The sequence below is a fragment of the Loxodonta africana genome, chromosome 6 (assembly GCF_030014295.1).
Source record: "Loxodonta africana isolate mLoxAfr1 chromosome 6, mLoxAfr1.hap2, whole genome shotgun sequence".
NCBI classification, from domain to species: domain Eukaryota; kingdom Metazoa; phylum Chordata; class Mammalia; order Proboscidea; family Elephantidae; genus Loxodonta; species Loxodonta africana.
The window spans coordinates 70,251,843-70,396,021 of NC_087347.1; positions in this window are offsets into that span (position 1 = coordinate 70,251,843).

Here is a 144,179-nt window from a genome sequence, read left to right on the forward strand (position 1 = left end):
TCAAGGGACTAACAGTCAAGTAAGAGAGACAAGGTATAAAGTCTTGAAATGTTAATAACAATACAGGACAATGATATTTATGATGGCACATGGTAAATTGCCAAGTCAATGGTTTAGAAAGAAGCACCATAGGCTCTCAGGGTGGAGAAAGCAGGGAAGGCTTCCTCGACAGGCAGAGATTGCACTGGACCTTGAAGGAGGGTAGAATCTGGATAAGTGGAGAGGAGAAGGAGGATCAAACAAAAAGTGGGCTATGGTCTGGGTAAATGCTGAGGAAGGCATTACAAGTGTTTAGAGGGCAGCCAGCACAGCTGAGCAGAGGCTCCGGGAGGCAACACAAGAAAGGCCACATTTGGGAGGAGACAATGACCACATTGTCGAGACAATTGATAAATGGGCAGGACCTTGATTAAGGAAGAATCCCCGGCACGAGGAAAAAAATCTTACAAGTGAAAAAGGCCCAAGATAAGTAACAAAATATTTCAGGAGTACATACACGAGACCTACACCAATAGTAGCAAAAGTGGGGTACTTCCAAATACACATGGAATGTTTGTTCTCAGATGAGATCTCTATGGCATATGACAGTTGGGACCTGATGTCCATTGTGATTTCTATATCTTCCCTTCTTTATACCCTAGGCTCAAAACTGTTTTGCCATCTGAAATATTCTAAATTCCCAACCCCTTGCATTATTGACCCCATGCCAATAATATGTCAACCCCTTCTCTTTCCTCTTTCAGCATATCTTCTCCAGACAGTATTTTGTACTTGTACATAAACCACAACCTTTCCAAAAGTTGGGGGAATCCTGCAAAAAAGGAAGATGGCATCTGATTCTTGGAATCACCCTTCCTCTACATTCTTCCAGCTGTGGACCATACATGTACTGCTTGATTTTATTTAATAAGAAAGCTCAAAATGTTTCCCAATTCAGAACGTAACCCTGCATGCTACTCCCCCTAGTCTAGCCAGAAACCCCCTTCTCCTCCTCCTCTAACTTCATAAACCATATCTAATTGGAGAATAATTGTAAAATACACTGATGTGCAATTTGTTTCACTAACCCAATAATTAATTAATATGCTACTTCTGGTTCAGGAGAGCTTTTAAGACAGCACAAATTCCACTGGATGAAAGAACACCGAAGGCATGAACCAGGGGCAGCATCTGTACATAAGACAGGCCAGGAGAAAAAGATGAGAGGGAGAACAAGACAAGACCTGTTCTTCCTTTCCGAATCTGTGGTGAGATTTGTTTCACCCCATTGGAAGATTCTCCTTTTGCCCTTTTCCACAAGTGAGGTAGAGTCTGCTTTGCAGACAAATTGGCAGCAACACTCACACAGCTGAATCCAGCTGGTGGATGGGCTTTTTTTGTGTTAACTTTCCAACCACCACATGGTTCCAGGTGAGAGAACAGTCCTAATCAATGGAACCCAACTCCTGTGGACTCTTGGTCGATTTGAGTACACGTACTCTATCCTCCTTCAGGTAATACACAACTCCTAGCTCCTTCTGCTTTCACAAAATTGGATCTTGTGGCAAGAAATGCCTTGGACTTTCCCTTTCATTGTTTAAAATGTGCAGTGTGTATAAATTGCTCTGGAAATTTCTGTTAAAATGAGTATAAAACTATTTCCTATTTGCCTTTGGAGCTGTGATACCAAAAACCAAACCAGTTGCCATGAAGTCAGTGCCAACGCGTGACAACCTCATGATATCAGAGTAGAACTGTGCATTTTCAGTAGCTGATTTTTCAGAAGTAGATTGCCAGGGCTTTTTTCCAAGGCATTTCCAAGTGGACTCAAACCTCCAACTTTTTAGTAAGCAGCCAAATGCATTAACCGTTTGTACCACCCAGGAACTCCCTTGGAAACGGGACAGTTTAAGCTAAATCAATCTCTTTTTAACTATTATGATGAACAATTATTAAATGACCACGAAATCAACCAAAAAAAATTTTTTTAAAGCATTCCTTCTTTTTGGACAATTAAACTTATTCCTAATAGCTGGATACTAAATTCTGAGTGAGATCAGTCAACGGTCCATTGTAACAAACTGGATGAGCCTGTTTTATCTGTTCAGCTCAGTCTTGTATAATGGGTTTTTAACTTGAGAAGTATAGTGAACTCTGCTTCATGATATCCACCTTCTGAGAAGCTGCCAGTCAGTGTTTCACATCGAATAGTGATAGAATCTCAGATGATCCAGAATGTCAACATCTCCGTGCCTTCCTCCTCTGACAGGCTTTCCCTGGCAAAGCACACTTGAAGAGTTTCCCCAGTTTCAGCTGGGTGTGCCCACGTCAGAGCCCTGCTTTCCTGGAGGCGCCATGTTTGGTGCAGCAGCACAGTTCTCATTGGCAGGCCAGCACCATACCTGACGACTGGGGACTTGCAATATACAAGTTCAGCTGATTTCCAATCTAAGGTCTATACAAGGAAATAGTAAATCCATTGCAAAATGGTTCTTTGCCAGTGTCTGCATATAAATGCGGCTTTATATTTTTATTGCTGTTAACTTGGGGTTGAAAATTCAGCTGAGGGGCACACTCATTTTATAAAAAAACAACTGATAATTTCCCACCCATTGTCTGCAAAAAAAAGATGTACCGCGCTAAGTCATTGTGTTTTTTCTTAATTCACATTTCTTTTACACTGGGATGTTTTGTAGAGACATCAGAGGCTTTCTGCTCACATACAGCATAGTTAACTATTCAAATCTCTCTCTTCAGCGTGTCACTTGATCCTTTATTTCAGCATTAGAAATTCCCTGAGCTTGGCAAAAAGAACATTTTTATGTAAGCTTACTTTTTAGGAAAGTGGATTTATTTAGAAAGATCTTTTTTCCCCCCCTTAAGAAAGAAAAACTGTTTTTGTTTTTTGTCTGCTTTCTTTTTTTTACACCCTTGGAAGTTTCCTTAACAAAGAGAATTAGTCAAGCCAGATACTATGGACTCATCCCAAGTCAACTCACAAAAGCAATGCTGATTAGGAAATTCCGTTTTACTATGTGAAACCTTATTGGACAAAGATAAGACAAATGTGCTTAAATAAGTTACTATTTCAGGACTGGAGGAATTCTCAAACTACAGAAAGCTGAAAAAGAACAACTTCCTTCCTCTATAACTCTTCACCTAAATTCTGCACTGTCGGTCTCCAGTGGTACTATCATATTTCAGATCTTTAATATCTAGAGTCTAGGAAAAGTATGCCTATTTTTTCTCATTCTGTACAAATCTTATCATGACACAATATGTGTATGGATGTTTTTAATAAAGATGATTGTGGTGATAGGGCAAACAGATGCATCCAAGACTAGAAAGCATCAAACAACCTGATAAAATATATTACAGACATTCCCCCAGATCATTTTCATATAGTGAAGACCAAACTCTGCAATGAACACAGTTGTTGCTTAATGAAAGTCTGTTGATTGTGATGATAAGGTTCACATAAGACAGTACTCTTCAAACTCTTTTGTACAGCAGAATTACCTGGGATTTGGCTAAAAGTGCAGATTCCTGAGCCCATTCGCAGAAATTCTGATTCAATAGGTCTGGGATCAGCCCAGGAGTCTGCAGTTTTGACCAACATTTCACTTGGCAGTGGGTTCACTTGGAAAAACATTGCCACAGGGCATGAATTGTTATGAAAATCAAGAAACACTTCACAAAGCAATGTGGTGACATGCTCTCTGAAGAGCAAAGGTGGCCAACCTGGAAGGAGAGAACGTTCTGTTTCTTCATCCATTCATTTATTCATTCATACAAATCCCACTGCACACCTATTACAACTGCACCTGTTTGCTTACCAGGCCCCGCGGTGGCTCTATGAGCCCCCAGGCCCAGTCAGGGGTAGCAGGAGGGAAGGTCCATTTTCAGACACAGAATCATCAGGTACAGAAGACCTTTCTTTTCCCTTCTCAAATTTTCCTTTCTTTGAGGCTTCTAGCCATCGTTCTACAAACACATAACCCTTGCTTCCAGTAAGGCCCCACAAAAGCACCCATATTCTGCTCCATTGTTTCAGTGTGCTGCTTTCTTTGACTCTTTTAGTTTACACGTGGTTGGCTTTGAGATTGAACCCTCATCATTCTGCATCAGGCTGGACTCTTTGTTTTGATGACAGAGGTGGAGGGTGGAAGCCAGTTTAACATCAACTCAGGCAAAGTGGGGAAATTCTGTATTGGAGTCAATGCTATTTTCCCCAACATATATTTCTACTGAGGATAAATTAATGATGTCATATAACTCACTCTCAAAACAAACTACTGTTTTTTTCCTCAAGCTAAAGAATAATTTGATTAAATTTAGCCTTGAAAATAGACGACATCCTAATTTCCTTAGAATTCTATATAAATAAACTGTATTTTCTACCATCATAGGTACTACCTGGCATAGGGTTCAGGTATACAACATTTTTATAAAATCTCTGAAACAAGGATTTTAGTGAAAATTGGTGGACCATACACTGTCAACCATTAGAGGAGAAGCAGAAACTGGACTCCTTGTTCCAACCCTTAAAACCTTGGCTTAATGCAGTACTTTGCAGTACAATTCCACTGACAATCAGATGCTTGGAAACTGCTCAACTTAGTTTTATATCTAGAGAATTTCTATTTCTAGAAATGGTGAGATAGGTTTTTCAGACCAAATATCCTGCAGAAAACAACTGAAAGTATCAGGTAAAATATTAACAAGAAAGTCTCCATGGAAGTACCAGCAAACTGACAAGGTTGTAAGAAACTACCAGGTCAAAACCTAAGGAAAAGAGGGAGCCTAGAGAGGAAAGTAGAAAAAAAAGTAGAAGGTCAGAGAAAAAGAGGAAAACACTTCCCCAGAGATGGACTGACACAGTGGCTACAACAATGGGCTCAAACATAGCAACGATTGTGAGGGTGGTGCAGGATTGGGCAGTGTTTTGTTCTGTTGTACATGGGGTTGCTATGAGTTGGAAGCGACTTAAGGGCACCTAACAACAGAGAGGTAAGTAAGACATGAGCACCACAGATGCTTTTACTAAAGAAGCCACAGAAGACATTTACTAAATTTTGTTGGTCTCATACAGAGGGGTGATGGAAGTCAAGGCTTGGGGCTGAAGTAAGAGGGGAGACTAAGAGAAAACCTTCCCCACATTGAACTGGATCCAAAGGCTACACCCTCACCAAAAAAAAAACTAAACCTATTGCTGTCAATTCCAACTCATGGCAACCCTACAGAACAGAGCAGAACCTTCATAGTGCTCATCAGTGAAGTCAACTAGCTTCCACTCCACCAAAGGGCAGAGAAGAGAAGGAAAGTGGGGAAAAGAGAAAGGAAAAAAATCCATCCTCGAGATGTTATGGCATAGGCTAGACCTTATGTGGATTTGCCTAGGGGCTCAGAGGACATCAAATGCTAAACTTGGTTTAAGGTGATCAAGGACTGATAATGGCCGAGGGTGCCAGACAGAAAGCCAGGCCTTTATCCTAGGCCTCAAAGAATCCCTACAAATAAATTTTTAAGGACAATGACAAGTACACAGACAAAAGTAACCAAACACACAGAAATAAGGCACCTTGAGAAATGTTGGTATCTTCTGGACCCTAAATTGTGCTGTATGGAAGAAGGATCACTAGAAGCAGGGGAGGCAGATGTAAGGAGAGCCAGACACTTGCCCAGCTCTATAAGAGCCCAAACCGCTTCTGTTGAGTTGATTCCGACTCATATCGACCTCATAGGGTTTCCAAGGCTGTAAATCTCTATGGAAGCAGACAGCAACATCTTTTTCCCATGGAGCCACTGGTGGTTTCTAACTGCTGACTGTTCAGTTAGCAGGCAATTGCTTTAACCACTGCACCACCAGGCAGGTGCCATTTAATTTACGTAATATTCACTTTTTTTTTTTTTTAATTTTTACTTTAGGTGAGAGTTTACAGAGCAAATTAGGTTCCTATTCAATAGTTTGTATGTAAAGTGTTCCATGACGTTGGTTGCATTTCCCACAATTTGTCGGCACTCTCCATTTCTGCCCTGGGTTCCTCATCTCCATTAGTCTGGATTTTCTACTCCTTCTTGCCTTCTCATCTTTACTTTTGGCAAATATTGCCCTTTTGATCTCGTATAATTGATTGTTCTAAAGAGCATGTTCCTAGGTGTTACTCACCAAAGTAGGATGCAGAATATTGTCTTTATGAACTATGATGTGTCAATTGATGTAGCTGTCCCCCGAGTCTATGGTCCTTTGCCTTTGAGGCTAGGAATTTCATCTTACGAAGTGATTGGTTATGTCTGTTTCCATGACTCTGCCCCTTGTGTGCTCTATTGTCTGTATCAATATACATGCAGCACCTACAATTATGTGTGTAGAAATATCCACAACCAAACCTATACTGCAGGTGGGTATGTTCCCTTAAACACTTCCACACCTCTTCTTTATTCTTGTGTTCCTCTGTCTTCCTTTGCTTTGGTCATGTTGTGCTGACTTCCCCTATATTGTATATTACCTTTCCCTTCACCAATATTAACACACGTCTTCTATCTAGTTAGTAATTTTTCCCTCCTTCCCCTCCCATCCGTGATACCCATCAAATATATTTTTTTTCTGTGTGTAAACTTTCCTTGTTTTTTTATAATAGTGGTCTCACTCAATATTTATCCTTTCGTGATCGACTCATTTCACTCAGTATAATGTCCTCCAAATTCATCCATATTGTGAGATGTTTCACGGATTCATTGTAAGTCTTAATTTTTATGTAGTATTCCACTGTGTGTGTGTACCACAGTTTATCCACTCATCCATTGATGGGCATTTAGCTTGTTTCCATCTTTTTGCTATTATAAATAATGCTGCAAAGAACATAGGTGTGCATATGCCTATTTACATCATGGCTCTTATTTCTTTAGGGTATATACCTAGGAGTGGGATTGCTGGATCATACGGTATTTTTACTTCTAGCTTTTTAAGGAAGCACCCACCATACCATTTTCCATAGTGGTTTTACCAATTTACATATTCACCATTAGTGTATAAGACATCTAAGCTCCCCACAACCTTACCAACATTTGTTAGAGATTTTCTGATTTTTTGATTAGTGCCTTATTGTCGAGGTGAGGTGGTATTTCACTGTAGTTTTTATTTGCATCTCCGGTTTACTGAGTTATGGCTAATAGGAGCCCTGGTGGCTCAGTGGTTAACAGCTCGGCTGCTAACCAAAAAGCTGGCAGTTCGAAGCCACCAGCCACTCTTTGGAAACCCTATGGGGCAGTTCTACTCTGTCCTATAGGTTCATTATGAGTTGTAATCAACTGGATGGCAACGGATTTGGTTTTTTGGTTTTAATGGCTAATGGTCATGAGCATTTCTTCATGTATTTGTTAGCCACCTGAATATCTTCTTTGGTGAAGTGTCTGTTAATATCCTTTGCCCATTTTTTAATTAGATTGTCTTTTTGTTGTTGAGGTGTTGAAGTTTTCTATAAATTTTAGAGATTAGATCCATGTCAGATATGTCATAGACAATTTTTTTTTCTTTTTACTGTTTTGGAGAAGTCTTTTGATGAGCACAAGTGTTTAATTTTTAGGAGGTCTCATTTATCTAGTTCTTCTTCTGCTGCTTGAGCATTTTTTAGTTATGTTTGGTATCCTATTTATATCATATATTAGGGCCCCTCTCATTGTTCCTATTTTTCTTCCATGATCTCTATAGTTTTAGGTTTTATATTTAGGCCTTCGATCCTTTTTGAGTTAGTTTTTGTGTATGTGTGAAGTATGCGCCTTGTTTCATTTTTCTACAGATAGACATCCAGTTTTCCCAGGACCACTGTCTCTTCTCCATTTAATGGACCTTGTTGAAGATCAGCTATCTAAAGGTGGTTAGATTTACTTCTGGGTTCTCAATTCTGTTCCACTGGTATATGTGTCTGTCATTGTACCAGTACTAGGCTGTTTTGACTATTGTGCCTGTCTTGGTCATCTAGTGCTGCTATAACAGAAATGCTACAAGTGGATGGCTTTAACAATGAGAAATTTCTTCTCTCACAGCCTAGTAGGCTACAAGTCCAAAATCAGAGCATCAGCTATAGGAGAAGCCTTTCTTTCTCCACTGGCTCTGGAGAAAGGTTCTTGTCACCAGTCTTCCCTTGGTCTGGGAGCATCTCAGTGCAGGAACCACAGGACCGAAGGAAGCGCTCTGCTCCCTACACTGCTTTCTTGGTGGTATGAGATTCCCAACTCTCTGCTTACTTCCCTTTCCTCTTATCTCTTGAGAGATAAAAGGTGGTACAGGCCACACCCTTTATGCTGGATCAAGGATGTGACTTGGTAAGGGCATTACAATCCCACCCTAATCCTTTTTAACATAAAATTACAATCACTAAATGGAGGACAACCACACAATGCTGGAAATCATGGCCCAGCCAAACTGATAAACACATTTTTGGGAAGACATAATTCGATCCATGACAGTGGCTGTATGGTAGGTTCTGAGATCAGGTAGTGTGAGATCTCCTACTTTATTCTTCTTCAGTAATGCTTTACTTATCTGGGGCCTCTTTCCTTTTCATATAAAGTTGGTGACTAGTTTTTCCATCTTGTCAAGATACGTTGTTGGAATTTGGACCAGGATTGCATTACATCTATGGATTGCTTTGGTTAGTATTGACATTTTCACAATGTTGTCTTCCTATCCATGAGCATGGTATGTTTTTTCATTTATGTAGTTTTCTTTTGGTTTCTTGCCATAGTGTTTTATAGTTTTCTTTGTATAGGTCTTTTACTTCCCTGGTCAGATTCATTCCTAAATATTTTATCTTTTGGGGAGGCAATTGTAAATGGTATCGTTTTCCTGATTTCCTTTTTGAAGTTTCCTTTGTCAATCAAAAGGAATCCAACTGACTTTTGTATGTTGATCTTGTATCCTGCTATTTTGCTGAATTCTTCTATTAGTTTCAGTAGCTTTCTTGTGGAATCTTTGGGATTTTCTATGTATAGGATCATATCATCTGTGAATAGGGTTAGTTTTACTTCTTTCTTACCAATTTAAATACCATTTGTTTCCTTTTCTTGCCTTATTGCTCTAGCTAGGAGTTGCAGTACAATATTGAATAAGGGTGGTGATAAAGAGCATCCTTTTCTGGTTCCCATTCTCAAGGGGAATACTTTAAGTCTCTCCCTGTTAATAATAATGTTGGCCATTGGTTTTGTATAGATGACCTTTATTATGCTGAGGGATTTCCCTTCTATTTCTGTTTTGCTGAGAGTGTTTATCAGGAATGTGTATTGGACTTTATCAAATGTCTTTTCTGCATCGATTGAGATGATCATGTGATTCTTTTTGTTTTATTTATGTGGTGGAAAACATTGATTGATTTTCCAATGATGAACCATCCTCACATGCCTGGTATGAATTCCACTTGGTCATGATGTATTACTTTTTCGATATGGTGTTGAATTCTATTGGCTGGAATTTTGCTGAGAATTTCTGCTTCTATATTGATGAGGAATATTGGTCTATAATTTTTATTTATTTATTTATTTTTTGGGGGTCTTTGCCTTACTTTGGTATCAGGGTTATACTAACTTCATAGAATGAATTTGGGAGCATTCCTCCTTTTGTGCTCTGAAATAGTTTGAGTAGTATTGGTATGAGCTCTTCGCTAATGTTTGGTAGAATTCTCCAGTGAAGTTTTTTGAGGTGGGATGGTAAAGGAGTTTTTTATTACTTCTTTGATCTCTTCTTTTGTTATGGGTCAGTTCAGATCTTCTACCTAAGTTTGTGTCAATTTAGCTAGGTAGTGTGTTTTTAGAAATTTGTCCATTTCCTCTAGGTTTTCAAATTTGTTGGAGTACAATTTTTCATAATATTCTGTTATGATTCTTTTTATTTCAGTTGGTTCTGTTGTAACGTCATCCATCTCATTTCTTATTTGGGTTATTTGCTTCTTCTCCTGCTTTTCTTATATCAATTTGGCCAGTGGTCTGTTCATTTAATTGATCCTTCTGAAGAACCAGCTTCTGGTCTTGTTGATTCTGTTGTTTTTCTGTTCTCCATTTCATTTTTTTTTTCTATTTCACTTATTTCTGGTCTAATCTTTATTATTTCTTTTCTTTTGGTGGCTGTGGGCTTCTTTTGCTGCTCTCTTTCTATTTGTTCAAGTTGTAGGGTAAATGTTTTTATTTAGACCATTTCTTCTTTTTTGATGTGTGCACTTACTGCTATTAATTGGCCTCTGAGCACTGTTTTTGCTGTGTCCCAAAGGTTTGGGTATGTAGTGTTTTCATTCTCATTTTATTTTCGGAATTTTTTTTTTTATTATTATTTCTTTTACTACCCAGCCATTTTCTAAGCAAGGTGTTATTCAGTTTCCATGTATTTGATTCTTTTTCCTTGCACTTTCTGTTATCAATTTCTACTTTTATAGCATTGTGATCACAGAAAATGCTTTGCGTTATTTCAATGTTTAGCATTTTATTGAGCCTTGCTTTGTCACCTAAAATCTCATCTATTCTGGAGAATGATCCATGTGCATTGGAGAAGAATGTATACTTTGCCACTTTTGGATGCAGTGTTCTGTATATGTCTGTAAAGTCGTGTTGGTTGACTGTAGCATTTAGGTCTTCTGTATCTTTGTTGAATTTCTTTCTAGTTGTTCTGTCCTTCACTAAAAGGGGTGTGTTAAAGTGTTCTACTATTATTGTGGAATATTTCTTTTTTCAATACTGTTAGCATTTGTTTTATGTATTTTGGAGCTCTGTCATTGGGTGTGTACATATTTATTATGGTTATGTTCTCTTGGTAGGTTGACCTTTTAATCAGTATATAATGTTCTTCCCTATCTTTTATGGTGGATTTTGTCTTAAAGCCTATTATTGGAGATTAATATTGCCATTCCTTCTCTTTTTTGGTTATGGCTTCCTTGATATATTTTTTTCCATTCTTTGAGTTTTAGTTTATGTCTTTGTGTCTAAGGTGTGTCTCTTACAGACAGCATACTGATAGTGTTTTTTTTTAATCCATTATTCCACTTTCTGACTCTTTACTGGTGCATTTAAGCCATTTACGTTCAGTTTGATTATTGATAGGTATGAGTTTACTGCTTTCATTTTGTTGTATTTCGTGTGTGTGCATGTGTTGTTGTTGTTGACAGTTTGTCTCACTTTATTTTCTGTGCTGAGTTCTTTTTGTTTGTGAATTTTCTTTTCATTTATTTCATTGTTGATATTGTCTTTACTGAGACTTTATGTTTTTCTTCTTTTTATTTTGATGAGTAAGTTTGTTGACTTTCTTTGTGATTATCTTGAAATTTACTTTTACCTTCCTGAGTTTAGTCTTTTATTTCTTGATATCACCTTGACTTCCTCTTCATATGAAAGCTCGACAAATACTCCACTTATTCCCTCTTTTTGTTTTGATGTTGTCATCATTTACAGATTGACAACTCTGGTTCCCTGTTTTCATTCTTTTATTTTATTTTTGTGAATTCCTTGTCTAGGTTGATATCTGGCTGTCCTGCATCCTAATTTCAGATTGTTGTCTAATGTTGTTAGTTCTCTGTCCAAAGGACTCCCTTTGATATTTCTTTTAAGGTTGATCTGCTTTTGCAAATTCCCTTAATTTTTGTTTATCTGGAAATGTCTTAATTTCACTATCGCATTTGAGAGACAGTTTTGCTGGCTATATAATTCTTGGTTGGCAGTTTTTTCTTTCAAGGTTTTATATATGTCATCCCATTGCCTTCTTGCTTGCATGGTTTCTGCCTAGTAATCAGAGCTTAGTCTTATTGGTTCCTTTTTGAAGGTTACCTTTTGTTTTTCCCAAACTGCTCTGAGAATTCTTTGCCTCTGGTATTGGTGTGTTTGATTATGATACGTTTTTGTGATTTTCTTTTGGTGACTATCCTGTATGGAGTTCACTGAGCGTCTTGGATGGATATCTTCTCATCTTTCATGATATTAAGGAAGTTTTCTGCCAGCAAATCTTTGACAATTCTCTCTGTGCCTTTTTTTTTTTTTTTTTTTTTTTTGCTTCCTCCTTTTCTGGAGTTCTGGTCACATGTAAATTTTTTCTCTTGATAGTGTCCCAAATAATTCTTAGGCTTTCTTCATTTTTCTTCAGTTTATTTTTCTGATTTTCCTCAAACAAATTGGTGTCAAGGGATTTGTCCTCTGTTTTGCAGATTCTGTCTTCCATTGATTCAATTCTGCTCCTATGGCCTCCTATTGAGTTGTCTGTTTCTGAAATTTTTTGTTAATCTTTTGGATTTCTAGTTGCCATTTTTTGTATTGTTTCTAATCATCTGTTTATGTTTTTTGTTTTGTTCTTGTGTTGTTTTCCTGAACTCTTTATTGCTTTGTCTGTGTTTTCCTTGGATTTGTCTTTGTTTTCCTTGGTTGCTTTCTTGACCTCTTGGAGAACTCTATGTACTAGTCTTTTGAATTCCTTATCAAGTAGTTCCATTACCATTTCTTCCACCAGAAGGTTTTCTGGTACTTTACGTAGGTCATTTGCTGGAGCCATCTTGTCCTACTTCTTTATGTGATCGGATATTGTCTGTTGTCTCCAAGGCATTAGGGTAGTTGTTATATTTTTTAGTTATTGTATGTTTATTTGCTGCATCCTGATTTTTTGTTTTGTTTTGATATATCCAAAGTCACTAGTCTGACTCCACTGGAGCTCTCGCCACCTGTCTCTGGGTGGGTGGGGCATTAACTGGGTATGTAAGCATGGGTCTCTGTTTGCTGGTCTTGCAGGGTGGCTGAGGATATAGTTAGGAAGTGATGTGTGTGTCCAGCCAGTTTCCTGGGCATGGGCATAGGGAGCATTCTTACTGGTTGCTGGGCTGGGTGTTGTGGGCACACTGCCTGTTGCCAGATGGTCAGGGCAAGGATGCCCAGGTCATTGGCCAGCAGGTGAGTTGTACCAAAACTCTCACCAACAGTCCCAGGTGGAGTGAGCTAAATTGGGGTTGTTGAAACAGGCACAAGCCTCCAATTGCAGGGGAGGCACGGGGGGCTAAGTAGGGGGGATACTGTCAGTCCACGGGTGCCTGCTTGGAGGGTCTGTCCCTGTCTGCTAGAGTGCAACACATGGGATGGAGTGCTGCCAGTCCTCAGGCCTCCAGTATAGGTGGCTGAAGGAAATAGGAGGCACTGCTGCTCCATTGGCCCCCAGCATGGGTGACTGGGCGTGGGAGTGTGTCCCTCTGGTTTGCAGGATCCCAGCACCAGTGGCTGGGTAGACCAGCAGTCTGTGGGCTCCTGATGTGAGTACTTGGCACTAGGGTGAGCACCACCAGTCCTCAGACTCCTAGTGCAGTTGGCTGGGTGGAAGAGGGAGTGCTGCTGATCCCCAGGCCTTCAGCACCAATGGCTAGGCAGAGAAGTGAACATCACCCGTCTGCAGGCCCTGGCTCAGGTGTCTGGGCTCGGGAGTGGGTGCCATCATTCAGGTCCCTGGCCTGAGCTGATGGGTGAAAAAGGGGGCAGCACCCATCCACAGGATCCTGGCATGGGTGGCTAGGTGAAGAAGTGGGCACTGCCTGATTGCAGACCTCCAACACAGTTGGGTGGGTGGAATTGGGGATGCTGCTGCTTCACAGGCCCTAAGCATAGGTGGCTAAGTGCAGAAGTGGGTGCCACCATTCTGCGGATTCCTGGCATGAATGGGTGAGCGAAGGGGCATTCACTGCCAGTTCATGGGTACCTGGCTCAGAGGACGGGGCAGTGGTGGGTGCCACCAGACCACGATCACATGTGTGGGGCTGGGGGGAGATGAGAGGGTAGATAAGAGAGGTGGATGAGAGGGTAGGGGGGCCACAGATCTGCAGGCATCTGGCACAGGGGGCTGGAGGAGGCTCAGTGAGTGAAGTGAATGCACTTAACTTTTATAGGGTGGGGAGCACTCCTGTCTGACTCTGGACATGATGCAGAGTCACTTCTGCTTGGCTGCACCAGGTGATGGGGGCTTGGGCTGGCAACACAGCTTGCTTAGTCTCAACATGACCGTGCTGTTCAGGCTTGGCTGGTAGGGAGCCAGTGATCTCCAATTCTCTGTGTCCACTATTTTTGTATTGTCTCTTCTTCCACTTGACAGTCTTATTCTTCAGCCTTACCTTTGATGCTCAGGTTTCTGAAGTTATCATCTATGTCTAATTCACTTGTTTTCTCAGGTCTTTTTCTTGTTGTTGTAAGAGAGATGTTATGAGGCACCTGACTACTCGGTCATCTTTGGCCACCTCCCTCCAATCTATGAATATATGAAGGCAATTTTCTGCAGCTAGAAAAGATTAAACACCTAAGTTTCAGGGGAATGTCAACAGTGCATTTCCTTTTAAAATGACTCATATTGGCACCCAAATTCCTGACAATGAAGAAGCCAAACAGAATAAATGTCATCAAATTTCTTTAGGTACAAACTCATTCTCCTTGGAACAAATATTGTATGTCTGAGGGGTTCCAGGAAACCCTGGTGGCATAGCGGTTAACTCCTGTGGCTGCTAACCAAAGGGTTGGCAGTTCGAATCCACCAGGCTCTCCTTGGAAACTCTGTGGGGCAGTTCCACTCTGTCCCATAGGGTCGCTATAAGTCGGAATCGACTCGATGGCACTGGGTCCTGGGAGGGGTTCCAAGAGCACAACATTTTCTTAGAGTCTCAGAAAAACTTGACAAGATGAGGGATTTAACGTATTTATCCATTTCCAGAGGTAAAAACTGAGGTGGGAAACTGAATCCCAGCCAACAAGTACATCAGAGGGAGCACAAGAAAGTGACTCACAGTCTCCTCAGGATTCTATACAGCACATGACATTAGACCAACTCTTACAATTTCAATTCATCAGGCCTCTTGATTTCGTTCATATGTTTTAGATTTAAAAAATGTTCTTTGTCAGAATTCTTCCTCCTTAATTTTTAAAGCCATGTGCATGTTTAGGGTCAATTTAATCTGTATGTTTCCTATTTTCTTATAATTAGAACATCAAAATATTGTCCTTTAAAAACTATTTGATCTCCACAAAACTCTCTGAGCCCTTTCAATAAGCTTCTTAAAAGCTTTTTTATCCCACTTTAAAACAGAAGTTGCACTGTATTTTGGGTGACTAGATGCAAAAACCAAGAATCCCCTTTAAATTCCCCAAACCTTGAAGTCAGAATAATTTCCAAACTTCGAAAAAATGAGTTTGCCCACTGCTAAAGTCTCCATGTTGCTAAAGAAGACATTTGGAGCAAAGATGGGCTCCATAAGAGGGGAAATCAGAACTGCCAGAGAAATTTAAGGTATGTGAGTATAGCTAAGGTCCCTGAGGAATAGCTAGAAGCCTAACTTGTCACATTGTCATCCACAGAGCCAGGAAAAACTGGAATGCACATCAAATATTTGACAAGACTAAAGAGAAATGTGATGTCCATATGAAATAATATTTGCTCATAGCTCTCAGAAAACAATGGAATATAAATGTGTGGATTTCAGCACATCCAATTTGCTCTCTAGTCTTATCCTTTGCTGCTGGCAGCCGATGGAGAACCCTTAATATATTTCCCAGCATCAAATAATTAATTCCTCATAAGGGATAAGTAGAATCTGTTATTCTAGCACTAGCTCCTTTTATGGAGACTGCAGAACTGCAGTAGCAGGACCAGCAGAGAGAGAGGGTCTTTACAGAAGTGCATAGGGATAATGGGCAGGAATGTGAACTGGGCTTTCAGGTAGAAAAACCTCTCTCCTGCTCTGCAGGTTGTTGACAAGAGCCAGACAGCAGCAAGCATATCTGAGATGCGGAAGCTCTCCAGCCAGGCACCACAATGCATTCAGTAGGCATTTCCAGAGAACTCATAAACACTTGAGAGGTGTTCGCAGCTCTTAGGGAGTGCAGGCCCGTTACCACCAAGCATCAAATATTAAGAAGACAGGAAGCGATGGCTTCCCCACTAGGGGAGTTGGCACACGAGCTGTAAGGAAAAGGGATCTGAGTGTATTTCCTGCAATTGTCAGAGAAGGATGGCAGCTGGGCCCTTGGGCATGTTAAAGTCCTGTGTTCATCACTGTTCTCATGTGCTTGCTAGGGTCTCAGTTTATCCAGGCCTTAACCCCTGCTTAAGCACCTGGGAGAAGAAAAGATATGATTTTCCTATTAGAGTTAATGAAAGTACTTATACTCATAGAGTGCTTCACAGTTTGCAAAGCTCCAACACATGCATTATGTAGCTCATTTGGTAAGGTTGATTTTAATCACAACAAAAATTATAGTAACAATAGCAAGCATTACTAGATAAGAAAAGTTTTGAAAAGTGAGTTTAGCAAAGTTGCAGGATACAAGGTTGATATAGAAAAAAACAATTTTACTTCTAGGTACTCACAAAAAAAAATTGGAATTCCAAACTCCTTTATTGAGGTACAATTGACATGTAATAAATTGGGCATATTTAAAGTATCTAATTTGGTAAGTTTTCACAGGTACATAAATATGTCAAAACTTACCTCTTTGGAGGTGGGGCCAAATGGCGAAATAGCCAGACACTTCCTGCAATCCCTCTTACAACAAAGATCCGAAAAAACAAGTGAAACAATTATATTTATGACAAGCTAGAAGGGAAAGTTAGAAAACAGAATGAGCAGCAGGGGAAGGGAAAGATGGTCCAGAATTGGAGAGGAGTTACCGGACCTGAATCACTGGGAGCCCTCAGGCACCATTCCTGGGAGTGGCTGCAGCGGGCTCGTGGTAGTGTTCGGCCGCAGTTTCCTCAAGGAGAAGCAGCCAGCCGCACTGCCTACTCACACCTCCAGAACCAGAAAAGAAGAGCGCTCTTGGCAAAAGCAAAGCACTTGTGTATATTTTGCCCTGCCCCTAGCCCTGAAGCCAGCTTCAGTGGTTGTTGATTGTCCTGGGCCTGAGATAGACCATGTTGAGCATCCTGAGCCATCCTCCCAGCCTTGGAGTAGGAATAAATTCACAACTGGGGGAAAAGATAATTTGTCAGCTTCACTAACCAGGGGAGGTCAGAATAGAAGCAGCTCCTGTCTGGGCATAAACAGTCCATGGACATTGAACACCTTTCTCCCCTGCATGGACCTCTGTGAGCCCATTTCAGGAGAATAGGCTCTTGTTGGCAGACTGCAACCATTTCAGCTGTTCAGTGAAGAGGTGGGTGTTTGATATTTGACACCACTTTGCCAATTAAGTAGGGTCCTCACCTACCCACATCAGGGGCATAAGGGCTGGTAGCTCCACTCAGCTCACCCAGCCACCTGAGACAGGGGTCCAAGAATAACTGGTACCTGCCAGTCCTTACACACAACAGCACTGAGTGCCCATGGTGCGTCTGCAGAACCCACCCACTAGTACTCTCTAGGGAACAGAATGTGCTTTCCTCACAGACATTCAGGGGATGGTCCTCAGCTCCCTGCCTTGTTCAGAGCATGACCCCCTGCTGCAACCATATACCGGTACCTACACCAATCACTCCTGCCCCTCTAAGACTGTAGGACAGAGCCTGTATCACACACTTGATGATCAGCTACCTAGACACCTGAGCTGAATTCATACAAGAAAAGTGAATGGACTCCTAGACTGATATGCCTGATAACAGCTCTAGCCATCTGGTGACAGGATGTCAGAGATTCAAAGGTGAAAATAATCAAGCTAGCTCACTCAGGCAACCCATTTGGGCATATTAAAACAAAACACAGCAAAAAGCTAGGATACACTAAGCAAACATAAAATAAACTAATACATTAACTTATAGATGGCTCAGAGACAACAGTCAATATCAAGTCACATAAAGAAACAGACCATGGTCACCTCAACAAGCTCTCAAAACAAAGAATCAATGGATCTTCTGGATGAAAGTGCCTTCCTGGAGTTACTGAATGCAGAATTCAAAAGATTAATATATACAACTCTTCAAGACATCAGGAACAAAATTAGGAAGGAGATCAGGCAATATGGAGAACAAGCCAAGGAACACACAGGTAAAGTAGTTGAGGAAATTAAAAACGTTATTCAAGGACATAATGTAAAATTTAATAAGCTGCAAGAATCCATAGAGAGACAGCAATCAGAAATTCAGAAGATTAACAATAAAATCACAGAATTAGACAACTCAGTAGAAAGTCAGAGGAGCAGAATTGAGCAAGTGGAAGGCAGACTTGGTGAGCGTGAAGATAAAGCACTTCACACCAATATATCTGAAGAAAAATCAGATAAAAGAATTTTAAAAAATGAAGAAAACTTAATCATGTGGAACTCTATCAAGAGAAATAACCTACAAGTGATTGGAGTACAGAACAGGAAGGGATGACAGAAAATATAGAGAGAATTGTTGAAGATTTGTTGGCAGAAAACTTCCCTGATATCATGAAAGATGAGAAGATATCTATCCAAGATGCTTATCAAACTCCACATAAGGTAAATTCTAAAAGAAAGTCACAAAGACATACTATAATCAACCTTGCCAAAACCAAAAATAAAGAGAGAACTTTAAGAGCAGCTAGGGATAAATGAAAAGTCACCTACAAAGGAGAGCCAATAAGAATAAGCTCGGACTACTCGACAGGAACCATGCAGTCAAGAAGACAATGGGATGACTTATGTAAAGCATTGAAGGAAAGGAAAAAAAAAAAAAAACACTCACAACAGGGAAACAGTGATGTTATTATGTAAAAGAAGACAACATTAAAACAACAAAGAGGGACTAAAATGTAGTCATAGATTTTTCATGTTGAGAGGAAGACAAGGTGATAAAAAGAAATAAAAGTTAGGTTTAAACTTAGAAAAATAGAGGTAAATATTAAGGTAACCACAAAGGAGATTAACTATCCTACTTATCAAAATAAGATATGAGAAAAAAATAGAGACTCAGCAAAAGCAAAATCAACAACAAGGAATAAGAAGAAAAGACAATATATAAACTACTCAGCACAAAAAATTAAGCGGGAAAAGGAACTGTCAACAACACACAAAAAGAGGCGTCAAAATGACAGCACTAAACTCACACCTATCTATAATTACACTGAATGTAAAACGACTAAGTACACCAATAAAGAGACAGAGAGTGGCAGGATGGATAAAACAATACGATCTGTCTATATGCTGGCTACAAGAGATACACACCTTAGACTTAGAGACACAAACAAACTAAAACTCAAAGGATGGAAAAAATATATCAAGCAAACAACAATCAAAAAAGAGCAGGAGGGACAGTATTAATTTCCGACAAAATAGACTTTAAAGTTAAATCCACCACAAAGGACAAGGAAGGACACTATATAATGATTAAAGGGACAATATACAAGGAGGAGATAACCATAGTAAATATTTATGCACCCAATGATAGGGCTGCAAGATACATAAAACAAACTCAGCACTGAAAAGTGAGATAGACAGCTCTACAATTATAGTAGGAGACTTCAACACACCACTTTTGGTAAAGGACAGGACATCCAGAAAGAAGCTCAATAAAGACACAGAAGATCTAAATGCCACAATCAACCAACTTGACCTCATAGACATATACAGAACACGCCACCCAACAGCAGCCAAGTATACTTTTCTAGTGCACATGGAACATTCTCTAGAATAGACCACATATTAGGTCATAAAGCAAGCCTTAGCAGAATCCAAAACATCGAATATTACAAAGCATCTTCTCTGACCATAAGGCCATAAAAGTAGAAATCAATAACAAAAAGCAGGGAAAAGAAATCAAACTTTTGGAAACTGAACAATACCTTTCTCAAAAACAACTGGGTCAGAGAAGACATTAAGGATAGAATAAAGAAATTCATAGAATCCAATAAGAATGAAAACACTTTCTATCAGAACCTTTGGGACACAGCAAAAGCAGTGCTCAGAGGTAAATTTATATCAATAAGTGCACACATACAAAAAGAAGAAAGGGCCAAAATCAAAGAATTATCCCTACAACTTGAACAAATAGAAAGAGAACAACAAAAGAAACCCTCAGGCACCAGAAGAAAGCAAATAATCAAAATTAGAGTGGAATTAAATGAAATAGAAAACAGAAAAACAATTGAAAGAATTACCAAGACCAAAAGCTGGTCAAACCAGTGGCCAAAATGACAAAAGAAAAACAGGTGAGGAAGAACCCAAAAAAGAAATGAGATGGGTGAAATTACAACAGACCCAACTGAAATTAAAAGAATCATATCAGATTACTATGAAAAATTGTACTCTAACAAATTTGAAAACCTAGAAGAAATGGTTGAATTCCTAGAAACACACTACCTACCTAAACTAACACAAACAGAGGTAGAACAACTAAATAGACCCATAACAAAAGAAAAGATTGAAAAGGTAATCAAAAAACTCCCAACACCACCAACAACAACATCAAAAGCCCTGGTCTGGACAGCTTTACTGCAGAATTCTACCAAACTTTCAGAGAAGAGTTAACACCACTACTACTGAAGGTATTTCAGAGCATAGAAAAGGAATGAATACTCCCAAACTTGTTCTATGAAGCCAGCATATCCCTGATACCAAAACCAGGTAAAGACACCACAAGAAAAGAAAATTACAGATCTATACCCCTCATGAACTTAGATGCAAAAATCCTCAACAAAATTCTAGCCAATAGAATTCAACAACATATCAAAAGAAATAATTCACCATGACCAAGTGGGATTCATACCAGGTATGCAGGGATGGTTCAACATTAGGAAAGCAATTAATGTAATCCATCATATAAATAAAACAAAAGACAAGAACCACATGATCTTATCAATTGATGCAGAATATGTATTTGACAAAGTTTAACACCCATTCATGATAAAAACTCTCAGGAAAATAGGAATAAAAGGAAAATTCCTCAACATAATAAAGAGCGCTTATACAAAGCTTTTTTTTTTTTTTTTTTTTTTTTTATACAAAGCCAACAGCCAACATCATCCTAAATGGAGATGGCCTGAAATCATTCCCCTTGAGATCAGGAACCAGAAAAGGATACCCTTTATCACCACTCTTATTCAACACTGTGCTGGAGGTCCTAGCCAGAGCAACTAGGCTAGGTAAAGAAATAAAGGGCATCCAGATTGGTAAGGAAGAAGTAAAAGTATCTCTATTTGCAGATGACATGATCTTATACACAGAAAACCCTAAAGAATCCTCAAGAAAACTACTGAAACTAATAGTTCAGCAGAGCATCAGGATACAAGATAGACATACAAAAATCATTTGGATTCCTCTACACCAACAAAAAGAACATTGAGGAGGAAATCACCAAATCAATACCATTTACAGTAGCCCCCAAGAAGATAAAATACTTGGGAATAAATCTTACCAGAGATGTAAAAGACTTATACAAAGAAAACTACAGTACACTTCTGCAAGAAACCAAAAGAGACTTACGTAAGTGGAAGAACATACCTTGCTCGTGGATAGGAAGATTTAATATTATAAAAATGTCTATTCTACCAAAAACGATCTATAGATACAATGCAATTCCGATCCAAATTCCAACAAAGTTTTTTAATGAGATGAAGAAACAAATCACCAACTTTATATGGAACGGAAAGAGGCCCCGGGTATGTAAAGCCTTACTGAAAAAGAAGAACAAAGTGGGAGGCCTTACTTTACTTGATTTTAGAACCTATTATACCGCCACAGTAATCAAAACAGCCTGGTACTGGTACAACAACAGATAACACAGACCAAAGGAACAGAATTGAGAATCCAGACATAAATCCATCCAAGTACGAGCAGCTGATATTTGACAAAGGCCCAAAGTCAGTTAAATGGAGAAAAGACAGTCCATTTAACAAATGGTGCTGGTATAACTGGATATCCATCAGCAAAAAAATGAAAGAAGACCCATACCTCACACCATGCACAAAAACTAACTCAAAATGGATCAAGACCTAAATATAAAATCTAAAATGATAAAGATCATGGAAGAAAAAATAAGGACAATGCTAGGAGCCCTAATACATGGCATAAACAATACACAGCATTACTAATAATGCAGAAGAGAAACTAGATAAAACTGGGAGCTCCTAAAAATCAAACACCTATGCTCATCCAAAGGCTTTACCAAAAGACTAAAAAAAATACCTACGGAATGGGGAAAAGTTTTTAGCTATGACATTTCCAATCAGCACCTGATCTCTAAAATCTACATGACACTGCAAAAACTCAACTACAAAAAGACAAATAACCCAATTAAAAAATGGGCAAAGGATATGAACAGGCACTTCACTAAAGAAGACATTCAGGTAGCTAACAGATACATGAGGAAATGCTCACAGTCATTAGCCATCAGCCATCAGAGAAATGTAAATAGAAACTACACTGAGATTCCATCTCACTCCAACAAGGCTGGCATTAATCCAAAAAACACAAAATAATAAATGTTGGAGAGGTTGTGGAGAGACTGGAACACGTATACACTGCTGGCGGGAATGTGAAATGGTACAACCACTTTGGAAATCAATTTGGTGGTTCCTTAAAAAACTAGAAATAGAATTACCATAAGACTCAGCAATCCCACTCCCTGGAATATATCCTAGAGAATTAAGAGCCTTTAAACAAACAGATATATGTACACCCATGTTTATTGCAGCACTGTTTACAATAGCAAAAAGACGGAAGCAGCCAAGGTGCCCATCAATGGATGAATGGATTAATAAATTATGCTATATTCGCACAATGGAATACTACGCATCAATAAAGAACAATGATGAATCCGTGAAACATTATGCCGAATGAAATTAGTCGGTTGCAAAAGGACAAATATTGTATAAGACCACTATTATAAGAACTGGAGAAATAGTTTAAACAGAGAAGAAAATATTCTTTGATGGATACAACAGGGGAGTGGAAGGGAGGGAGGGAGAGGGGTTTTCACTAATTAGATAGTAGATAAGAATTATTTTAGGCAAAGGGAAAGACAACACAATACAGGTGAGGTCAGCACAACTGGCCTAAACTAAAAGCAAAGAAGTTTCCTGAATAAACTGAATGCTTCCAAGGCCAAAGTAGCAGGGGCGGGGGTTTAGGGACCATGGTTTCAGGGAACATCTAGGTCAATTGGCATAATAAAACCTATTAAAAAAACATTTTGCATCCCACTTTGGAGAGTGGCTTCTGGAGTCTTAACTCTAGCAAGCAGCCATCTAAGATACATCAATGGGTCTCAGTCCACCTGGAGCAAAGGAGAATGAAGAACACCAAAGACACAAGGTAATTACGAGTCCAAGAGACAGAAAGGACCATATACATCAGCCTGAGACTAAAAGAACTAGATGGTGCCTGGCTACAACCGATGACTGCCCTGACAGGGAACACAACAGAGACCACCTGAGGGAGTAGGAGAGAGTGGGATGCAGAGCCCAAATTCTCGTAAAAAGAGCAAACTTAATGATCTGACTGAGACTAGAAGGACCCCGGAGATCATGGTTCTCAGACCTTCTGTTAGCCCAAGACAGGAACCATTCCCAAAGCCAACTCTTCAGACAGGGATTGGACTGGACTATGGGATAGAAAATGATACTGGCGAAGAGTGGTCTTCTTGGATCAAGTGGGCACATGAGACTATATTGGCATCTCCTGTCTGGAGGGGAGATGAGAAGAGGGCAGAGGGGGTCAGAAGCTGGCTGAATGAATACGAAAATAGGGAGTGGAGGGAAGGAGTGTGCTGTCTCATTAGGGGGAGAGCAATTAGGAGTATATAGAAGGTGTATATAAATTTTTGTATGAGAGACTGACTCGATTTGTAAACTTTCACTTAAAGCACAATAAAAATTTTGAAAAAAACTTATCTCTTTGTATGTACGTATGTATCTATTTATCTATCCTCATGAAACCATTTCTACAATCAAGAAAAAGAGCACACCCATCACCCTTAGTAGTTATCTTGTGCCTCTTGGTAATCCATCTCTCTAACCCCTCCATGCCCTTCCCTCATCTCTTTTCTGTCAGTATAGATTTATTTGCATTTTCTAGATTTTCATGTACATGGAATCATAGAGTCTGTACTCTTTTTGTCATGGTTTCTTTCACTCAGCATAGGTATTTCGATATTCACCGACGTTGTTCCTTAGGATGCTCTGTGGTTGGAGCGCATTGAGTGAGCTTCTTGGATCTGTAGGTTTATAGTATTCATCAGCTTTTTAAGTGTCAAACAGAACCATTCAGAGAGAAAAGAACAGGATTTCACAGAGAAAAAATGACTTTCCCCAAATCACACAGCTACTTCTGTAACCAAGAACTCGAGTATTCTAAGATCAGAGTGCTTCCCTGAATACTACATTGCGTCCCTGGTACACCACTGGTAAGTTTTAATATTGTGTTGGTAATTTAATTATTCAATATATAAAATCTTTCTGCCTGATTGCTTTACCAAAAGCAAACAAAAAAAAAATTCTAAATTTCCTCAATTTAATTAATTCAATATTAAAACACTGGGAAAACAAATAATATTCAGTTTTCTCCTCTGTCTCTAGCATGTCTGCCAGGCCACCCACTTAGAGGTTGGGCTTGAAACACTATGAATAAAAACCAAAAAAAACCAAACCTATTGCCATCACCTTGATTCTGACAAATAGCTACCCTATAGGATAGAGTAGAGCTGTCCCATAGGATTTCCAGGGAGTGGCTGGTGGATTCAAACTGCCAACTTTTTGCTTAGCAGCTGTACCTCTTAACCATTGCACCAGCAGGGCACTATGAACAGAAGCTTTTATGTACAGAATTCATTAATTCGACTAATGTTTATTCTATGTCCCATGTATCAGGGCTTGTGCTAGACTCCAGAAGAACAACAGAAACAAGTTAGAGTCTTTGCCCTCCAGTTGTGCGACCTCAGCAAATAAGTAAGCAGGCAAATACAAGAGGGTGTGACAAGCGCTCTGATAGGGGACCAGAGTGATACAAAAGTCAAGAGACACCTGAGCTAAAGTTAATGACATACAAATAAGTCTTAAGGGGTAAACATAGATCAGATAACGCTTTGTATACATATACTTGTATGGGTGTGTGTTTATATATGTGTGTGTCTATATATGTGTGTGTGTTTATATGTATATTTATATATGTGTGTTTACATATGTGTGTGTATTTATATACATGTGTGTTTATATATATGTCTGTGTGTATATATGTGTGTGTTTATATGTGCATGTGTTTATATGTGTGCATGTTTATATATGTGTGTGTATTTATATATGTATGTGTGTGCGTGTTTACATGTGTGTGTATTTATATATGTGTGTGTGTGTATTTATATGTGTGTGTATTTGGTTCACATCAGAGATCATGGGTGACTAAAGTGGCATCAAGATTCTGCTGGTTTACATGGTTAGGTGGGCAGGAAAAGACTCTCCCAACAGGCTGTAGGAAGAGTCACCACACCCTACCTGGGGCTATAAATGCACAGCTAAATTGGTTAGAGTCTGTCATATGCAGAATAATGCCCCCCTAAAGAACTTCTTTGGAAACCCTGGTGGTGTAGTGGTTAAGAACTATGTCTGCTAACCAAAAGGTCAGCAGTTCAAATTCACCAGGCGCTCCTTGGAAACTCTATGGGGCAGTTCTACTCTGTCCTATAGGGTTGCGTGCTATGAGTAGGAATCAACTGGATGGCAATGGATTTGATTTTTTTTTTTTTTTTAAAGAAGTCCTAATCCTCAGTACCTGTGAATATGTTACCTTACATGCCAAAAAGGACTTTTCAGATTCCACTGAGGTTAAGGACCTTGAGATTAAGAGATTATCCAGGTGGGGCCAATCTAACAAGGGTCTCTAAAAGTAGAAGAGACAGTCAGAGATCAGGAGACATGATTATGGAAGAAGGGTCTGAGAAACACAGCATTTCTTGCTTTGAAGATGGTGAAAGGAGGTCCAAAGCAAAGAATGTGGGCAGCTTCTAGAAGCTGGAAGAGGCAAAAAAGTGATTCCCCCTAGCCCTGCTGCACTACAATTTTAGCCCAGTGAGAACCATGTTGGACTTCTGACCTCCATAACTGTAAGATAGTAAATTTGTGTTGTTTAAGGACTAAGTTTGTGGTAATTTGTTAGAGCAGCAATAAAAAACTAATACAGAGCCTGTCACTCTACACTAGACTGAACTGCAAGTGCAGTTGAGAGATGGCATCCAGAAAAGTTAATGACCTACAAATAAGTTAATGTCAAAGATAGCCATCCACACAGTTCTCATGCACGTGCATATGGGTGCATGTGTTTAAAGCTGGACATTTTTAACAGAGCAGAGTATTTTAGTTATTAAAGGAATGTGTTTTAAAGCAAGAGGGAGAGGGTTCCTCGAGGTAGATGTGTAATTTTCTGCAGACAAGAGTGGTTGGCCTCCAGAATCTAACAAGAAGTAACTGTGAATACCACGTCCGTCTTCTCTTAGTGGGAAAACAAAGCTGGTGAAGCCATAGGGAGGAACGGCCTGGACACAGCCTGAGCGCAAGGACCTACGCATTTATTCTCTTTCCAGTATTCCATGCTACTGAGAACATACTTGAGGAAACAAATAGGTTATTGGGCCAATAAAAACCAGAGATATGTGGTGTGAGACTTGTTACTTGCTTTTACTGTCCAAACAATCAGAAACAGTAATTTGTAAGCTTTCTTTCACAATCATGTTGGAAAAGAATCCTTCTTCCCCCTTCTTACCCGTAAAAAGGCACCCATGAGGATAAGTGGAATTGCATCATGAATTTTTCCTTTGTCCTCAGCAGGATCCTGATTTTGCTTTTGCTAAAAGTAGAATTTTTGTGAAATAGACTCTTTTTCTCTCTAAAAGTTCACCTACAGGTGCAGATCAAACAATAATGGTTATGTGATAAAGTGCCTCTGCCCTTACCATGTAATGAGATTGCCTCAAATGTAAATACTTCAAAGCTCTTTTCCATCTTTGCTTTCCCTGAAGTACAGTCATTGGCTGTTTAATTTTCTTTTCCCACGGAATTGCTCTTTCCACCCCTTTTTTATTCATGTTCCTGATGATTAGGTGTTGAGTTGGAGCAGAGTTACATGATATCACAAATTTCTAGAATTGGCAGGCTCTTCAAAAGTTCATCTAATCCTCCTCTTTGCTCATTTCATCTGGGACTTTGCTGAAGTCATCTGAGGTACAAGGCATTTCCCACACTCTAAAGAATCTCTGACTTGGAGACCAAACCCATTATTCTATTTATTGTTAGGCAAATCCTCCTCATGCCTAATAAAAATCCCACTTGTTCTAAATAGTGATATTTTACTTTGACTTTCATGGAAACATTAGCAAGTTTGTTAGAAAGAACTCCTGATTTGTATCAAGGTATCCCAGAGTGTTAGATGTAGAAGAGATCTGCTATTTCAACTGCTTCTTTTGACAGATGAAGAAACTGAAAGTCAGAGGTTAAGTGACTCTTTCAAGGTCATACTGCAAGTTGGTAGTCAAGCCAAGACGGATGGACACAGGTCCTAGGCCCCTGGCTTACTGCTTTCTAATTCTTGCCAGACAACCAGTATAGTTTTTGGGCAAAGAAACCACTGTTGAGAGGTGTAGCATGAATCAAGTGCATGGAGAGTGGAGGACTGGAGTAGATTACCTAGATATGGAGGTTGTGTGCTCATAGTGATGATTCCCTAAATTAAAACAGCATGGATAGCATCAAATAGCATTCAATAGCATTTTCCGTTTTTTATAAATAAAAGAGTAGTGAAATAACTATTTGTCTGGCCCAAGTCTCTTGATATTCTAGAATGTTCATCTTATTGCTTTTTAAAAACAAACACAACAACAAAATTAAGCTGGTGTCCTGAAGGCTGTCACCCCTGATTTTGGCAAGCCACTAAAAAAGTAAATCTGGAGTGGGCCTTGAAATCTGAGTTTTTAACAAGCCCTTGAAGATTCAGCCTAATTTTGTCATTATGTTTCTTTGTAAAAAGTAATGAGGTGGATATTCTAGAATATCAAAAGACTTGGGCCAGACAAATAGTTATTTTACTACCCATTTATTTAAAAAAAAAAAAAGCTATTAAATGTTATTTTGATAGTATCCATGCTGTTTTAGTTTCAGGATTCCCCCTTGCTTTCGATGAGTGCCAAAAACATTTATGAAATCAGAATCTCAGGGCTAGAGCCTTGGAGTCTGTTCATTAAGCTCCCAAGTGATTTGAAAATTTGAAAACCACTTCCTGTAGTTTCCATTCCCAAATATTTTGGCTGATAGGTTGGAAAAAGAAAGAAAGAAAAACTCCTTCCTAAGTTTGTTCTGGTAAGTTGAATTTGGCCTATACTTAACCTATCAGGTGGGCACGCTACACTTTTTTGCTCTATCCAGCATCCAATCTCTCCTGCTTGGGGTGAACCCTTCAGTGTGTGCATTATTGGTGGGATGCAGTTTCCTGCCTCCTGTGGGTAGCCCAGGCACAGAAGCTTTTCTGGTCCCACCCCCCGGTAGCCAGGGCTTGAGCATGTTACTAAGCTCAGCCAATTGGATGTTTCCACCAAGATGTTGACTCAGGGGTGAGTGATGCAAGGTTTGTAGCTATAGCATCAGCATCCTGCAGGAGCAGTAAAAATATCTTTTATCAAATTGCCTGATTTATCTACCATTTGATAGACTACTTAGTGTGGCAGAAAGCCATACCAGTCATTGCAAAACACCACTGGTGAGTCACCTGAGTCCAAGTAAGTTTCTTCATCCTTCCAGGCCTTGCTTTTATCATTTATACAAAGGAAAATCATTGCCCCTAAGCTATTTAGTGTATTTTAGTGAAATTCTAATTTTAAATATATATGTGCTTTGTAAACTGCAAAATACCATAGCAATGTTCTCACGGAAGCAAAGAATTTCTACTCAGCAAGAAGTATTTTTAGAAAGAGATTCTTGGCTTTCTTGTATGACTGAAATTTAACATCCAACTTGCTGATTTTTAACATCATGAGCTTTTATATTTTACTAACTCCTTGTTGTTTCATCTGTTATCAGACAAGCAAATTCCCCAAAGGAATAAAAGCACGAAAATAAAGTGCTATACACACTACAGTAAAAGCCAATGACTTTTCTCCCCCCTGAAAAGAAAAAAAAAAAAAAAAACTTCCATCCATTTCCCAACAGCTGTTGCTATTTAGAGAAACCAAATATTTTTAGAAAGGGCCACAAGCGTTCTGGATACAAACCATTTATAAGCTTTGGAAACGTAACATGCAGTCAGCTTGCCAGTCTTAATCTTGTGCTTCCATTAAACACACCACAACTGCATCATAAAACAGAAAAGGGAAGAATTTATAAACAAATAAAGCAGTTAATTAGGGCAATAAAATACCAGTTCCCTCCCGAGCATGGAATTGGTGTGTCTCAACCTGCAGAATCCTGAAATCAGTTGTAGTAACTCCAAGAGGCAAACGCAGATCAAAGATTTCAGGATTGCTTTTAGGTCTACAAAGCTTGTCTTTACACCCAGGCCTTCAATCCCATCTGCTCTCTCACCTTGCATTGGCTACACATCTTTCCAGCGAGTTGACCAGTTGCAAGTCCAATATTCTCCTGCTTTCTGTTCCATAGCCAGGGTGCTGGGGCCAGAGAAGGGAATGCTGGTAGATTCACAGCTATGGCTGCATCTGCAAAAGGACTCTTATGTTGAGGGATGGAGATATTTTGTCAGCTGTCCTTCTTCCTGACAGTGGTGTCACTAGGGTTGGTGTCACCCAGTTAGATAACTCATGGTATCACTTCCCCATGTCAATTACCACAATATTGTAGCTAAAACACCAGAAAATTTGACAAAATCTGCAACAATTGAAAACACTGGCAGCAACAAAAACAACAGTTTGTGCTTACTGCGCGTGCAGACAAAACCACGTGATTCAAAGCATCATTGTAATTGGGTAATATTGACAGCTCTGACTGGAACGTGTTAACCCGCTGCCATCAAGTTGATTCTGACTCATAGTAACCCTATAGGACAGAGTAGAACTGTCCCATAGGGTTTCCAAGGAGCAGCTGGTGGATTTGAACTGTTGACCTTTTGGTTAGCAGTCGAGCTCTTAACCACTGTGCCACCACCTTGTAAGTATATTGATACATGTAATCTGAACTTATGAAAAAAAATTTTATTGTTAAAACTAGCTACTGGGATATTTTTATTAAAAATATTTGAACTTCTGCTGTAACACCGCACAAAAATTTTATAGACAGTCATTTTGTTGTCACTTCCTCTGACCGTGTCACCTGGTGTGTGATCCACACCCCCCACACCACTTCCTGAGCCCTATCCATCTGATAACTGGGCAGCGCAGTGACTTAATTGTGGTGGTCATCACAGGCACTGGCAAGAAAAGGCCAGGCTTTAGAGCCACAGAAACTGGGCTGGAATCCTGCCATTGCCTCTTGTTTGTTTCATGACCGTGAGTAAAAGCAGGATCTTTAATCTAAATTTCATTCTTTTATTTATTCAACATATGTTTATGGTACTGGTAAATTCCTACCTCACAGGATTGTTGAATCAAATGAGGATATATATATATATTACAGTCACCTGTTGAGTTTATTCTGACTAATGGTAACTCTAAGTGTGTCAGAATAGAACTGTGCTCCATAGGGTTTTCAATGTTTGATTTTCTTCAGAGGTAGGTCACCAGGCCTTTCTTCCAAGGTGCCTCTGGGTGGACTTCAACCTCCAACCTTTCAACCTTTTGGTTAGCAGCCAAGTGCATTAACTGTACCACCCAAAGACTGCAACATAGATATATATACACACATATGGAGCCCTGATGGCACAGTGGTTAAGAGCTATGGTGCACTACAGCTGCTACCCAAAAGGTCAGCAGATCAAATCCACCAGCTGCTCCTTGGAAACGCTATGGAGTGGTTCTACTCTGTCCTGTAGGGTCACTATGAGTTGAAACTGACTCGACAGCAACAGGTTTGGTTTGGTTTAGTTTTATACATACATATATATACATAGCATATATATCAAGTATATACGTGTATATATATCGTAGTGCATGGTGTGTGCTCACAAATATTAACTCCATTTATTCATGCAGCAGATACATATGTTGTAAGTAGAATTAAATTAGTAATATCTTGCATAGCATTGTTTTTATTCAAGAGACAGAGAAGGCTTATAGTACTCCACACCCCCTCCACCCCCACCCCCACCCCCACCCCACCCCCAGAGTCCTGGCTTCACTCATGTGAACTGAGGACCATTCAGGGTGAGTTAGCTGGGCTCAGAGGGGCAGTCTTGACAGTGGATGGAGCAGAGCCAACTGGTCCCTGTGGACAGTGCACTCGTGACCTTTGCCTTGTTAACACCCAGGACTTGCACTCTCTCCCACCCCTAGAAATGTTTACAGTCCGTTTATGTAATTGGATTCACACGCATACACACTATCTAAGCAGGAAATTGTGTCTCTTCACAGAGGTCTGGCTTTTTGGTATGTTTTGTTTAAACTCTCTAAACTGCCATTTTACCTTTGTTTACTACCTTCATAACACATGGAATAGAACTGTGCCCAAAGGATGCTCAATTTAATGATATATTATTTACAAAAACTATTTTCTGGATTACAAAAAGAATGAGATTAGTATCTGGTACTCTTATGAACTATGTCATAGGTCCTAGACCCTGGTGGCTCGGTGGTTAAGCGCTGCGGCTGCTAACCAAAGGGTCGGCGGTTTGAATCCGCCAGGTGCTCCTTGGAAACTCTGTGGGTCAGTTCTACTCTGTCCTATAGGGTCGCTATGAGTCAGAATTAACTTGACGGCACTGGGTTTGGTTTGGTTTGGTTTTTTAGTCAACCTCAGGGGAAAAAAATACTTGCTAGTCAAAATTTGTGTAAGCATATGTAAATGTTTGATAGTGCTTGAACACTTTCTAAAACATAGCAATTGTATGGGCTGCCGCTTCAGAAAATATCAGCTAGGACACTAATGACTTAGGAACCAACATTAGACCCTAAAAGGAGGGCCAGAAACAGGAAAGAAAGGAAAAAGACCTTTTCATCTCTTCTCCAGGTTAGTAACTTAAATACTCGTAATTCAAAGCTTTCCAGGCTATACAAGCGATATGTTGCATTAACAGGTTTCCAAATGTACTGGGTTTGCTCAAACCTAAATGAACTTTTTTATTTTTGGAATCATACGCAGCTAGAGAAACTGAACCCATATGTCTAATTCATTTGCACGCTGGCTATAAAAACACATTTAAGAGTTATACTCTGGAAAAGATCTGTAAACCTTAAACAAGCACACCATCTCTTTCACCTAAAGACCTATGGAGAAACTTTATGGTTGATAGTGATTTCATCTTGTTTCTATGTCTTGCTGGCTCTTGTTTCCTCTTACGTGTAAACAAAGCTCAAGTGAACCAGAAGTCATTTGGAAGGCAGTTGGAGTGCTGTCCTTTCATCAGCTCACCTGGTGCCCTAATAAAATATCCAAGAGGCCCACATCTGGTAGGTAATAAAACACAGAGCGAAATGAAGATGCCTGGCTGCTGAAGTGCTCCAGCCACTAAACAAAGCCATCTTGACATTATTTCAACCACAGCCAATGCCAGGATTTTAATGGGGCAAAGCTGAGCGCCCTCTTTCTGTGTATTTTCCCGGCACTAGGTTCACTGACTGCTACTTCCCTGCTGCCCTAGTGTACCATCCACAGCACCATCAAACCAACTCACAACCCAAACAAGGAAAATGCTCCTTAATGCAACGCAATCAAACACAATAACGCTTGTCTCATCCTCCCATTTCCCCAGGCTGGTGGCATTGAAGGGCGGATCTCCTCTTTTCTCCACCTCTCCTTAGTCTCCCAAATAAGAATAAATGTTACATCTCTTTGCAAGAGGAGACAGCTATGCCAACCACGAGGACGTGTTCTGACTGTCAACAGTGATGGATGAGATTCTGTACATTTAATAAATATAAATGTCATAATCCAACCATCAAATTTAATAAACAAAAATACCACAAACCGTTCCTCTCTGCCCCATGTGCTCCTTTAAAGCTGATAACATTAGAACACATTTTGCCCAAGCTATAACCTCACCATCTGCCTGGCTCAACTTCTGAGGACTTGGTATGAGCTAGAAAGAACAGCAAATGACTTCACACTAAAAAAACGAGAGGGGGAGGGGTGCTAGATGGTTTTTGTCACTCCTTTTCCTTCTGACCTGTTTGTTAACTCTAGAACCAGATGTAACCATCCGAGTGTAAGTTCAACCCTCAAGAATTATTAAGGAGGCGGGCCATGGGGAAAATTTTTCATAAACTACACAAACTAAACTAAAAAGCATGCTTCACCAGCAGACCTAGTTGTATATTTCACTACTTTGATTTGGAAATGTGTGAGATGAGATGTGGACGCTAACTGATTAAGGAGACACTTTCTTTTGATAGCAAATTAGTAATAATCATAACCACAATAATAAACACAAACAAACAAACAAAAAAGAAGCCTTCATTCCCAAGGGAGAAAGAAGGCCAGATTCAAGTGGAAGTAAGTGGATGAGGTTCTTTATATTGGGAGTTTAGGAAACCTCAGTGGTCAGGGAAATACTGAAAAGCGTAACCGAGTCCAGGGAGCCTTGGGGAACATCAAATGTGAAGGGGGAGCAAAACTTATGTTCAATATAAAGAAAAAGTATTCTCTTTTATTGAGAGCCTGTTATGTCCCAGATACTTCACATTTATTTCTACAGCTTAATCCAACTGAGTCCTCTCAAGAACATACAAAAATACATATTATTTACCCTGCCCCTCTGAGCCCAGCAATCTATCCTATTTAATAACCCTAACTGATTGTTAAAGTGTAGAGAACTACATAGTGTGTTTCAGTTGACAGGACTAACATGCTGTCGAGCTAGGATTTGAACCTAGGTCTAATTCATTCCAGAACTGCTACCCTAACCCCTCTGGGATACCTGAATTTTTCGTTGGGGAACTACTCCTCCCTCATTCTTAAACCACATAGTTTGACACTATCTCCTAATTCTAGGATGCAAATCCATAGTGTCCAGTTCCAGAGCCCATGCTCACAACTGCTATGCCATGGTGCTCAGGAAATAGGTTCAAATGCTCCAGCAACATTGGTGGTTGGGGTCATTGTAGGTTATAAAAAGGACATTTGTTCGCACCTAAAAATCAAGTTAAACCAAAAAGGCCTGTGGATTTGAGGATCTGTCTGCTAGTTGCTGCTATTCTCATTTCCCATCAGAGGTCTCCAGGCAGCACCAAACATCTGCATGAGAGAAATCATTAGACCACTTCCAGGTGTGGTATAACTCCCTTCCCTTTGGTAACCAACCCATGCCCTTCAGTTTTTCCAGAGCACAATTCAAAACTCAGAGCTTACAAAGCGTGCTTACTTACTAACAAAACTGGGAGAGCTGAGTGCTCCCACCTACTCTATCTCCAAAAGCCTGGCCACTTTGTTCACTTTCTTGTTCTGTAGCCAGAAGCAAGCTTGGGTTGTCTGAGTCTTGGAGCCCTTCTCGGTGACTAGCAGACTAACACGTGCCCCATGACAGAATTAAACCAGTCAGGGGAGGAGGGGCGGGAGGTGGTGTTTGAAGATTTGCTGGTCTAGGCCACCTCACTGGAAACTTAGTCTTACATATGCTTATGTTGTTGCTAGCTGCCATCGAGTCACTCCCGTGCACAACAGAACGAAATGGTACCTGGTCCTGTGCCATCCCCATGATCGGTTACAAATTGGACCATTTTGACCCATAGGTTTTTCACTGGCTGATTTTCAGAAGTAGATTACCAGACTTTTTTTCCTAGTCTGTCTTAGCCTGGAAGTTCCAATGAAACATGTTCATCATCATAGAAACATACAAGCATCCATTGACAGACAGGTGATAGCTTCATATGAGGTGCACTGGCTGGGAATCGAGCCCCAGTCTCACGGAAGGTGAGAATTCTACCACTGAATCACCAATGCCCCCTACATAGGTATATTCTTTCATAAGTATAACACAGTTCCCTACAGCACTGGGCAGTGAAGGAAGGTGAGACAATGTAGACTGAGCTGAGGTGTCCTTTTATTTGAGCTGAAGTCTCCCTATATGTCCTTGGTACACAGTGGGAAAAAAAGGGTAATAGAAAAATCTTGCTGAAATTTCACTACAAAATTACTACCAAGACGTCATATTTCAATTGAAAATTTTTATTTGGAAGCTGAGTGGGATCTCTGATTATAGAGGGTTTCTGTCCCTTCTTAGTTTTGATTAAACTGCAAGTCATTTTGCTTAGTGTCATAAAAATGTAACAACTTTAGTGTAGCAATTATCATTTTTCGTCTTGACAGAACTCTTAGGTGATGGGAAGAAGCAGCATTCAAAACAAATATTGCTGCTTATGAGAGAGGACAGCAAGGGTGGGCAAAATGCTGCAAGAGAGAGTTCCTATCCTGGAACCTGGGAATCCAATTTCTACAAATGCCATGTCCAATGCTAGAGTTTGGAGACTTCTACAGTTTTCATAGCATGGTCTCATGCCTTGAAGGCCAATGTTTATTACTGCAAATTTCTTTTCTGCAGAGTTCTCGATGATAAAAAGGGGGGGGGGTTAAGGGGGAGGAAAGAAGGGGCACGGGATCCAAATTTTCCACCTCTGGTGCCCAAAAAAGGAGCCCTGGTGGCACAGTGGTTAAACCGCTTGGCTGCTAACTGAAAGGTCAGAGGTTTGAGCCTACCAGCCACTCTGCAGGAGAAAAACATGGCAGTCTGCTTCTGTAAAGATTACAGCCTTGGAAACCCTGTGGGGCAGTTCTACCCCATCCTACAGGGTCACTATGTGTCGGAATCTACTCAACGACACTGGGTTGGTTGGCCGGTCGGTCGGTCAGTCAGTTGGTTGGTCGGTTGGTCGGTCGGTGCCCAAAAAAGACACAAATGTTAGTAGCCAAGAGATGTGAAACCAGAGCAGGAAGAAGATGGAATCCCTGTTTCCTTTCTGTCTAGCTCTAACCTCCTTATTTGCCAGTGCTTTTTAAAAAGAAGTAAGAAACGCAAGGAATTTGCTCAAAGAATCCTACCTCTCCTATGGGCCACATTCATATAAGCGCCTGAGTCAACACCAAGAGAATCTGGCATCTGTTGTTAATTATCCTTTTTTATTCAGAATGCTAAACAAGACCCACTCTCTGCCTCTTTGTTAAACCTTAAAATGCCCATGCGAAGTTCACGTGAAGCAGGTCCTTTTAACTGTCCTCCTTTGGCTCTGGAATCCAGAAGGGTTAAGCATATTGCCCAAAGTTGCACAGCAAGTACTTGAAAACTAATTCTGGCCTTCAGGCTTGTTTCTACCTTTAAGTTATCAATGGCTGACTAATAGCAGACATATTTTGAAAATGCTTGCTAGCTATTTTTCCATCACTAGATAGTACCTGGTAGTTTGCCTCATAAATATTGTATCGTTATGATTCCTAATATCTCTGTCAGAGTTCTTAGGTTTTACGATAATAGACAACTTAGAAACACTTTGCCAGACATTAGACCATAATGTATAAAATAAGTGACTTACAAATGGGTTGTAGCTATCTAAGGCATGTCTGGTAAACAAATAACTGATACTGGACAACAGGGAAAGTCAACGCTTAAGTGCTGTCTTTCTGAAATGGAAGGAATTGAGGACTGCTTTCTGGTTCTTTGTCTCATGGTGAACTGCTACAGCAGCTGCTTTTCTTTTCTTTAAAAACAGCTCCTTGAAACTGTAAACCCAGAAAGAAACTGTGAGAGGCAAAAACACAAACATAGCCACTCCCTAACAACGCCAATCGCACTATCTTCTGGACTCTACTATTATAAGCTGCAGGTTTAAATTTCTAAATTTTAATTTCTTTAAAATCCAAAAGCACAGTCCTTCCACAAAGAACTGACTCCATCCCTGGAGGGTGGAGACCCAGAACCATATTACCCTTTGGGATACAACAATCCATGTCCCCACTGGCAACATTTTTATACAGGTGAAACCAGATTAAAATAAGCTCCGAGGGCAACCTTAAGGAGAAAAAGCAATCATGTTTTAAAAATTCAAACTTTGGAGCAGTTGAAAAGAGAAAGATAAAAGGGTTTTGCTTGAGTGACAGTGAAGGGCTTGGGCATTTTTAGATTTCTTTATTTTAATCTTCTGCCTCATTCTACCAACAATCAAAGATGATTTTTAAAAAACCCAATAGGAAAGTATTTTTAAAAATTGAAAGAGTCTAAATAAAAATCTAGGGTGAGAAAGTAATAACTCCAAGAGCGATATTAGCAGAGAGGAATGCATATCATATGGTAATGTAGACTTGCTCCTAAACAGCCAACATAAAAAGGGAAACCCAATCACTTATAAGATTCAGTATGTCAACAAGACAAAAACGAACCAAATGTTCAGAAGAATCACACCTCCGAATACTGAGACCCGGAAGCTTTTTCCTGTGGCTTCTCATGCAGGGGTTGCAAGCTGATGACCAACAGCATCCCTACCACAGACACAACCAGGAGTTCCTACACGCAGGTTCATCCTCCAGTATCTGCTATGGCATCAGGCCAAGGTCCATTTAGTTAGTGTGGTTCTAAGGCAGGTGGGGTAGTGTGACTGTTTTAGGATAATTTAATACAGTAGCTTCAACCCTGGCTGTGCATTGGAATCTTAGGAGCTTTGAAACACCCTGACACCCAGGCCGCACCCAAGACTAATTAAATCAGGATCTGTGCAAATGGATCCCAGAAATCAGTGTTTTTCTAGAAGAGTTTCCCAGTTCAGTGTGCAGCCAGGGTAAAGAACCATTACGATAATTCTCTCCTTTCTTTGTCCCAAGGCCGCCTCACTAAATCCAGACTCAGAAGTCCCCAACCTCCCCACTGTGAGTCTGGGGAAATATACAAGACTCAAGACGGCTTTGCGGTTTCATTTTCTCCTGTGCCTGCAAAAAGTTATTTTGGCCATAACCATCTTCCCTGGAGGATCTCCAGACTATCTCTGCCTTGGCTCTGACCTAGCTCCTTGCTGTCAGTCTTCATCTACTAGCTTTTAATTCAAAAATGACCTAACTGTAATCTTCAGGTAGGCATTATTTCTTTGGTTATAGTCACATAAAAAAAAAAACCTTTTTTTTTTTTTTTAAATGTAGGACACTTCACACATTTTAACTGGTACTATAGATTTTTTTTTTATAGAATATCTCAGAGTCCCTAGGTGGTACAAATAGTTAGTGCACTCAGCTATAAACTGAAAGGTTGTCAGTTTGAGTCTACCCAGAGGTGCCTTGGAAGAAAGGCCTGGATATTTACTTCTGAAAAATCAGCCATTGTAAACCCTACAGAGCACAGTTCTTTTCTGACACATGTAGGCTCGCCATGAGTCAGAACTGTCTTGATGACAACTGGTAGTATGGCTCACTCAACACCCTCTCAGATCCCCGATTGCCTCTGCCTCCTACTAGAAAGGTTGGAAATTAACATACCTACCCAGCCTCCTATATAACTAGGGGTAACCTTGTGGCACAGTTCTGGTCTGAGAAACACAGGCAAGGGCTCAGGGAAGCCCCTTTTCCTGAATAAAAAGAAGCTTCATCAAAAGACTTTTGCCCACTTCCCTTCTTCCTGCCTAGGGACAGCCAACTTCCAATCATATGGATAAAAGAAACACACTAAGTATGAAAAGAGAGAACATGAGTCACAACATGAAACAGCAGCCTAAACTGCCTATCCCGGGATTTCTCATTGAGTGAGAAAAATAAACCCCTATTTGGTATTAAACCACTGTGGTTGAGTTTCTGCTACATGCAATCACAAGCAATCTTAGCCAATATACACTGTGTGGACAAGATGTTCTGGTGTTGTGTTTTTCAAAAGGTAAGTTAAAGTCCTATAATTAATAAACATAAGATTGGTATATAGATATAGACATCGATGATAGCTAAATGATAACATAGATAGGTAGGTAGATACATAAACAGACAGACAGATAGATGATGGACGGAGGGACGGAGGGTTGGAGGGATGGGTGGAGGGGTAGATGGGTGGAGGGGTGGAGGGGTAGAGGGGTGGAGGGGTAGAGGGGTAGATGGACAGATGGACAGACAGATAGATAGAAAGAAGACAGAATCCAGTAGGAATGAAAGGTTTCACTAATCTACCCAATTTCTTCTTTTGTACTTCAAGTTAATATGACTGTGCCTTTTTGTTGTTGTTGTAAGCATTAAGAAAGAATAAGGAGTCTTCTCTTGTCCTGGAGAGGAAAAATAGATCTTTGTTTTGAAAATCGAAGGATCAGAAAAGAAATGAGTCAGACTGTCCAGAATGAGAAGGGCCCCAAAGGTTCAAGGAGATGGTCATGGCCCAATCCAGGGACACAAAAGGACCCCCGAAAAACAGGGTCGGAAACAAAGGGTTATGACAAATTCCTCAAGTGGACAAATTCCTCAAGTGCCCACTCCCCCTGGGAGCCCAGATGGTGGAAGGATGCTAAGGACCATGGATGCCCCTTGGCTGGCCTGAGGTGAGTGAAGGTAACTATGAGGGCAGCTCTGTGGGCTCCCTTGACTAGCACTGGCTGACACAGCTGAACAATACCTCATTTAGCAGAGGCTCCTCACTGTAAAGATTAAAAGCACCACGAGTTAGGACCAGCGTGTTTCACGATTTCCTGGTACCACCTAAGTTCTGGAACTCTTTTATAATTCATTGGCGGGTGAGAGCCCCCGCAAAATAACTGGTATTGGACTTTTCACTTGCTTTGATAAGTGGGAACTTAGAATTAAATGAGACTGGAAAAAAACAACAAAGAATTGTGAGAGTTGGTGGTTCTTGCATCCACTGTTGTTAGCTGCCTTTGAATCAGCCCTTGGCTGATTTTCAGAAGTAGATACCCAGATCCAAGTCGATTTTAGGAAGCAGATTTCTTCCTAGTCCATCTTAGTTTGGAAGCTCCCCTGAAGCCTGTTTAGCATCATACTAACACACAAGCCTCCAATGACAGGCAGGTGGGAACTGCACAAATCAAAGCCTAGTCTACCACACAGAAGGAGGGAATTCTACCAGGGAACCACCAATGCCTGCGCTCTTACATCTAAGCACTGGAGAATTCCTTCCCGTTGCCCAGCCCATTGTTAAAAGAGGTGTTCATTTTGCAGTATAACTTTTGGGAGCAGCCCAGTAGCAAGGGGTTGTGTTTATCAGAAGATGATTAAACATTAATTAAGGTTCACATTTTGTTTTGATCAAACTAGAAAAAAGGGATGAGGAAGTAGGTTGCCCCTTCTGGTGAGGCTGTAGAATCCTAGAATTGGAGAGTAAAAAGAACTTTGATGATCATCTGATACTCAAATCACCTCCCCCACATTCTCACGATTTGCATCCCTCAAACCATGATTTGAACTTTTCTGCACACAAGGTGCTGTGTCGGGCAGGGTGGGCAAATGGGAAGTGAGGGTCACAGGTTCTACCCTCAAGATACTCAAACTGGAGAGGTGACAAATGAGTATGTAAAGATTTGTTAACAATAGGGTCAAGAAGGCAGGGTAAAGTCTGGAGAAGGGGGTGATTCCCAAGGAGAGGAGTCTTCAGTGAAGGTTTCTGGAAGGTGAGAGTCCACAAGAAACTGTTCAAAGAGCATGCGGGGAAAACCTTGGTAAAGTGTTAACTGACCTCACAGGTTTCATAACTTTGCTGTGGACCAATTTGCAGAGAGGATCATAGAAAGGTCTAGCACAGGTGGGCAACAAGGAAAACAGGAAAAAAGGTAAAAACATACAAGCTAGACTATGCTCTGTTCACAATCCAAATCTACTTCCTTATCTCGTCCATAATATTAATTTCCCCCAGGAATTTTACTGCATTTCATCTAGAGTTCTGAAGCCATTAAGAATGCGTTCAAGCGCTCCCAGCACCTTTGTCCAGCAATAAGCAGTACTAAATCCAGCAGCAGTCAGCTCTGCAAGCAGTATGTGGGGGGCTATGGGGGGAATTTGAAAATTTTATGGTCTGAAAAGTGGGCCTTAGCACTTTGGCTTTTATTCTTTCAGAGAGCTTATAAATCCCTCTTCATTTAGCAGTTTTCAAGAAAGTGACAGCTTTTGTTAGTCAGGCTAAAGTGAGATTAGAAATAAAAATTTTAACCATTAATCTTCACTGATTAAAGTGAAACCAGAAATCAAATTGTTACCAACTGTGTGTTAATTTCAGCTTAGTTCTTTGGCAAGAGGCATTGGAATTTTTAACTGGATGCACTAATTCACAATGCCTTACTACTGATGGCAAAGAGTCAAGGTCTCCTTCCCTCCTGGGTCCAGGGTGTGAGCAATAACTATTTCAAAATCAGTCCAATAAAATATAAACATTAAATCCTTAGCCATGTTGTTTCTCAGCCATCACTTACCATACCACTCTCTCCTGCTATTCACCACCAGCCTCCGCCTTCCCACCCCGCAACAACCATGGAAAAAAAAAAAAAATCTCCCCAGAGACTAGAAAATCACAGCTGAATGGCTGGCCTCGCCACATCAAACAGAGTGTCTGCAGCATCAAAGCTGGTGTCACCCCCACACAAGCCGTTTCTATTACAGACACTGCTGGGAGGGGAAGAAAATCTTCATGCCAATAAGCCACATCAATTCATCAGTCAAAATGAATTCATGCACTAATTAAACTAGCAAAAATGAAAAAGGCATTTGTGTCACAGGCGAGGAGAGGGAGGTGCAGAGAGATGGGGAGTTAAAATTCCAGGGAAGTGAAAACTTGTCAGGCACAGCACTGAATAGGAAAGGCAGTAAATACATGACTGGAATTTACAGCCAGTGTTTCCTTACCTTAAAAATAAATAAACAGACAGCATTCACAGGTAAAAAGAGGCAAAAGTTATCCTCATTGGCCAAAGAGTGACATTCGTACAAGTGCCCTCTGGACAGTGTGCATTGACTGCGGGAGGCGTGTGAGCTAAGTAAAACCTTCTTTCCCTCTCTTCTTCATATCCATTTCTGTATGATTACTGGACATTTCTCCTGCTCCTTTCAATGACTTTCCAGGGCCACCGTGTACAGTTGTAGAGATCGTGTTCTTCACAATAGCACTAAGTTGAAGGCGGAGTGGGAGCCGAAATCTACACACCCTGGCATGGGGCTGCTGTCATCAGGTGGTGCTTTTTTCTTCACATAGGGGTGCCTTCTGCTTGTATACCCTGCCAGCTGTGTCACCACAGAGAGGCTTGTCTCCTGCTTCTGTTGCCTCCCTCTGAACTTTGAACAGAATACTTCAGCTGTTTAAGTATATCATAAATATTTGAATGAACAGTAAAAAAAACCAAAAAACAAACCCTCAATTATCCAAGCAAAATGTTTCATCTATATGACACCAAGTATCCACATATAGGAGAAACATCTTAATGCTTAGCATTGTGTAGACAAAACATCTGGTTGGTCAGCTTAGTTCATGTTTCTTTCAGATGCTTGAGAACCATAGAAATTCTCTCATACCCAGTCAGCAGCTGGGTTCTCCTTGGAGAAAGTGCAAACTAGTTGCTTTTCTAGGTTGAAAGAGCCCAACTTAATATATTAGGGGCCTAAGAATTTTTCTAAGAGATATTAAAGAGACAAGGATACTATTTTCCCCTTAACACTAAATAAACAAAATTCAGTCGATATGCTAATTATGGGAAAAGAACATTTATCATTTAATATTTAATCCAATAGTTCTGATGCTTCATTCGACAGCAGGATTCTTTCACTCTCTCTGTATTCAGAGCAGAAAAACTTTCATGCCTCAATATTCCAATTGTTGTAAAGTCTGCAACTATTTCCTTCAAAGTCTGCTCTTAAAAACCAGGAGTCCAGTTGAATGAGCTTCCTAAAGCTAATATCAGTCCAAAGAATTGGCCCAAACTCAGCCACTATAGTTTCACATGACGGAGAAAATGATTATAATATCGAGCAGTTCATTCAAAAGAGGTAAATAGCAAGTGTCATTTTCTCAGAAAGAGAAGCAGTTGCCTGTTGAGTTAAATGCTAGGTCCATGGTCAGACAGCAAGTCAACAGCTTAGCTGAGAACTTTCCAGATCTTTCCAAAACTGGCCCCAAGACTACGCACTTGGTGCACAGGGGATGAAACCTAAAACTCCTTTTCTTTCTCCCAAGGCAGACCGTGAAACTGTAGAGATGAGCTGGCATTTTGTTTTATTTTGTGTAATAAACTGTTCTCTTCACAGCAGTTGGCCCTGGGGGAGTTTCAAATAGCACTGCTTGGCTGCAGCTGTGGGTGTGGCCTTAGTCTGAAGGCAACTTGGAGATCACAGCTGTGTCAGGCTGAATAAAAAAAAAAAAAATTTTTTTTTTTGAATGGATCTTAAAATTTACATCTGGGCTGCACGCTTTCAAGTTCACCCCGAAAACAAGTTGAGTCATTTTCACAATCCAGAACCTCGCAGATGAAGGTTCTGTTCTTCCTCCGACTGTGGTTACTTGGAGCGCGTCAGGTTATCACCAGAGACTGACACCCACATTTGGTTCAGACCAATTTCTGAATTGTTCCTGAGCCATCCCTTTGCTAGTCACAAGGATACCACATTTGAGAGCTAATGAAAGTGGTCAGCAGCTTTATGGGGCTATTTGATGTTTTTTTTAATATATATATATATTTTTGTATATGGTTTCCCACATACGAAAATCGTATTTAACTCTCTTTTTATGTGTGTGGCTATCATAGTCTGTTGTGACGCCTGGGATAAGTCCCCAAATCCAGTAGATTCATACACATTTCTAGAAAAGGCTTCTTCAGGGATTTTTCTTGGAACCACTGCTTGCGACTGAAGCAAAGCAATTGACACAGTAACCCTCCATCTCTGCAGTCGTCAAACAGAAGGACGGAAGTGTGAACTCTGAACCCCTTCTCACCCTGAGTGGAGGCCAAGAATCACTTACTGTACTTCTTTGTTTCATTGAGGGAAATATCTGGGTTTATGAATGGCTTCTTTTCTGACTGGATTACAAAAATATAGAAATGAGCACCATCTGAAAAGGCCAGAGAAGCAAAGCTCGGAGAGAAACATGCCACCAGGCCCCATCAGTCTCCGCCGTTGGAGCATAAACTGCATTCTTCAGCTGAAGCAGATGAAAGGCCTCGGAGAGGACCGGTCCCTCTCTGTGGTGTTTTATGAGAAACCACCGCTAGATGGGAGCACACCAAGTCAGGAAACCAACCACCTTGACGGCGTCCAGCAGGAGCAGCCCTGAGCAAGGGAAGCCGGACCCTTGTTTGGGGTGTGGTGAGCTGGGGAAATGTGAGTAGCTGTTAGGAAGGCCGAGACAAGACATTAATTCCCTTTGCAATAGGAATAACCGTCATCTTTGGCAATGTGAATTGCATTAAATCTTTTCAGCTAGTATTCACACTGTCTGGGGCTGCATGCCACTGTCTGCCTCACCCTTCAGCTGCGGCCTTCAACAGCAAGACCAGGCGCCGAGCCCCGAACCAGTCTCGGCTCTCAGGCGTGGCCGCATGGGCGTGGGCCCCAGCAGCTGCTTGGCGCTCCCCTCCGGCTGCTTGCCCAGAGGAAAGGGGACTGAGACAGAGGGGGGCTGGGAACAGAGTGCCACAGAGGAAAACCCAACACTCAACCAGTGGAGAGTGTGAGCCTGAGAGCGAAATGGCAGAGGCAGGGGGAGAACAGTGTGCCTCAGAGAGACAGAAATAGAGCAAGAGGGCAAGAGCTAGGAACAGAGAGAAGGGGCCACTCAGTCCAGCAAGTTCTTGGGTGCAAAGCTGTGTGCTGCACCCCGGGAGAGGGACATAGGCTTAGTGGGAGTGGGGCACTCTGTTCCTGGGCAGCTTGTGCACTCTTGGAGAAGAGCAAACCACTAATTTCAATAGAAGGCGGAATAGGTTTTATAGGAATAAACAACATGCAAAAATATATGCACTAATTGTCCCAGTGAAGGAGTTCCTGGATGGTACAAATGGTTAAGGCACTGAAAGCCTGGCAGTTGGAGTCCACCTAGAGGTGCCTCGAAAGAAAAGCCTGGCAGTCTACTTCCAAAAATATCAGCCGTTGTGAACCCTATGAAGCACAATTTTACTCTGACACACATGGGGTCATCATAAGTCAGAATTTACTGGAGGCAGCCGGTTGTTTCTTCCCAGTGATCCTTCTTCCTGGAAAGGGTCCCACAGCTTCCTTCAGGAGAATCACAACGGCTGTTATCTGTGAAGCGTCAGGCAGTCCTAGAGGAGATTTTCCTTCTATAATACACAGTTAAGGGAAGAGTGATGAGAACACAGATAAAGTTACTTTCCAGCTACCAGCTCAGGCCAAATTCGTGGGACCGTGGCCACCTTGTTCTCTTGTCACTCTTTCTTCTACTGCATCTCAGCCAGTCCTGACACCTTGTATCCCTATAGTGTTGTAAAACCTATGTGTGCCTGCAGTGAGGGCCAGATGTGGACAGAGTGATCATTTGTTGATTATCACTGTTGATGCCACACAGAGGAAAAGGCTAAATGAGAGTGAAGGTCAGTGAGAACATTTTCAGACTTATGTCCCTTAGTCTGGAGGTGAGGGAGGAGGAATAGAAGTGTGATCTTTGGTTTAAACACTGGCTTTGAATTTTAAACTCTATTCAGTGAACACTAGAAAACAAACCAAGTCCTTTGTTGATTCGTTTTATTTCTTTTTGAGAATCAAGCCTTTTAACTCCTAAAATAAACTGATTTCTCTCATATAAGCAGGGTGAGTCACTTTGTCTTTTCCTGGTCTTGTTTTCTTCACTAGTAAAACTGAGGGGTTGGATCAAGTTATCTCCTCACTCCAAAATTAGAAGAAAAGTTGTGCTGTCTGTTCATGAATTTGCAGAGAAACTTTTCTTAATTAAATGTAAAATGCAGTCATGGCACGAAGAACAGAAAACACATATTTTCAAAAGAAAGATAAAGTAACATGGCATTTTCTCCAGTGGAATCTCCATTTCCAAATTTTGCATTTCTAATGTTGATAATTTACTGTTAAATGAGGCTACCTCTAAGATAATTAACACTCGTTAATGAGCAGGCAGTGTCAGCTCTGAGACCTATAATGAAACCCACGGATGAGATGATTTGCAGTTTGGGAGCAAGTCATTTTTCCTCCACTCAGGAAAGGTTTCGTCACCCGAACTTCAGTCCTTCAGCGCCCAACTCTCAGGACATAGCTGGTTTCTCCCAGCATCTAGTTCTTTCGTTCACACTTTGTTCTCATTGTCCTTTATGTTTTTGGAGTTGTGTACCACAGAGAGACACAAATCCAACTTCACAGTGAGAATATCCTCCTTCCGTGTGCATGTCAAATTTTAACAGTTTTGAGAATGTCCACGATTAAGGCTGTTTCACTTAACGTTTTTCTAAGCTGAGAAGATTCCAACAGTGAATTTTAAAGTCTATGGCTAATGAGGAACACAGATTTTTTTTTAACTCCATGTTCAGAAGGCAGCTCTTTAGCCTCTCTGTTGGAGCTATGACAATGTGTGTCTGATAAAATATGAATTGGTTTCCAACTATCAAATAGCATTATGGAAGTGTTTGAACTAGATTTAGTTCTCTTCAAAGGCGGCAGATTGATAGAGCATGGATAAATCAAGTCAGCTTCCAGGAATGATTACTTTGTGAGAAACAGGGCCCCTCTTTCTCCAGAGGGACATGGACATTCCCAGACATCGGCTTAACTTGCACAGTTCTATTTGATGGATCCTATTCGTGTTTGGTATTTGATGGTAGGTACTTTTTTTTTATCCCTGCTGAGGTCTCTGCCAAAAGTGACTATTATCATGGAGATTACCATAAGAATTCTGTAGCGGATATCTTCCCCAAACCAGGGAGTCGCCAGATCATTGCATTCTGATCAGCCGGAAGCCAGCAGGACTATCACCATGACTAAACTTTCCAGAACAAGCTTGTGAAATTTGTCCTCTGAGCCTTCTGACCTCCTAGGTCAGCCACCTCACTACTGTGGTTACCACCTAGCCCTCCATGCTCTCAAACTGACCATAGCCCCACTTTCCAGCCTGGGCCTCCTGCCCCACTCTTTGGCTCTTTCCCCTACCTCCCTCTCCTTTTCTCACTGCCCTGCTAGATGCAATCACATTTGCTTTGTGTGCACACCTATGGCCAGTAGTCACTGCAAAGCAGGAATGGCTTCATTGTTCACCACTCTTTAAAAGCAGCTTCCCCACCTGAGCAAAGTATTTGACTATGAATATTGGTTGACTCCAAATCATTTAGGTATCTCTTCTTAAAAACACCTGATGTTTTTAACTCGTGACTTTTAAGTACAACAAAAAGAAAAAAGGATTAGTTGAGACAAATAGGGGCCCCTGGGTGATGCAAATGGTTAACACACTCAGCTGATAACTGAAATGATGGAGGTTCAAGTCCACCCAGAGGCACCTCAGAAGATAGGACTGGCAATCTACTTCCAAAAAAATCAGCCACTGAAAACCCTAGGGACCACAGTTTGTAGGTTTTCTTTTTTCTCTCTTGGTAAAGCCTTTTGATGGGCATAAGTATTTAATTTTTAGGAGGTCCTAGTTACCTAATTGGTCTTCTGTTGTTCGTGCATTTTTAGTTTTGTTTGATAGACTATTTATGCCAAAAATTAGGTCTTCTAGTTTTGACCCTATTTTATCTTCTAGGAACTTTATAGTTTTACACTTAACATTTAGGTTTTTGATACATTTTGAGTTAGTTTTTGTGCATGGTGTGAGGTATGGATCCTGATTCATTTTTCTGCATATGGATATCCAGTTTTGCCAGCGCCACTTGTTAGGCTGTTTCGTCTCCATTGAATGGACTTTGACCCTTTGTGGAAGATGGATGGATTTACTTCTGGGTTCTCAATTCTATCCATCGGTCTATGCATCTGTCATTGAACCAGTACCAGGCTGTTTTGATTACAATAGCTGTAGAGTAAGTTTTGATATTGGGAAGTGTGGGTCCTCCTACTTTGTTCTTCTTCAATATTGCTTTAGCTATTCAGGGCCTCCGTCCTTTCCTTTTAAAGTTGGAGATTAGTTTTTGCATTTCATGAAAGAACATTGTTCAAATTTGGATAGGGATTGTATTGTACCTATAGATTACTTTTGGGGTGTATTTACATTTTCACAATATTAGGTCTTCAAATCCCTGAGCATGAAATGTTTTTCCATTTATGTAGATCTCTTTTAGTTTCTTTCAGTAGTGTTTTATAGTTTTCCTTGTGTAAGTCTTTTTACATCCCTAGTTAGGATTATTCCTAGGTATTTTATCCTTTTGTGGGCTATCGTAAATGGTATTGATTTCTTGATTTCCTTTTCAGAGTCCTCCTTATTAATGTAGAGGAACCCAACTGATTTTTGTGTGATGATCTTGTACCCTGCCACTTTGCTGAATCCTTCTATTAGTTCCAGTAATTTTTCTGTGGAGTTTCTGGGATTTTCTATGTATAGGATCATGTCATCTGCAAATAAAAATAGTTTTACTTCTCTCTTTCCAATTTGGATACCTTTATTTCCTTTTCTTGCTTTATTGCTCTAGCTAGGACTTCCAATACAATATTGAATATAAGTGGTGGTAAAGGACATCCTTGTCTCATTCCTGTTCTCAAGCAGAATGTTCTCAACCTTTCTCTGTTGAGAATAATGTTGGTTGTTGGTTTTGCATATATGCCCTTAATTATGTTAAGGAATTTCCTTTCTATTCCTATTTTGCTGAGAGTTTTTATCAGGAAAGGGTGTCGGATTTTATCAAGTGCCTTTTATGCATCAATAGAGATGATCATGTGATTCTTTTCCTTTGTTTTATTGACAAATGGTGAATTACGTTGATTGATTTTCTAATGTTGAACCATCCTGGCATCCCTGGTGTGAATCCCACTTGATCATGATGTATTATTCTTTTTGATATGCTGTTGAATTCTGTTGGTTAGAATTTTTGTCTCTATATTCATAGATTCTTTTTTAGTGGTGTCTTTTTTGCTTGGCTTTGGTATCAGGGTTATGCTGGCTTCACAGAATGAATTAGGGGCCATTCCTTCCTTTTCTATGTTCTGGAAGAGTTTGACTAGAATTTGTGTCAACTCTTCTCTGAATGTGGTAGAGTTCCCCAGTGAAGCTGTCTGGGCCAGAACTATTTTTTGTTGGGAGGTTTTTATGACCTCTTCAATGTCTTCTTCTGTTACGAGTCTGTTCAAATTTTATACCTCTGTTTGTTTTAGTGGGATATACACAAGGTCATATTTTGGCTCTCAACAGACTTGCTCTGATTTTCTTCAGTTTCAGCTTGAACTTACATATAAGCAATTGATAGTCTGTTCCTCAGTCGGCCCCTGGCCTTGTTCTGACTGATAATATTGAACTTTTCCATCATCTCTTTCCACAGATGTAGTCAATTTGATTTCGGTGTGTTCCAGCTGGCAAGGTCCATGTGTACAGTTGCCGTAAGAAGGTATTTGCAATCAAGAAGTCGTTGGTCTTGCAAAATTCTATCATTAGATCTCCGGCATTGTTTCTATCACGAAGGCCACGTTTTCCAGCTACTGATCCTTCTTCTTTGTTTCCAACTTTGGCATTCCAATCACCAGTAATTATCAATGCATCTTGATTGCATGTTCGATCAATTTCAGACTGCAGCAGCTGATAAAAATCTTCTATTTCTTCATCTTTGGCTCTAGTGGTTGGTGCATAAATTTGAATAATAGTTGTACTAACTGGTCTTCCTTGTAGGCGTATGGATATTATCCTATCACTAATAGCGTTGTACTTGACGATAGATCTTGAAATGTTCTTTTTGACAATGAATGCAACACCATTCCTCTGCGAGTTGTCATTCCCAGCATAGTAGACTACATGATTTTCTGATTCCAAATGGCCAATACCAGTCCATTTCAGCTCACTAATGCCTAAGATATTGATGTTTATGCACTCCATTTCATTTTTGATGATTTCCAATTTTCCTAGATTCATACTTTGTACATTCCAGGTTCCGATTATTAATGGATGTTTGCAGCTGTTTCTTCTCATTTTGAGTCATGCCACATCAGCAAATGAAGGTCCTGAAAGCTTTACTCCATCCACGTCATTAAGGTCGACTCTACTTTGAGGAGGCAGCTCTTCCCCAGTCATCTTTTGAGTGTCTTCCAACCTGGGGGGCTCATCTTCCAGCACTATACTAGACAATGTTCTGCTGCTATTCATAAGGTTTTCACTGGCTAACGCTTTTCAGAAGTAGACTGCCGGGTCCTTCTTGCTAATCTGTCTTAGTCTGGAAGTTCAGCTGAAACCTGTCCTCTATAGGTGATCCTGCTGGTATCTGAATACCAGTGGCATAGCTTCCAGCATCACAGAAACACACAAGCCCCCACAACAAACTGACAGACCATCTGAAGAATAGATGTGACACATTGAACACTAATGACCAGAGACCAGACGAGTTGTGGAATGACATCAAGGACATCATATATGAAGAGAAAGCAAGAGTTCATTGAAAAGACTGGAAAAAAAGAAAAGACCGAGATGGATATCAGAGGAGACTCTGAAACTTGCTCTCAAATGTCGAGCAGCTAAAGCAAAAGGAAAAATTGATGAAGTAAAAGAACTGAACAGAAGATTTCAAAGGGTGGCTCAAGAAGACAAAGTAAAGCATTACAATGACATGTTCAAAGAGCTGGAGGTGGAAAACCAAAAGGGAAGAACACGCTCAGCATTTGTCAAGCTGAAAGAACTGAAGAAAAAATTCAAGCCTCGAGTTGCAATAGTGAAGAATTCTATGGGGAAAATATTAAACGACTCAAGAAGCATTAAAAGAAGATGGAAGGAATACACAGAGTCATTTTACCAAAAAGAATTAGTTGGTGTTCAACCATTTCAAGAGGTAACATATGATAAGGAACCAATGGTACTGAAGGAAGAACTCCAAGCTGCTCTGAAGTCATTGGCAAAAAGCAAGGCTCCAGCAATTGACGGAATATCAATTGAGATGTTTCAACAACCAGATGCAGCACTGGAGGTGCTCACTCGTCTATGCCAAGAAATATGGAAGACAGCTTCCTGGCCAACTGACTGGAAGAGGTCCATATTTACGCCTATTCCCAGGAAAAGTGATCCAACCAAATGTGGAAATTATAGAACAATATTATTAATATCACACGCAAGCAAAATTTTGCTGAAGATCATTCAAAAGCAGTTGCAGCAGTATATCGACAGGGAACTGCCAGAAATTCAGGCTGGTTTTAGCAGAGGACGTGGAACCAGGAATATCATTGCTGATGTCAGATGGATCCTGGCTGAAAGCAGAGAATACCAGAGGGATGTTTACCTGTGTTTTATTGACTATGCAAAAGCATTTGACTGTGTGGATCATAACAGATTATGGATAACATCGTGAAGAATGGGAATTCCAGAACACTTAATTGTGCTCGTGAGGAATCTTTACATAGATCAAGAGGCAGTTGTTCAGACAGAACAAGGGGATACTGATTGGTTTAAAGTCAGGAAAGGTGTGCATCAGGGTTGTATCCTTTCACCATACCTATTCAATCTGTATGCTGAGCAAATAATCTGAGAAACTGGACTATATGAAGAAGAACAGGGCATCAGGATTGGAGGAAGACTCATTAACAACCTGCTTTATGCAGATGACACAACCTTGCTTGCTGAAAGTGAAAAGGACCTCAAGCACCTACTATTGAAAACCAAAGACCACAGCCTTCAGTATGGACTGCACCTCAACATAAAGAAAACAAAAATCCTCACAACTGGACCAATGAGCAACATCATGATAGAGAAAAGATTGACATTGTCAAGGATTTCATTTGACTTGGATCCACAATCAACAGCCATAGAAGCATCAGTCAAGAAGTCAAAAGATGCACTGCATTGGGTAAATCTGCTGCAAAGGACCTCTTTAAAGTGTTGAAGAGCAAAGATGTCACCTTGAAGATTAAGGTGCGCCTGACCCAAGCCATGGTATTTTCAATAGCATCCTATGCGTGTGAAAGCTGGATAATGAATAAGGAAGACCGGAGAAGAATTGATGCCTTTGAATTGTGGTGTTGGTGAAGATTATTGAATATATCATGGACTGCCAGAAGAATGAACAAATCTGTCTTAGAAGAAGTACAACCAGAATGCTCCTTAGAAGCAAGGATGGTGAGACTGTGTCTTACATACTTTGGACACGTTGTCAGGAGGGATCAGTCCCTGGAGAAGGACGTCATGCTTGGCAAAGTACAGGGTTAGCGGAAAAGAGGAAGACCCTCAAGGAGGTGGATTGACACAGTGGCTGCAACAATGAGCTCAAGCATAACAGGGATTGTAAGGATGCCACAGGACCCAGCAGGGTTTTGGTCTGTTGTGCATAGGGCCGCTATGAGTTGGATCTGGCTCGACGGCACCTAAGAACAACAACAACAACATTTGTTTTATTTTAATTAGGTAGCGTGTTTCTAGAAATTTGTCCATTTCTTCTAGGTTTTCAAATTTGTGGAATATAATTTTTCATAATATTCTGTTATGATCCTTTTTATCTCAGTTGGTTCCGTTGTAATGTCACGCATTTCATTTCTTATTTTGGTTATTTGCATCTTCTCATTTTTTTCCTTTGTCAGTTTGGCCAGTGGTTTGTCTGTTTTATTTATACTTTCAAGGAATCGACTTCTAGTCTTGTTTATTCTTTCTGTTGCTTTTCTGTTTTCTATTCATTTCTGCTCTAATCTGTATTATTTCCTTTTTCTGGTGACTGAGGACTTCTTTTTCTTCTCCTTTTCTGTTTGATCAAGTTGTAGGGTTAAGCTATTAATTTTGGCTCTTTCTTCTTTTTTGATGTGTACATTTATTACTATAAATTCTCCTCTGAGCACTGCGTTTGCTGTGTCCCAAAGGTTTTGATATGTTGTGTTTTCATTCTCATTTGATTCTAACCATTTTTTAATTTCTTCTGTTACCCAATATTTTTTAAGTAAGGTGTTATTCAGTTTCCATGTAGCATAATGATCAGAAAAGATGCTTTGTATTATTTCAATGTTTTTTAATTTATTGCAGCTTGCTTTGTGACCTAAAATATTGTCTGATCCATGTGCATTGGAGAAGAATGTGTACTGTGCTGCTGTTGGGTGGTGTGTTCTGTATATGCCCATGAGGTTAAGTTGGTTGATTGTGTTATTTAGATCTTCTGTAACTGTTGTTTCTGGTTGTTCTGTCCACCCTTGAAAGTGGTGTGCTAAAGTCTCCTACTACAATTGTAGAACCGTCCATTTCTCTTTTCAATTCTGTAAGAGTTTGTTTTATGTATTTTGGAGCTCTGTCATTGGGTGTGTAAATATTTATTATGGTTATGTCCTCTTGGTGCTTTGACCGTTTAATCGTTATATAATGCCCTTCTTTGTCTTTTATAATGAATTTTGACTGAAAGTCTATTTTATCAGAGATTATTATTATTCCCAGTCCTACTCTCTCTCTCTCTTTTTTTTTTTTAAATTGTGCTTTAGATGAAGGTTTACAGAGCGGTTTAGTTTCTCATTAAACAATTAATACACATATTGTTTTGTGGCACTGGTTGCCAAGCCCATGACATGTCAACACTCTCCCCTTCTCACACTTGGGTTCCCTATTACCAGTTTTCCTGTCCCCTCCTCCCTTTTTCTTCTTGCCCCTGGGCTGGTGTGTCCATTTAGTCTTGTTTTTTTTTTTTTTTTTTTTTTTTTTATGTGCCTGTCTAATCTTTGGCTGAAGGGTGAGCCCCAGGAGTGACTTCGGTACTGAGTTAAAAGGGTATCTGGGGGCCATACTCTAGGGGTTTCTCCAGTTTCTGTCAGACCAATAAGTCTGGTCTTTTTTTGTGAATTAGGATTTTGTCCTACGTTTTCTTCCAGCTCTGTCCGGGACCCTCTATTGTGATCCCTGTCAGAACCGTCAGTGAATTCTTGCTCTTTTTCGGTTACTGTTTGCTTGAGACACTTTTTCCATCCTTTGATTATTAACATATTTATGTCTTTGTGTCTAAGGAGTGTGTCTTGTAGGCGACATATTGATGGGTCATGTTTTTTATCCATGCTGCCAGTCTATGTCTCTTGACTGGTACATTTAAACCATTTACATTCAGTGTGAATATTGATAGGTATGAATTTACAGCTGACATTTTGTTATGCTTTTTTTTTTAATGATGTTAATGGTTTCTTTGTTCTGCTTAATTTTCTGTGCTGAGTTCTTTTTATTTATGGATTTTCTTTTCATATCCTTCGTTGTTGTTGATTTTGTGTTTACTGAATTTTTTTATTTTCTTCTTTATTTTGGTGAGCCGATTGATCAATTTTCTTTGTATTTACTCTGAAATTTCCCTTTATCTTCTTAAGTTTAAAACAGTGTGTTATATCTCGATATCACCTTGACTTCTTCTCCATATGGAAGTTCTGTAGCTACACCATTTATGCCCCCTTTTTGTTTTGAAGTTGTCATGGCTTATAGATTGACATCTCTGGTTCCCTGTGTTCAGTTTTGCAGCTTTATTTTACTTTTGAGAACTCTTTACCTGGGTTGGCATCTGGGTGACGGTGTTGTGTGTCTTAATCTTAGGTTATTGTCTGATGTCATTGGATCTCTGTGCGAAGGACTCCCTTCAATATCTCTTGTAAGGTTGGTCTGCTTTTTACCAATTCCCTTAATTTCTGTTTATCTGGGACTGTCCTAATTTTGCCATTGTATTTGAAAGACAATGTTGCTGGATGTATGATTGTTGGTTAGAATTCTTTTCTTCCAGGGTTTTGCATGTCACCCTATTGCATTCTTGCCTACATGGTTTCTGCCCAGAAATCAGCATTTAGTCTTATTGGTGCCCCTTTTTTGTAGGTGATAGTTCATTTTTTCACGAACTGCTCTCAAAATTCTTTCTTTAACCTTTGTTTTGGAAAGATTGTGATATGCCTCAGTGACTTTCCTTTGGGGTTTGTTCTGTATGGGGTTCGTTGATCTTCTTGGATACAAACTTTCTCATCTTTCATATTAGGGAAGTTTTCTGCCAATAAATCTTTAAGAATCCTCTCTGTATTTATTCTTCTCCTCCTGTTCTGAAATTTGCATTACACATAAATTATTCCTCTTGATAGTGTCATACATAACTCTTAGGCATTTTTCTTTTTTTTTTTTCATTCTTTTTTCTGATAGTTCCTCAAACAAATTAGTATCAAGGGATTTGCCCTCTATTTTGCTGATTCTTTTTTCCATTGTTTCAATTCTACTTCTATGTCCTTTGATTGAGTTATTTATTTTAGATATTTCATTGTTAATCTAGATTTCTAGTTGTTGTTTTTGTATGATTTCTAATTATCTATTTGTTTTGTCATTTTGTTCTTGTATTGTTTTCCTGAATTCTTCTAGGGTTTTGTCTGTGTTTCCCTTGATTTCTTTGAGGGTCTTATATATAAGTCTTTTGAATTCCTTATTTGATATCTCTATTACCATTTCTTCCTCGGGAAAGTTTTCTGCCCCCTTTATTTTTGTCACTTGTTTGAGCCATCTTATCTTGTTTCTTCATATGGTTTGTCATCTGCTCTCTCCAAGGCATTAGGTGTTTATTTGTTTATATATTTCTTTAGAGCATATGTATGTTTGTTTTGTACTGATTTTGTTTGTTTGTTTGTTTGTTTTGAAGTATCCAGAGCTTTGTTTCTTCTCTTTCTCTTTAGAATATTTTTCTTCCTTTGTATTACTTTAATTGTTGTTGCTTTGTGGTTCTGGTCTATGTGCAACTTTGGTGGTGTCTGTTGGCTGGGCATGATTTTCTCTCATTAGTGGGTGTGGTAGATCTCACCCACATGCAAGTCCTCTGTGGTTAAGTTCATATGTCTTCCCTTACCTGATTGAGTGGAAGTGGGAGAGCAGCTTCCTTCCCTGATATTGAGTGATAAGTGGTCAGGGTCCCTCCATAGCCTTTGTAGGACCATAGGGTCCTTCTGGGTTGGTGCTAGCAGTTAGTGCTTTCTCTGGAGGTCAAGGCAGAATGTCTCTGTATCCACCGTGAGGAACTGCTACCCAAGTGGACAGGGGTAGCACAAATTGGCATCTCGGTAGGTAGTACAGTATCAAGGGGTTCCAGTGCAAGTGCAGATGGCCTGCAGGGCCTGTTTGGATGTAGGATGTGTGACATTGCAGCTGAGCAGATGTTGCATGAAGCACTAGGATCTCCTGCTCATCATTTGTCAGAGATGCACATGGCTTCTGTCAGAATGTGACTGGCATTGCTGATGAGGAGATGTGTCTGTCCGACCAGTCACTGAGGCATGGGTGTAGGAAGCATTCTCACTGGTCACTGGGTTGGGCACTGTGTATGTGCACCACCGGTTGTCAGGTGGTCAGGGTGAGAGTGCACATGTCATTGGTCACTGAATGGGTGGCACAGGAATTCGCACTATTGGTTGCCAGGCAGGCAGGGTGATGGGGGTGGGGAAGGGTAGTCTTGTACATCTGGTCACTGGTCTGGTGGTAGGAGCACATGCTGGTGATCTCCAGGCAGGCAGAGCAGCTCAGGGGTGGGCGGAGCAGTTGCAGGGCTCCTGAACCTCAGTGAGGGGTGGTGGGCATGGCCAGGCTTGAATAGGGAGGTGCAAGCTGCCTATACTTCAGGGAGGGGGTGGTGAGTGTGCCTAGACTGGCACAGGTCTGCATGGGCTCCTGCACATCAGGGAAGGGGTGGTAGGCATGGCCGGGTTTGTGTGCCTTGGCTCTGTCTGCCTGAGCCTCAGGGCACACTCTAATGCAGATGGCAGGAGGGGTGATTGCTTGCACTGGGCCACTTCTAGAGGAAAGACTGTAGATGTTATTCCGTGAGTTGACTTTTCGCTGGGCAGCTCCCATATAAGTGGCTCGGTGTCTCCACCAGCAAGCAGTCCCTGCACTAATTCCTAGCTCTCTCCCTTCTTATGCTCCTCAGAGGCACTGGAGCTCTCATTTGCCTTTCTGTTCCTCCCCTTTACTCCCCTACAAATGTGCACTCCCTATCTGCACGTTCTCCTTCTCTAAGGCTCCGATGACTCAGCCTGTTTCATTTGCTCTAGAGGCACTTCCTCATGGTTCCCTGGTTTCAAAGCTACACCTCTTCCACTCTTCCCCTGCTCAGGGCTGCCCCGTCCCTGGCTGCATCCTGCCCACCTTGTCATTTCTTTCCAGGGTTACTTGCACAGAATCTCTGCCACCATCAGTACTCTCTTTGTAGTTGCTTTCCTGGGTTCCTCGCTCTGGGTTTTTTGTTTGATGTCATTCCAAACTGGCTGTGCTACTCCACGTGGCAGGCAGGGTGCAGTCGATCCACAAATCTCTGTTTTCCTGTTGGCCTCATTCTGCCTCTCCTTCCAATTGGTGCTCAGTCTGTTTCTTAAGCTCTCCATTTGATGTTCTGGGATCCTAGGTCATTTTTTGTGTCTGTTTCACTTAGTTTCTTGAGTACTTGCAGTCAGGGTATTGTTAAAGTGTATCTAAGGTGCCATACTGACTGGAACCCCTCTCTCTTCTCTCTCCTTTCTCTCTCCCTCCCTCCCTCCTGCAGTAATGGAGGGGATTTCACCAACAATTTTGACTTTTTACTAGATAGAATAATTTATGGGTTAAACATCTTGCCCACCCCTTAGAAGTCAATCCCGCTATGGTTATTTCCCAGGTTGACTATTAAGTGCTTTTTTTTCTTTCTTGCTCCCGTGGTTGTTGCGGCGGTTAAAACTGTCCAACGGCTGTTTTACTGGTATTGTTGGTTAATCACATCATGCCAATTTCTGAAAAGCTCCATGAGCATCTTCACAGAGCAAACCCAAAATCAGGAGCAAAATCACTAGCCAAGTCCCCTTGAAGATGGCCCCCATGACTTTTCTTTCCACAAGGAAGCAAAATCATATACACCAGCCTCTGTTCGGCCACCAAGTATCTCACATTTGTATAAACATCAAATCAGCTTACATATATTGATTGTAAGCATCTTTAGCAAGGCACTCAGCTAGGCACTAAGTAACTAGGCATAGGATCAAATGAGGTTGCTCAAAACTACTACTGAATTTCTGAAAATAGCAAACAGAGCTACAGGAAGGGGAGAGTGCTCCGGAGGCCAAGCTGCAGCGAATCCTGGAAAGCAGCGCATGACACCGGAGATCCAAAGGGCCAAACTACTTCAGCAAAGCAGCATATTTTTACAGAGTTCATTTAAGCCATTATGTCTTGCACGTTCTCTTTTTTTAAAGTGATACATCACTGCTGACAGTTGGCATGTACTGTTTTCATAGCTTAGCCTTTATAAATATTATGAGCACATATCACAGCAGTATTGTTATAACGAGTTACAATGATGTGTTCTTTGAGAGAGTGCCAGTGACTGGTTTATATCCTTGGTGATGTTACAGGATCATAATAAATGCGGTATAAATCTTTTCCAAGTTCAGCAGTTCCTTTAAGCCAAGAACGCTACATGTGAGTTGTTGGGTTCCCTGGGCTGCCCCCACCAACCGTTACAACCCCTGCTTCCTCAATGCTTTGATATATAGTCCCCAATTTTCGAGGATTTTAATATGGCCACTGATCTAACTGCACTCCTTTAATAGAGGGCAGGCTTTATTATAATCTGGAAATAATTTTCATCTAAATATCACCAACAGCCAAACATAATAAAATATGTATAAGTCAAGTAACATTACACAGAGGCTCCCGCAGCTCCGCTGAAGTCAGCACCATGCTGGGCCACGGTAGATCTTAGGAGAGAGGGAGGGAGGGAAGGAGCATGCACATCTCGGTTTGCTCTTGCAGGGATGTTGCCATTGATGGGGGATGTAGGTCAAAGCAGTTACCCTCCACTAAGATGACTTTGTAACTGCTGAGGAAGCCCACTGGTTTTTCTCTGTGCATATCAGGAGCCAAAAGGAGGGGCTGAGGCAGTGACATAACTAGCACGCTGGACCCAGACGTTGAGACAGTTCATCTTTCCTGCTGTGAACTTAACTTTCTTGTTTTGGACAGGCGGCATGGTCTTGTACTACCACGGTCATTGTACCACAAAGGAACAAATATAAGGGCTGAGGAATAAAGACCTTTCTGGTGTAGTGGTTAAGAGCTATCCATGGCTGCTAACCAAAAGATCGGTAGTTTGAATCCACCAAGCTCTCCTTGGAAACCCTGCAGTGCTCACTTCCGTCAATTCCTGAATCAATTCTGATAGAATGGCACCATCTCTGGCCCTCCAGCCCCTGAATTGTGTTCACAAAAAAACAGGTCTCAGATGCACTGCTCCCTTCAAGGTAGGGTGCATTGGAATGATTAGTTGGAAACTGTAGGTATACTGAGAATGAAACAGCTGAATCCTGGGTCATTAAATCTTCATTTAACCCTGCTAATCGTATACACGAGCCAAGAGCTGCCTTCAGCTAATCATGCTCAACAGAAATTGGCTGTAGGAGCAGAATTGATCTACAGTCAGCTGTCCCAAGCTGGAGGTGGTAATTCTTTTGCCAGACATTAATCTATTCTATATCATCAATGAAACCACACTTGAGTTGGTTAGAACAAACCCAAGAGAGTGTGTTAGGGAGATGCATAACAGGGCTATGGAGAAACTCCCTGGTAAGGTACTTCCTTCATTAAGACTCTAAATCACCTTCATTTCTTACAAGGCTGGGGTTACTTTATTACCTATTCCTGTGAATTATTAATACCAGAAACACTAAGCCTTGCCAGCAAGCGTTGGAGAAAAACTTCACGCGTTAAGGAAATGAGCCCCGCCTATTTTTAAGTGCTTCTTCTTTTCTTTCAGTTGTTGCCTGGAATTTCCTCTTGTGGTCCCCTCAGCCTCTTAAGTGTTTGTGCATTTTAAATAGCGGGTATTTGGGTCATTAGTGGACTTGGTGCTGTTGCTCATGTTTGTTTTATTCTTTTAGAAATGTCTTTTTAAAAGAAAAACTGCAACTTTTTCACAGTGCATATCCCAAATCCCAAGGGGCACATGAGGAAGTGAGTTTCAAGTATATTTCGCTTCCCACTTTTTCCTTTGGTATAAGAATAAACTGGTATGTGAAAAATGACTGTATCAGTAAATCCCCCTCTTTATTGCAACAATAATCTGTATCTCTAAAGACAGGTGCTCAGGGTCAGGGGACAAGGACTTCTCTTCTCTCATCCTCCAGCACGTTGGATGCTCTCCCTGCACTCTCCTATGTTTCATCTCTGACTATTCCTTCCTAACCTTTGTTGTTGTTGTCATCGTTAGTTGCCATAAAATCAATTTCAACTCATAGCAACCCCACATGACAGAATAGAACTGCCCCATGCAGTTTTCTAGGCTGTAATCTTTATAATGGGAGCCCTGGTGCCGCAGTGGTTAAGCCCTTGACTGCTCACTGAGAGGCTGGCAGTTTGAACCCACCAGCTGCTCCTTGGGAGAAAGACGTGGCTGTCTGCTAACCAAAAGGTCAGTGGTTCCTCTGCACTGCAGAAGAAAGATGTGGCAGTCTGCTTCTGTAAAGATTACAGCCTTGGAAACTCCATGGGGCAGTTTTACTCTGTCTTATAGGGTTGCTATGAGTCAGAATCAACTCAACAGCAATGGGTTTTAATCTTTACAGAAGCGGATGACCAGGTCTTTCTCCTGAGGAACCGCAGGGTGGGCTCAGACCACCACCATTTTGGTTAACAGCTGAGCGCTTAACCACTGCACCACCAGGGCTCCTTGGTACCCACCAATACTTTTCCCTGTCCTTACTTAGCCTTTTCCTCCTCTCTTCATTCTGGCCCCTCTGGGAGCACGCTGGTCCCATCACCTGCACTCTAGCTCTGTATTTCTTCCAGGCCACCAGACACCCTCACCTGACTGTACTGAGGTTGTGAAAGGCAGCTTGTTCAGAATTCATTTGTCATATTGTGCTTCCCCCAAGACTTATCTCAATATTGGGGACCTATCCAACCCACTGCCATCAAGTCAATTCCAACTCATAGTGACCCTACAGGACAGAGTAGAACTGCCCCCACAGAGTTTCCAAGGCTGTAAATCTTTATGGAAGCCGACTGCCACATCTTTCTTCTGCAGAGCAGCTGGTAGGTTCAAACCATCGACCTTTTGATTAGCAGGCAAGTGTTTATTCACTGTGTCACCAGTGTTCCTTGAAGACCTACAGGAGATACTAAATAAACCTTTATTGGCTGACTAAAACCAGAAAGATTGTCAAAAAGAAAATGTGTATGTGAGTGTGTGTGTGTACATGTGTGTTTAAATGACCTGAATGCATAGATCAAAGAAGACAGAGAAAACTGGAGATTAGGAGAAAACTACAGATACTTTCTGGACTGCAGTTTCTGAAGTACACATATTTTAGAATAAAACTTCTGTTGATTAAGTGACTGACCTTGGATACGAAGTGGCCTTCTAAGCCTGAGAAAGTTGGATTTGACTGAGGCAGGGGAAAGGTCCATGAGGCTTCTGGAACCTCAACCAAGTCTCAGAAAATAACCTCTTAAGGAATTAGGGATAAATGAAATCAGAAGCATGTGGAATACATTTCCCTTTAAATACATATGAGGCTGGAAATTAAGGAGAAAGTGTTCAGCTAAAGTTATTTAGGGTTTGGCTTTACCCACAACATCTGAAAAATAGTTCAAGATGTTAGATGAACTCAGAGTGCAACCATGTTCACCTTCTCCTACTGAAAATAGAGTGTGGGTAGCAGCTGAGAGGAGACATGTTTAATGTCAAGTTAACAAAAGAAAAAAAAAGTATGTTGCAGCTGAAAGAAGGAGGGAATGTTCAAATATACACAGAGAAAACATACAAAAAGCCAGAGGGGTCTTGGCTGGCAAGAGAGAAGGGCCAAAGGAACCTGATGTCTTGGTACCGGTTTCTGAGACATGCAGCTCCCGGGAGCAACCAGTACCCTTTGCAAACACCGTCTTTACAAGGCTGCCTTTCTTTGGTCACCAGACTTTCCCTCAAAGTAGTAAAGGCCTATACACCTTGGCTATCGATTTATGGTGTTGTACTTTGATTATAACAGATGTATTGTAGACACCAAGACTAGGTTTGAAATGAGACTCTTTTCACTATATGTTTTAAAAGAACTAGTGGGTTGTTAGGAGTCCCTGGGTGGTGCAAGTGCTTAAATCCTCAACTACTAACCAAAGGTTGGCAATTTGAACACACCTAGAGGTGCCTCTGAAGAAAGGCCTGACAATCTCTTCAGAAAGTTCATAGATTTGAAAACCCTATGGAGTGCAGTTCAACTCCATGGAAATTGGTTTTGTTTTTTTGGTTTGGTAGGTTGTTATGACCAGGCCACTGAACTCCTAGATGCCCAGACATTCTCAGTCAGTCAGGACCATACCCAGTACCCTACAACAGGAAGAACCTGAGGATCATCTCAGTAGAACTGCCTAAACCAGCAGGGTAGACTCCTATTCTATAGGTCTCCTCTTCTTCCTGCTGGGACTCAATGGATGGCAGAGCTGTCCCCCACTGACCAGACACAGAAGGACCAATTTTCTTCAGCACCCACAGGCTGTACTTCTACCACCTTTCGCTGTTGTACCCACTCTGTCCAAAGTTATGGGAAACCGTGCCTCTGCATTCCCCTTTGAGCTGGACAGCATCCTCTTTCTTTCTTCCCTAGACCTCAAGACACAGGAGACAGCAATAAAATTGACTTGTGACCTATCAAAAGGTGCAGAGTCTGGCACTCTCTGTAAAGGGGAAAAAATCTGCTGCTTGTTCCACCTATAAAAAACCAGAAAACTAGCCTGCAGTCAGACTTCAGCACTCTGTAAGACTTCGGGATGAAAGAACAGAACCAATGACCATGTCCCATAGGATGCTCTTGAGATTTGGGGGCTCACTAAGTTTCTAAACATTTTCTTGTTTGTTTGTTTTAATTTTCCCACCTATGAATACAGAGTAATAATATGTGCTCTGCTGACTTCCTAAAACAATTGCTATGTGATTAAATGAGATAAAATTTGCATAAATGTTTTGAAAAACATAAAATGTTAGTCTCCAGCCCCCACACTTCTAAGATAAAACAAAAAAGCCAAACCCAGTGCCATCGAGTCGATTCCGACTCATAGCGACCCTATAGGACAGAGTAGAACTGCCCCATAGAGTTTCCAAGGAGTGCCTGACGGATTCAAACTGCCGATCCTTTGGTTAACAGCCGTAGCACTTTACCACTACGCCACCAGGGTTTCATCCCTCTTCTAAGATAGGGGTGATCTGTTTGACATTTCTACCTGAGTGTTTTACTCTTATCTCAAACTTAGCATGTCCAAAATGGATCTCTTGATCTTCTACAAATTCCCACCTACACCAATTTTTCCCATTTCTGTAAATGGCTCTTCCACCAATCAGATGTTTAAGCCAGAAAAAGAGGAGTTTTCCTCGACACCCTGATTCTCTCCTTCATGTACATTGACAGTTAATCACCACGTCCTGTTGATTCATCCGCATTTTTTTTTTTTTTTCTCCTGGAATCTGGGCACTTCTCTAGCCTAGGTTCTATCATCCTTTACCTGAACCACTATGAGAGTCAGCTATGAGTCTCCTGACTTCCTCTCTTGCCTCAGAGCTCACCCCACCCCCAGGCGCCCCCTGCACACACGCATTTAAACCTGTTGTTGTCCAGTCGATTCTAATTCACAGCAACCCTTAGGACACAGCAGAGCTACCTCATTGGATTTCCAAGACTGTAATCTTTACGGAAGATTACCACATCTTTCTCTCAAAGAGCAGCTGGTGGGTTTGAACCACTGACCTTTCGGTTACCAGCCAAGAACTTAACCACTGTACCATCAGGGCTCCTTCCTACACACTCACACACTCCTGCTAAGTCCATTCTCCTCATTGCAGCCAAACATCTTTTAAATTTGATCAGGTCACCTCTCTGATCAAAAACCTCAGTAAGTTTTCTTTTTCCTTTTTTTAATTGTGCTTTAGGTGAAAATTTACAGAGCAAATTAGTTTCTCATTAAACAATTAATACACAAATTGTTTTGTGACATTGGTTGCCAATCCCACAATGTGTCAGCACTCTCCCCTTCTATTCATCCAGTTTTCCTGTCCCTTCCTGCCTTCTTGTCTTTGCTTTTGGGGTAGTTTGTCCATTTAGTCTCATATACATGACTGAACTACAAAGTACTTCCTCCATTGTGTTACTTGTTTACCCTATAACCAAAAACCCAAAACCGTTGCCATCGAGTCAATTTTGACTCATAGCAACCATATAGGACAGAGTAGAACTGCCCCATAGGGTTTCCAAGGAGTGGCTGATGGACTCAAACTGCGAACCTTTTGGTTAGCAGCTAAACACTTAACCTGTCTAATCTTTGGTTGAACCTCAGGAGTGACTTCAGTACTGAGTTAAAAGGGTGTCTGGTGGCCATACTCTTGGGGTTTCTCTAATCTCTGTCAGACCAGCAAGTCTGGTCTTTTGTATGTGTGCGTGAATTTGAATTTTGTTCTACATTTTTCTCCAGCTCTGTCCAGGATCCTCTATTGTGATCCCCGGCAGAGCAGTCAGTGGTGGTAGCTGAGTATCATCTAGCTGTTCTAGGGCTCAGTCTGGCAGAGGTTGTGACAGCTGTGGTCCTTTAGATTAATCTTTTCCTTGCATCTTTGATTTTCTTCATTCTCCTTTGCTCTAGCCGGGATGGGACCTGTAGATGCTACTCACCACAGTCACATGCAGAGCATTTTCTTTGTGATCTATGTTATGCCAGTTAAGCTAGATGTCCCCTGAGACCAGGGTCCTCAGCCCTCAGCCCAGTAACTCTGTTCCTCAGGGAGTTTGCATGTATCTGTGAAGCTCCTATGACTTTGCCTTAGTCACGTTGTGCTGATTTTCTCAGTATTGTGTACTGTCTTACCCTTCACTAAAGTTAACATTTATCTACTATCCAGTGTTTTCTCTGTCTCCACCCCTTCCTCCCTCATTAAGCATCAAATATTGTTTCTTTCTGTTTGTAAACCCTTTCCTGAGTTTTTATAATAGTGGTCTCATACAGCATTTGTCCTTTTGTGACTGACTTGTTTCACTCAGCATAATGCCCTCCATAGTCATCCATGTTGTGAGGTGTTTTGCAGATTCGCCGTTGCTCTTTATCATTGCATGGTGTTACATTGTGTATATGTACCATAGTTTGTTTATCCCTTCATCTGTTGTGGATAACTTTTCTGCCTCTCACGAGCTTGAAGAAATACTCAAGGAACATAGGAATTGAGAGAGGGTTACGCCATGTTGAATATGTGACTTACCAAATTTTTTTTGCTGTGGAACATACATGCAGAGCTAATATATCCCAAACAGGGCTTCAAGCCAGTTCAAACCAGTTCAGTCATGCTGACGAGGCGAAACCAGAACAAACCCGAAATTTAAAAATTTGGATGATCTGGAATCATAACCTAAACAGGGAAAATTACAGGTCAAAGCCCTGGAATGGGAGACTCAGAAGAGGTATAGTGAGCCCTTTCAGGAGCCTGATGTGTGAGGTTGGATTATTGTCTGACTAAGGAAAGCGACACACATTCAAAGCAGTGTGGTCGCCCACCATCTTTGGGTAGGGCACCACTGTTTCCGACTCAGCAGAAAATCCAGCAGGCAAAAGATTTGGTTGCTATGCCATGCTTATAGTGCCCTTGTTTTCTAAGAGGGAGATTAAGTTTCTAGCAAGGCTTCAACCCGTAATTCTTCCCATTCCAGTTATGGTTTCAGTTCACTGAAATTTAAAAAAAAATTGGGTCTATTCTGGTGTTGCTTCCTTGGCCATGATTAAACAAGGAAGAATCTGTATAAAGCCTTGATCCCAAAGCCATTTCCTCTCCACAAAAGTTCTAGCAGAGATTTGACTAGTGGGGCCTCCTCAGTCAAGAGTCCCCATTAGACACCCAACAGACAAAGGCCCCCATTAAGAGGATGTGTGTTTCTGTGTGTGACTGCTTATTTGTGCGAATTTTGTGCCTGTCATCTGTTTACCAGCTGTAATTTCAGAAAGGGGGAAGGGAGAAATAAAGTATAATGAAATAAATAACAAATTTAGTTCTTTTCTGCTTGTATTTCTTGTTAGATACTATTTTTAATTGTCTGAAGATATCTCTGTAAATTTTGAGTATTAACACCTTAAAATACTATATCTGGGAAAGCCTCAAGCTGTTTTACTAAGCGCCCGAAAACCTTCTGAATGACAAATGTGTCTGAAATTTGGAATACAATCAACTCGGTAACATCCATCTGCAAATTCTTGGTGCGGTGGATTATCTAAGACAAATTTTTAATTCAAAACTAACTTCCTCTACCACCCACTATTAGTGATCTGTGTTCAGGAAAGACAAACTAACTTTAACATTTTCCTAAATATTTAGGGAAGATAAATCCACTACCAGAAACATTCTGTAAACCTTTACAAAAAAAAGCTAAGTATAAATGCTTTCTGAATTGTCTGCTGTTTTAGATTATTAGGTCAGAATTTTAATGTTTTTGGCCAAAAGCCATTTCAAAACTTTCAGAGAAAAAGCAAATATAATATTGAGAATAAGTCATACTTTATAAAACAGAACTAAAATGTTTCTAAGCATTGAAAGTTTTTTTTTTTTTTTTTTTTAATTATCTGTACTTCTAACCCAAGGACCTATTTAAGATTTAAAAAAATTTAGCTGTGTTTTAATTTTCCACGGCACTTCTTCCTCAATGATCTCCAAAAGCTTCATAGACTTGTCCTGGTATCAGTTGTAATTGTTGAGTTCTCATATGCAGAAAAGAGGGCTTTGGTAATTCGGGCAAATTTGCCTAGACCTAGTGTAAGGGGCACTACGCTGGGAGTCAGGAGACCTGGAATCCAGTCCCTCCTTCCCTACCCTTCCCCCGCGTGTCCCTAACAATCAGCTATATTACCCGATCTCTTACATGTTCAACCTGAAAGTGAGAATATGAAGGCAGGGGGTTTCTCAAAAATTTTTTCCAGATTCCAAGACACCCTGATCCATGATTCTATGATTTCACATACAGTATAATTTGTAATTCTAAAGTGAAACCACTTACAGCAAAAACTGAAAGTTCAGAGTAATTAGCCGGAGACTGAAGGTAAGGTTTGAATGGGACTTCACTTTGAAAAACAAAACTAAAAATTATTAAAAGAGAGTGATTTTATCAAATTTTTAAAATATGGGTTATAATTGCAGCTAAAATTTAATTCTTAGAACCAAGAATGAAACAAGTAGGGGATTTTACACGTCATTTTTCAACCAAATTTTGTGATAGTATAATATCCCATTATGACAGCCTTTACCAGTACACCCAGTTGCTGTCTGGTCCACTCTGACTCATGGCAACCCCATGTGTGTCAGAATTGTGCCCCATTCGGTTTTCAGTGGTTGATTTTCCAGAAGTAAATCACCAGGCCTTTCTTTCAAGGCACTTCTGGGTAGACTCGAACCTCCAACCTTTCATTTAGCACCCAAGCACATTGACCATTACTATCACAAAAACAATATTTTAGGACTCATCATTTTCCCAAGGCCCCTCTTAATCATTTGATTTTCAAACATTTCTGATGAACGACTATCCTGATGAACAGACAAGTCTAGTGTTAAGCAGAGAGGGGGTTTTGACTGGGGGCTAGTTTTATAAACAAATGAGTAGCATTAGTGAATATATTCATGTTTTGATGACTTTTGCACCTCTGTGTGTTTTGCAATGGCAGGGACTCAGACACTAAAACTGCCTTGTATTTGTGAGTTTTAGAATCCATTTCTCTTTTGTCTACACAAACCCAGCTTATATAAGTTTAAAGATGTTTCCCTGATTTCTGATTCCTAGGAAAATTCCTATTTGAAAATACTACATTGTAGAAACACAGGACTATCCTTAATAGAATTCTCCTCATTTAAATAATCAGTAAATGCAAGACTTAATAAAATAATGTCTCAAAGTCTAGAACAACTAGTTGCTATGTCATTTCATAGCAAAGTTATAATAACTGCCTTCATAAGACATTTAAAAGGGAGAAGTATTCTGTTTTTAAGATATTTTTTGGTGGTAGAATCCACGGTATCTTTACATGAAAAGCAATTTATCAAGTAATAAGGCAGCAGATCACCTGACCAGGATCTTCAGCTTGGGGTCATTTGTTTCTTAAGAAAGGTGCTCTCACTGGGGCCTGTGAAAAAAGTAATGAATTGACCTACTGAAACTGGAAGGTAACTTTTAGCATATCTAGTGAAAACAAATCCTTGTATAGAACATGTTTGACCATCCATTCTGGTGATTTTTCTTCCCCTGCGTTACTCTTTCTATATGTTTTGTCTGCAGATGTGTTATTTGGCTCCAATATGAAGCTTTAACTTCCATATGACTTAATGGTTCTAAAAGTACAAGTTTCTTGGCCAGGATTCCCCCTGTGGCCTCTATGCTACGCTGCCACTTTCAATCAGAATCTAGGTCAAGGTCTTGCCTCAAGGTGGGAAGCAATACCCAGAAATGGGAGCAAGAACCAAAACCACTTGCCTTGGGGTGGATTCTGACTCATGGTGACCCATGTGTCTCAGGGTAGAACTGTTCCATAGGGTTTTCGATGGCTGATTTTTCAGAAGTAGATTGCCTGGCCTTTCTTCCAAGGAGCTTCTGGGTGGACTTGAATCGACAACCTTTAATTTAACAGTGAAGTGCATTAATCATTTGCACTCCCAGAGATTTCATGGGAGTGAGAGACTGTGGAAAGTAAAACAGGAAAGGAGGGAAAGCCAAGACAAGGGAGTATAATCTAGTTGGTCAGCTGTGCCGGTGACAGAGATCAATCCCACCAGGACCTTCTGAGAAACTATAGGATGTACCTTAGAACTACCTGCCTGGGGAACCAAAGACAAAGCATATCTCCACCAGCTCCCATACCCATTGATCAAGGGTCTTTCCTTCCCACACTTCCAGGTTGCACATGTGAGTGGGTTTCCACAGGCATCTCTCTAAAACTTGTTGTTAGATGGGCCCCAAGGCAGGAAGCAAGAGGTCCATGGTGCAGCTAAAGGGAGGCATTGTCAAATTTCAAATGTCACCAACATGAAACTAATCATAATAGCACAGCTAGAGGAAAAGGTGGGCTGAGGGTGAGAGGCAATGCATAAGAAGTGTTCCACACAGAGACGATGTCACTTAGATGAAGACTATGAGTGAATTTCAATCAGGGTACCTCATTCCTATTGCCATCGAGTCGATTCTGACTCATAGTGACCCTATAGGACAGAGTAGAGCTGCCCCATAGAGTTTCCAAGGAGCACCTGGTGGATTTGAACTGCCAACCTTTTGGTTAGCAGTTACAGCTCTTAACCACTACTCCACCAGGATTTCCAATCAGGATACCCACTCATGTCAATTCTAAATGCTGCTGGGGATGGTAAGAAGAATAGGTATCCTTGCAGTACTTGTAAGTGGTGACACAGGGGGACACGGGCAAGGTACCCTCACCCCTTTGCACATTTTCTTCACTCTTTCTCAAATGCCATTTTCATCGTGTCTGTTAACCTCTGCCTGTTTAGGAGGATGGGTGAACTCTTGGAAACTTATCATTTCGAAAGCATACTCAACTGGCTTTTATGGGACCCCATAGCCTCCAGTTCAATCTGTCACTCAGTGTTTAAGATGATAATAGAGGGTATGGCTCAAAGTATGTACTCTATAAAAAGTAAAAAAAAAAAAAAGTAGCTCTTATTATTTTTTCTGTGTAAATGCTAGCCAACCCTTTACTCCTTTTGCCTATACTGTTATTTTTTTTAATTTTTGTTTGTTTGCTTAAGCTCCACCTTACTCTAAAAACTACCTGAGGTGGCAATACCTATATTCTAAAGTTAAATCCTACTACTACCTTTGCTCATGTATGTACCTGCAGAGGAAAAGTCTTCTCTAGGACTAGTTCTTGGGGATTAGAAGTTCGAGGTCAAGCCTAGTTAATGAACATATTTATCTATGACACAAATGTTTATTGGGCACCTCTTCTGTGTCAAGCACTAGTCAGAGAAAAGACACTCTTCATTCCCTCAAGGAGCTCACAGCCCAGTATAGGGAAGGGATACAGACCAGTAAAGAGATAGGTATAGCAGAGAGGGGTAGAGATAAGAGCAGTGTGCTGGGAAAAGAGCAAAACCAGATTTAGAGTAAGAGGGGAAGTAAAGGAGGACTTGCTGAGTTGCTTCAAGGGCTACTATCTTTTTTTATATATATATAATGTTTATTGTGCTTTAAAAGAAAGTTTACAAATCCAGCCAGTCTCACACAAAAACTTATATACACCTTGCTACATACTCCCAATTACTCTCCCCCTAATGAGACAGGCTGCTCCCTCCCTCCACTCTCTCTTTTCTTGTCAGTTTTGCCAGCTTCTAACACTCTCATCTCCCCTCCAGGCAGGAGACGCCAACATAGTCTCAAGTGTCCACCTTGTCCAAGAAGCTCACTCCTCACCAGCATCTCTCTCCAACCCATTGTCCAGTCCAATCCATGTCTGAAGAGTTGGCTTTGGGTATGGTTCCCGTCCTGGGCTAACAGAAGATCTGGGGGCCATGAACACCTGGGTCCTTCTAGTCTCAGTCAGACCATTAAGTCTGGTCTTTTTATGAGAATTTGGGGTCTGCATCTCACTGCTCTCCTGCTCCCTCACGGGTTCTCTGTTGTGTTCCCTGTCAGGGCAGTCATCCGTTATAGCCGGGCACCATCTAGTTCTTCTAGTCTCAGAATGATGTAGTTTCTGGTTCATGTGGCCCTTTCTGTCTCTTGGGCTCGTAATTACCTTGTGTCCTTGGTGTTCTTCATTCTCCTTTGATCCAGGTGGGTTGAGACCAGTTGATGCATCTTAGATGGCTGCCTGCTAGCGTTTAAGACCCCAGACACCACTCTCCAAAGTGGGATGCAGAATGTTTTCTTAATAGATTTTATTATGCCAATTGACTTAGATGTCCCCTGAAACCATGGTCCCCAAATCCCTGCCCATGCTACTCTGGCCTTCGAAGCATTCAGTTTATTTGGGAAACTTCTTTGCTTTTGGTTTAGTCCAGTTGCGCTGACCTCCCCATATTGTGTGTTGTCTTTCCCTTCACCTGAAGTAGCTCTTATCTACTATCTAATTACTGAATACCCCTCTCCTACTTGCCCTCCCTCCCCCCTCTCATAACCACAAAATAATGTTTTCTTCTCAGTTTAAACTATTTCTCCAGTTCTTATAACACTGGTCTTATACAATATTTGTCCTTTTGCAACTAATTTCACTCAGCCTAATGTCTTCCATGTTCCTCCATGTTATGAAATGTTTCACAGATTCATCACTGTTCTTTATTGATGCATAGTATTCCATTGTGTGAATATACCATAATTTACTTATCCATTCATTCATCGATGGGCACCTTGGTTGCTTCCATCTTTTTGCTATTGTAAACAGTGCTGCAATAAACATGGGTGTGCATATATGTGTTCGTGTAAAGGCTCTTATTTCTCTAGGATATATTCCAAGGAGTGGGATTGCTGGATCGTATGGTAGTTCTATTTCTAGCTTGTTAAGGAAGTGCCAAATCGATTTCCAAAGTGGATGTACCATTTCACATTCCCACCAGCAGTGTCCAAGTGTTCCAGTCTCTCCACGGCCTCTCCAACATTTATTATTTTGTGTTTTTTGGATTAATGCCAGATTTGTTGAAGTGAGATGAAATCTCATTGTAGTTATGTTTTTCCACTTACATAGGTTTCTTTTGGTTTCTTGCAGAACTGTACTGTAGTTTTCTTTGTATAAGTCTTTTACATCTCTGGTAAGATTTATTCCTAAGTATTTTATCTTCTTGGGGGCTACTGTAAATGGTATTGATTTGGTGATTTCCTCTTGCATTTCTCTAATGGCTAATGATCATGAACATTTCCTCATGTATCTGTTAGCTACCTGAATGTCTTCTTTAGTGAAGTGCCTGTTCATATCTTTTGCCCATTTTTTAACTGGGTCATTTGTCTTTTTGTAGTTGAGTTTTTGCAGTATCATGTAGATTTTAGAGATCAGGCGCTGATCAGAAACGTCATAGCTGAAAACTTTTTCCCAGTCTGTAGGTAGTCTTTTTACTCTTCTGGTGAAGTCTTTGGATGAGCATAGGTGTTTGATTTTTAGGAGCTCCCAGTTATCTAGTTTTTCTTCTGCATTGTTAGTAATGTTTTGTATATTGTTTATGCCATGTATTAGGGCTCCTTGCATTGTCCCAATTTTTTCTTCCATGATCTTTAACCCTTTAGATTTTAAGTCTTTGATCCATTTTGAGTTAGTTTTTGTGCATGGAGTGAGGTATGGGTCTTGTTTCATTTTTTTGCAGATGGATATCCAGTTATGCCAGCACCATTTGTTAAAGAGACTGTCTTTTCCCCATTTAACTGTTTTGGGGCCTTTGTCAAATATCAGCTGCTCACATGTGGATGGAATTATGTCTGGATTCTCAGTTCTGTTTCATTGGCCTATGTATCTGTTGTTGTACCAGTACCAGGCTATTTCGACTACTGTGGAGGTATAATAGGTAAAGTAAGGCCTCCCACTTTGTTCTTCTGTTTCAGTAATGCCTTACTTATCTGGGGCCTCTCTCCTTTCAATATGAAGTTGGTAATTTTTTCTCCACCTCATTAAAGAATGTCGTTGGAACTTGGACTGGAATTGCATTACATGTATAGATCATTTTTGGTGTAACAGATATTTTTATAAAGTTAAGTCTTCCTACGCATGAGCAAGGTATGTTTTTCCACTTACATAGGTTTCTTTTGTTTTCTTGCAGAACTGTACTGTAGTTTTCTTTGTATAAGTCTTTTACATCTCTGGTAAGATTTATTCCTAAGTATTTTATCTTCTTGGGGGCTACTGTGAATGGTATTGATTTGGTGATTTCCTCTTCGATGTTCCTTTTGTTGGTGTAGAGGAACCCAGCTGATTTATGTACGTTTATCTTGCATCCCGATACTCTGCTGAACTTTTAGTTTTAGTAGTCTTCTTGAAGATTCTTTAGGATTTTCTGTGCATAAGATCACGTCGTCTGCAAATAGAGATAATTTTACTTCTTCCTTGCCAATTCGGATTCCCTTTATTTCTTTATCTAACCTAATTGCTCTGGCTAGGACCTCCAACACAATGTTGAATAAGATCGGTGATAAAGGGCATCCTTGTCTGGTTCCCGATCTCAAAGGGAATGCTTTCAGGCTCTCTCCATCTATGGTGATGTTGACTGTTGGCTTTGTATAAATGCCCTTTATTATGTTGAGGAATTTTCCTTTTATTCCGATTTTGCTGAGAGTTTTTATCATGAATGGGTGTTGAACTTTGTCAAATGCCTTTTCTGCATCAATTGATAAAATCATGTGATTCTTGTCTTTTGTTTTATTTATGTGATAAAAAAAAAAGTGATAGATTACATTAATTGTTTTTCTAATGTTGAACCATACCTGCATACATGGTATGAATCCCACTTGGTCATGGTGAATTATTTTTTTGACATGTTGTTGAAGTCTATTGTCTAGAATTTTGTTGAGGATTTTTGCATCTAAGTTCATGAGGGATATAGGTCTAGAATTTTCTTTTTTTTGTGGTGTCTTTACCTGGTTTTGGTATCAGGGATATGGTGGCTTCATAGAATGAGTTTGGGAGTATTCTGTCCTTTTCTATGCTCTGAAATACCTTTAGTAGTAGTGGTGTTAACTCTTCTCTGAAAGTTTGGTAGAATCCTGCAGTGAAGCCATCCAGGCCAGGGCTTTTTTTTGTTGGGAGTTTTTTGATTACCTTTTCCATCTCTTCTTTTGTTATGGGTCTATTTAGTTGTTCTACCTCTGTTTGTGTTAGTTTAGGTAAGTAGTCTGTTTCTAGGGATTCATTCATTTCTTCTAGATTTTCAGATTTGTTAGAGTACAATTTTTCATAATAATCTGATATGATTCTTTTAATTTCAGTTGGGTCTGTTGTAATATTGCCCATCTCATTTCTTATTCGGGTTATTTCTTCCTCTCCTGTTTTTCTTTTGTCATTTGGGCCAGTGGTTTATCAATTTTGTTGATTTTTTCAAAAAACCAACTTTTGGTCTTGTTAATTCTTTCAATTGTTTTTCTGTTTTCTATTTCATTTAGTTCAGCTCTAATTTTTAGTATTTGTTTTCTTCTGGTGCCTGTGGGTTTCTTTTGTTGCTCTCTTTCTATTTGTTCAAGTTGTAAGGATAATTCTTTCGTTTTGGCCCTTTCTTCTTTTTGTGTGTGTTCATTTATTGATGTAAATTGGCCTCTGAGCACTGCTTTTGCTGTGTCCCAAAGGTTCTGATAGAAGTGTTTTCATTCTCATTGGATTCTCTGAATTTCTTTATTCCATCCTTAATGTCTTCTATAATCCAGTCTTTTTTGAGCAGGGTATTGTTCAGTTTCCAAGTGTTTGATTTCTTTTCCTTGCTGTTTCTGTTGTTGATTTCCACTTTTATGGCCTTATGGTCAGAGAAGATGCTTTGTAATATTTTGATGTTTTGGAGTCTGCTAAGGCTTGCTCTGTGACCTAATATGTGGTCTACAGAATGTTCCATGTGCACTAGAAAAGAAAAGTATACTTGGTTGCTGTTAGGTGGGGGTTCTATATATACCTATGAGGTCAAGTTGGTTGATTGAGGCATTTAGATCTTCCGTGTCATTATTGAGCTTCTTTCTGGATGTTCTGTCCTTCACCGAAAGTGGTGTGTTGAAGTCTCCTACTATTATTGTGGAGCTGTCTACCTCACTTTTCAATGCTGATAGAGTTTGTTTTCTGTATCTTGCAGCCCTGTCATTGGGTGCATAAATATTTAATATGGTTATATCTTCTTGGTATATTGTCCTTTTAATCATTATATAGTATCCTTCCTTATCTTTTCTGATGGATTTAACTTTAAAGTCTATTTTGTCAGAAGTTAATATTGCTACTCCTGCCTTTTTTTGATTGTTGTTTGCTTGATATATTTTTTTCCATCCTTTGAGTTTTAGTTTGTTTGTGTCTCTAAGTCTAAGGTGTGTCTCTTGTAGGCAGCATATAGATGGATCTTATTTTTTAATCCATTCTGCCACTATCTGTCTCTTTATTGGTGCATTTAGTCCCATTTACATACAGCGTAATTATAGATAGGTATGAATTTAGTGCTATCATTTCGATGTCTTTTTTTGTGTGTTGTTGACAGTTTCTTTTTCCCACTTAATTTTATGTGCTGAGCAGATCACCTTTATATATTGTCCTTTCCTTATATTCATTGTTGTTGATTTTGTTTCTGCTGAGTCTCTATTTTTTTCTTGTATTTTATTTTGATGAGTAGGATAGTTTGTCTCCTTTGTGGTTACCTTATTATTTACCTCTATTTTTCTAAATTTAAACCTAACTTTATTTCTTTGTATTGCCTTATCTTCCTCTCCGTATGGAAAACCTATGATTACATTTCTTAGTCCCTCTTTATTGCTTTAATGTTGTCTTTTTTTATATAATAACATCGCTGTTACCCTGTTTTGAGCTTTTTTTTTTTTTAATCTTGCTCTGTTTTTTTTTATTTCCCTTTCTGGGTTGATTTCTGATTGCTTTGCCCAGTGTTCTAGTCTTGGGTTGATACCTGATATTATTGATTTCCTAACCAAAGAACTCCCTTTAGTATTTCTTGTAGTTTTGGTTTGGTTATTATGAATTCCCTGAACTTCTGTTGATCTGGAAATGTCCTAATTTCACCTTCATATTTAAGAGACAGTTTTGTTGGATATATGATTCTTGCCTGGCAATTTTTTTCCTTCAGTTTTTTAAATATGTCATCCCATTGCCTTCTTTCCTGCATGGTTTCTGCCGAGTAGTCCGAGCTTACTCTTATTGACTCTCCTTTGTAGGTGGCTTTTCATTTATCCCTCGCTGCTCTTAATATTCTCTCTTTATCTTTGGTTTTGGCAAGTTTGACTATAATATGTCTTGGTGACTTTCTTTTAACATCTACCTTATGTGGAGTTTGATGAGCATCTTGGGTAGATATCTTTTCATCTTTCACAATATCAGGGAAGTTTTCTGCCAACAAATCTTCAACAATTCTCTCCGTATTTTCTGTTATCCCTCCCTGTTCTGGTACTCCATTCACTCGTAGGTTATTTCTCTTGATACAGTCCCACATGATTCTTAAGGTTTCTTCATTTTTTTTAATTCTTTTATCTGATTTTTCTCCAAATATATTAGTGCCAAGTGATTTATCTTCGTGTTCAGAAATTCTGGCTTCTACTTGCTCAATTCTGCTCCTCTGACTTTCTACTGAGTTGTCTAATTCTGTAATTTTATTGTTAATCTTCTGAATTTCTGGTTGCTGTCTGTCTATGGAGTTTTCCAGCTTTTTAAATTTTTCATTATGTTCCTGAATAATCTTTCTAACTTCTTCAGTTGCTCTATCTGTGTGTTCCTTGGCTTGTTCTGCATATTGCCTCATTTCATTCCTGATTCTGAAAGAGTTCTGTACATTAATCTTTTGTATTCTGGCTCTGGTAATTCCAGGAATGCACTTTCATCTAGAAGATCCCTGGATTCTTTGTTTTGAGAGCCTGTTGAGGTGATCATGGTCTGTTTCTTTATGTGAGTTTATATTGGCTGTTGTCTCCAAGCCATCTATAAGTTATTGTATTAGTTTATGTCTGCTTACTGTGTCATAGCTGCTTGCTTTGTTTTGTTTTGGTATACCCCTATGGGTTGCTTGAGTGAGCTAGCTTGATTATTTTCACCTTTGGAGCTCTGGTGTCCTGTCCCCAGCTGGCTAGAGCTGTTATCAGGCATATCAGTCTAGGAATCCATTCAGTTTTCTTGTATGAATTCAGCTCAGGTTTCCAGGTAGCTGAACATGAAGTGTGTTGTACAGACTCTGTCCTACAGTCTTAGAGGGGCGGGGTGATTGGCGTATGTACCGATATTTGATTGCAGCATGGCGTCATGCTCTGAACAAGGCAGGGGGGCTGAGAACTGACTCCTGAGTGTCTCTGAGGAAAGCATGCCCCTGTTCCCCAGAGCATGCAGGTGGGTGGGTTCTGCAGACGGACCATGGGCACCCAATGTTTTTGGTTGTAAGGACTGGGAGGCACCAGTTATCCTTGGACCCCTGTCACAGGTGGCTCAGTGACCTGAGTGAAGCTACCAGTCCTTAGGTCCCTGATGTGGGTAGGTGAGGACCTTGTTTAACAGGCAAAGCAATGTCAAACATCAAACACCCACCTCTCCGCTGCACAGCTGAAATGGTTGGAGCCTGCCAAGAAGGGCCTATTCTCGTGAAATAGGCCCACACAGGTCCATGCAGAAGGGAAAGGTGCTCAAAGTCCACAGACAGTTTATGCCTGGACAGGAGCCGCTGCTGTCCTGAGCTCCCCCGCTTAGTGGAGCTGGCAAATTATCTTTTCCCCAATTGTAAATTTTTTCCTTCTCCGAGGCCGGGAGGATTGTTCTAGGTGCTCAGCAGGGCATATCTCAGGCCCAGGGAATTCAGCCGCTGAAGCTGGCTTGGGGGCGGGGGGGGGAGCACGGTAAAATATACGCAAGTACTTAGCTTTTGCCAAGTGTGCCATTCTTCTCAGGTTCCAGAGGTGTGAGTATGCTGTGTGGCTGGCTGCTTTTCCCTGAGGAAACTACAGCGGAACGCTAGTACCAGCCTCTCCCGTGGCTCCAGGAATGGTAACAACTCTCCGCTTCTGAATGGTCTCTTCCTCCTCCTGCCCCTCAGTTTGTTTTCTAAGCTTGCCTTTGAAGCCCAGGTCTCCCAGCTTGTCACAAATATACACATTTCACTTGTTTTTTTGGGTCTTTGTTGTAAAGAGGGCTCGCAGGAAGCATCTGTCTATTCTGCCATCTTGGCTCTGCCTCTTGGACTACTATCTTGAAGGAAGTAGCTAGGGGCTCCAGAAACACAGAGGGGCATGCACCAAGCCTCTGAAGCCTCTGGGGTCCATGGGGTAGTCAGATCGTGAAGGACATTGTGTGCTATGCTGAGCAGTTGGCATTTTATCTTGAAGGACCTGGAGAACCATGCAGAAGATATCCTGAATCTGACCTCTTTTCACCACCCTGATATAAGCCACCATCATCCCTTGGCTAGGTTATTGCAGTCCCCTAACTGTTGTTCTACCAGCTTCCACTCTTGCCCCACTGCAATCTCTTCTACACACTATCCAGAGTGACCTTGTGAACCATAATTTACATCATGGCTCTCCTCTGCTCAGAACTGTGCCTTTGCTCTCCACCTCACTCAGAGTAAAAATGAGAGTCCCTCAATGGCCCAAAAGGCCCTCCAAGATGTGCACACCAATGCCATACTGTTACCCATTTCCCCTCTCTCACTCAGTTACAGTTACACAACAATCATGCTCCTTCCTGCTGCTTCCTCTGCCTAGAATTCTCTTCTGCATATCCACATTACTTGCCACCCTCACTTCATTCAAACCTCTGTTCAGATATCCCTTTATCAGTGAGGACTTCCTTAACCAGACCTTCCCCCTACCACTGGTTTGCCTTATGTCCTTTAACCTGATTTATTTGCCTCCCTGGCACTTGCCACACTCTGACATATGCTTTTTTTTCCTATTTTACATGCATACATTTTTAACATATTTATCTTGTTTATTGTTTGTCCCCACCCACCCCCCACTAGAATGTGATCACCATGAAGGCAGAAACTTTGTCTGTATTGTTCTGTGCTATATCGTCATTGCCCATGTCAAGGTAGCATCTCAATAAGTATTTGCTGGGTGGATGGATGGATAGATGGATGATGGATGGACGGACGAATGGATGCCTTCAACAATTTTAAACAGAAGGGTAATAGGACCAGATTGATGTTCAGATGGCAGCATTTTGAGAACAGATTAAAGAAAAACAAGTCTAAGGAGATCAGGTAGGAGGCCACTGAGTTCCTCCAGGCAAGAAAGGGTAAGAGCCTGAGCTAATGATATGGCAGAGGGGAAGAGAAGAGGGACAAATAGTGAAAGGTATTTGGGAGCTGAATTCTCTAAGTCTGAAACTAGATGAAAATAGAGGCAAGTGAGTGAGTGGAATCATGGAAGACTCCAGGCCTGTAGAAGGGGATTAAAGGAGTATCCTTCACTGAGATAGGGAGAATCAGGGCGGGAAGGTGAAGAAGCTGAGGAAATTTCCACCTCATGGACTCTATTTGCTCTGTGAAAAATAAATAAAAAATTGCTGAAAATGGAGAGGTAGTGAGATACAGAACTATTGTGAGAGCTGTAAGAGAAAGCTCACAGGTGCCATGTAAAAGAAGGGACATCAAGGGCAGCCTTGAGCAAGAAAAGAAATCACAGTTGAAAGTCACACTGTCCTGCATGTGAAGTGAAGGCTGCACTTACCAGATAACCTTGCTAAAGTGATTTAACCTTTCTGAGCCTCAGTTTGCACATTACCAAAAAGGAAGAAGATGTACCATGACACCTAGCTATGACACTGTTTAGATAAGATTAACATGCCCGAAAATGTCACCGAGCCAGGGCCTAGTGGATCCAGGTTTTATGGGACCTGGAGTTTGTACACGGAGCCCTGGTGGAACAGCGTTAAGCACTTGGTTGCTACTGAAAGGTTGGTGGTTTGAACCCACCAGCAGCTCCACTGGAGAAAGGCATAGTAGTCTGCTTCTATAAAGACTACAGCCTTGGAAACCCTGTGGGGCTGTTCTACTTTCCCTATACTATGAGTCAGAATCAACTTGACAGCAACGGGTTGGAGTTTGTACAAAATGGAGAGCACTTTTTAAAGACTAGAATACAAAACTATGAATACAAAATTAGATTCAAAAGTGAGTATGTATTTAGAATGATAAAATAAACCACCACAAATTATACAATGCCACATGCATCATAAAATCCAGGAAAATAACAGTATTTTTTATTAATTAACTGCCTAGCATAGCTCTATAACAAGTTCTTCCTATATTACTTGGCCACAGTCTTGATCACTTCATATGACAATGATTTTCTAATATCATTTTTGTACAGAGAATAAAAAGGCAATTCAGTCTTTGTTTTAGCTGGGTTGGGCCAGATTTGCTTTTTATTATCGATAAATAAGATGCATTAAGCATTATGCACAGGCATATCTCTGCTTATAATATGGATACAGGTTTGTACCCTACAAATACAAGAATTGCGACAAATTCTGTTTCAACGCTTTCCCATCACAAAAGGGGGTGGGGGAAGTATGGAGTGTTTATGTAAGGGTGGCATATGCTTCTTTATCAAGTATATTCCTGACAGGAAGTAACTTTATTCTGACTAGTCATCAATGGCACATCATCCATGAAAATTTTGCTGAAGGTCATTCAAAAACGGCTGCAGCAGTATATCGACAGGGAACTGCCAGAAATTCAGGCCAGTTTCAGAAGAGGACATGGAACCTGGGATATCGTTGCTGATGTCAGATGGATCCTGGCTGAAAGCAGAGAATACCAGAGGGATGTTTACCTGTGTTTTATTGACTATGCAAAGGCATTCGACTGTGTGGATCATAACAAATTATGGATAACATTGTAAAGAATGGGAATTCCAGAACCCTTAATTGTGCTCATGAGGAACCTTTACATGGATCAAGAGGTGGTTGTTTGTACAGAACAAAGGGATACTGATTGGTTTAAAGTCAGGAAAGGTGTGCGTCAGGGTTGTATTCTTTCACCATACCTATTTAATCTGTATGCTGAACAAATAATTCGAGAAGCTGGACTATATGAAGAAGAACGGGGCATCAGGATTGGAGGAAGACTCATTAACAACCTGTGTTATGCAGATGACACAACCTTGCTTGCTGAAAGTGAAGAGGGCTTAAAGCACTTACTAATGAAGATCAAAGACTACAGCCTTCAGTTTGGATTGCACCTCAACATAAAGAAAACAAAAATCCTTACAACTGGATTAATGAGCAACATCATGATAAATGGAGAAAAGACTGAAGTTGTCAAGAATTTCATTTGACTTGGATCCACAATCAACAGCCATGGAAGCAGCAGTCAAGAAATCAAAAGACGCATTGCATTGGGCAAATCTGCTGCAAAGGACCTCTTCAAAGTTTTGAAGAGTGAAGATGCCATCCTGAAGACTAAGGTGCACCTAACCCAAGCCCTGGTATTTTCAATCGAATGCTGGACAATGAATAAGGAAGGCCGAAGAAGAGTTGACGCCTTTGAATTGTGGTGTTGGCGAAGAATATTGAATATACCATGGACTGCCAAAAGAATGAGCAAATCTGTCTTAGAAGAAGTTCAACCAGAATGCTCCTTAGAAGCAAGGATGGTGAGACTGCGTCTTACATACTTTGGACATGTTGCCAGGAGGGATCAGTCCCTGGAGAAGGACATCATGCTTGGCAGAGTACAGGGTCAGCGGAAAAGAGGAAGACCCTCAACAAGGTGGATTGACAGAGTGGCTGCAACAATGAGCTCAAGCATAACAACGATTATAAGGATGGCTCAGGACCGGGCAGTGTTTCATTCTGTTGTGCATAGGGTCGCTATGAGTCAGAACCGACTCGATGGCACCTAACAACAACAACAGTCATCAGTGAGACTAGCATTGTTCATTTGCAACCTCATGTGTCCTTCATCACTCACTTATTTCTGATGCCAGGCCCTACAGAGCATATGGAGATTGCTGTATGGCTTCTGGCCTTTGCAACTGTGTGTCTCTATGCTGGGTAAGGCCATACATGTGTGTTCTGGGAAGCTGCTTCTACAATGGAATGACTAACAATAACCTGGACATAAAGTGACTGCAGACAACATAAATATATCTCAGGAAACCCAAAGTAAATGTTACCTCGGCCTAATTTCCCGTTAACTAGATCCCCCACAATATTGGTGGCCATTCCAAACATGCCCAGCTACCCAACACATGGGGAAGTATCAAGAGGGGAAATTGGAGTGAACAAAGACAGTAGTCCTAACTAATTTGATTTAAAATCTTATCTTTTCAAACTTTACAAAATACATGGACATGTAAACATATTACTGGGGTCCTACCCAGGGTCTTGGAAGGGACCCATGTAAATGAGCATCATTAGTTTCATGGTAAGCCTGTTTCTGTTTGCGACCATAACAGGCACTCAACAAATGAGCATCTTCCCTTCTCCTCACATAGCTCTTCTAGGACAGCGCCTGCTAGGACTCCTGTTCCCAGCACCTAGTATGCTGCTGCATTTGCAGCAGATACTCAGCCAGTGCTTGAGAACAACTAGATGCTATTTACCATGCTCAACTTGGCTTAACAACACCTTGGTTGGGTTTTTATTTGAAGTAAGCCCAATGTTTTTGATAGAGAAATGGACTTGATATTTGCGATACTATGACAGAATTTCTTAAAGTGTAATCCATAATAACCGTACTTCTAAGAATAAAAGAAGTAGAAACTGTATTCAAAACCCAGATATGTTATATCAGAACAATGCCGTCATACTAAATACACTAACACTTCATTTATATCAATATTGTACAGATAAACACAAAGAAATTTCTTGTGGATCTTGGCCACGATCCACACTCTTCACTAAAGTGTGTCAAGTTTGGATTATTTCTTCCCTCCACCAAAAAAGAGCCCTGGTGGTGCAACGGTTAAAGCACTCAGCTGCTAACTGAAAGGTCAGCATTTCAAACCCACCAGCCACTCAATGGGAGAAAGATGTGGCAGTCTGCTTCTGTAAAGATTTACAGCCTTGCCAACCTTATGGGGCAGTTCTACTCTGTCCTATAGGGCTGCTCCGGGTCAGAATTGACTTGATGGCAGTGGATTTTGGGTTTGTTTATTCCCCCCAGAAAAGGAAAAAAAAAAAAAAGCAAAAAGCTCCTCCACAATCATTTATTATATTTTTAAACAATTAATATTTTTCTCAAAAGAAAAAATATATTTCCATACCCTATTCTACCCAGAGAAGCAGAAAGTAGAAAGCAGAAGAAGAATGCAGTCTTATTCAGGGACTTGAATACTCTTTGTTCTAAGCAAAATTCTAATAAATGCACACAATTGGTAACAGATACTCTGAGAACTATCCCACAGAATTTAAAGCAATCCAGGATTTAATAGCAATCAACAGAATCAAGGCAAAGGGAAACTATTATGGCTGAACACACTGGAAAAGTGGAGTTTGAATTGATGCAGCATATTATTCATTTTGACAAGTGCAAACTCACATTGAAGATAGCAGCAACGGAGACGGGGACTGCCAGGAAGGGTAATACAAACGTATTATTAACATAGAAAAAAATATGACTTTAAACCTGGCATGTCTCCTGGTTAGCAAGAATAATAATAAGGTCTTGAATTCTCATTGTAGTTTACATCAAAAGTAGTCAAAGAAGTTCCAAATTTTCGTGGAAGATATGGTGGTCGGCCTACATCAGTTATATCTTCCAAAAGAAATCTATTACCAAATAAAATTTTGCATTTTGGGAGTGAGTGCAGCTAGGTAACTTCAAAAATGCACTCAGACACTGAGAAATACGGAAAATAGAGCTTCAATGTTGTTCCTGAAAGGTCAATCAAGCAGCTAATCAGAGGTTGGCCGGATTCACAGTTCACTGAGGCATTAAGGACACTCCCAGTACAATGGACTTCCAGCAAGTTTCTGAGCCTCTACTATGGACTAGTGAAGGAAAGCCATAACAAAAAAATGGCGGGGCATTTCAAATGAACCTTTACAAGTACTCCAATGGTATCAAGCATTGAGAGAAACAGTGAAGATTCCAATAATGCGTGGTGAACTCGAAGCCTAATAATACATATTAAGTCTGCCTACCAAAAAAAAATTTTTTTTTTTTTTACCATGTGTTTTTGGGACCATGTGCAATGAGGTAGATTAACACAGTAGCCGCAGCAATGGACTCAGACTTACCAACAATCATGAAGATGGCACATGACAAGACAATGGTTTATTTTGTTACACATAAGGTCGCTGTAAATTGGAGCTGACTTGACGGCGCCTAACAAAAACAACCACCACCACCATGTGCATATACAGGCACTGTGTATATGTGTTTGTCTCATTTAAACTTCTAATAATCTTATGAGTTGAGTCCCATCATTATCCTTATTTTAGTTATGACAAAATTGAAGCACAAAGAAGTTGAGGAACTTGCTGAGGGTCGCGTCTAGGTAATATTAACACAAGGACAGGAAAGGGAAAAACTTAGTTAAGTAGACATAAAATCTGTTCCTTAAGCAAACGTTTGTATTTTGTTTCCTCACTCGATCCATGGTCTGTTCAAGACTTGCAGATACAGAGTCAAACTTTGATTTTCAACAGAGCTTATCCTCTCTCATCAGTCTCTTCCAGTGAATAATTAGTAAAAAAAAAAAAAAAAACTATAAATACAATTGATAACCTATATCCAAAACAAAACCAAACAAAAAATAAAGAATGGGTCTGAATGCACGCTCCAGAAAAACTGCTCCCGATAGGGAAAACTTTTCACGTCTGTTCTTTAAGAAAATACCAATTGCCTAATAAAGAGTTAAAGTGGCTGATCTATAATACCGGTGGTTGTCACAGGTACTCATTATTCTAATACTACTGCTTCTCCTGAATTAGTGTCAAGTATGTAAACCCAAATTTATATTAGCACAAATATTGAGGAATGTTTAATGCTGTGCTGTATTCTTGATTTATAGAAGGACAAACCAAAACAGATAAATCATTTTCCTTAAGTGCCACAGCAATGCATCTTTAAACAACCAGCATCTCAACTCCAAAGGCAGTACTTTCTCCACTACCCACATTTGTAATTCTCATTAGTATCCGATGAGAGGTATCCCCACCAGAGAAGAGTAAAATCAAGTGGATACCTTGCACTTCAAAGACAATTTTCAGAATAACATAAATAAAGGAGATCTTTTAATCACGGTAAAGCAGTTCCACTAAGGAAAGGAATATCATAACGTAAGAAACCGAGAAAAAAGAAGTTCATTAACATTGAGTTATACTACCGTTAAATTCAGCAAAGGTGGAGATCTTAAATAGATTAGTTCCTTACAGAAATGTTAAAGGGAATAAGGAGAGGGAGAATATTTAAATGAACGCACGTCCTTCTTATCTACCTCAGAAATCTGATTTTCAAATGCACCAGGAGTATATTTTCTTTAAGAATTAAATAGGAGAAGTAATTATCAATAATGTAGTCCTCTTGTGTATGTCAAACAGATAAAGTCAAGACACTTAAAAAATCAATGAGATACAGAATACAAATTTGTATTCTAATGGTCAGGCACAAATGCAGAAGAGAAGAAGGCATAACCACAATACCAGACTCAAGATTTTCAAGTTGAATCCAAAATGTTCACTCACGATGCTTTTTTGATACCAAAAATAAGAGAGAAGAGTGAAGAGGCAACTGCCAGCAGTATGCTAGCTTCTTGCCAGCTTGTAAAAGCCTTTTGTTAAATATTCATGAATTTTCTGAACTCATCCTTAAATTGTTGGTAGCTTAAAATCCACTATGAAGGGAGTATTTACACTAAGGAAATCAGCAAATGCTTCAGAGCAGGGCTCTCTCCAGCCCCAGAACCATCTAACAGCACACCACTGGTCAACATCTAGGGCATACCCCAATATAGCCTTAGCCCTATTCCAAAGTCACAGACTTCTACTCTTGCACTTTTGTTACTGAGACAAACTTGTACATTCCTTGTCAATTCAGTGAATGGAAAAGTTTCCACTCTGTTTAAAGTGTGTTGGGCCATACAGACGCTAACCAGTAAACTGTGACTCTGTGAAGAACTATTGTCTGGAAAAAATAGCCACAACAATGGACTCAAACATACCAACAATCATGAAGATGGCACAGGACCAAACAATGTTGTATTCTGTTATACATAAAGTAGCCATGAGCTGGAGCCAACTCAATGACAACTAACACCAACAACAAGAGCACTTGTCTGGGAATCAGAAGTAGGAGCTTGAGTGCCAGCTCTACCACTCACCAATGATGTGACCCTGGGCAAGTCACTTCTTTTTTCTGAGCCTCAGTTTCCTCTTTTGCAAAATAGAGATAATAATACCTTCCCTGCCACTTCATAAGGTTGTTGTGAGAATGCCCATAAATTATATTCTAAACTGTGAGGCACTGAAAAATGATCAGAGACTCTACAAGATCAGCAGTATATTTATTTTTGCCCTTTTTTCTTATTACCTATTCCTTCTTCATAATTAGCCTTCTCTCATTGCAGATAATTTTATCTTCCTATGTGCTGGGCCTGTATCTTGACTCCCTATTATGTATTAAATTGTGTCATTTCCCCAAAATATATGTCAGAGTCCTAACCCCTTGTTATGGATTGAATTGTGTCCCCACAAAATGTGTGTCAACTTGGCTAGGCCACAATTCCCAGTATCGTGTGATTGTCTGCCATTTTGTCACCTGATGTAGTCTTCCTATGTATTGTAAATCCTACCTCTACGATGTTAATGAGGCAAGATTAGAGGAAGTCATGCTAATGAGGCAGGACTCAATCTACAAATTAGGTTATATCTGGAGTCAATTGCTTTTGAGATGCAAAAGAGAAAAGTGAGTAGAAAGACCGGGGAATCTCATACCACCAAGAAAGAAGCAAAGGGAGCAGAGCGTGTCCTTTGGACCTGGGATCCCTGCACTGAGAAGCTCCTCAACCAAGGGAAGGTTGATGACAAGGACCTTCCACCAGAGCCAACAGAGAGAGATAGCTTTCCCTGAAGCTGATGCCCTGAATTCAGACTTCTAGCGTACTAGACTGTGAGAGAATAAATTTCTGTTTGTTGAAGCCATCCACTTGTGGTATTTCTGTTACAGCAGCACTAGATAACTAAGACACCCCTATACTTGTGGATGTAATCCTGTTTGTAAATAGGGTTTTATTTGTTATGTTTATTAGATCATACCTGAGTAGGGTAGGCTTTAAATTTAATCACTTCTGAGTTATAAAAAGATCAGAGTAGACACAGATACACACACACATAGACACACACACACACACACGTGCTTGACAGATGCCACGTTAGGATCACCTACAAGCCAAGGAAACACCTGGGGCTACTGACAAGGAAGGAATCCACATTACTGAGATCTTGATTTGGACTTCTAGCCTCCAGACTGTGAGAAAATAAATTTCTGTTCTTTAAAACCACCTACTTAATGATATTTCTGTTACAGCAGAGTAGGTAACTAAGATACTCCCTGTCTTAGGCTGGATTCTCTAGAGAAGCAAAACCAGTGAAACACCTATATATATGTATATATCTATATATAGAGAGAGAGATTTATATCAAGGAAATGGCTAACATGGTGTACAGGCTAGAAAGTCCCAAGTCCATGGGTCAGGCTGGAAGCTTCTCTTGACTGATGTGGCTGCAGGGGCTCGTGAATCCAAGATAGGCATGTCAAACAACAGGCCTTGGGCTCACAGGCTAGAGAGGCTGACAAATCCCAAGGTCAGCAGGTAAGCTACTAGCTCAAGTCCAAAGAACTGAAGGTCAGATGAATAGGAGCCAGCTGCAGGATCCAGAGTGAGCAAAAGCCCATAAGTCTAACCAGAAAGTTCATCTATATTGGATGCAGGCCACACCCCCAAGGAAACTGCCTTTCAATTGATTGGCTACTCACAGCAGATCCCATCATAGGGGTGATCACATTATATCAGATCTCATCATGGAAGTGATTACATCATTATACGACTGCCAAACTACATCATAACCTCAAAACCACTGAGAATCATGGCCCAGCCAAGTTGACACACAACCTTAACCACCACAGTCCCTAAGTGCCCTGTTCTTCTGGTCAGAGATTGCATCAAATGTTCCTTTTGTATGCACCACAATGACTACTCCAGCCTTACGCACATTGCGGTACCCAAAAAATGGACTTTTTTTGAGAGCTCCTTATACAAGGAATGAATAACCAAGAACTCTGTATAACTACAGGGAAATTAAAATTCTGTAGAAAAGTTATTTCTTATCATTTCAATTTAAGTACCTGTTTTGGTCCTTCTGAATACAAGTTTCCTCCGTTTGATCTTTGAACCATGTTGAGCCACTGCTTCAAATCTCTCCTCTAAGTACACTGTTTCTTGAAGTCCTCCTATAAGCCAAATGGATGAATCCTTCCCAGTCCACCCAGAATTACATAGGTCTGGTTCTAACAAGCAGCTGAATAAAAGATGTCATAAGTCATAAAGTATCCAGATAATAAATTGATGTCACATCCTCTAATTCTTAGTCGCTTTAGCTTCTTACTATCCTTCTTTGAGCTTCTCTGATTTTTTATTCAGATTTTTGCAATTGCAAAAGGGGCCATCTATTTTCTCGCTATGGAATAAGATGGAGCAGTAGAGAACATAGGATTTGGGATTCAGCAGATCAAGGTTCAAATCCCAACTTTTCCAGATAAGAGTTGCAGGATTTTAAGAAAAATCATTTCACCTCTCTGTGCTTCAGTTTCCTCATCTATGAAATTGGAATGATAAACTAAGTGAGATAATGTGTGTAAAAGCACATAGCACAGGGCCAAGCACAAAACCAGTAAACCATTGCCATCAAGTTGATTCTGACTCATGGAGACCCTATGTGTGTCAGAGAACTGTGCTCTATAGGGTTTTAAATGGCTGATTTTTCAGAAGTAGATTGCCTGGCCTTTCTTCCAAAGAGCCTCTGGGTGCACTCAAACCTTCAGCCTTTTGGTTAGTAGACAAGGGCATTAACTATTTGTACCACCCAGGGACTTCACTAAGCACAAAAAAAAGGTTCCCCTATATTCACCTCTCCTACCTCCAGAGACGCTCACAACCCTACTTCAGTCACTCAGAGTGCCGTAAGAGGAGAGGTTTAAACACATTTGCCTTCCTGCCATTGGCTGACAAGTAAGAGCCAAACTTTTAACCGGCTGAATTAATTGAGGTAAATCGCCCATTGCTGTTTGGGAATACTCTGGAAATGCTGCCTTTGACTGATCAAGGTTGAATTTGATCCTCCCAGTTGCCATTGTTTATTGTTGTCGTTGTTTGTTTTGCTTTTTTTTTTTTAGGCCAACAAATCTTTATTGCATGCCAATGGGAGTCAGATACAGGTTTGGTGGAACCTGAAGTTTTTGTATTATTTGGGAGACTCTAATTGAAAAAGAATACAAAATTGCAAATACAAAATTAGGTACAAAAATGAGTAATTCTTAGGATACAAATAGAAGGGATCTGTGCAAGAGAGGCCCTGATTCTTAAAGTTTATTTGCTTTAGAGTAAATCTGCATCTAGTCCTACTGCTTACCTGTGGTGCAGTGAATTACTTAATGTAGCCCTTCTAGTTATGGTATTGTGACTCCCACAAAATGATTGGGTGGTACTATGTAAATAAGGTGACCCACCAAGGGGATTGGACAGCTTGCTAATAATGCAAATAAGGTACATGGAAGCCTTGTGGGGGTGGGATCATACAAATAAAGTGTATGGAACCCTAACAAGGGGATTGGTCAGTTTTGCCATCTGCTAGGCTTAAAGGAAGCCAATCTCAGAGGTAAAAAGGGGACATCACTACCATTAAGAAGAACCAGGAGTGGAGCATGTCCTTTGGACCCAGGGTTCGTATGCTGAGAATCTCCTAGACTCAGGAGTCAGAGAGAGCTGCAACACCAGAAACAGCAAGAAGCGGTGAAAAGTGGCAGCAAGCATGGCAGAGTCCAGTGACAGAAATGGCAGCAGCAGACCAGGAGACTGGCGCAAGATGGTGTGGTGGGCTTTCCGGCCCACACAGTGAGGTGGCTACAGTGGGTGTGCCAACCCATAGAGTGAGAGGTCTGAGCACCTTTGGGCCAAGGCTTACTAGTGGAGCAGGGTGCCTCCAGGCACTTTTTGGCAGAACTAAAGAGCTTTGTAACCAGGGCTTCGAACAGGTTCAAACCAGTTCAGTCATGGGCAACAAAGTAAAACTGGTAACAGGCTCAAAATTTTTTAAATTTGGGTGACCCAGAACCATAACCAGAATGGGAAAAATTATGGGCCAGAGCCCTGGAATGGGGGACTTGGAAGAGGCATAGTAAGCTATTTCAGGAGCTTGATGCATGAGATTGTATTATTATCAGCACTGAAGAGAGCTACACACATTCAAAGCGATACAGTTGTCTGCCATCTCTAAGCAGGGCACCACTGTTTCTGATTCAGCAAAAAATCCAATGAGCTACCTCTTCTTCTAGGAGCTACTCAACCCTCAAATCAAAAAAACAGAACAATTTCCTCACTCATTGTTATGGATTGAATTGTGTCCCCCAAAAATGTACACCAACTTGACTAGGCGATGATTCCCAGTATTGTGTGGTTGTCCTCCATTTTGTTATCTGATGTGATTTTCCTATGTGTTGTAAATCTACCTCTATGATGTTAATGAGGCAGGATTAGAGGCAGTTATGTTAATGAGGCAGGATACAATCTACAGGATTATGTTGTATCTTGAGTCAATCTCTTTTGGCATACAAAAGAGAGAAGAGGGCAGAGGAAAGGGACCTCATTACCACCAAGAAAGGAGAAGCCAGGAGCCTTTGGACTCAGGGTCCCTCCACTGAGAAGCTCCTAGACCCAGGGGAAGATTGATGCCAAGACACATGGAGATTTCCAAGGAATGCCAGGCCCACAGATGTTGAAAAGAGACGAAGACCTTCCCCCAGAGCCAACAGAGACAGAAAGCTTTCCCCTAGAGTTGGCACCCTGAATTTGGACTTCTGGCCTCTTTAACTCTGAAAGAATAAATTTCTGTTTGTTAAAGCCAAAAAAAAATCCAACGGGCAAGAGATCTGGTTGCTATGTAATGCATATGCTGCCCTTGTTTTCCAAGAGGGAGATTAATTTTCTAACACGGATTTGACCCATAATTTTTCCTGTTCCAGTTCACCTAAGTTCTAAAAATTTGGGTCTGTTTCAGTGTCACTTCCTTGGCCATGACTGAACTGAGAAAAATCAGTTTGAAGCCCTGGTTATAACGCTTGCCTGAGCAGGGTAGAGGCCAGGCCAAGGGGTCAAGGGACTAAGGGGCTAAAGGAGAGACCTGCCTGCGGGCATGGCGTAGAAGAAGCTGTCCTGATAGAAGAAATGTATCCTGAGTTGTACCTGTTACTTCCCTAAGAAACCTCGTAACTGTAACTAAGGCCTGTGAGTTCTGTGTGGCCATGGCAATGAATTATCAAACCCAGCAGAGAAGTACAGTACCATGGGAGGGAAGGCTGGTGTCAGAATTGGTAAAAATGTTGGAGAGAGGAGGTATGTCTCCTCATAGGAATCAGCCTTGGGCTGATGTTGATGATTATTATTCTCCCCCGCTCATGAAGTTAAAGGACCTCTGATACCACGACGCCATTTTTACAACACCACAGTGTAAGGCTCTGGGGACATGGTGATGAATGCAATAGAGAGCCCCACCCTGACAGATCCTATGATCCAGTAATTTTCAGGTAGTGGTGAGCATTTTCTTGCTTCCTCAGCGGGCTATACGGCACTTCTCATGGTTGAAGATCCTTGAACACAGCACTCTTCCCTGCTTCTTTCCTCTGGACTAGAATGAACCCAGGCCCTCCTACACCCAGCAGCTATCCACTCTCTCAAATTTCCTCCTGCTTGAGAGAGAAGACCACCTTCTCTTGTTAGAAAAGACAAGAGTCACCTTCTCTTGTCCATCTCAATGGAGAGATTCACGGAATTTTCTTCATGGAAGCTGAGGCCTCATTTACAGGTGGAGACATGGGATCTGAAAGTAGAGCCATGTTCCTAAGGTAGAAAGTGACCTGGCCAAGATTAAAGTCCAGTGTCTGGCCTCAGGCTTCAATGGCATTTCTGTTACACCACACCTTCTCCCCCAGACTAGCTGTCCAAATGGGGAATAAGAAAAGGCAAATAAACTTTCTCTCTCTCCTGAGAGAAATAGCAACCCAGTTCTCAATACACATCACAGGTAGTCGTGTTTATTGCCTTCTCGGCACTACAAAGCAATCAGCCGTTAAAATTCAGGCAGTTGTCATTTTTTGTTGTGATGGTTGTTTTTGTCACCTTTATCTAAAAAATGCAATGAGGTCTAGGAAAGAGCTGGATCTCTGTAAGTGTTAAAAATAAATAAAAGTTAGAACAGAGCACCTGTGTTCTTTTAATTTTAACCTTTATTTTCTCTTTATCCCAGAAAAACGTGGGAATGTGCATCTACATAACAGAATTCAGTCTCAACAAATCGTCATCTTTTTCTGGTCTAAGTATAAGAATCTGGGTGTGTTTAACAACTGCGTCTTTTCCCTTAAAGTGACAAAGATTAGCCACTAGATACTCTTTGAAATATTCATTAATGTCTAATGCATGCAGGATGTTGCTTAACATTCAGGGCAATATAATCCTGCCTTTTCTTGAATTCCTTCTTTTGATTAAATGGCACTGGTCTTCAAGAAATAGAAACAATGATCCCTGAAAAACCACATATATATAACATAGATATTGATTCCATTTTAGAGTAATAGCAGCAAACCACAGCAATTCTATGAAATTATCAAATTTGGGTTAGAAAGCCTTAAAGAATGAAGGCTGGGGAATTTATTGTATGATCAACATATTTCAGCTTTGCAACAGCAGAGAGAAAACCTGTAGCAATTGCAGCAGAAAACATCAATGTAAATGTTATTACGCCTTCCCAGTTCTCACTCATTTTGGCTGCTGACATCTCTCAGTGTTGGCTGATTGTCAGTGGCAAAGCAGCTCTGTAGTCTATTGGCTCGCCAGTGTCACGTGATCCCACTGACTGCACCCATGTAAATCACCGGGTGAAGTGTTATGTTGGTGAATTTGCAGTGTGACAGCTCACACTGGAAATATACTGGACGTCTTCAGACCACGTTTATACTTTTGACAATCCACATTAGCTATCTGTGAACCTCAGGATTCACATTCTTATTGTCTCTAATTCACACATCAGGTTTTGTGGACTAGGCTCCCTCCCAGCACATCGCCTTAATCTTCATTTGCTCAGCCTCACCTTGCACGTGTACACTGTCTCTGGATGAGCTGTCACAATGAACATCAGGGCGCAGCTCAAGCTGTTGTTACGTCCCTAAATCTGATAAAGAGCTTAGCAAAGCATTTCAGTCTTTGCATTTGGATAATCCATAGGATGGAGATATAACAAAATCAGAACTGGAAAGACATTGCGACATCTTCTTAGCTAAAAGAAAAAACACTACAAACTGCATCCCAAAATCTCAACGTGAACATTTTGCTTCACGAATTTCTTATATTCTCAATACATACAAACATTTTCTTATGCTGATTGTGAGAGTAAAAAACAGTGTAATCTTTCTGGAGGACAATTTGGCACTATCCTAAACGAATAGTTTGAGATGTGTGCAAAAATTTCATTACAAGGATGTTAAACTAGAACTGTGTATAATAGCAAAATAGCTATTTGTAATTGTGTGTATTTATAATTGTTATATTAGGTACTATATACCTACCTATAATTATTGCAGTCATAATAGCAAAATAAATAGATGGATACAAGACAGATATGAAAACAACCTAGATGCCCATCCATACGTGAAATAATCTACAGCTACTAAAAACGCTGTGCTGTAATTACTGGAGTTTTTTGAGATGGTGTTTACAATTTTAAAGCGTCTTTTAAAGCATGACACCAAATCCAGAAAATGTTAATGAATTTTCCTACATACAAATCTTAAATATCTTTGCTGTGGCAAGAAACACAAAAGCAAAACAGGATAAACAAAATCAAAAGAAAATCCTTACAAAACATACAACGGAAAAGGTATACAAAGAGCTCTTACATATTGATTTACTAAGAAGAAAGAAGAGGAGCAGGAGAGGAGAAGGAGACGATGTTAATAGATAGACAAGGAGCATAAACGGATAGTTCATAAAAATACCAATGGCCAATAAACAAATGACAGGATGCTTGACTTCACCAACAATCAATGAAAAGCATATGAATATCATAATGAGATATTTTTCAGTAATTCGACTGGGAAAAATGAATAATATTCATTCGTGGAAAAGGAATGAGGAAACTGGTAGTGAAAACATAAATTGGTTTAACACTTTTGGAGAACTTTTGGGAACATCTAAAATAATATATCTATTATAACATAATTTAATAGTTGCTTTTTTTTTTTTTTTGCATTTATTGATTGCTTGGTATGTACTGGGGCTAAGTGCTTGTACGGTTACCTGTATTAACCACTTAATCCTCACCACAGCCCTTAGAGCAGGGCCCAGCACTCCACAACTCCAAGCCATGCACTAAGCGTGTGAATGGTGCCTCCTGGAGCTATGCAAGCAGGCACCCTGCCTATGTGGTAGTACATAATTGGCCCTGTTTTACACATGAGAAAACTAAGCCCCTGGAAGGTTACGTAAATTTCCTATGGCCATAACAGTGTTGTGCTAGTAAACCCGCACTTTGAGAGAGAGAGAGAGACAGATGCGGGGGAGGGGCTGATTAGTAGCATTCGCCAGCTTCTGTGCTGTAATACCGTACCCCCTCTTTGGCCAATTCCAAGTTACCAACATGAAGTTACTGAACTCAGAATTGGGAAGAGATGTACATGATTGGCTCTCATGGGCAGGCCTCAGCACTCCACTGTTTGAAAAGGGTAGAATCGGGATACAAATTCCGACAGTTGGCTTCAAATGCCCGTGGCTCAGCAATTCTAATTTTAGAACTACACAAAACCTACAACATACATGTGACCAAAGTTATATGTGGAAGAGTGTTTGTAATGGAGAAAAGTGAAAACAATCTAAAAGTTTACTTATCCATTTATCAGTTATTTACTGAGAGCCTATTATGTTCCCATTCCCAGGCTGGTGCTGAGGATACAATGATGATAAAACCAGCAGGCTTCTACAGAGCTTGCAATCCAGTGGAAAGATAAGAGGAGAGCACTTACCTAAATTATTGTTCATCTAATCAAGGGATAGTATATAAAGGAAATAAGCAAGTATGTAAAACCACACAAAGTTTAAAACTTTAACAGATTACTACCTGTGATGTTTTCTTCTTTTTTGAAACTACTTTTATACTTTAAAAAATTAGATAAACATTATTGGTGTTCAATTGTGTTTGGGGTTGTAGTTTAAAAGAAAGTAGATTTGTAAATACAGTGTGTATGGTATGACTTCTTTTTTTAAAAAAAAAATAGTTTTGCATAAGAAAAACGCCTAGAAAGACATATACTGCTCTCATCTTTCTGTTTTTGCTTATTTTATTTAATAATTTTTCTACCATGAATCTATATATATGTATGTAGCTTTTGTAATAAGAAAAATTAAATCAATATTCATAAATAAAAGGACGAAAAGGAAAAAGTCTATCAATGAGATCCCTCAGTTTTGCCATAGGAACAAGCTCTGGGCCACCATTCCGCAGTAAATCCACTGGAAAGAGCGAACTGATGGGGTGCCTGCTGCCCCTAAAGGACAAATGTGGGCTAAGTTTGGAAGCACCATGATGACTGAGAGAATGTTTTCCTTTTATCCAGGTGCTTGTCTTCAGGTAATAGCGGCAACTCCATGAGCTGGTTCCACCCCCAAAGAAAAAGAAGTCCATACATAACATTACCTATCCCACTGGAAATCACTGTCAGGTTCAAATGAATTCACATATTCTGCAAGTATTCCTCTGGATTCCACTTATCATGCGAAAGGTCAACCTACGGTTTATATTCATAACAACATGACGTAACCAAACCATTGTAATTCTTAGAAAAATACAAGACGCAACTGCACACCAGAATAACAGCCATTCAGCATGGGGAAAAAAAAAATTCAATAGCATTAGGATTGCTCAACAAACCAACAAAAGCCAGGAAATTCAAAGTTAAGTTTTACACTCCCTCCTTAACTCCACACTATTGTGAAAGAGAAATAAAAGGCACAATGGCATGTGTTAGGGGTGCAATGTCAGCAGTAACTGCACTTCCAGGCTTTTATTGACTTGTGTCATAACCTTAACATTCTATAAACAGGGGATTTAGCTTAACACCTGGTCCTTTAAAAGAGAAATATCTTCTGGAAGTCTGGCCTAGGGAAACCCAAAGAGGTTTCTCAGTCTCTTAGGTATACACAGTAAATCATTACAGAGGAGAGGAAACAGATAAAATTGTTGTTAAGATTACAGCCTTTCTGGCCTCCTGGGAAAATAAATAATTACAACAAAGAAATACTATTTACTTACGAGACCAGAAGAGACTCCTGAGTAATCTGGTCTACCAGCTAATTATTAGACACAATTTCCTTCAAAGCTTTGCATTTAGGGAATAAAAGTATTGCTCAGTGGTACTTAAAAGTGCAAGTAATTTAATGTCTCTTTTCCTACCATTTGCCAAATATAGCAAGGCTTTTTCTGAGTGACCTATAAATTGAAATACCGTCCAATTCAAAGATATTGGGTGCATTTTTAGAAGTTTAAAAATAAGCATAATTTCATTACCAGGCATGAAATCTGAACCTCTATTTTGCCTACATGGGAGAAAAAAAATTTATAAAGGAAGTTAAATAAGTGAGTCCAAAAAATAGTTCATTTTCATGAATAGGCTTGAATGAGATTGTGAGAGAGGAGAACCTCTTGACGGACCTTAGGCACAGGAAGTCTTTTTGTACAGAGAAAACTCCAACCCTCAGGAAAGGGATGTGGAAAGACCACAGGCTTCATACCGCCCTGAAGGAAAGCCATTTCTGCTTTACAGTCTTGATAAAAGGTTTGGGGTTCTTCAGGGACCTTTAGGTTTTCAATTCCTGAATCCAAAGTCAAACCAAGAAATGATTTTGAAATCAACATTCTTCTCCCTAATAACATTCAAAGATTCTGGCAACAGAGAATAAGTTCAGTTGAGTGAACTATTTTTCTATCTTTGGAACTTAACTTTAATAAACTTCACTGGTCAGAACCGCTTTTAGGTAAACAAGTAATAAGCTACTCTAAGGCATATTATAGATAACATTGCAAAGAATGGGACTTCCAGAACACTTAATTGTGCTCATGAGGAACCTGTACATAGTCCAAGGGGCAGTCGTTTGAACAGAATGGAGGGATATTACATGGTTTAAAATCAGAAAAGGTGTGTGTCAGGGTTGTATCCTTTCACCGTACTTATTCAGTCTGTATGCTGATCAAATAATCTGAGAAGCTGAACTATATGAAGAAGAACGTTGCATCAGGATTGAAGGAAGACTCGTTAACAGCCTTCAATATGCAGATGACACAACCTTGCTTGTTGAAAGTAAGGAGGACTTGAAGCACTTACTGATGAAGATCAAAGACCACAGCCTATAGTATAAATTACACCCTAACATAAAAAAAAAAGAAAGAAAGAAAACAAAAATCCTCACAACTGGACCAATAAGCAACATCATGCTAAATGGAAAAAATATTAAAGTTGTCAAAGATTTCATTTTACTTGGATCCACCATCAATGCCCATGGAAGCAGCAGGCAAGAAACCAAACAACATATTGCATTGGACAAGTCTGCTGCAAGAGAACTCTTTAAAGTGCTACAAAACAAAAATGTCGTTTTGAGGACTAAGGTGAGCCTGACCCAAGCCGAGATATGTTTAATTACCTCATATGCATGTGAAAGCTGAACAATGAATAAGAAAGACCAAAGAAGAATCTATGCCTTTGAATCATGGCGTTGGTGAAGAATATTAATATTGAATATACCATGGACTGCCAGAAGAATGAAGAAATCTGTCTTGGAGGAAGTGCAGCCAGGATGCTCCTTAGGAATGAAGATGGCAAAACTTGGTTTCACATACTTTGGACATGTTATCTGGAGGGACATTATGCTTCATAAAGTAGAGAGTCATGGAAAAAGAGGAAGACCCTCAACAAGATGGATTGACACAGTATCTGCAAAGATGGGCTCAAGCATAGCAACAATTGTGAGGATGGTGCAGGACCAGGCAGTATTTCATTCTATTGTACATTTCGTGGCTATGAGTTGGAACCAACTGCAGGGCACCTAACAACAAAAACAACAAGGCAAATTTTGCCATGAACTTTAGTATCAAAAGATACACCATGAACTAAATAACAGTTACCATTTATTAAGATGGCTTTAACAAGTTTCTTCTATTTTGAGGTTACTTTTTTTTTTCCATTAGATCATGGGTGTAGAATTGTATCAAATGCTTTTGTGGTATCTTTCAAAAAGATACTTTTTCCCCTCTATTAATATGGAGAATAACGTAATAGATTTCATAGTGTTAAATCATCATTGCACTTTGGGAATAAACATCATTCCACTCATGTTTAGTTGACCAAAACTCAGTCATATGAACATATCTAAGGAGCTCTAGTGGTGCAGTGGTTAAAGTTCTCGGCTGCTAACCAAAAGATCAGTGATAGAACCCACCAGCCACGCCGTCAGAGAAAGATGCAGCAGTCTGCTTCCATATCAATTTACAGCCTTGGAAACCCTGCGACAGTTCTGCTCTGCCCTATAGGGTCACTATGAGTCAAAAGAGACTCAAGGGCTATGGGTTGGTTTTTTTTTCATTCATGAACATATCTATCTGAAAAAGAGGCTGCAAAATGTAGACTCTTTCAGGGCCTAAAAAGAATGGTATCCAGTCTCTTCTATACCAGCCAAGCCATTTCTAAACCTATAAGAATACCAAGTATCATGAGGGGTTCCTGAAAGAAAAGGCAAATCACTCCCCTTCTTTTACAAATATTCTTAACTCAAAATAACCAAAAAATAGGAATAAGCTGGAGTTAATGGGGCTTAGTCAAAGGATGGGAATCCTGGTGGTGTAGTGGTTAAGAGCTACATCTCTTAACCAAAAGGTCAGCAGTTTGAATCCACCAGGTGCTCCTTGGAAACTCTATGGGGCAGCTCTACTCTGTCCTATAGGGTCACTATGAGTCAGAATCAACTCAACAGCAATGAGTTTGTTTTGTTTTTGTTTGCTTGGTTTAGTCAAAGAATAAGGTAATTATTTGGCTCGCACATCAAGACTCACATCAACAATATACAAGTCTACTCTTTTTCACTCCTCTGTGAGATGAGTAGGTATATACCACCTCCTACATGTACTACTGTTGTTAATTTTGTAACTGTACAATGATACACATTTTCACATATTTCTTGTTGTCTAACAAATCAAAGTTATTTTTAACAAATCAAATGCATAACGAGTACAGAAACCAGATAATGTATTTTATTTTTAAAATCAAAAGCAGAGGTAAAACAACAAAACATTCAGCTGAAAAAGTTAAGAATCTATTTTTGGGCATTTTAAAGTTGCTATTATGAAGTCAATGGATATTATACCCGACGGTAAGTTTGGTCTAAATGTGAACATGATGGTTGTGATCTTGTTCCTCTGCCCTTCCTGGGAACTACTTGTGCGTTTGGCTTTTTCAGAGGGCACTCAGTAAAGGCAGAATTCTGTCAACATAGAACGGTGACTTGTCTTTCACGCATCAGCCTTAACTTGATTGACCGACTGGAACTTACAGAGACTGGACAATGTCTAAGTGACATTGTAAAAGGTTAAACTGAAGCCATTGATTGATACAGTTCCTAAATCCATTGTTACACACCTCCAACCAATTTATTTAAGTGACTCAGGATAGCAAAATAATAATCTTTTGTTTTCATGTGAAATATTTAAAGAAGATATTTGCATTTTCTTCAAGGTTGAAGGAAGAAACATCATTTCAAAGTCGGAAAATATGAATGACTGTTGAATTTCGGTGATCCTAGCCCAAATATTTTAAAGTACTTCTCCTCTCTCATTTCTTTTCCTGACTGCCTCACAAAACCACCTCTCTCTTGTCAAAATCAAATAAAACCAAACCCATAGCAGTTGAGTTGATTCCAACTCACAACAACCCTATAGGACAGAGTAGAACTGCCTCCATAGGGCTTCCAAGCCTGTAAATCTTCATGGAAGCAGACTGCCACATCTTTCTCCTGCAGAGCAGACCTTTCAGTTAGCAGCCACGTGCCTAACCACTGCACCACCAGGGCTCCTTTCTCCTCTTACGCTCCTAGAAAATGACCATAATGCTTTTGACATCCCTAGATAACTCCCATACAACAGCCCTGGAAAAGTTAGGAATTGTTTTCCTTTTATTGATAAGAATTGGAGCAAAGAGATCTTAAATGGCTTGTTTAAAATCAGTTAGACCCATAGTGTCAGAGCCAGGTCTCAAGCCCAAGCTCTGATGGGCTCCCAAGGCCACACTTATCCCCAACCACAGTACCCTCCCTGTGCTTTCAGGATATTGATATTTAGATTCCATTAAAAAAGGGGTCACAGGCCCACCATTCTCCTTATTGTATTTGCATACTGCAAAACCTAAGGCTCAGCCATTCTTTCATGTCCAGAGGACAATGGGGTCTTTGTTTTTTCTACCTTGTAAATAACCTGGAAATTCCATACTTCTTACATGAGAGTTCTTCAGAATCCAGGATCCCACTACTTCTTGCCACTTCTACAGATACCGCCCTTGCCCACCACCATCTCTCACCCGACTACTGCAGTAACCTCCTAATTGATTTCCCCCACCCTCTCCCTCCCTTCTCCCCTCTACAGTCTGTTCTTAGCCAGACAGGTCCTTTGTAAAATCTAAGCCAGGTCACCACGATGCTCAAAAACCTCCAGGTTAGCAATCAGGAAAATACAAATCAAAACCACAAAGAAATACTTCACACCCACCAGGGTTACTATAATTACAAAAAAGGCAGATAAAAACAAGTGTTTAGGAGGTTATGGAGGAATCGGAATCCTTGTACACTGCTAATGGGACTAAAGATTCTGCACCTACTTTGGAAAACGGCCCAGTAGTTCCTCAAAAAGTTATACATAGAATTAACATATGACCCAACAATGCCACTGCTACGTATGTACCCAAGAGAAATAAAAACATATGTCCACACAAAAACTTGTGCACGGATGTCCATAGCAGCATTAGTCACAATAGCTAATAAAGTGGAAACAACTGAAATGGCCATCAACTGATGGATGGATAAATGAAATATGGTATATCCATAGAAGTCCCTGGGTGGTGCAAAGAGTTAATGCACTTGGCTGCTAACCGAAAAGTTGGAGGTTCAAGTCCACCCAAAGGTGTTTTGGAAGAATGGCCTGGCAATCTACTTCCAGTAAATCAGCCATTGAAAACCGTATGCAGCAGAGTTATACTCTGACACACATGGGGTCACCTTGAGTTGGAATCCACTTGCCACTCCAAAGCAACTCGAATATCCATAATACCCCTTATGGGATATTATTCAGCAATAAGAAGGAATGAAGTACTGATACATCCTACAACATGATGAACCTTGAAATATGTTGAGTAAAAGAAGCCAATCACAGAAGATCACGATTCCATTCTTGTGAAATTTCTAGAATAGGTAAATCCATTCCCCCAAGTGTCTGTCAGCTTGTCATACTGTGGGGGCTTGTGTGTTGCTGTGATGCTGGAAGCTATGCCACTGGTATTCAGATACCAGCAGGGTCACCCATGGAGGACGGGTTTCAGCTGAGCTTCCAGACTAAAGACAGACTAGGAAGAAGGACCTGGCAGTCTACTTCTGAAAAGGATTAGCCAGTGAAAACCTTATGAATAGCAGTGGAACATTGTCTGATATAGTTCTGGAAGATGAGCCCCCCAGGTTGGAAGGCACTCAAAAGATGACTGGGGAAGAGTTGCCTCCTCAAAGTAGAGTCGACCTTAATAACGTGGATGGAGTAAAGCTTTTGGGACCTTCATTTGCTGATATGGCACGACTCAAAATGAGAAGAAACAGCTGCAAACATCCACTAATAATCAGAACCTGGAATGTACGAAGCATGAATCTAGGAAAATTGGAAATCATCAAAAACGAAATGGAACACATAAACATCGATATCCTAGGCATTAAAAAAAAAAAAATTAGTCAGCTGAAATGGACTGGTACTGGCCATTTTGAATCAGACAATCATATAGTCTACTATGTCGGAAATGACAACCGGCAGAGGAATGGTGTTGCATTCATTGTCAAAAAGAACGTTTCAAGATGTATCCTGAAGTACAACGCTGTCAGTGATAAGATAATATCCATACACATACAAGGAAGACCAGTTAATACGACTATTATTCAAATTTATGCACCAACCACTAGGCCAAAGATGAAGAAATAGGAGATTTTTATCAGCTGCTACAGTATGAAATTGATCAAACATGCAATCAAGATGCATTGATAATTACTGGTGATTGGAATGTGAAAGTTGGAAACAAAGAAGAAGGATCAGTAATTGGAAAATATGGCCTTGGTGACAGAAACAATGCTGGAGATCGAATGATAGAATTTTCCAAGACCAACGACTTCATCGTTGCAAATACCTTCTTTCACCAACATAAATGGCGATTATACACATGGACCTCGCCAGGTGGAACACACAGAAATCAAATTGACTACCTCTGTGGAAAGAGACGATGGAAAAGCTCACTATCATCAGCCAGAACAAGGCCAAGGGCCCACTGTGGAAGAGACCATCAATTGCTCACATGCAAGCTGAAACCAAAGAAAATCAGAGCGAGTCCACGAGAGCCAAAATATCACCTTGAGTATATCCCACCTGAATTTAGAGACCATCTGAAGAATAGATTTGACGCATCGAACACTAGTGACCGCAGACCAGATGAGTTGTGGAATGACATCAAGGACATCATCCATGAAGAAAGCAAGAGGTCACTGAAAGACAGGAAAGAAAGAAAAGACCAAGATGGATGTCAGAGGAGACTCTGAAACTTGCTCTTGAGTGTTAAGCAGCTAAAGCAAAAGGAAGAATTGATGAAGTAAAAGAACTGAACAGAAGATTTCAAAAGGCCTCTCGAGAAGACAAAGTAAAGTATTATAATGACATGTGCAAAGAGCTGGAGATGGAAAACCAAAAGGGAAGAACACGCTTGGCGTTTCTCGAGCTGAAAGAACTGAAGAAAAAATTCAAGCCTCGAGTTGCGATAGTGAAGGATTCCATGGGGAAAATATTAAACGATGCAGGAAGCATCAAAAGAAAATGGAAGGAATACACAGAGTCATTATACCAAAAAGAATTAGTCGATATTCAACCATTTCAGGAGGTGACATATGATCAAGAACCGATGGTACTGAAGAAAGAAGTCCAAGCTGCTCTGAAGGCATTGCGAAAAACAAGGCTCCAGGAATTGATGGAATATCAATTGAGATGTTTCAAGAAACAGACGCAGCGCTGGAGGTGCTCACTTGTCTATGCCAAGAAATATGGAAGACAGCTTCCTGGCCAACTGACCGGAAGAGATCCATGTTTATGCCTATTCCCAAGAAAGGTGATCCAACTGAATGTGGAAATTATAGAACAACATCATTAATATCACATGCAAGCAAAATTTTGCTGAAGATCATTCAAAAGCAGTTGCAGCAGTATATCGACAGGGAACTGCCAGAAATTCAGGCTGGTTTTAGCAGAGAACGTGGAACCAGGAATATCATTGCTGATGTCAGGTAGATCCTGGCTGAAAGCAGAGAATACCAGAGGGATGTTTACCTGTGTTTTATCGACTACGCAAAGGCATTCGACTGTGTGGATCATAACAAACTATGGATAACACTGCGAAGAATAGGAATTCCAGAACACTTAATTGTGCCCATGAGGAACCTTTACATAGATCAAGAGGCAGTTGTTCAGACAGAACAAGGGCATACTGATTGGTTTAAAGTCAGGAAAGGTGTGCATCAGGGTTGTAGTCTTTCATCATACCTATTTAATCTGTATGCTGAACAAATAATCCGAGAAGCTGGACTATGTGAAAAAGAACGGGGCATCAGGATTGGAGGAAGACTCATTAACCACCTGTGTTATGCAGATGACACAACTTTGTTTGCTGAAAGTGAAGAGGACTTAAAGCACTTACTAATGAAAATCAAAGACCACAGCCTTCAGTATGGATTGCACCTCAACATAAAGAAAACAAAAATCCTCACAACTGGACCAATGAGCAACATCATGATAAACAGAGAAAAGATTGAAGTTGTCAAGAATTTCATTTGACTTGGATCCACAATCAACAGCCATGGAAGCAGCAGTCAAGAAATCAAAAGACGCATTGCATTGGGCAAATCTGCTGCAAAGGACCTCTTCAAAGTTTTGAAGAGGGAAGATGCCATCCTGAAGACTAAGGTGTGCCTGACCCAAGCCCTGGTATTTTCAATCGAATGCTGGACAATGAATAAGGAAGGCCGAAGAAGAGTTGACGCCTTTGAATTGTGGTGTTGGTGAAAAGTATTGAATATACCATGGACTGCCAAAAGAATGAACAAATCTGTCCTGGAACAAGTGCAGCCAGAATGCTCCTTAGAGGCAAGGATGGTGAGACTGCATCTTACATACTTTGGACATGTTGTCAGGAGGGATCAGTCCCTGGAGAAGGACATCATGCTTGGCAAAGTACAGGGTCAGCGGAAAAGAGGAAGACCCTCAACAAGGTGGATTGACAGAGTGGCTGCAACAATGAGCTCAAGCATAACAACGATTGTAAGGATGGCGCAGGACCGGGCAGTGTTTTGTTCTGTTGTGCATAGGGTCGCTATGAGTCAGAACCGACTCCATGGCACCTAACAACAACAACAACAAGGTAAATCCATTAAGCAGAAAAGAGATTAATGGTTGCCTAGCACTGGGGAAGAGGGGGATGTTAAAAGGAAATGGTGAATGACTGCTAACGGGTATGGGATTTCTTATTGGGGTGATGAAAATATTCTAAAAGTAATCGTGGTGATGGTTACGAAACTCTGTGAATATACTCAAAGCCACTTTTTTTTATTGTGCTTTAGAGGAAGGTTTACAGAGCAAATTACTTTCTCATTAAACAATTAATACACATATTGTTTTGTGACGTTGGTAACCAACCCCTCGACATGTCAACACCCTCCCCTTCTCTCTAAAAGCCACTTTAAATGGGTGAATTGTATTATACATGAATTATATCTCAATAAAGCTCTTATTTAAAGTGTGGTGGGGGGGGAGGAATCCGCCAGGGCCAAGCACAGGACCTAACACATAGTGCTTGCTCAGAAAATATTCGTTGAATAAATGAATGAATGTTGTTTTTAGATGCCGTCAGGTCTATTTCAATTCATACCAACCCCATGTGACAGAGTAGAACTGCCCCAATAGAGCTTCCTAGGCTGTAATCTTTATGGTAGCACATCGACAGGTCTTTCTCTCCCGGAGCAGCTGCGTTGGTTCAAATCGCCAATCTTTCGGAGAGTAGCCAAGTGACTAACCATTGCACTACCAAGGCTTCTTAAATAAACGAATAAATGGAGTTTTTCAGTTGTAGATTAACTAACATTCTGGGGTAAATAAGTAGAGTTCAGAAATGGAACTTAGGTCTTGCTTCATTCATATCACGTCTGGGATGGGGCACTAGAATTCAAGTTTCCATCCATTTCCGAGGTGATGCGGTGCTGCTGGTCTGAGGGTCACACTTATGCAACCTAGTTAGCTATCCTAACAAAAGGCAGTTTGGGGGCGGGGAACTAAGCTGCCTTTCCCTTTAAAAGAGCTCTGACAGTAGTAGAGCCCTTCGGATAAAGTTCAATGCACACAGCTTGAGCAGTTTCTGGGGGTGGACCTTCTGTGAGGCACTGAGTCAGGAGCTGATGGGTTGCAGCTGCTCTGATGAAATATCCTATAATCAGCGGCTGCTTGTCTGCGCAGACCTCCCTTAGCACAAAGGGTCCCAGCCCAGCTGCCTGCTCCCAGCTTCCTGGAGCAGAGCCGCAGCTGGCCTCATTTCCCTCCTCGCAGGAGACCCGTGGGTATGGGGACGACCCGGGAGCATTGCTGGCCGATGGACTTCCTCCCCGCTTCCTCCCACCTCCTGGCTTCAGCTCTCTTCTTACTGTTTGCCAAACTGAGTGAGCCAGTCCACTGCTGCCTTGAGGGCAACTGCTGGAGGTTTAGTTGCCATGGCAACTGATCTGCTATCCACAGCGGGGTAGAGGAACCCTGGTGTGTGATTTGATGGGTGGGCCATGCCATTTCCCTGAATGACAACTATTTCACCACTAGCCAATCGTTCGTTTGGATTAAGCCTTTTTCCATCCAAGAATCCCATCTCACAATGCAAATAGCCCTCAGGGAGCCTGTGAATTCATTTATTAAAAGGAACCTGGGAGCAGACTTGGAAGGAATTGCCAGACTTCACCCACGACTTCGCAACTTCGCCGACCGTGCGATTGTCCCCACGTCTGCTGTGCTGTACTTGCTGAGGGTGGGGAGGGGAGTGGCCTCAGCCACAACAAACTGGTTGGGATCAGTACCTCTCCCTACAGGTGGTGATGGTTTTAAATCCCGTGATCAAAAGCCCAAGACTAGGAATGGTCACCAAACACCTTTCCAGTCTGTCCGTCGTGAATCTTGGTAAAATGAAGATAGGCCCTTAGAGATTGGAATCCTACCGAGCAGCTCCATTTGTCGCTGTTTTAGGACAAAGGCACATTCATGGTTTAGTATTTTATTTTGCTGTCTTCTATTTTAAGATCTTGAGTCGGGTTACACATAAAAGAAGTAGAGCCAGGATGTTTGGGAAATTAACAGATGATATTTAGCAAACATTTTGACGGGTCGTAAAGAAACATCTGCAGCGAGTCTGGGACTAAGAGTTGTGTGTTGAAGGAAGGAGGCCCGTAGCCGGCAGCGCCTGCAGCTGCATTAGGTTACAAGGCTGAGCTGAACTAAGAGCTCAGAGCTGACGACAGTGCAGTTCAGTGAGTCACCAGCAAGGGGCACCCTTTTGCAGTAAAGTCTCCAATAGCTTTTTTTTTTTTTTTTTTAGTAGCTTTGCTCCCCAGCGGCCGACCTTATAGATAATTGGCATTTTGATTTCTCTAACCTTCTGCTTCCTTCTTCAAAGCAGACACTCCCTCTATGAAGCCTTCCTCCCACTTCTTATGAAAACAGACATTTTGATGGGAGGTGACTCTTGCGGCCAGGATTAAAAGCAAAATCTGAAGAAGGAAAACAGTCAATGAAATTAAATAAAGAATGTAAAGAAGGTTGAATATCGGGTTCAGGCATTGATCTTTAAGTGTGCCCACAAAAGTTGAAAGAAGGTCTGGCCTGATTTTCACGACTGACCCAAAGGGCACAAGGAATTCCTAGATAGTCTCGTAAAAGTCTGATTCAATAGGGCATGTGGGGCATCAACGTAAAACTGGCCTCCTGTTGTTTCATTTCTCAAGGGTCAGCTGGGTTACTTGACAGCTTGTGCCTGTTTGGAAAATGTCGTTGTCCTCCTGGCAGTGCCTAAACAGTCACAATAAATAATCCACTCATTAGATGCAATAATCCACCCTGTTTTAGACAATCCTGAAATGTCTTAGACACAAATAATACAGAAATTGATGTCAGTGTTCTTTCAAAACCGGGCTCTAATATTGCTAGCCATTGCTATTTAAACATTTTAAATAACCTATTTCTTTGTCTTTTGAATAAAATTAGACAGTCTAGCTCATTACACTCACACTTCACAGCTCTGTAGACACATTTGGGCAATATTCTCAATTTCAAACTTGTTATGGATTTTGTAATTTGATAGGTGTTTTTTCATTTTTCTTTTAAAGATTTTCTTGCTGGAGTTATTGTCTAGCAAGTTTTCACTATTCACATCGGCTCTCTCTTCAGCCACAATTTAAAAGTCAATTTACTCATTGATCAAACTCCTATAGACCTTACTTCATGTTAGTCACTGTTTTAGACACTCTAAAGATTTTAAGTCTTCTAAACTTCATGAGGTAGGTAATACTATCACATGCTCTCACAGAGGGGGAAACTGAGGCACAGGGAAACTTGCTAAGGTATAAAAAACTGATAAGTAGAAGAATCAGGATTTGAACCCAGGATATCTAGAACCAGAGCCCAAGTACTTGGCCACTATGCTATGCTGTCTCTTAGAAAGGAAAAGTCATTAGGTATATGTAAACTCATCTAGTAAATGGCTATTTTAATGAAGTGAGATAACCTGTGTAAGATATCTAGTCCAGTCCCTTGTACAAAGTAAATGCTAGATAAATACTGGGTGATTAGAGGAGGGTTGATATATTTTGACCTTTCATATTCATTTAGTGAAGTTGTTAAGAGCACTGGGTTAAACAGAACTAGGATAGTCCAGACCTTTCCATCACTATCTGTGTTGCTTTATTCAACCAACTTGATCATCTAGACTCAGATTCCCAACCTGGTGATAATTCTAGAATCTACCTCATAGAGTTGAGGTGAGGATAAATGAGATAATACATGTAAAACTTAACACAGTCCTGCCACAGAATAAAAGGTAGCTGTCCTTTCCTTCAGTTTTATTTACAGACTCAGTTTCATTTAAGGACTCAACCAGGCTGTGGTATCATATAAGGGCAAATATTTACCCAAATGTTCCCCCAGTAAGGCCAATCAAGGAGCAAGTTCAACCCTTTTTGGAGAGAAACAGAACTATTGGTAATCAATACTGATTGAGAGTTTTGAAAGGAAAAAAAATCAAGAGCACTATTAGAAAATAAATTGTGGACTGAAATTTGGCAAGGTTTACAGAGCTTCAAGCTCAATCCTCCTCCTCTGTAACCAGTAGGTTTTAATGTGTCCAAGAAAAAGTTGGAGGCTCTTCCCTTGACAGTCCCTGTAGATAAGGAAACCAGAGAGGAACAGCTTGGGTAGGCCAAGCTCAGGGTACCAGAAGGGGAAAGTAGGCCCTTCTCCCTCCTGCCCGTGCTTTGCTCCATCTCACACCCCTATCCAATCAGCCTTTCCCATTTCCCCTGGCCTGACTCCTCTACTGCCCACCTTCCCCTAGAGCAGCTGTTGAATGGTGAAAGAGAATAACAAGCTGGCTTTGTTGCCTAGTGGCTGTGACAGGGGCCAGGTGGCCTCAGTGAGTGGCCAAGGGGTGATCAAGGTCTGAGGTAAAGGGAGAGTGATTTCCATCAAGCCACCATAGATGTGTAAGGGCCATGGGCATCTTTGCTGAATCATTGTCTTTGTGACGAGGAAAGGAAAACAGTAACTAATCCTGAAAATCGTATTTTAGACCATTGTATGAATTTTTTTTTTTTTTTTTTTTTTTTTTTTTACTGACTAATATGACTCACCATCAGCCTAGGATAGTATTTTTCCAATAAATATCCTATGCAGAGTCAGGAAGTTGTACTTACTTACTATCTTCCTGAGAGTCTCATGAACTCCATAGGCCCCTGGTAAGATGAGATTTTAACACTTATTTTTTCTATTCTTTTTGCTATTTCTTGATGGTTTTCTTCACTGTACCTTTCCACTCATACATGTCAGAGAAGAAGATACAAGAGACCCTGGTCCTGGTGGGGGTTGGAAATAGTGAAAAACACTAGGATTCCCTATTGACCCACAAACAAGCCTGAAGACTCTGCTCTGTGATATGTGTCCCCATATTCACAGATCCCAATTAAAAAAAAAAAAAAACTGTTATAAAGTTGATTCCAACTCGTGGTGACCCCACATGTTACAGGATAGAACTGCTCCATCGAGTTTTGTTGACTGTACTCTTTACAAGGAATTGTCAAGGATTTCATTTTACGTGAATCCACAAATCAATGCCCATGGAAGCAGCTGTTAAGAAATCAAAAAACGCATTACATTGGGCAAATCTGCTGCAAAAGACCTCTGTAAAGTGTTAAAAAGCAAAGATGTCACTTTAAGGACTAAAGTGTGCCTGACCCAAACCATGGTGTTTTCAATTGCCTTATATGCATGTGAAAGCTGGACAATGAATAAGGAGGACCAAGGAAGGATTGATGCCTTTGAATTATGGTGTTGGCGAAGAATATTGAATATACCATGGACTGCCAGAAGAACAAAAAATCTGTCTCAGAAGAAGTACTCTCTAGAATGCTCCCTAGAAGCGAGGATGGCAAGACTTCATCTCACATACTTTGGACATGTTATCAGGAGGGACCAGTCCCTGGAGAAAGGCGTCATGCTTGGTAAAGTACCAAAACCAAAAAACAAACCCATTGCCATCAAGTCTATTCCAACTCACAGCGACCCTATAGGTAAAGTACAGGGTCAGCGAAAAAGAGGAAGACTCTCAAAGAGATGGATTGACACAGCGGCTGCAACAATGGGCTCAAGCATAACAATGATTATGAGGGTGGTGCAGGACCCGGCAGTGGTTCTTTGTTGTACATAGGGTTGCTATGAGTCAGAACCAACTCGACAGCACCTAACAACAACACAGTCTTCACAAAAGCAGATCACCAGGCCTTTCTTCTGAGGAGTCTCCGGGTAGGTTTGAACTGTCAACCTTTAGGTTAGTAATCAAGCACAAGGTGCTCCCAAAGACAAATGGAAACCTGTTATCAAAAACGGTAAGAAGTAAATCCTAAAGAGAGTTTCTTATACAATTCATTGGTTCATTCACAATTTTGAGCTCCTATTATGTGCCCACACTGAGTGTCACGGATTGAACTGTCAGCTTGGCTAGGTCATGAATCCCAGTATTGTATGATTATCTACGATTTTGTCATCTGATGTGATTTCCCTATGTGTTGTAAATCCCATCACTATGATGTAATGAGATGGATTAGCTGCAATTATATTGATGAGATCTACAATTTTGCTTAAGATAGTGTCTTAAGCCAATCTCTTTTGAGATATAAAAGAGAGAAGCGAGCAGAGAGACATGGGGACCTCAAATCACCAAGAAAGCGGTGCTGGGAGCAGAATACTTCCTTTGGACCTGAGGTTCCTGCGCTGAGATGTTTCCAGACCAAGGGAAGATTGGTGCATCACAAGGACCTTCCTCCAGAGCTGACAGAGAGAGAAAGCTTTCCCCTGGAGCCGGCACCCTGAATTTAGGCTTGTAGCCTACTGGCCTGTGAGAGAATAAACTTCTGTTTGTTGAAGCCATCTATTTGTGGTATTTCTGTTACAGTAGCACTAGATGACTAAGATACTGGGCTAGGAGCTACAGAGATGAATAAGGCCAGTTATTGCCCTCAAGGAATTTGAGGTCAGGTGAGAGGGAAGGTCAAGGAGGCCAGCCTTCACATACAGTGTGAAAACAGCAAAAATGAGGCACGTTAAGGATGCTTTGGGTGGTAGAGAGGAGCCTAGGGATGAGCACCTAACTTCGCTGAGACTGCCTGCCATGGATTGAATTGTGTCCCCAAACAATATGTGTTAACTTGGTTAGGCCATGATTCCCAGTATTGTGTGGTTGTCCTCCATTTTGTGATTGTAATTTTATGTTAAAGAGAATTAGGGTGGTACTGTAACACCCATACTAAGGCCTTATCCCTGATCTAATGTAAAGGGAGTTTCCCTGGGTTGTGACGTGCACCACCTTTTATCTCTCAAGAGCTAAAAAAGGAAGGGAAGTGAGCAGAGAGGGTGGACCTCATACCACCAAGAAAGAAGCACCAGGAGCAGAGCACATCCTTTGGACCCAGGGTTCCTTCACAGAGAAGCTCCTAGTCCAGGGGAAGATTGACAAGAAGGACCTTCCTCCAGAGACAACAGAGACAGAAAGCCTTCCCCTGGAACTGACGCCCTTGGACTTTTAGCCTACTTTACTGTGAAGAAACAAATTTCTCTTTGTTAAAGCCATCCACTTGTGGTATTTCTGTTAAAGCAGCACTAGATGACTAAAACACTGCACCAAGAAAGCTTTGCAAGGCATCAGAACTCATGAGGATAAGGAGTTGGGGGAAGGAGAGATGGTTCTAGGCATCAAGATATGCACCAAAGCATGAAAGCAAACTAGCAAATGGAAATTGCAAGGAGTGAAGCTTACTCACAGGGAAACCATTAGATATGACCCTAGAAGGGTGGACAAAGATCAGATTGTGAAAAGCCTTATAGAGTATGATAAAAAAAAAAAAAAAGGATATGAATTTTACTCTCCAGGCAAAAGGAAACCACTTGTAATAGTTTCTTTGGACTGCTGTAACAAAGTAGCACAAACTAGGTGACCCGAAACAGCAGAAATGTATTCTCTCACAGTCCCTGGACTCTAGCAGTCTGAATTCAGGATACCAGTAGAGCCATGATCTCTCAAAGGCTCTAGAGGAGAGATACTTCCTTGGCCTCAGATGACCTGGGCTATGGCAACTTAACTCCAGTCTCTGCCTTTGTCTTCACATGGCTATCTTCCCTCTGTGTCTCTTTGTGCCTCTTCTCCTCTTCTTATAAGGACACCAGCCATAAAGAAATTAGCGCCCACGTTAATGACCTCATCTTAACCGATTATATTTGCAAAGACCCTATTTTCAAACAAGGTCACGTTCACAAGTACCAGAGGTTAGAACTTGACCATATATCTTTTTGGAGGACACAATTCAACCCATATAATTTTTAGTATGGGATAGTCAGCTTTGAATCCTAGGAAAATCTTTCTGATAAGAGTGTAGAAGCACATTACAAAGGGTTGGTCTGAAGGTGGAAAGACCAACGCCTTTCTACAGTGAGTACTCACTTTCCATTAAGCAAAAGTCCTGACACTCCAAGCTGGTAGTAGGAGCCCAAAGCTGTAATTCTGGCCCCTCTTTCCTGTGGTTAATTAAACAGTACCACGAATAATTTGCAGCTCCTCCCATTAAGAGGTGGGATCTACTTTTACATCCTTTGAATCAGGGCTGGCCTTGTGACTCACTTTAACCAATAGAATGTGGCAGAAATGACACTGTAAGATTTCTATGCCCAGGTCTCAAGAGATCTTACAGTTTTCACCTTCTTGGAACATCATATAAGGAAGCCCAGACTAGCCTTTTTGAGGATGAGCACCCAAGTGGAGAGAGAGGCCCAAATATCAAGACATTCAAGCCATCCCTGCTGAGTGAGGCCATCCCTGACCAGCCAGCCCCCAACCAACCCACCAATTAATTGTAACCACTTAGGTGACCCCAGCAAGACAAGTAGAAGAACTGTTCAGGTGAACGCAGCCCAAATGGCAACATCAAGAGCAAATTAATGGCTGTTGTTTTGCACCACTCTGCCTTAGGGTCGGTAGTTACACAGCGATAGATAACTGGTATTCCTCTACATTGCAGTTCCTGAAAACTGGCACCAGAACAACAAGCTGTCCAGAGCTTCAGTGAAATTAATACTGTCTGGAGGGTAAATATACCGCATGTACCATGTGGAGAAAGGGTTTTTGCTAGGATTATCTGAGTATCCTTCCCTCCAGAGTGCTAATTAGGATGCCTGACTTTTTCTAGCTTATATCTAACTGTAAATGCCCTGCCCTGATTGATGGGACATCAATATTAATTAAAAATTCATAGTATGGTTAGATTTTTTCACATGTAATCACAACTTTAAAATCTCAAGAAATGTTTCTGTAGATAGCTGGAAAAGCAGCTTTTCCTTCAGAATCCCGACTTTGCAAAAAAAAAAAAAATTATCTTAGTCTCTCACAACAGAATTTTGGGAACATGTGTGAAAAAGTCAGAGTTGGCCAGAGATGCCATTTTTCTCCGTAGCACAGGATGCCCTTCCTGCGGAATGTAACTTTCATGTGAACAGACTCCACTATGGGGACAGACACGGAGCAGACAAAACGACTCACACAAACCACTGGGATTCCATATGGTAGCAAGTGGGGGAGGGGCACTGAAGTAGGCACTTGACCCAGAGTTGGTGTTATGAAATTCATGGCATCTAAATTCCTGAATATACATCAAAAGGGAAAGAGCCTTGTAGCCACACACTTGAACCCATTTTGAACCTGCAGGAATTCTCTCTAGCATACTACCACACCTCATCTTTGCTCCATAAATCTAAAATTGAGTGGTTTTTTTGTTTTGTTTTGTTTCTTTCACCACATCATACTGAAACAGCTGGGCAGATTTTTACCAAATTTAGAGGATATGTTTAGGGTAACCTGACTGAAAAAAAAAAAACAGGCCCTGGGCCAAGCATGGAAGTCATTTTGTGAGGCCCCAGGGGCAGGTAACCAGACATGAGAGGTACTTGTAACAACCACTCAGAGACCTGCCAAAGAATTAAAATGTTAGGGCCAGAGAAAACAAAACAGGGTTTTGTTTCAAATGCGAGCCCCAAACTAAAATTCATTTAGGGCTCCAAGCTACAGGCATCGGTCCTCAACGGAGCTGCTTTTCATGAAGCTGCATTTGTAATGTTCTCTGGGGTAAGCAACAGCAGGGATCTATTTATTTAACAAGGGTTTGTGATTCTTCCAGCAGCACAGAGGAGCCGATGAGTGCAATAAATACGTATGAGCAGTGCATCTTGGAAGACATATTCCAACCCGAGGGACTAAGAGACAACATCTCATATTATTTTGGGCAAGACTGTTCCTCACAGTAGGGTGGTTCATAGCCATGAAAAAGCACAAACTGTTTAGAGAAACAGCTTTATCAGGTCTCTGCCATGTGCTTTCAGAAACGTCTGGCATGTCTCCACGGTGGTGTTTGATAATATTGGCGCGTTCACATATATGCTAGTGGCAAACATTTTACAAACAGTAGTTGAATGCATGGAGTCCCTGGGTGGTGCAAAGGGATCAGCACTTGGCTGCTAACCAAAAGGTTGGTGATTTGAGTCCAACAGGAGGCACCTTGTAGTAAAGGCTTGACAGTCTACTTCCAAAAGGTCACAGCCATTGAAAACTCTATGGAGCACAGATCTACTCTGACGCACATGGGGTCACCACGAGATGGAGTTGACTCCAGGGCAACTGCTTTTTTTTTGTTTTTGGTTAGTTGAATGAATCGAGCAATGACTGGATGAATGAATAAATGAATGAATGAATGTTGTCTAAGGAGCTGTGAAAGGAAGGAGTAAAACAAATCATCTAACAATACCCTTCACAGCCAACCCTTGTTAGCTGTGAATGGCATTTTTAGTTTCATTACTTAATAGAGTGTTGAAATTTTTCAAACTATATTTAAAACATCTCAAATACAAAACTTTAGCTTTGAAAGGCAAAGATTATACTGCTTCAATAATAATTTTCATAAGAACAGTTCACCTCACATTTAATATTAGCAATGCCACTGTTCCTGCAACGAATTGACAAAACAGCTCAATACACCTCATTTAGAACCATTATGGGGCATTTCGTCAAAGATCTGGTTAAGAATGTCTCCAAAGAAAGAATCAATGAGGTTTTTATTATAGTTGGGAGAGATTTTCTTAAGGAAAAAAAAAAACCCTATAAAATGAAGGCGAGTGATTAAAGTGTGACCGGGGCAAAGGACATGTTCCACTTTACTCCACTGAAGGTAAATATAATTTTTATTTTTACAATAGTCTATTCCCACATATATTATCCATGTAATTGTTTATGTTTCAAAACCCACATGATGGCAGTTTTACAAGCTGCATAGATAGACTATTCTCAGGAATTTGTGCTTAGGGATTGCTTTAAACAGAAAACTGCCTTATAATTAGCACGTTTGGCACATTAGTAATCAAGCACTCCTTGGAGGGCGAAACAGGCCAGCAGCTCACCAAACTCCTTCTCTCAGAAAAGGTTCCAGTGGCTAATACATTGCTACAATTGGGTCAAGATTTCCTTGCATTGCAGTCTTAATGAAAGATCCCATGAAACGTGGTACATTTAATATTTTACTTGTATATCTTTTTTATGCAAAACTTATTAATTTAGCTTTAACATGGTTCTATTTAGTTCCAGGCAGTTTTACAGCTTAATAAGAAAAACAGTTCTAATTGGCTTTAACATTATTCCTTAGTTTGTACCTACCAAGTCAATAATTTCAAGGAAGCTGAATAAAATTTTCCAAAAATGTTCTGTGTTATATTGTCTCCCCAGTTTTGTTCTGCTTTATTAATAAATTCTTATAGTTTTTGTTCTTTCCACAACTCTCAGAAACATATAAAGTAAGCACTTAAGAAAAGCAAACACTTTTTCTGTTATCAGTCCAGGTTACTCAGGTGCACACCAAAGAAACAGACTCTGGCTAACATAAGTCAAGAGGGGGTGATGGGAAGGATGCTGGGGTAGCTCACTGAGAGGAGGGAAGAGAGCTAAGAAGCGAGCCTCAAAGGGCGCAGTGCCAGAGGCTTCCCCATCAGAGTCCCAGACTCACCTCCAACAACTGTCAATCTCTAGGACAGGCAATCTGATTGACCCAGCTCTGGCCTAGAACCTCTACCTTTGAACCAATAAGATGTGGCCAGGAGCTGGGGAGGAAACCACAGACAGGTCCCTGGGGCATCAAGAGCTGAGCAACCACCTGCACATATGTCCACTACACTCTAGGTTTTTATCTTGTAAATATCCCCTATGTGGACATTGGATGTGTCATATCTCGCAATGATAAGTGGTTATAATTTTTTCAGAATAGGTTTAACTACAATAATGACACCTGGTACTGGTGAAGAGTTTTACGATTTCAAATACAATTAATATACATTATTATAATTAAGGGCACCTTGTTATTAATAGTAAAATCTATCATTGACTGAACGCTTACTAACTTTATGAGGATAAGTTACCGCTTATTCATGCTTACAATGTGCCAGACAAGTCCTAAGCACTTTGCATAAATTACCGCTAATGCTCACAACAAGCATTAAAAAGAGGTTCTTTTTATTACCCAGTTTGTCAGATCACTTCTGAAATAAGAATATAAATAAAGCTTTAAAATAATACAAAAATAAAATGATATTCTCTCACATATGGATTCATTTTACCTTCACAGGACCCCGGTGACATCATTATAATAATTCACGGTGCACAGACGAAGATACCAAGGCTCAGAGAGACAAACTGCCTGTCCCTACCAACCAAAATCCAAACTTTATGAACACTGGAATCCTCTTCTCTTAACTGCTTGTCCAGTGCCCTTTACAACATTAAGCCAATAAGCTTAAGTCAATCTACTGGTATAAGGACATTTCTAGAGATTTACCTGTTTAGACAAACTCAGTTTTAGTTAATAGAATCAGGAGTAATTATAGAGCTAAATCTTTGCTGGGTTGGGTTTTTGGTTTTCCTTTTAATGAGGGTACATTCTAAACTGATGTAACTAAGAGACACAAAATTTAAGTGACTTAATTTCTCTCATACCTAAGAGTCTAGAGGTCAGCAGTCCAGGACAGTCAGGGCAGTGCTACCATCCTCCAAGGAGGCTTCCAGTCATCATTGCCAGTGGGAAGAAGGAAGAGAGAAGTTTAGGGCAAGCGGCTTTGGCTTTACGACTCGTAATTTTCATAGTCTCACTTCAGCTTACATCTTATTGGCCCAAATTTAGTCACATGGCCACACCTAACTGCAAGGAAAACTGGGAAATATACACAACTAAAATTTAGGGAGCTCCATTACTAAAAGGAAAGAGGGGAAATGTAAATCAAGGAAAAATTAGCTATTTCTGACACAAGGGCTATATTTATATTTTCTCTATCTAAGCAATCAGAATTTGAAAAGTTACCCATAATCAGGGAAAGATCTAGGTGAAGGGGGGAGTCCTTTTCAATAAGTAATACAAAAATGCCTAACTTTTAGACATTTTACAAGAACATGTGATCTCATTAACACATTGCTAGGCCCCTCCGGGGATGTCGCACAGGCAGAAGCCTGTAAAGTGAGAGGCCCTGAAACTGGAGTTTCATTCCTTCCAGGTAAACCTGCTTCTGCTTTTAACAGTTGTGTTTGTCTAACACTTTGTTCCTGCAGATTTATGAACACATACAAGCTATCACTTTACATCTGAAATAAATGGCTGGGCCAATGATGGAAACAGTCACTATGATGTTTATAGTAGCCAGTTCAGTCAGTCAGACCACCTGGCAGCCCAGCTGGTGGTTAAGATGTCATTAGTAACCTGCACTGACCAGTTTGTCTCTGCCTGACCACAAACAAGTACAGCCAGAATAATCGCTCATAAAGAGCAAATGGTAATGCATGTTTGTTTGTTTTGTTTAAGCTGAACTGGAAGAGCGGGACCCCATTCCTGATCATCCTGTCTAGGACAATAGCCAAGGCAGGGAGAAGCGGGTGTCCTCTGGGGACCTCAGTGCCCAAATCAGTCAAATGAGTGGTAGAGGAGGATCCTGCTCAGGCCTTTCATGTGGAATGAAAGATTCTGATGGAATCTTAGAGAAATGTGCTCCTGGTCTGCTTCACCTCACAGGCCTTAGCCCAAAGAAATATAATCTATCTTCAAAATGGCTGCTTAACAATTTGCCCAGAGCAAATAAATCATGGCAGGTACAGTTTTACTAAAGTATACCTTGAATGGGTAAGAGAACGCTGTTTGTAGATGTTCACTCCCCTTTTAACTCATGCTTCTTCGTTAGGGATTTCCACACATGCACTATTCTCCTCAGTAAAGCTCAAATGCTTCCTCATTCCTTCATTCATTCATTCCAGGAACATTTACTTATGCTGACCGTGGTATAAACATCTAATTCAGGACTAGGACACAGACCACTAAGTAGTTTTGTTGCTGTTAGCTGCCATCAAGTTGATCTCAGACTCATAGCGACCCCATGCACAATGGAACAAAATGCTGCCCAGTCATGCACCATGGCCATGACAGGTTGCAGATCATGCCTTTGTGATCCATAGGGTTCTCATTGGCTGACTTTTGGAATTAGATCACCAGGCCTTTCTTCCTAGTCTGTCTTAATCTGGAATCTCCACTGAGACCTGTTCAACATTATACTGACAGGCAAACCTCTACTGATAGATGACTGGTGGCTGCACTTGAGGTGCATTGGCTGGGATTTGAACCCGGCACCCTGGTTCTCCTTCATGGGAGGCAAGAATTCTACCACTGAATCACTACTGCCCCCATGCCCCCATAACTACTTTAGTAGTAAAAAAAAAAAAAAAAAAAAATTAGTAGTAGCAATGATTAAATAATGATCAGTCAGTAACAACTTTGACCTTGGCCATGCTTAAAAATAATTTTGGCAATTAAAATACTCCAGGATATTGTGTTACCAAGCCTGTTGATAAATCTGTGCTCCCTACAGTTTCAGTTCTTAAAGAAGAAAAAAAAAAAGCTATGACTATTAGGGGTGTTTTTTTTTTTCTTCCTCTCTGTGTAAACTGATTTCTGAGTTGACTGGTAGCTATTTGATTTAGTTTGGCTGGTCACGGTCATACCAAAAGCAAATTTGTTTTTTTTGTTGTTTTTTTTTTTTTTTTTTTTACCAAATCCTATTATATTTCTTATTACTGGGCCATGGAAAACATTATCCAGTATTTCCTCCTTAGTAATCTCAGAAGAGAATCATCTATCTTCCGTTCGAAGCAAAGGTAAGCTAAACAGGTTTTTTAGTTAGTATTAATACCCCAGTCACTAAGTTCTGTGTGTCTATTATGGGAATAACATAGAATAGATTATTGGGAATATATAAAAAAAAAAAAAGGACTTGGCCATAAGCCAGAGGGTAGATCCTGTTTTCACCGCTGATGTCGATCAGCACAATGGCTCGAACCTGATCTAGGCTTGTGTGTCTATGCATAAAACCCCAGCAGTACTCAGTCTCCTGACATTCTTTCTAAACTCTTAGCTCCAGAAATATCAAAGCTTGTATTAAATATTTGAAATAACTGATTGTAATAGTCACACTTTTATTGGAAACTAGCTCATTAAAAAAAAAAAAATACCTTAGCACTGAAAAGATTCAAGATCCTTCAAATGATACAACAGAAAACTAGCATAGACTGATAGATGAAAATTGTTCTCAGAAAGCTATAATGTATATGTAGAACTTTTGGCCCCTACTAGCAGACCAGTAACAGCAGAATAAATTGAATCAGCTGGCAGAGAACAAGAAAAGCTATTCTGGTAATAATTTGAGCAAAAAACAGATAAGTGCTTTCCTTGGTTCATTTAATCATCTATAAATAAAAAGTTTTAACTCCGATTCGAATATACTTTAATGCTTAGCCCAGATTTAGTGAAGAAACGTGGTGACACCATTTTTCTTTTCTTCAGGCATGGACATCTTTAATTACCTTTCATTGCCTTCTTTAATGAGTTCTAGGATCATACAGAATCCATGTAATCTTGCAAACCCACTTTACAGTTGAAGACACTGAGGAAGAGAGAAGCAAAATGCCCTACTTCACAACTTTTTGGAAAAGCCAAGATCAGAAGCCAGTAGTTAGTCTTGTACACAAGAGTTTCTCAACCTCAGCACTACTGACATTTTGGACCAGATAATTCTTTGTTGTGGGAGCTGTCCTGCACATTGTAGGATGTTTAGAGGCATCCCTGGCCTCTACCCACTAGATGCCAGTAGCTCGTGCCCCACCCCCCAAGTTGTGACAACAAAGAATGTCTTCAGATTTTGTCAAACCACCCCAGCTGAGAACTGTTGCTGTAAACCTATCTTAATTTTCCCAGTGACTCCTCAGCCAATAATTTTCCTCTCCTCCTTCCTCTAGCTATCCAGCTCTCAGCCCTGCTCTAAGACATCTGTGGCTACAAAATACTTGGCTATAGCAAGGTGTAGTCTGAGTGTCGCTTTCTGAGAAACTAGTTTTTATTAGATCAAAAGCTTAACTGGGCATACAGGAATCTAAATTATTTTATCTAGATTTTATTTAATCTCAGAGTCACAGAATTGAATTAATCACAATCCTTGGTCAAAGTCCTTTAGTTCACCCATGGCCTATTCTTAATTTATTTATTTTATTTAGCCATTTGAATTAGTTATGCTTTAACAATATGAAAAGTGCCCGGGAACCCACAACCCATTTCCTATCTAACCTATGCTCCCCTTATCCCGCCTCTCCTCTCCCCACCCAAGGTAACCGTCATCTTGAGCCCTGTATTCATCATATTCTCTTCCTTTGCTTTTTATATAACTTAATTGCAACTACAGGTATTCCTAAAATGTCTATGTTTTTACATTTATAACACACTGTAGATAATATTTTGGGAGTTTTTTGCTAAATACTGTATTGCTTAGATTCATCCATACTGTTATGGATCATAGCAGTGTATTGATTTTGATCATGGTATAATATTCCTTTGGGTGAGTATACCAGTTTTTATTCATTCACTCTCCTACTCATGAGTATTTGGTTTTTTCCAGGTTTCTGCTATTATGAGTGGTACTGCTTTGAACATTCCTGTACATTTCTTCTGTGGTACATGTACGAGACTTTCTTCAGAGTCTTCATTTAGGGAGGAACTTGATGAGTCATAGGGTATGTGAATATTAGCAGATGTAGGTTAAATTTAGGTTTAGTTTTAGGAAATACGGCCAAACTGTTTTTCAAAGTAATTGAAATTTCCACTTCCACGGACATGTGTAAAACATCCAGTAGCTACATATCCTCTTCACATTTGAAATTGTACAATTATGTAATTTTTTTCCGATCCTGGTTTGCATTTCCCTAATCACAAATGATGTTGAACATCTCGTCATACCTTTATTGGCCTGAATTTGTTTAAACAGGTATATCAGAAAGGGGGGAAATCTGAGGCTTAGTTATGTTGTACCAACCAAAACTCAAACTTGTTGCTATTGAGTCGATTCCAACTCATAGCTACCCTATAGGACAGAGTAGAACTGCCCTGTAGGGTTTCCAAGGCTGTAATCTTTATGAGAGCAGACTGCCACATCTTTCTCCTGTGGAGCAGCTGAAGGGTTTGAACTGCTGGCCTTTGGTTTGCAGCTGAGTGCTTAACCATTGTACCACCAGGGCTCCTTGTTGTACCAACGCTCATCCCAAATATGCCTAGGCTGTTTTAGGAGTATCTATTTCTGAGCAATCCACATTTTATCTAGGTTGAGCACTTGGCAGATTTAAGTTTGAATTCTGCTTCTGCCACTCACTCTCAGGGGGCCCTTAGATAATGGTTTAAATTCTTCTAAGCTCTGTTGTTTCAATTTTAAATGAGAACACAATGCCTACTTCCAAGGTGAAGTATTAAATAAGCATTCTGTAAAAACCATGACATAGTGCCTGGCACACAGTAAGAGCACAATGTTCACTGTCTTCTGCTTTTATTCCTCCCACTTGCCGTAAGTGCCAAAACTACTAAGAAAGGGGAGAGCCTACCAAGCGAAATACGGTGGTGGATCTTAAAAATCCAGAGTTGGGGAAAGCTGGTCCATATTGGAAAAAACTTCTTTATCACCAAACTTTGCTTAGAAATCTCATGCCTCCTCAGAGAACACAGTCTACCTGAATTCTAGCTGTTGGTGAAGCTAACCCAAGAGAAAGAGGACCACATAGCTGGGTTCCAACTGGAAGTCCAAAGGTAAAAACACAGATGCAGGTGAGATGCAGGTCTTGAGTCCAGAGGCCTGGTAGATGAGATCTAGTCGAGTGTGACAAGGGTGGAGATGGGGTCAGGGACCCAGAAACCCACCAAACCAAGCCCATTGCCATAGAGTCCATTCCAACTCACAGCAGCCCTATAGGACAGAGTAGAACTGCCTCATAGGATTTCCAAGGCTGTAATCTTTATGGAAACAGACTGCTGCATCTTTCCCCCACAGAGCAGCTGCTGGGTTTGAACCACCAACCTTTTAGTTAGCAACCGATTGCTTTAGCCACTGTGCCGCTAGGGCTCCTGCAGGCACCCAGAGAAAAAACGGCCTCCCAAATTCAAAAGATCTTATTTCTACAGCAAATCTTTCCAAAACAGAGGTTTCTTCTTTTGGCAGCCTTTGGCAGGGTTAGAGCTTCAAAACATGTTGAAAACATGATCATCAATTATCTCCCATAGAAGAATATCTGGAAAAACTTGATGACATATGGCAAGGCAAGACAGTTCTCAAAACAACCCCTTAGAAAAAGGATTTAGTTTTAGTTAAAACTTTCCACTTCTTAAAACATTTGAGTATGCCCACGAAGCCCTATTATCTCTTGGGCAGTGTCCATCTCTTTCTGAGCCTATTATTTGTGAGCAAACTTTTTCCTGACTCTGAACCATTTCAGTCTAATTCTCTTTACTGTATCAATTAAAAGTGCGTGAATAATGAATAAAAGAAATCCTTAATTTAATCTAAAAACTTTTATTTTCAAACTCCTTTCATTACTTTTGAGTTCCAGCATTCTCTTCCAAAAGAATTAAAATGCTACATATTTGAAGATATCTTTATCTATAATAATACCACCACCATCACCACAAACGACGAAAACCAGCTGTCATGGATTGAATTATGTCCCCCAAAACATGTGCGTATCAACTTGGTTAAGCCATGTGTGCTTATCTTCCATTTTGTGATTGTAATTTTATGTTGAGAGGATTAGGGTGGGATTGTAATGCCACCCTCACTCAGGTCACCTCTCTGATCCAAGTGTAAAGGGAGTTTCCCTGGGGTGTGGGCTGCACCACCTTTTATCTCTCAAGAGATAAAAGGAAAGGGAAGCAAGCAGAGAGTTGGGGACCTCATACCACCAAGAAAGCAGCACCAGGAGCAGAGTACATCCTTTGGACATGGGATTCCTGTGGCTGAGAAACTCCTTGACCAGGGGAAGACTGAGGACAAGGACATTCCTCCAGAACCAACAGAGAGAGAAAGCCTTCCCCTGGAGCTGATGCGCTGATTTTGGACTTATAACTTACTAGACTGTGAGAAAATTAATTTCTCTTAATTTTTTTTTTTTTTTTAAAGCCATCTACCTGTGGTATTTCTGTTATGGCAGCACTAAATGACTAACAGAATTTGGTATTGAGAGAGTGGGGTGCTGCTCTAACAGATACCTAAAACGTGGAAGCGGTATTGAAACTGTGAATGGATAGAGTGGCGACGGTAGCAGAAGACTAGTGCAGCAGAGAACCTGCAGTGGCGGAGAAGCAGCAACAGGAGAGAACCAGCAGCAGCAGAACTAGGACACCAGCGTGAGATGGCACTGAGGCTGACCCACGGAGCAAGAGAGCTGAAAGCCTGTGCACAGGAAGCTTCCTGGTGGAGTGGGGTGCCTCCAGGCACTTATCAGTGGAGCTACAGACCTTTGGAACACCTGCCCCAGCAGGGCAGATGTGGGCATGAGGCCCAAGTTGCTGAGAGGCCAAGAAACCAGGAAGCAGAAACTGAAGAGACAACACAAGAAGCAGAGCTGCCTCAGTCTCAAAAGGTATAGCCAGGGATTTCAAAGGGTGGAGCCACGGCCTCTGGTGTTTCTAAGGGTGGAGTTGCCACTCCAGAGGGACTACAAGAATAGTGCCCTAAAGCCGAGGAAGCAGAGTTGCTGACCAGCGGGCCTGGAAAACAGAGTTGAAGCTGAGTGCCTAGGAGCCTCCACTCAGAATCTGGAGTGTGGCCATTACCTAGAGCCTGGAGGGCAGGGCTATTGTGTAAATGGTCTCAGAGAACAGAGGATTATTTTCAAAGCTTTGAGGGCTAATGTAATGTGTTCTGCTGACTTGCTTGGTGCCTGTTATTCCTTCTTTCCCTCCAGTTTCTTCCATCTGTAATGGAAATGTCTAGCTTGTGCCTGTTCTGCCATTGTACCCTTGGAAGCAGATACTTGTATTCTAGATTTCACAGATGAAGAGGAATTTTTGGATTTTAGACTTGGAGTTAAGGCTTTTGCTATGATATGATGGGGTGACTATGTTTTCCACGTTGCAAGGATGTGATTTTCGGGGGGGGGGGCAAGGGGTGGAATATCATGGATTGAATTATGTCCCCCCAAAAATGTGTGTATCGATTGGGCTGGGCCCTGATTCCCTGTATTGTGTGATTTTCCTATATGTTGTAAATCCTACCTCTATGCTATTAATGAGGGAGGATGGACAGCGTTGTATTAGTGAGGAGGACTCAACCTATAGGATTGGATTTTGTCTCAAGGCAATCTCTTGAGATATAAAAGATAGAACCAAGCAGAGAGACAGGGGGACCTCATACCACCAACAAAGCAGCACCAGGAGCAGAGCGCATCCTGTGGACCCAGGATCCCAGGGCCTGAGAAGCTCCTCGACCAGGGGAAGATCGAGGACAAGGACCTTCTTCCAGAGCCAACAGAGAGAGAAAGCCTTCCCCTGGAGCCAACGCCCTGAATTTGGACTTTTAGCCCACTTTACTGTGAGGAAACAAATTTCTCTTTGTTAAAACCATCCACTTGTGGTATTTCTGTTATAGCAGCACTAGATAACTAAGATACCAGCAAACAACCTAAATGTCCAGCAAAAGAGGAATATTTAATTAAGTTATGGTATGTCAAACCTACAGGGTTTTTGCTGGCCGATTCTTTCAGAAGTAGACTGCCTTCCTAGTCTTCCTAGTCTGCTTTAGCCTGGAAGCTCTGCTGAAACCTGTCCACCATGGGTGACCCTGCAGGTATTTGAAATACAGGTGGTATAGCTTCCAGCATCAGAGCAAAACTCAAGCCACCACAGTATGACAAACTGACAGATGAGTGGTTTCAAACTCCCAAGCTGCACTGAAGGCATTGGCAGAAAAATAAGACTCCAGGAATAGACAGAATACCAACTGAGATGTTTCAATAAACAGATGCAGTGCTGGAGGTGCTCTCACTCATCTATGCCAAGAAATTTGGAAGACAGCTACCTGGCCAATTGACTGAAGACATCCATATTTGCGCCCATTCCAAAGAAAAGAGATCTAACAGAATGCAGAAATTATAAAACAGTATCATTAATATTACATACAAGTAAAATTTTGCAGAAGCCAATTCAAAAGCAGCTGCAGCAGTACCTAGACAGGGAACTGCCAGAAATTCAAGCAGGATTTGGGAAAGAATGTAGAACAAGGGATATCGTTGCTGATGTCAGATGGATCTTGGCTGAAAGCAGAGAGTACCAGAAAGATGTTTACCTATGTTTTATTGACTATGCAAAGGCATCCGACTGTGTGGATCATAATAAATTATGGATAACATTGCAAAGAATGGGAGTTCTGGAACACTTAGTTGTGCTCATGAGGAGCATGTACATAGACCAAGAGGCAGTCGTTTGAACAGAACAAGGGGCATTACATGGTTTAAAGTCAGAAAATGTAAGTACCAGGGTTGTATTCTTTCACTACACTTATTCAATCCGTATACTAAACAAATAGTCCCGAAAGCTGGACTATATGAAGAAGAATGCGGCAGCAGGATTGGAGGAAGACTCATTGACAACCTGCGATATGCAGATGACACAACCTTTCTTGCTGAAAGTGAAGAGGACTTGGAGCACTTACTAATGAAGATCAAAGACCACAGCCTTCAGTATGGATTACACCTCGACATAAAGAAAACAAAAATCCTCACAACTGGACCAATAAGTAACATCACAATAAATGAAGAAAAGATTGTAGTTGTCAAGGATTCGTTTTACTTGGATCCATAATCAATGACCATGGAAGCAGCAGTCAAGAAATCAAATGACATGACGTATTGCATTGGGCAAATCTGCTGCAAAAGACTTCTTTAAAGTGTTAAAAAGCAAAGATGTCACTTTAAGGACTAAGGTATTCCTGATCCAAGCCTCATATGCATGTGAAAGCTGGACAGTGAATAAGGAAGACCAAAGAAGAATTGACGCCTTTGAATTATGGTGTTGACGAAGAATATTGAATATACCATGGACTGCCAGAAGAACAAACAAATCTGTCTTGGAAGAAGCACAGCCAGAATGCTTCTTAGAAGCAATGATGGTGAGATTTTGTCTCATGTACTTTGGACATGTTATCAGGAGGGACCAGTTCCTGGAGAAAGACATCATGCTTGGCAAAGTAGAGGGTCAATAAAAAAGAGGAAGACCCTCAACAAGATGGATTGACACAGTGGTTGCAACGACGGACTCAAGTATAGCAACAATTGTGAGGATGGTGCAGGACAAGGCAGTATTTCATTCTGTTATGCATAGGATTGCTATGAGTTGGAACTGGCTTGACAGCATCTAACAACAACAAGGCAATTTTTGCCATGAATCTTGGCTATCAAAAGATACATAATGACGCCTAAAGCACTAAAAAAAAATTAAAAAGAACCAACTCAACAGCACCTAAGAACAACATGTCAAACTCATGAAATATTTTATTACAACCAAAAATGGTCATTTAAAATGATTCGACAGAAACATGGATATTTATCATAAGAAGTGAATACTATAAGGGATGAAAGAAGAGGTTGCAAAATAGTGTTTATTCTGAATATTATAATATAAAATATTTCTGTGTTACTGGGGTGATACATTACAAATATTAAACCTGTGTGTTTATATTTCCCACTTAACTCAAGTCTACTTGCAGCCTTTTACTTCCAGGCTAAGCCAGTAGGGTTATTGTCCCAGGAAAGGCACTTAGCTAAGAAGCACAGGTAGGGTATGTACTTACAACAGAGAAGCTACTGATTAGCTTAGAGTCTCAGAACCAATTTTATTTTTTCTTTATTGACACATGGGATTGAAAGCCAGCCTTGGTTGAAGGGGAGTGTCTAAATAAGAAAGTGGCCTTTTTCAAATATCTAGAGGTGGGCTTCAGCAATTAGATTATAGTTTCATTTGAGAAAAGTTCTTACCCAACAAGAGGAGAGGGAAAGCCAGCTCTGGCTTAGAGAGAAGCATGTTGGATAGGTTGGGAGAGATGTTGAAGGGAGGATGGCTTTGGCTCCACCTCATATTTGAACTCTGAAAGACGTTTGCCCCACACCAAACTGGAGGCTGCCACATCAAAGTGAACTCTGTAGGACAGCGTGGTTAGTGAACAAAGAGTATTCCTGAGCCACCATGGATTCTGTGTAGCTTGGATAGGACCCAGAAGTTTCTACATGTCCCTGAGGGCAGAAGCAGTGGGTAGCTGAGCTGAGAGCTAGCCTGGGACCCCCTACGGAGAGGAACCAAGTGGAAGGGCCTGGTCAGGAGTCAGATGGAGCGTGTGGCACAGCTTAGAGGGCTTGCAGCTCTGTAAGAGTCAAGGTGAGGGATGCCTGGTCACTAGGAGAGACCTTCAGTCCTACCCAAGGACACCACAGAATTACATCAGAAACAGGAGTCAGCCTCAGTGGCCAGCCAACACTCTGTGAGACCAGTCCTACCCCAGTAGTCACCCACCCAGGAAGCCATCAGACTAACAATTTTACAGCAACAATGAGTAGGGTTCCCCAAGAAACATCAAAGCTTCAAGAAATCTCATTCCCTTCCACCACATACTCCTGTATACCCAGATCCTGCTAAGAGAGGAGCAGAGTAGGGGGCAGGCCTGAGTCATCACCCATTTTATCTAAAGCATTGGAAATCTACACAGACTATTTAAACTACTGCAACAGACTAAATTTACCAGTCAGCAAAAATCTAATTTTTAATTTTTTTTCCTGCTACCAAGATGCAGGTGGAGACTCCGGAGGAAGACTGAATTGGTTGTATACTGAATATAGTAAAAAGCTATATTTCTTTCACATCTGAGTATATTATGAGAAAATGTGTGACCCTACCAAATGGGTAAGTAGACAAAGACTAAAAACAAGCAGCCAAAAGACCAGTAATTAATTTTTTCAATGTTTTCCATTGTTTTAAAAAAGGGACATCTTGCCTCGTCCTCGTCTCTAAAGAAAAAAATCTTAGATCTGCCGCACTGCATAATAGCAGTTTTACAATAAGACCATCCAAAGTCTTGGAAAGAAAACACATTTCCTGCCAAAGCCTGGCTCCCACATAAAAGCTTCAGTAGAGTTAAAGATACAGAAAATGTTTCCTTATTTTAGTCTTTAATTCATCCAGCTTTCTGGAATGACTGAGTGAAAATGGGATTATTGTTGTTGTTAGTTGCCATTGAGTCTGCTCCGACCCATGGCACCCTTATGTGTAACAGAACAAGACATTGCCAGGTCCTGTGCCATCCTCATGATCTTTCCTGTGCTTGAGTTCATTGTGACTATCGCGTCACTCCAGCTTATTGAGAGTTTCCCTCATTTTCAGTGACCCTCTATTTTACCACATACGATGTCCTTTTCTAGGAACTGATCTTTCCTGATGACATGTCCAAAACAAACAAGAAAAAGTTTCCCTAGTGTCTCAGAAAGTCTTCACAACCTCATTCATCCCCATTCATCTGCTGATAACCTGCATATATCATTTGTGAACATCAGCCTTTCCGCCAAAGAGCCTGCAAGTGCCACCGTCTGGGTTCAGCCCCACATCTGTGCCCACTTTTCCCTTTGCATGCTTTTCAGAGCTCACAACTGTCTTCTAAAAGTAATTCAAAAACAAATGTGAAAGAATTATCTTCATGCTTTTGTTTGCTAACGTCTCTCTTATCTAGAAGGAAGGTAAGCTGTCCCATTCATGAACATGGTCAGTCTCACAACTGGGAGTCTCTGAAGCATGTGGTTTCAAGCGTGTGATGACAGGTGGGCTTTCCTCCCCAAGAACATCCATTCTGTTTACAGGTTCAGGTGCAAGGAATCCTAGCATCAGGGATTCATTCCATTGGCCTTAGAGATGCCTCTGCCTTCAAGAATCACCTCTTAAACTTCATTGACCAGCTGGCAGAAATGACACCTTCAACCTTTGTCAGATAACACCTCATCCAGGATTGATCAGCCAGCTATGTGCAAGGCCAAGACGACAGGAGCCAGGATATGTACCAGGAGGCAAGCAGAAACACCCAGTAGATGGAGAAGAGTAGGGAAAAAAAGTCTTGGGATAAAAGGAGGGGAGAAGGGTGACCAAGAAAATAGTTACCATTTGAAATGGCCACTCTTTGCTCCATTAAGTCTTATGGCAGTCCTTTGAGGTAAGTACTATTATCTCCAGTACACAACTAAAATGAGGCTCAGAGAGTTTAAGTAATTTTCCCATGGTCATGCAAGTCGTAGAACTGTGATTTGGAACTCAGGCCTGCTGACTCCAGAGCCCATCCCTGCTTCTCTATTCTGGTGTGTGTGTGGGTACACAGACACTATCGGACACTACTAGAAGAAGATAATCTGAAGGTATTTGTCAAAATCACTAAGCAGACCAACTCTGGCATGCCTACTTGTTGAATTTTAGGAAGTTACCTTAAGAAATAAATCATAAATAAACACAAACATTTAGCTCCAAGGTTATTCATGGAAAGATTTAGCCAGAAGGTAAAGTAACCTAATTTCGACACTGGCGGATTGATTTAAGAAGCATCCAATAAAATATGATGCAGCAATTTGGAAAAGGAGGGTGAGAAACGGTTGCACAACTTGAAGACTGTAATCAATGTCACTGAATTTTACATGTAGAAATTGTTGAATTAGTGTATGTTCTGCTGTGTTTACTCTCTACAGCAAAAACTGAAATAAATTATAAAAACTACTAGTCAGCCATTAAAAATTACGTAGAGGCAAAAGTAATGGCATGAAGAGAGGCCCCAATATGCTGCTAAGTTGTTTTATTTTTTAGGCATGGGTTTTTATTACTACTGACACATAACAAATTATCCCAAAACTTAGCAGCTGTGTTATGACGGTCATTTTATTTTGCTCAAAATTTTGTAGACCGAGAGTTTGAGAAGGGCTCAGCTGGGCAGTTTCTGGTTTCGGGTCTCTGGAGTGATTGCACTAAGATAAAAGCTGAGACCACAGCCATCTGAAGGTTAGGATGGTTGTCAGCTGGGAGTTGTGCTTGGGCCGTTGACCACAGTGCCTACATAAGGCCTCTTCACATGGCTTGAGCTCCCTTATAGCATGGAGGCTTCAGGCTGTTGAACTTCTTGCACAGTTCAGGTTCAGGACTTGCACACAAGCGTTACAGAGAACAAAGCAGAAGCTGAATCACCTTTTTGGACTTAGCCTTGGAAGTCACATAGTCATATTGAGTCACTTTGGTCACAATATATTTGTTATAACTGAATCACAAGCCTTCTCAGGTACAATGACTGGAATGTCAAAAAGTTTGCAGCTCTCTTTTATAACTGCCATAGCATGTTACTAAAGAATATATTTAGCATAGTCCCATTTTTGTAAATTAGACATGTGGATATAAAAAGATTATAAAGACATAAAATATTAACAGTGATTTTTTTCTGAAATTTGGATGAGTTTTATTTTCATCTTTTTTACCTGAATTTTTTTATACTGAACATCTATTAATTTTGTAACTGGAAACAGACCAAATAAAAATTTAATTTTTAAAGTTTGAAATGAATACTTGAATATTATTTTATCCCCATATTCTATACTAGCTAGGCACTTTCCCATGTATTCATCTTTCAAAATCACCACAGAGCAATCTATCACACATAAAAACCTCAGGTACAAATTACACACGGGTTCATACTTGTTTTCTATCATGTTCATGTCAATAAATCTCCTCAATGTCTTAGACCACCGGTTACCTGCCAGGCCCAATAATCTATAATGAGCCTGGGAAACAGGATCAGTGTGGGGCCCCATCGGGGAAATGATGGTGGCCACAGCTTTCTCATGCAACACCTTCAGGAAAACCCGTAAGGGCCCCCATCACATTTGCCTGAATTTGGCAAAATTTTGGCAGCTGGTGGTATTTTTTTCTCATAGAAAGTAAAAACAAACCTCAGAGCAATAAGTAACATCAGCTTTTGAGAATGCTACTGTAGGAAGAAAAAAAGAAAAAAATCAGCCAGTTGGCCAGCTCCCCCGAAAATGATAACTACTGCATCTCAATCAAGTGGGTAGACCATGATTGGAATGACGTGTCCATTCAATGTCAACATCATTTGCTGTAGACAGAATGAACAGATGTCTTTCACTTAGTGAGTAGAAGAATATACTAGACCAAAATATTCACAAAAGTCTCAGAGCCTAGACCATATTAATGACCCTCTCTTTTTCTTTCCTCCTCCCCTGAAAACACTCTTAAAAAACTAAGGTCACCAGCTGTTGCATGCCATCAAGAACTAAAGAATTTATAGTAAGAGTCCTATTTAATTACAGCTCATGAAACTGATCCTGTGGCATTGCAGACCTTATGTATAAATATTATTTATATCCCCAACTTTCAGGAAAGCAAGGTCTATTTCACAACCATACCAAAGGTCAGGGATCTGCCCCTGATGTTAAACATAAAAGGTATTGTATAACATAGCTAACCAGATTATGGGCTGGTTTTCAGACATGGTTTTCTTCTCTGCACAACTATAGCTCTCTTTCTCTGACAATGGAGAAAGAACTCCATTCAATACACATCTCCTTAAGACCAAAAGTACCTGTCTGAAGAGTGAGTACTTAAGTCAGAGGGCCATGGGGAACCATTGAGGGCTTACTAAGAAAGGAACAATGTGATCTAAACTATACCATAGGGGGATTTAAGATGATTAATAAAATAGAAAACAAACCTCCATAAATTTTTAAACTAGCCCTTTGAAAAACTAATAGAATAGTTAAATCCCTCCCAAGCTTGATTAAAGAAAAAAGAGAGCAAAATAATAAAATTAGGAATATGAAAAGGGCATAATTACAAGTTCTAGAGATGCTAAGAAAAATTGTAATAGAATATTACAAACAATTTATGATGACACATTTATGAAAACTAAAGGAAATAGATGATTTCCTAGAAAAACACGATGTTTCTTAATTGACCCAAGAAGTAGTAAATGTGAATGGACTATTTACACTGAGAGGCAATGATGGGCCACTTACTGGATGAATTCAAGAGATATATTTGGGTTGGAGATTGGTTTTGAATGGTAATAAAGAGAAAGATGAAGGTAGTAACTCTTACTAGCCTGGTCTACTTGAAGGCAAAGACTATGATTTCATGCATAGCGAAACCAGGAAGAGTGGTGAAATTTAGGGGGAAGATAATGAATCAATTTGGAAACATTGTATAAGATACATCCAAGTGGAGAAGTACATCGAAGTGGCTAAAGTAACGGCCACCAAGTGCATACACTCAGTGGGTAATTAGGATGATGCTGTGCTATGCAAGAAGAAAGTAAGTGACATTTATTTTCATCTCACCTTCTATTAACTTTTAGATTTTTGTGACATCTTGTAATGTACAAAAATATTAGTGCTATATACTAAATATGCATCCAATAACCAAACCAAACCCATTGCTGTCGAGTCAATTCCAACTCATGGCGACCCTATAATATATTAAATATGCATATTATAAATATTAAATAAATAATATATAATATAAACATTAAGTAATATATATAATTTGATATAAATATTAAATATGCGTACAGAGGGGGAAATGCTCAAAATATTTTAGTGACATGGATGAGAATCAAGAACATTCAGAGCTAATAGTTTATAAGAAAAATGTCCTACATCCTACTTTCTTGAGCCTGGGGTCTTAAAAGATTGTGAGTGGCCATCTAAGCTACATCTACTGGTCCCACCCCGTCTGGAGCAAGGAAGAATGAAGAAAACGAAAGACATGAGGGAAACATTAGTCACCAGACTGAGTCCAGCACAACTAGATGGTGCCCGGCTACTATCACCAGCTGCTCTGATAGGGATCACAATAGAGGGTCCTGGACAGAGCTGGAGAAAAATGTAGAACAAAATTCTAATTCATAAAAAACGACCAGACTTACTTGTCTGATAGGGACTGGAGAAACCCTGAGAGTACACTCTTTTAACTCAGTACTGAAGTCAGTCCTAAGGTTCACCCTTCAGCCAAAGATTAGACAGGCCTATAAAACAAACAATAATACACATAGCTCAACCTTGTATACGAGACTAAACGGGCACACAACCCAGGGGCAAGGACAAGAAAGCAGGACAGGACAGGAAATCTGGACAAATGGAAACGGGAAACTCAGGTTCGAGAAAGGGAGAGTGTTGACACGTTGTGGGGTTGGCAGCCAATGTCACAAAACAATATGTGTATTAATTGCTTAATGAGGCAACCAATTTGCTTTGTAAATCTTCACCTAAAGCACACACAAAAAAAATTAAAAATCCTAGCTATATCCATACAGTAGAATACTACTCAATAATAAAAAGCAAAGAATTACTGATACACGCAACAACACAAATGAATCTCAGTATCACGCTGAACGAAAGAAGTGTCACACAGAAGGGCATACTCTGCAATTCTATTTGTGTAAAATTACAGAAAATCCAAATTAGTCCACAGTGACAAAAAAAAAAAAAATCAGTGGTGACCTCAGGAATATTTTAGGGTAATGGGAATATGTCCCATGCCTTGATTGTGAAGGTGGTTTCACAGATGCACACATCTGTCAAAACTACTTGAGTAGTATATTTTTAAAAGAATGCAATTTGTTATACACAAATTATACCCCAGTAGGTTTGATTACAAATTTATTTGGAGATTAATCTTATAGCAGAAAAGGCTCTAGATTCCCTGTGCTTCTCAGCTATGTTATGCTGTAGTTAGAAACGTGAATTTCAGTGACTTACAACAATTAAGGTATATTTTTCATTCATGTTTTGCATCATCAAGGAGATTGGCTGCTAATCAAAAGGTCAGCAGTTCAAATCCACCAGCCACTCCTTGGAAACCCTATGGGGCAGTTTTACTCTGTCCTATAAGGCTGCTATGAGTTGGAATCGACTTGACAGCAATGGGTTTGGTGGTTTTTGGTTTAGGGGTCAGTTATTACTCCGCTCCATCTAATTGCTTCATTTCAGGATCCAGTCCAGAAGCCCCACATGCACAGAGATTTTCACTGACCCTAATCTTAAAATGAACAAGGATAGCCAAGAATCATAGACATGTGATGAAAACCTGTAATGAAAACAAGGAGGCTAAAACAAACAAAGGGGGAAAAAAGAAGATTTGGAAAAAGTAGAGATCTTACAAGGAGGAAAGAGCTTATATATATATATATGCTCTGTTTTAATAAACATTCAGAAATGAGCTTTTCATGTCTGGGTAAATTTAAAGTGTGACAGAAGAAATGAAAAACTCAGTAAAATATTTGAAAATTAGAAATTAGAACAGAAAGACAATGTGAAATAAAATAGAAGAAAAAGGGTAAGAAAATTAGAGGACCAGACTAAAATGCCAAAAACCCAAATAATACAAGTAACAGGAGGGGAAAAAAAAAAAAAAGGAGGAAAACTGAGAAGAAATCAAGTAATAATTCCAGAACAATTTCAATAACTAAGGACATGAACTTTCAGAATTAAAATCCCACCAGGTACCTGGGAGAAAACAACATATAAAGGGACATGGCCATGTAATTTCAGAACACTGAGGACAAAGAAGAAAATCCTAAAATATTTCAGAAAGAAAAAGCAGGACATTTACAAAGGATCATGAATCAGAAGAGTATCTGAATTCTCAAGAGCAACACCAAAATCTAGAAGACAATGAAGCAAAATTCTGGGAGCGGGGGGGAATCTCTCCAACTTAGAATTCTTTACCCAGCCAAGCTCTTGTTTAAGTATGAAGGTAGAATAAAGACATTTTTTTAGACCACCAAGCTCTCAAAAAATTATTTCTCATGCACCCTTTCTCAAGAAGCTTCTGGAGGGTGAGTTCCACCAAAATCAGAGAATAAACCAAGAAAGGGGGGATACATGGGATCCAGGAAATAAGGGAATAAATACAAAAGCGAGTTGACTAACAAAGAGAGAGATATCGAGATAATAGCTGTGTAGCAGGCCTATAAAACAAACGGTCCCAATTGGAGCACATCAGAAGGCTCTAGGGGAGTTTTCTTCAAGAAGATGTAATTCACGCTTAATGTATTTAAACATATTTAAGGAGATTTGTGCAATTTGGGGAAAGTCTGGGTTGAATTCAGTAACCATAATTCTATAGATATTAAACAATAACCACATTTTTTTAAAAAACAAGGATAATTATTAATTCCAGAGAAAAGAAAATATTGCACAGGACAAGAAAAGTTATTATATTACACTACATGGCTCAATATGTGAATAGCATCTACAGAGTCATCATAATTTAAGCACTAAATGTTGACATAAATAAAATTACCATGTAACTATATTGAGTGGATGAAGACATGCAAAGGGGGTGTTTAGTATGGGAAGAAGGTGAAAGAGAGTTAAAGCTCTATCTTCCAAGTGAGAGGTCAATGTGATAAATAATTGAAACATTTAAAAATCAAAACACTATCTACGTAAGTATGAAATGAGAGGATAAACTCAAGGGAGAGAGAAATGCACAAAAATTATTTACCCTAAATATGGGATCTAGAGGAGAGAGAAGCTAATTCTACCTAAGGACCTCAGGGAAAACTTCAAAGAAAGTGGAGCAGAGACCGGGAAACTCATTTTCCATTCTGTCCTCTCTTTTATAATAGAATACTCTTCCCATACCCCACCTCCTCTTTAGGTTTTAACTCAGGCTCCCATCATCACTAGAGATTCTATTTCCCAGTTCTCCTTCCTGCTAATTATGGCCATGTTACTAAATTCTAAAGGGAGCAAGCAACTTCTGGATTATATCCTTTAAAAGAAGCCTGTTGTTTCCACTGCCTCTTTTAGCCCTTCATGTGGGCTTGGATGCAGGTGTTAGTAGCCTATTTAGACCATGTGGACAAGGAAAAACCCCAGGGATTCCAGAACAACAAAAGAGAAGAAGGTACTTGGGCCCTGTATGACCCTGTGGAACAGAGCAGCTTTCCTTGAGCCTGTCACCAGCTCAGACTTTTATGTGAAATAGAAATAAGCCTTCCTTGTTTCAGTCACTATTAAATAGTTTCTGTTAAAGCAGCCAAACCAATATTCTAACTGACATAGGGAAACCCAAGTGGAAGGAATTCATGGACAAGATGCAAACGGAGGGGCACACAAGGTGTGGGGGAGGATGTTGAACATGTAGCACTTTTCCTCTCAGAACAATGAGCACGGGGCCTGGATGTTGAAGGGGAAGTTGTTTGGAAGTCAATGGTAAACCCATATTAAGGAATTTGCACTTATCTTGTAAGCAGGGCTTTGAATCGGTTCAAACTGGCTGATGAAGTGAATTTTTAAAATGTGGGCGATCTGGAACCATAACTGGAATGGTAAGAAGTATGGAAGAGGCATAGTGAGCCCTTTCAGGAGCCTGATGTGTGAGATTGGACTATTGCCAGGACTTAGGAGAGCAACACATTCAAAGTGTGTGGTTGGCCACCATCTCTGAGCAAGGCACCACGGTTTCTGACTCTGCACAAAATTCCATGGGCAAAAGATTTGGTTACTATGCAACATGTACACTGCTCTTGTTTTGTGTGAGGAAGAAGAGTTAGAGAAAATAAAGACAAGTTGGGTAGAGAACTGCTAAAGAACCACAGTGAACAAGCATTGCTTATTTCCCAAGTATCCATTTCAACTTTTCCAATAACAATCCTTATTTTTATTTAGTAGTCTCAACAGCACACAACTACAACATACCGTGTAATTTACTTATTTGTTATATTTCCTCTTTATCTTTGGTTGCCCCATGAAGATTTAAGTTCTATGGGGGCAGGGATCTTTGTTTTGTTCACTGATCTAGCCTGAATGGTGGCCGGCACATAGTAGGCTCTCAGTAAACATTACTGATTAAACGAATACATTCACATTGGAATAATTTGGAGTAATAAGTAAATTGCATATTCATGGTCTAAACCAATTTTCCCCATGGAATGGTCTAAGAAAGCCATGCTTTTATACACAGCTGTGGAAGAACAGGGCTGGGGCACTCCAACACCAGGTGTCACTACTCTCTTCTAATCACCTCAGTGACAATTTTCTTATGGTGCTAACAGCCTGTTTCCTTGAGGGGTGAAGTGCTCCTCTGTGTCAGGATGTGGGTGTTTATCAGTACCTGGTGTGTCATTCCACCTGGACTATCACAGGGGCATGAAAAGATGTACTTTTATTGCTTGTGACTTCTTATATCTTACCTGCTTTTATATAGTACTGCTGCCAGTAATAATAATGGGATCATGAAGCCCATTTGTTTACCAGAATGTACTACTTTGTATTATGCAGCTGTAGCTACCAATATTGCTGTGCAAGTTCACAGAGGTATACAAGTTTATTAGCTACCATAGTCACTGAAGCTGCAACCACAGATAATATAGAAAACTTGCAAGATTTTTATAAAATATGAAAATATGCTGACAAGTTCTGCCTTTGTACCTCATGCTTGTACACACGTTCACACCACAGGCAGAGTCAGAAAACAGGGCTAGGATGTGAAGGTAGACACAAGACGGCCCAGGTGCCAAGTGGAAGAACGATACCTAAAGGGTATGTTCGTACCTTCCTTCCGTGAACGCCATTTTGTATCACAGTGTCTACTTCCTTCTTCTGTGAAAAACAGGAAACAAACTTACCCTGTCCCAAGATTTCTGGAGCAGCCACTCTAAACAAATTTATAACCCATTTCATATTCCCAAAGAATTTCATAAATAGAAACTAGAAATATCAGAAGATGGTCTAAAGGATTCAAAGTCCCTGGCCCCTACACACGGTGGCTGGACTTGTAAATCATGAACGTTGCCCCATCTTCATGTGAATCCATCACGTACTGTTGGTTGTCTGCCCAAAAGCTATTTCCCCTTTGTCCTTCCCTTGAGGAGCTCCCCTATTATTCTGGCTTCCACTCCCACCCCCATCAACCATATGCTTCATAGGACAAATTATGGTGTGCCACAATTCTGGCCAAGGAGACACACGAATCATCTTGCAAGCTTTCTAAAGGGCTTTTCATCGTTGGTGAAGAGATCCATGTGGAGAAACAGCCCTCTGCCCACCCCTTGGTTGCTTCAGTTGGATGTAGTTGTGACTGCACACAGTGCCTGACAATGTGGCAGCCATCTTGCACCCGACAGCCCGACAGAACAAGCTGACATGTTAAAGAGGCTAAGCAAAAAGATGTGAGAACCTGAGTCCATGATGATGTCACTCAGCTGTGAATTTACCACTCTGCCTCTGGACTTACTGATACGCATGATAATAAATCCCTTTATAGGTAGGAATATGTGGAAGGCAGAATAATGCGCCCTCCCCCACCCCTGCAAAGATGTGTACATCCTACTCTTCTGGAACCTGTGAATATGTTAGGTTACAGGGCAAAGGAGAGTTAATGAGGGCAGAGGGCAAAACAGCCTGTGGGTTACCAGACTTGACATAAAAGAGTAGTGGAAGGAATGAGATCAAGGTTGTAGGGGCAGATCAGGTGCCTTACTAGCCCTTTTAACACTCCCCAACCAGTTATTTTTGAGTGAATTCCAACTCATTGTGACCCCATGTGTGTCAGAGTAGAACTGTGCTCCATAGAGTTTTTAGTGGCTGATTTTTTGGAAGTAGATCATCAGGCATTTCTTTTGAGGTGCCTCTAAGTGCACTTGAACCTCCAACCTTTCAGTGAGCAGTCGATTGCATTAACCTTTTGCACTGCCCAAAGACTCCTAGCCTGAGTTTAGGAGATAGTAAATTAAGATGGCCGATCTTTATTTTGAGTTGGGGTGGTGGATAAAACCCAGCGTGTTAGTGCCTGAAGCTTAGGAGAAGGGTGCAACTGAGGCAAGAAGCAGAAAGAGGACTTTGAAGACTCCAGAACAACTTTGGAGGCCTTGCTCTTTTGCTCTGGCTCAACCTTGTTCACCTGGATTGTGGTTAAACGTGCAGGTTGTAGATCACCTGGGTTTAAATCTTAGCTCTACCACTCTCTAGCTGAGACAAGTTATTTCTCTGTGTTTCAAGTTCCTCGTCTGTGAAAAATGAATAATTGTGAATCTTAAGCAGGTATAGAGCTTAAAACAGTGCTTGGCTCTTGTAAGCACTCAGTAAGAGCTCTCTGGTATTAGAGATCTTAGGGCAGGGACTCCCACACGCTGCCACAGGCATGAATGTTGAATTTAAAGTGGATGATTAAAGCTGTACATGTGGAAACCTCTTAGAAGAAACAATAACCCAAACAGGGTACTCTAAGTTTCCAAATTCCCTAGCATGTGAGCACAAAAACTTTGTATTGCACTAAAAGATTAATTAATAAATTAATAACATGTAGTTAAAATAAAAATAAAGGAAGGATGGCTCTTTAGCTTTCTAGCTCACAGTGGCCTTTGCTTACCTCTTCCATGAATGTGCTTCCTTATTAAAGAAGGAAAAGCTAGAGTCTGGCTAATTGCATACCTGGTAGCGGTATTAATTACAGAAGCCCCTTAATCAGATGGTTAGGGTGAGTGATTCCTCTTGGAAGGTGACCTGACTAGTATCTAAAAACACTCACATGTCCCAGCTGGGTTGATGGAGGGCAGGAAGTGTAACCTTTGACCAAGCAAGTGGTAACAATGTTGCCCTTTCTGCAACCAAGAACCAAAGGAATTAAAATTGAGTCAGTCACCAAGTAGATTGCATTTAGGGTCACCTATAAATCTCTCTGAAGCATTTACCAAAATGTTTACTTTTCTTAGTAATTTAAAACAAATGGGAAAAGCCTTTGTGCCAAACATTGAAAACCATGTTGGTCCCTTCTTCATGATTCCCTTCCAGCAGTCTCTGTCTTTACTTCCTCTCACAGTGCATATTACTGAGCACGTCCTCAATGTAACAATACTGTGAATTATGGATAATTCTTCCACTAATTAAAAATATTTCTGCCCCTTCAATGGATTAAGCTGAAATTATTCTTCAATAATATACATATGTGGATGACATTGAATTTCTCACAAACTAAAGCAGAGATGACGAAAATTTGTTTCATGTAATTTATTTTAAATCTCCCTCTCTTTTCCAGACCCAAAAAAAACAAACCCACTCCCATGGAGTCAAACTGCACCATAGGGTTTCCAAGGCTGTAAATCTTGACTTAAGCTGACTGCCACATCTTTCTCCCATGGAGCAGCTAGTCGGTTGAAACCGCCAACCTTTTGGTAAGCTGCCAAGTGCTTTAACCACTGCACCACCAGGGCTCCTTTTTGTTTTCCACTTTCCCTTTTTAATAACATTCAGCTTGTGTTTTGCAATGCCACCAAGAAACGGAGTGGGACACAAGGGACCCAATTTGGTGGCTGTTCCTGTTGTAGTTATGCCATTTCTTCTAGGGGTGGAGGTAGGGTTTAGATGGGGATTCTCTTTGGCAGTTAGGTTAAAGCCAAGCATATATGAGAATAAAAGCAACTCAAACTTGATTTTCAGCTTCATCTTGTATCATGAAGTCTGGCAAGTAAAATGTAAAGATTTAGGTCAGATTGCAACTCTTTGACTTCTGGTCTTCCTTTCTCAGATGTTGCAGCATTGACCAGGACTACTTAAGGACTGAGGTGAAGTGAATGTAGCTTTGATAATGCTTCCTACTTTGACATTCCATCATGTTATTCTTCTCAAGCAATCTATTGATTTTAAAATTGGCTTCCTGACTTCTAAGTAATTGTCATTTCTTTTTTTAATGGAGTTCCTGTCTACTTAGCATACAGTTCTTTTTTGTTTTCTGCTTCTGCAAGTGAGGTACATTCTGAATCTCTCGGACTCATTCTTATATTCTTAGGATAAAAGAACTGAGCAAAACAAATGGAGATCTGATTCATCTCTAGGAAATTTCTCCACTGCTTCGTGACAATTCTCTCAGCATTCTCTGCTTTCACGCTATCCCTGAACTTTAACTTCAGAATTGCATATAGCATTGATTCTCGTTACAAAGACATTATTTTGTTTTCCTATAGCAAAAACTCCTATTTGAGTTTTATATTTGCTTTTTTAGAATGGCCCAGTTTAATTGGCCTCTAATCTATAAATCCTTTTGGGTAAACATCATGACACAGGTAGGAATTTAGCTTGCCTTGCAACTTCGCTTGTAGTCTGAACATCATATACTTTGTCATAAATGAGTTAGAAACGCAAGGTGGATCTAGAAGTCACTGGCGACAGAGATGCAGAAAAACTGAGGGCCCAGCCTATTTCTCAGGGTATCTAGCTCTTGTCGATGTTAGCCATTACTTGGAAACTTGGGATTATCTCTTTAGTAGACGCCAGGTAAGTGAAGCTTTCTCTGCAATGAATGCCCTTAATGGTTGTTGTTAGTTGCCACAGAGCCAGCTTCCCCTGCTGCCCCGGCCCCATACACAATTGAATGAAAACACTGCCCCGTCCTGTGCCATCCCCATGATCAGCTGTGAATGGGATCACCGTCATCCACAGGATTTTCATGGGCTGATTTTCAGAAGTAGATGTCCAGGCCTTTCTTCCCAGTCCATCTTAGTCTGAACGCTCCGCTAAAGCCTGTTCAGCATCACAGAAACACACAAGCCTCCACTGAGAGACCACAGGTGGTCGCTGCGCATGAAGGGCGTTGGCCCAGGGTCAAACCTGGGCCTTCTGCATGGAAGACAAGAATTCTGCCACTGAGCCACCACTGCCCTCCTCCTTAAAGATTGTGTTGTTGTTGTTGCGTGTAATCAAGTCAATTCCAACTCACAGTGACCACATGTGACAGAGCAGAACTGCCCCATAGGATTTTCTGGGCAGCAATCTTTACAGAAGCATCTTGGCAGGTCCTTTTCCCACAAAGCCACTGAGTGGGTTCAAACTGCCAACCTTTCGGCAGCAGCTGAGTGCTTAACCACTGTGCCACCGGGGCTACTTCCTTAAAGGTTAGAGTAATGAGAAAAAACAGCGCACACTCTAGACAGTTTGCTCTAACCCATGCCTCCCTTTCTTGGCCATGCTCCAGGTACCCAAGGCCCCAGAATTCCCTGCCCAAACGGCCCTGAGGAGGTGGCAAAGGAACAGGTGTGGTAGGGTGCAGTCAGACAGAGCTCGAAAGTGAAGGCTGGGTGCCCACACACTCAAGGTGGTGAGGAAAGGCATGAGAAGGGAGATGGGTGGCCCACAGCCCAGGGTCTCCGTTTGCAGCTTTGCCTCAGGCCCTGCACGCTGAGTGCTGGGTGGTGAATGAGAGAGAGTCCCAACACTCCTGAAGCCTCCAGCCCAGCTGGAAAGACAGATGGGGAAGAAGTAATTAGGAGTGTGATGGGTTCTGCAAATGAGAAGCACAGGGTTCTATGGGAGCCTCTGAAGGGATGGGGGAGTCCAATGCAGGCATGGGTGGGGGTAGGGTGAAGGGCTGCCTTTTCCAAGAAGCCCTGCCCACAATTTCCACATCCACCGTTTCCAACATGCCTGAGTTAGAATTCATACACTGGGACTCAAGTGTGCAAAAACTTTCTTTAACACACGTAAGTCTGATGTGCTAAGGTAACATCTCTTCTGATCTTAAACAGTCTTTTTAGTCTAACTCATTCTCTTTCAAGTTCCCCCTAACTGAAAAATACATATTTTCTTCCATTAGCACCTGAGTTGTGTCTTAAGAGCAAGATAAAGCCAGTGTTCAAAAACAAATCAAGCTACTTTTTTTCCTCCTAAGCTGTAGAGTGTAAAATCTTGACCTGGTACACATTTCAGGTGCAACTTGAATCCCAGCTACCTGACCTAGAGCAATCACCTCATCTGTATAGCAGGAAGCACAATATTTCTCTCAGATGGTTGGTATGGGGGGTAACGAGATAAAACATTGAAAGCACAGAGACTAGAATATGGCAGGTTTCAGGAAAAGTCATACTTCTCTGTCCTCCAATTAACCCTGTGTTAGAAACCCAGGTTGTTTTTAGAAAATTTTTGAATTAAAAAAAAGAAGAAGAAAGAAAAGGAAACGTTATATTGTTCACACTCAATAATACCCTGGTTCACTTGAATGCTAAGAAGCCATAATAATGTTTTCTACAAAGATGTTGTTTTTCTTGTGTGTCATCAATTCCAATTCATAGCAACCCTATAGGACAGAGCAGAACTGCCCCACCAAGTTTACTAGGCAGTAATCTTTACAGGAGCAGATTGCCAGGTCTTTTCTCCCGTAGAGCTGCTGGTGGATTCAAACCACCAACCTTTTGGTTAACACCAGAGTGCTTGCGCCACCAAGGCCTAATAATACATACCTACATGTAAAAAATTAAGTGCTACAGCTGCTAACCAAAGGGTCAGCAGTTCCAATCTGCCAGGCGCTCCTTGGAAACTCTATGGGGCAGTTCTACTCTATCCTATAGGGTCACTATGAGTCGGAATCGACTCGACGGCACTGGGTTTGGTTTTGGTTTTGGTTTTGACATATGTAAGAGACAGACAGGCAGAAACACAGAGAAAGAGAGAAATATACTCTTCTAAGGTGAAAAGAAAAGGGAGCCCTGGTGGTCCAGTGGTTAAGATCTGAGCTGCAAACCAAAAGGTCAGCTGTTTGAATCCACCAGCCACTCCCTGGAAATCCCATGGGGTGGTTCTATTCTGTCCTCTAGGGTCGCTATGAGTCGGAATCGACTCGACAGCAATGGGTGTGATTTTCGGTGTAAGATGAAAAGAAATATAACTAATGCAAATATTGTAGTCCGGACTTCTGTATTATTTTCTACTAAATTTCTATATTAAAATCATATCAATGTAGAAAAAAAGT